The following is a 144,179-nucleotide window of genomic DNA, read 5'->3' on the forward strand; positions in this document are numbered from 1 at the left end:
TGGGGCGGATAGCATGCACTCCAGAGGGAGTAGTGCCGCGCTGTTAGAATGTATGCGCCAACAGGCCGAGATGGCGTTAGAGCGGGAACGCCTCCAGTTCGAGCGTGAACGCCTCCAGATGGAAGGAGCGGAACGCGCGGCGGAGAGGCAGCGCCAGGAGGCGCTAGAACGTGAACGCCTCCAGATGGAGCGCGACCGCCTCCAGATGGAGAGAGAGCAACTGCACGCGAAGAAGATGGAGGAAGTGATGCAGACCATGCGCGACGTGTGCATCAGCAGAGCTCCGTCGGCCCGTAGCTCCAGAGCATCATCCGCACGGCCCTCTCGAGTGCCATCTCCTGAACCCCCCGCCGATGGCTCCATGACCCCCGCCATGACTGTCCAACTACAGGCCCAGCTGACCACCTTGAAGGAAGAGGACCAGGGACCCGACCGCTACGCGGCCCAGAGGGAGCCAGCGTCGCTGCCCGGGAGGGGAGCCATTCCCCAAGAGCGTAGCACACCCCTAGGTCCTCCAGTGAACCAAAAGGCATGCAGGCCGGACACCCAGACCGTCACTCCAGCCCCGATCATCCACTACAGGATGTTTCCCCAGGTGGAGGGACCCAAGTTCCCCTTCTTCAAGGACGAGGACAGGAGCCAGTATGTGGAACTACGCATCTGCCTAGACACGCTCTTGGACGACTCCTGCTCAGAGTCCTACAAATATGCGATTCTCCTTCAGCATGTGAGGAACCCCAGAGCCCACAACATGGTTCTGGCCCATGCCTCCGCACCGACACCTTACACCAGAGCGCTCGCCGACTTGGATGCCCGCTACGGTCGTCCCTGGAACCACGCCCTTGCTGAACTGCAAGCCCTCGAACAGCAGGCCCCCATCAAGGATGAACGGGCGCTGGATGACTTCGCGCTCCGCGTGCACACCTTGGTTGGAATGCTGAAGACATAGGGCCCAGCTGGCGCCAGCGAGATCAACAGCACCTCCAACGTAGAGCGGCTGCTCCGCAAGATCCCACGCTTCCGGCAGGAGAGGTTCCGGCGACAGCAGCGCGTTCGTAACCCCGGGAAGTTGGGTCTGAGCATGGCTGCCTTCGCGGAGTTCCTACTGGAGGAAGTGCATGACACCAACGTAGACGCCATGGGTTACGCTGAGCCGAAGAAGGAGAGGGAGAAGGGAGACCGCTGGGACAGGCCGAGCTCGAACAGAGGACGCCCAGTAGGAGTGCTGCACACGGAGGAGGAGCCTCGGAGAGAGAGGAAAGCCCGACCTGAGGGAAAGGATTCCTCTCAACCCACTCAAAGGGGACGGAGAGGTCCACCGCCATGTCCGTACTGCACCAGCGAGCACTGGTTCAATGAGTGCAGTGACTTCAACAACCTGAGTACCGAGGCCAAGCAGAGGTGGCTCGAGGAGAACAAGAGGTGCTGGAACTGTGGGCGCGACCATCTGGCTAAGAACTGCACCTTGAGGAGAAAGTGCAACCGCTGTGAGGAGGTCCACCTCAACATCCTACACGAGGTCTCCCTCGCAAGGTCCACGGAGGGCACCAGAAGCCCTAGGTCCGGTAGCGCACCGGAAGAGGAAACACCTGTCTACTATCTAGACCCAACCCAGAGCAGCGGCTCCAAGGTCCTACTGAAGGTGGTGAAGGTCCGACTTCACCACAACAACGCTGTGTACGACACGTACGCCGTTCTAGACGACGGGTCGGAACGGACCATCCTTCTCCAGGAGGCAGTGCGCCAGTTGGGGCTCCAAGGGACTGAGGAGAAGCTGACTCTGCGCACGATACGTCGCGACCTTAAAGAGGTCACCGGGGCGAGAATCAACTTCTCTATCTCCCCGGCGGGGCGGCCGTCGGACAGATATCGGCTTCAGAATGTCTTCACCGCAGACCAGCTAGCGCTCTCCCGCTACGACTACCCCCTGGAGAGATTACGCGCAAGATATTCCCACCTACGGCGAGTAGACCTACATCCGATAGAAGGAGCGGAGCCAACCCTTCTCATCGGCTCGGACAACGCTGCACTGATCGTGTCGCTCCGTCCTCCGCTGAGAGGACCACGAGGCTGCCCGATGGCTGTTAAGACTGCGCTTGGGTGGGCCCTCCAAGGCGCTACCGAGTGGAGAGATAGAGACGGGAGAGCTACGTCATCCCTCCATGTCCGAACCGAAGAAGTGCAGACCATCAACTGCCTTCACACCAGTGTGGACTCCATGAATGCGGCGCTACTAGACAACGTCCAGAAGCTGTGGACGCTAGACGTTGAGCCCTACAAGAATGAGAAGCTCTACGTACGGTCAAAGGAGGACGTCTACGCCATAGACCTCCTTAAAGCAAAGACAGTGCGTATCGAAGTCCAGGGCGTGAAGAGATACGTCACACCACTACTCCGAAGAGAACCCATGCCAGAGTTTCGAGTATCCCCTCGAACCGTCCTACAGTGTCTGACCAGCACTGAGAAGCGTATGAGGAAGGACGAGGTCCTTGCTGCTTCTTACAGAACGGAGATGAAGAAACTGACGGAGTCCGGTCTGGTGAAGAAGCTTGAGCCAGCCGAGGCGAACCAGAGTGCCGAGTCTTGGTACCTCCCGCACCACAATGTTCACCACAACGGGAAGAACCGAGTGGTCTTCAACTGTAGCTACCAGGTGGGGAAGCTCAACCTCAACCACTATCTTCTCCCTGGTCCAACCTTGACCCCAGCCCTCTTGGGAGTTCTGGTGCGATTCCGTCAGCAGCCGATCGCAGTCAGTGGTGACATTAAGCGAATGTTTCACCAGGTCAGGATGTTGGAGGAAGACAAGCCACTCATGAGGTTTCTCTGGAGAGAGGACCCGAGCGACCCCGACCCCTCTATCTACCAGTGGGAGGTGCTACCCTTCGGGACAACCTGCAGCCCCTGTTGCGCCACCTATGCGCTACAGACTCACGCCGCGCAGGAGACGGCACCTCCTGGAGTGTTTGACGCCGTCCATAAGAGCTTTACGTGGACAACTGCCTCCACAGTTCGAAGACAGCCACGGAAGCCCGCCAGCTAGTCCAGGACCTGCGTGCTCATCTCCAGGAGGGTGGATTTGAGATCTGCCAGTGGGCCAGCAACGACCCGCAAGTCATCAGAGACCTCCCGGAGGAGGCCACCTCGACCAGCAGCGAGGCTTGGGTCTCTCACTCACCAGATGATGCTCAGGAGATGACGCTCGGACTTATCTGGCAGTTCCAGACCGACACTCTACGCTATCGCAATAAGCCTGCCAAGCCCCAACGCGTCACGATGAGAACGATATACAGCACTCTAGCGAGCCAGTACGACCCACTGGGATATATCGCTCCCTTCACGACGATGGCCACGGTGCTTGTCCGGGAGCTGTGGGCCCAAGAACGAGGATGGGACGATCCTCTGCCTCGTCACCTAGAAGAGAAGTGGAAGGCCTGGGAGCAGGAACTTCCCACTCTCCAGCACATCAAGCTGCAGCGGAGCTACTTCCCTCCCTCCACGGACCTAGAGAGGAGTGTCATCACGCTACATGTATTCTGCGACGCCTCGGAGATGGCGTACGGGTCCGTGGCATACGTCAGAGCGGCAGAGCTTGGAGGTGAAGTCCACGTCTCGTTTGTCCTGGCGCGTTCCCGAGTGGCGCCGAAAAAGCAACAGTCCATCCCAAGACTGGAGCTGTGTGCTGCCCTGAACGGCGCGCAACTGGGAAGGTTCCTGCTCGACGAGCTCCAGCTACCTCTGATGAGCGTCACCATGTGGTCAGACTCAACTACCGTCCTCCAGTGGTTGAAGTCCAGCTCATGTCGGTATAAGGTGTTCGTGGGCACCCGAGTCGCAGAGATTCTGGAGTTGACTGAGGTGAACTGCTGGCGTTATGTAGACACCAAGAGGAACCCTGCTGACGTCATCACGAGAGGGGCAACTCTCCAGGATCTGGCTGAGCCCCACCTGTATCACACGGGACCAGACTTCCTACAGGAGCGGGAGTCAGAGTGGCCAGCCACGCCGGCGTTAGCAGAAGACAGAGAGGACAAAGAGCTGCGTAAGACGTTGTTCTGCGGAGCCACCCAGGTCGTAGACCCTGAGACTACTCCGGGAGAGGAGTGTGAGACGCTCGAAGAGCTGCAGAAGAGGATGTTCTGCTCCAAGGCCGGTCTACCCCTAGATACTACGCTCAGCGCCGAAGATTACACCGCGGCGGAGCTCCTGGTGCTGCAGAGTGCCCAACAGGATGCCTTCTCCCGAGAGCTGGAGTGTCTCGAGAAAGGGAAGCCGATCCCCTCGGACAGTAGACTCCGCGGCTTAGCTCCAGAGCTCGACGGTGTTCTCATTCGCGTGGGTGGCAGACTGCGCCGCGCTCAAGATCTAGACCTAGACACGAAGCATCCCATCGTGCTTCCCACTAAGCATCAGGTCACCAGATTGGTCATCAAGCACCATGATGACAAAGTGCAGCACGCGGGTGGAGAGCGTGTCTTCGCGGAGGTACGACGGAGATTCTGGATACTCCATGGACGGGAGGCGGTACGGAGATATCAAAGGTCCTGCTCGGACTGCCAGAGGTGGCGAGCCACGCCGCCGCAGCCCATGATGTCCGATCTGCCCGAGGACCGGCTGCGACTGAGACAGGCTCCGTTCCACTCTACTGGGGTCGACTGTTTCGGGCCACTCCTAGTCCGAAACCGGCGAGCCTCCGAAAAGCGGTGGGGCATCATCTACACGTGCCTGACGACGAGAGCAATGCACCTTGAAGTTCTGCACCAGCTCACAAGCGACAGCTTCCTCATGTCCTTCAAGAGGTTCACCTCCAGGCGAGGGACCCCTAAGACCCTCCGGTCGGACAGAGGCACCAACTTCGTCGGTGGTGAGGCCGAGCTGAGGGCGAGCTACGCTGCGATGACTGAGGAGGCCCGTGACAGACTCGCCTCCCAGCAAGTGAAGTTTGAGTTCAACCCCCCAAATGCTCCACACTTCGGGGGAGCCTGGGAGCGGGAGATTCGCTCAGTAAAGAACGTCCTACGTACCATTCTCGGACAGAAGGTGCCTACCGATGAGGTGCTCGAGACTGTACTAGCAGAGATTGAGGGCATCTTGAACTCCCGGCCCCTAGGCTATACCTCCAGTGATGTAGCAGATCTGGATCCCATTACGCCCAACTTCTTGCTGATGGGGCGGCGAGACTCTGCACTGCCTCAGGTAGTCTACGACCCTGCAGAGCTCACCGGAAGAAGATGGTGGAGGCACAGCCAGGTGCTCGCGGACCAGTTTTGGAGGCAGTTCATACTGCACTACCTGCCGACCCTGCAAGTCAGGCAGAAGTGGACGAGGGAGAGAGACAACTTGTCCGAAGGTGCCGTGGTACTGGTGATCGACCAGTCCCTTCCACGCGCCGCCTGGCAGACAGGCAGAGTGACCAAGGTCCTGCCGGGTCCGGATGGAAGGGTGCGGACGGCCATCGTGGACGTTGGTGGTCGCACGTACACCCGACCTGTGGCACGCCTGATTGAGCTCCCTCAAATTACAAAGGACACTATCACCTCATACCTCACGCTGCTAGAGCAGCCTAGCCAGTGTGCCTTCCATAGTTAAATGAAACCGAGGGTTTCATGGGGCGGCTGTTATGAAGGCCCACAATTTAGAGCCAGTTAGTTTCCCCAAATCAGCCCTATTTTGCCCCTGTTATTTCCTTAATTATTTTCCATACTATTCATGTACGTTTTCATGAAGGTGTATGTATTGTTATTGTAATTGTATAAGTTCTGTCTTGGATTTGTTCAGTGTTGTGCAAGCGCCAGATTAGTGGGCGTGGTTTTGATTGGCGTACGTGACTTGATGTATGTCCGGTTGGTATATATAGCTACGGAAGTGGTCGGTGCGTTAGAGTGACATGAGAAGGAGAAGGAGAAGGAGCCCGAGGTGGAGATAGAGTACATCACAGAGGAACCAGAGATCTTCGACCCCAACTTCATCTTCTTCAAGAGGATCTTCGAGGCCTTCAAGCTGACAGACGACGTGAAGAAGAGTTCGGAGTTTTAGTGAGTTAACAGCGCTAGCCCAGTTTAGCTGTGTCACCGTTAGCCAGCCTTGCTAGCCGCCGGCTGCTAACGTTGGCGCATAGCGAGACCCAAGCCGGACAGAGTCGTCGCCTCCGAGGTGGATTGCGACCGACCGCTGACACCACCGGAGCTGACCGTGGACCACCGGACCTGAGCCATTCACACCTCGTCGTTTGCTACGAAGACGCCCCTTTCCCTTCAAATTGCAACGTCACTCCCCCCCCTTGTCTGCTGCCTTCCTCGAGTCACATGCGAGCTCCAACCAGGCCTCAACGCGCTCATTTCAGTCCGGGACTCTAAGCCTTTTCAGGCCAGGTACTGTGTGTGAGTGAGTGAGTGAGTGTGTGTGTGGCCGGCGGGGAGGGAGTATATTGGGATGTATATATAATTTGTATAAATAAATGTGTTTGTTCATATTCGATACATTGCTGTGTGTTTAGTTGTCTGTTAGCTAATGCTAATGCTAATGCTAATGCTAATGCTAGTAATGCTAGTCTAAAGGGTTGCTGGCGCCCCCTGCCTCTATCCTCCTACACTGCCGATTTAGCTCAGAGTTAGTTAGATAACCAGCCCTTCCTAAAATCCTACAGTCCTTTAGCTACTCCCTGGTTACAGCCTGGCTCTGTCCATGATTCCAGAATCTTTCGAGCATCATCACTAGCACACAGGTTTACACAAGGCAAGAGAATTACTTTCCAAGTTTCATTTAATGTATTTGAAGCTGAAGAATGTCATGCATATGTAACCAATACTTCTATTCTATAGGGCAGTTTAATGGAGTTCTGCTTGGAGACAGAGGCTATCCCTGCATGCCATACTTGCTGACTCCCTACCCAGAACCAGCAACCCAAGCAGAGAGGGCCTTCAACCATGCCCACAACAAAACAAGGGCACGAATTGAGATGTGCTTTGGGCAACTGAAGTCTAGATTTCAGTGCCTGAAAAGCCTCAGGGTCACCCCCGACAGGGCCTGTGACATCACTGTAGCCTGTGCAGTCTTGCACAACATTGCAGTCATACGCCGTTAGAGACTTCCCCCAATGTTGCCGGAGGAGCAATGGGGAGATGTACTAGGCTTGGAACCCATGGATGGAAGAATGCGGGACCATTATAAAGACTGCTTTTTCAGTTAATGTATTGTATTAATGGTCACCTTTGTTTGAGTTCACCCTTTTATTTAAAAGCTTAGCATTTAAGACAAAAAAGCATGTCAAAGTTGTTTTTGAAATTATTATTATTTTTTACAACTTCTGTTGTCTCTGTGAGGACAAAAAAAAGAAACATTAAATTTCAGTCCAGACCATGACCTTCTGCTTCTGCTGTTTAAATGTATACTTACTTGCTTCTCCACCTGGCCTTCCAGTAACTCAATTTCCAGTTTGAGCTTCTTTCTGCGCACTCTGAATTGCTTCTTGCGCAGTCTGAATTGCTTCCTGCGCATTCCCTGTATTTGGACCTCTCCATCAAGATATTTCGAATACAGGGAACGGACGGACTGAAAGGGAAATTGTGTCAGAGTAGCAGACCCTCTAGATGTAATAGCATAGCAATATGAGTAGTTACTTACTTCAGTACTTGGTGTTCGGCTTGTGCTTGGTTGGTCCTGCAAAAAAGTTGTTGGGTTTTACATAATTTAAAGAATGCAGACACATCCAAAACTTTCCACATTAAATGGTTTTACCTCTGCCACTTCAGTGAAAGCGGAAATGGTGTCCTCCTCCAGCTCCCTAGACGTGCTGGGGCCATCTCCCTGCAAATACAAAACACTGCAGTTAAAGCAAAATAATGAATTGCATAAGATGCATGGTATTTTTGCTAAGCAAGGACGACTCACACATAGGTCAGGGTCTATGTCTTGAGGAGGATCGATAAGTGTCATGATGTTTCTCTTCACTGAAAGATAAAGACTCATTAGTTTTTGCCATTGAGAGACTGATCTGTTGAGGAAGAGTAGTAGATAATACCTTGCACATATTGAGAAACGTTGCCTTGGGGAGGGACGTCTGATGAGGTCCCCCCCTCTATTCCCTCAACCGTAGGTCGGCCCCAGTTCTGCCCGAGGACTCGCTCCTCCGCAGAGGTGAGGTCCTGCGGTGGAGGTCCCCCACCAGTGGCAGCGGCGTCAGCCAGTTTTACATGACATGTTTTCCATTAGCAGAAGCCTTCATCCAAAGTGACACATACATAAGTGAATCATCTATCCATCAGTAATCATGAGAAGAAGTAATCTATGCCAAGACAGTCTATGGTCATTGGCAGTTACAATGCTAGAAGAACATCATTACTAGGTGAGAAAGGCTTCAAACACCTCACCCATTTAGAGTAATTGAGAGTAAATGCATTGTAGTTATGTCAGTTGTGGTAAGTGCGTCTACACCATCATTTTAAACAGACATCTGATATTATTATATTATATATTATTGAGACTGATAAGATCACATGTTCATTTATTACAAGATGACAATAAAACAATAGGTAAGCTATATCACTTACGCATTTAACCCGTCCGCAATTCGTTGCCACGCCATCTCCCTGGCTTTATTCACTACGGCAGTGCTGCCTTTGCGAGTGATGACTGGCCTTTCCTCTTCATATAGCTCAACCATTAAAAGTTGCTCTGCCCTACTGAAAGAGCCGTTGTTGTTTTTTTTTGCCATTGTATTGTCATTTCGACTATCGGCTCTTCTGGGCTCTTTATATCTTCGGTCACGCGCCCATATCGAGGATTTGTAAGCCTGTCTTCTGTGAACACTGATTACACAAGGCTGATCCTCGTTCAAGGAATCACCTGAGGCTTGAATTCCAATCCCGAGTTGCCTGATCGCCGCATTTATTTCAATCGGCGATATACTAAGTCACCTTTAGTGGAACGGCCCCCTGGTCTTGAACTACATCTCTAGTGTAGGAGTTTGGGCAGGGGGGGGGTGGTCCTCCACATCTGGATCAAATGAGTAATACAGATCAGCATAAAAGCACACCTGAAGACCAGGTATTAGATTAATAATCTAATTCAAGCAGAATTTGGGACCAATTATGGCAATCTCCAATGGCAGTGCTATCCTAGAAATCAAGTCCAAACATAGAAATAACTAACAAGAAACAACAGTGAGCAAGTGTAGCAAAATCATCATCAAATGTAATACAGACACCTGTATATGTACAGTATATTCAAATATAGAATAATTATTACGTTTTCCACAAGCATCTGATTGAATGAAGAATGAGTATGAGAATTAGGTAATGACGACTGTTTTGACATTCACTGTTTTGACATTCGCCATGGCTTGGCTTTGCCAAACACGTATAGCGCCAGGACATCAGCCAAAATAATTACCATGGAATTCCGGAACACTCACCACATGGAGTGCCAAGTGTTCTATGTAGTATTTACCTAGCAATGTATAGGGTTAGGTGACAATTGACAATTGGGCTAACACCCAGGCTAACAGTCCACCCAGGCTAACACCCAGGCTACAGTCCACCCAGGCTAACACCCAAGCTAACAGTCCACCCAGGCTAACACCCAGGCTAACACCCAGGCTACAGTCCACCCAGGCTAACACCCAAGCTAACAGTCCACCCAGGCTAACACCAAGGCTAACACCCAGGCTACAGTCCACCCAGGCTAACACCCAAGCTAACAGTCCACCCAGGCTAACACCCAGGCTACAGTCCACCCAGGCTAACACCCAGGCTAACAACCAGGCTAACAGTCCACCCAGGCTAACACCCAGGCTAACAGTCCACCCAGGCTAACACCCAGGCTAACAATCCACCCAGGCTAACACCCAGGCTAACACCCAGGCTAACAGTCCAACCAGGCTAACAGTCCTCTGCTCGCCTACAGAACTGTAGCACACCTGTCAGCAGCCCACAGCTGTTACATTAGGTAGAGTTCCCACAGGTAGGAGCTAGCAGGGTCAGACTGGCTGGGTCATGACAGGGTAATGTGTGATAACTCCGCTGCAATCACAGCCCAGTGATCAACCATGGCAGTTACAGTAGCTAGCATAGTGCTCTCACAGAGGCCTAACGTATTCACGCTAATTCAAGTGCGCTGGCAGGGAATGCATGGGAGGTTCAATGCAGAGCACAGGCTCACACACACAAGTCCACAATGCACAGCAGTCACTTAAACTCCTCTGAATGCAATGGCACGGCAGTGAATCCCCATAATGTAATGTCATTTTTCTGGCCTTACTTCACATAAATCACATTACTGTACATTCCTATTGTGTCAGACTGTCCTAATTCAATTCAACTGTATTCACCATGTGCAGTGCACTAGGAACATGACTTGGTATTCTCCATGCTGAACAAGCTACAGTACATACAACAACAAGACTACAGCACAACAATACTCAAGACACACAGTACATACAGTAGTACCAATACAAAGTGAATAAATATACTGTACAACTTAGTGCAAAAACATGTCAAGTGCAAGGTTCAATGATCAGGAGTTATTGAGGAGGGCTATGGCTTTGGGGAAGAAACTCTTCAAGTGTTGTGATGTTTTTGACCTGGTGGCCCTGTACCGCTGTCCAGAAGGGAGTAATTCAAACAAGCTGTGAGCTGGATGTGAGGGGAATCATCGTGCCCTGACTGATGCAAATCGAAAGACTTCACACAGCATATATCTGGTGACCCACAAGTCCCTTCCAGACGACTTGCATGAATCCCATTCTAAATGTGACAGTTACTAGTGTTATGACCTTGGCTCAAAGGCCACAACAAAAGGGAGACACGCCACCGTTTTTAAAGTTGAACAAAAGTATGTATTAACTCAAAGGCTTAAACAACAGAACACTAACTAAATAAAAGAAGGTAATGAGGTGTGAGCGTCAGTAATCAGTGGGGATGTATGCTGGATGAGTGAGTGGATGGGTGGAGGGGTGTTGAAAGGTGCTAAAAGCAAATTACATTACCCGTAACATAATCAAACAGAGGCCTGTAAGGGAACCAAACAAAACAAAGAAAAGCAGAGTGCAGCAGAGAGAGAGAGTGAGTGTTTGCAATGTGGCGTTTATGGCCAAGATGCAGTGGGCCCAGGTGCATCGAGTCAGCCGATCAATACACGTATCTGCAGGATAGACGACCACCGCTCACCCCCAGTGCACACCCCTAGAGGGCGCCACAGGGGCCGTCACACTGGGCAGTGGGGACGAAGAGCCGCCCAGATCCCGTCCAGAAACCAGGCTACCAACCCAGAGAGCAGGCTATAAACCAGCCTACCAACCCAGAGAGCAGGCTATAAACCAGCCTACCAACCCAGAGAGCAGGCTATAAACCAGCCTACCAACCCAGAGAGCAGGCTATAAACCAGCCTACCAACCCAGAGAGCAGGCTATAAACCAGGCCACCAACCCAGAGAGCAGGCTATAAACCAGGCTACCAACCCAGAGAGCAGGCTATAAACCAGGCTACCAACCCAGAGAGAAGGCTAGGAACCAGGCTACCAACCCAGAGAGCAGGCTATAAACCAGCCTACCAACCCAGAGAGCAGGCTATAAACCAGCCTACCAACCCAGAGAGCAGGCTATAAACCAGCCTACCAACCCAGAGAGCAGGCTATAAACCAGGCCACCAACCCAGAGAGCAGGCTATAAACCAGGCTACCAACCCAGAGAGCAGGCTATAAACCAGGCTACCAACCCAGAGAGAAGGCTAGGAACCAGGCTACCAACCCAGAGAGCAGGCTATAAACCAGCCTACCAACCCAGAGAGCAGGCTATAAACCAGCCTACCAACCCAGAGAGCAGGCTATAAACCAGCCTACCAACCCTGAGAGCAGGCTATAAACCAGCCTACCAACCCAGAGAGCAGGCTATAAACCAGGCCACCAACCCAGAGAGCAGGCTATAAACCAGGCTACCAACCCAGAGAGCAGGCTATAAACCAGGCTACCAACCCAGAGAGAAGGCTAGGAACCAGGCTACCAACCCAGAGAGCAGGCTATAAACCAGGCTACCAACCCAGAGAGCAAGCTATAAACCAGCCTACCAACCCAGAGAGCAAGCTATAAACCAGGCTACCAACCCAGAGAGCAGGCTATAAACCAGGCTACCAACCCAGAGAGCAGGCTATAAACCAGGCCACCAACCCAGAGAGCAGGCTATGAACCAGGCTACCAACCCAGAGAGCAGGCTATGAACCAGGCCACCAACCCAGAGAGCAAGCTATAAACCAGGCTACCAACCCAGAGAGCAGGCTATAAACCAGGCTACCAACCCAGAGAGCAGGCTATAAACCAGGCCACCAACCCAGAGAGCAGGCTATAAACCAGGCTACCAACCCAAAGAGCAGGCTAGGAACCAGCCTACCAACCCAGAGAGCAGGCTATAAACCAGGCCACCAACCCAGAGAGCAGGCTATGAACCAGGCTACCAACCCAGAGAGCAGGCTATGAACCAGCCTACCAACCCAGAGAGCAGGAGGGCTCTCCGGCTGCACCAGTGACCAACGTGTCCGGAGCTCTAACACTCTAACGCCCATTCACCACTGTTCATCACTGAAAAGAAAGAAGAGAGAGCCAGAGAGACTAGAGAGAGTAGTAAAGAAAGCTAAGACAGAGATATAAACGCTATGAACCGACACCAAGAGGTTTACTCTGTGAGATTGCACTGCAGTGAACCATCTCAGACATGAGACATGATCCAGGAAACCGCAGGTCCTACCTCCCCGCTGCTTCCCTAATCGATGTTTAGAGTTTGTTTACTGTTGTTGGTTCACTGGTGGAGGCTGATGAGGTGGAACACTATTACACAGCGAAGAGAGTGTAGTTCTAACTAGGTGCACTGACCTCTGACCTCTCTGGGATGCGCATATGTGACGGCAGCTGGTGAGGCCTTTCTAAACAAGACTTTTAGGAAAAATGTCAATGAATGTCAACGTTGTTGAAAATCAATGACGCACTCGCTAGTCAAGCCAAAATACTGCAATGCAATGGATACGGTGAGTAATCCCCACTACTACCTAGTTAGTGTAGACGCGGCCCACCCCCACACTTGGACCGGCCCTTTGAACAACGTGTAATTTCTAACTGCAATTGCGGCATTGCACCGACGTGGTGGCGGGGGCGCTGTTTCGCAAATAATTGGAAATACATTTCCACCATAAATTGATGCAGAAAGGGCACAAATTGCATCTAAATTCACCAGAATGCAAGAAATTAAGTGTTTGATGCTCGTTTAAGGACCCCCAGACAGCCCTGCTTCATGGGTCCCCCCGTGTATGATGAGGGTCCTCCCTCAAGTATCAGACTGTAAAACTGATTATATTTCATTGACATATCACTATAGGTATAAATTCCATCCAAATTCAACTGTTTAGACTTTGTTTGCATCCACCAGTGCTCTCCTGCGCGCAATTGCTTTGCGCAACCGCCTCCATTCCACTCTGTTCCATATTATTTTATGTTAGAGACCAACCCAGGCCCCCCATCACAGAAAGGAAAAATGATGTGGCCCTCACAGAAAAAAGTTTGGGGACCCCTGGTGTAGTAGAGTAATGGGGATTACTCACCGAATCCATTGCAATGCAATTATTTTGGCTTGATATTGACATTTTTCGGAATAAAAGTCGGAACAATTGGATTGTTTGCCGACTTGTTCCCGGTTTCACCAGCTGTCTTCACATGTGTGTGTGTGTGTGTGTGTGTGTGTGTGTGTGTGTGTGTGTGTGTGAGTGTGTGTGTGTGTGTGTGTGTGTGTCTGTGTGTGTCTGTGTTTGTTTCTGTTTCACCTGTGTAACGGACAATAAATTATGAGTCATATGAGTTGTCAAGGTTGTTCTAGGCTAGCGCTAGCATCGGATACATATGTTCTAAGAAGCACATTGTCGATAAAGATCGAGCTTGACGGTTTTACAGTGTCCAGTACAACATGAAAACAATGTCATGTAGGAGTGGAGAAGTACTATATATCAGTTGGAGGATAAGCTCACTGTATGTGTAAAAACTGCAGCACACTATCAATCACATTCAGTATCTGCACTGAAATAACAAATCAATATTTCTATATGACACACACCCAGGTCTGATCAGTCAATGGTGGGCCGAGGGTGTCTTGTAATAAAGGCCGAAACACCTTATGGGATCTGGGGGCATACAACTGAAGATGTGGGCATACAACTGAAGATGTGTCATACTGGTGACAAGTGGTCTTCACCGAGTCCAACCCCACCCAAGAGGTCATCTTCACACCCACTACAGGTAAATGGTAAAATGGTAAATGGACTGCACTTATATAGCGCCTTTTTGGCTGCTCCAAAGCTGCTCCAAAGCGCTTTACAACGGCCTCTCATTCACCCATTCACACACACATTCTCACACCAATGGCGGCAAGCTTGCATGGCAATCTTTGGGGGTAATTTTTTAGGTAAGTTGCGTGCCGAATCTTCAGGGATTGTAACACCTAGTCCTATTAAGCAATCTGACTGAGATATTTATATTTGAAAAGAAAGCCAGTTACGGAAGCTCCTTCAATAAAGCCACGGCACTTTCGTTGTGTGAGTGAGATGCATTTCGGGGTACTTCAGAACTCTGGTTTTGCTCAGAGAGGGTCTCCTCAATTAGACATGAGCGGGAGCTAACTCTGACAGCATCACAGAGGGAGAGAATGAGTAAAGCAGAGCCTGGCAGGCTTACCATTATCCTGCAGGAAAGGGCAATGACGCTCTGTTGGCTTTCTCCTGTGGATCTGCAGCCTGACTAAGTCTGCATAGTGTGAGAGGGTGAGCAATGCTTTTTATGAGGATTATCTTGTGCAAAGAAATGAGAAATCAATCGTTCAATAATACCTAAATGAATCAAGACCCCCGCGTTCTCTCTGTCCAGCGTGCCGTGCAGTGATGATGTCACAGGGTCTGACTCTGACGCCCCTGGTGGTGCGCTGTGTACTGTTTACACCTCACAGGCCAGAGACACACAGGCCCCATACATAACACAGGATGTGTGTGTGTGTGTGTGTGTGTGAGTGTGAGTGTGTGTGTGTGTGTGTGTGTGTGTGTGTGTGTGTGAGTGTGTGTGTGTGTGAGTGTGAGTGTGAGTGTGAGTGTATGTGTGTGTGTGTGTGTGTGTGTGAGTGTGAGTGAGTGTGAGTGTGAGTGTGAGTGTGAGTGTGAGTGTGTGTGTGTGTGTGTGTGTGTGTGCGTGCGAACTGTGCGTCACTCTGCTTGTTCTCAGGAATTGAGGTATGATTCAGTCGTCAGTGAGTCACATGGTATGTCACATGGTATGTCACATGGGATGCTCTGCTCTGATGCTGATCTCTTGGTAGTGGCTCACCATGCTAGACATGAACAGTGTTATTTAGGCAAACAGGTTTTCACAGCTGTTTGTCACGACAGTAACCAAGGTACTCTCATTTTCTCTCTTCTGACTTCCTGACACCGTGTCTGGATGAGGAAATAATAATCAGTCAATTAGAGAGTGGCTGATTGGTGAATTCACGTCATTAGATTCAGCGCATATTCATCTAAATCTGTGATAACCCCTCTTAATAATAACGGGGCCTGAGATTTTAAATAATGGATCAACGAGGATGGAAACAAAAAAATGGGAAATTGCCAACGCCTCACATTAGAGAGGATGGCTCTCTCTCTGCTGCACCAATCAGGAGCCAGGTGGAAGCGTTTAGTTGTGGTCTGACAATCCCACGCTTCAAAAGCACTTTTGATGTTTCCCTCGCTGTTTTTCCAGGCCACTCACGCATCGGTAGTTCTGTGAAAAACACGGACTCTGAGACAATATTATAGAAATGATGCCTGCGGGCGGTTCTTTGAAGCTGAACACCAGGGCCAACCAAACAGCCAGCCAGCCAGCCAGCCCGTTGATAGCGTGCAGCTCTCTCACCACTAGCACACTGATGATGTTCAAAACATTTGGGTTCCCCTCTAAACATGAAAACCCTGATGTCCTGACTCTGTTTTAGTATGAAATTACAGGCAGGTTTAATGGAAGCTTATCAATATTTACACCAGCACAGATAATGAGAATTCTGCTTTCTTGGTGTGCGGTTGCTTGGTAACAATAGATTATGAGGCCGAAGTAACACATTTGAAATAGAATTCGGCAGTTTCGTTTAGTTTAGGTTTCATCTCAACTCTGTGTACCTTATCGGCGGCAATCAAGCGCAGATGAGTAAACATTGTCTTGTTACCACAGTTCTAGAGTTATTATTACATGCTTTTCAACTGGCACGAGTCAACAACATGACTGTATTTACGGGTTGTGTGTAGTTCTGCTTCAGATACGTGAGATGTTGGGAGAAATCTCCCTGGGAATAAACACCCCCACTGGGACTCTAATCATAGCCATTGCTCCAGGAATAGCTGCGCCTGCGGGCGTGAAGTCGGGCATACGTTAAAGGGACTTTTAGGAATTCACAAGGTGGTCTCTTTATACCACCCCTCAAAACACACTGGGGGGTTTCTCTCCGGAATATTCCTTCACCAACCATAAAGGGCTATCTTCTATTGAGAGATGACACTTTGGCTGGTGATTGTTGTTGTAACTGTGTGGCTACTTGCAGGGCTGGACTGAGACATGGCTGCTGTATCTTTAGTAGGCCTAGCCCCCACAGTCGATCCAGAGAACATATCTGTCAGTTTCTGACATTTTGAGGCATCCTCTGCTAGCTTCTTACTTTTTTTCTCCCTAATTTTCTGGGCAGCCCCTTTCACTATCTTATCTACAAACATGACACTGCACTTGGGTTGTCGGCCGAGGGATCAGAGTGGGGGAGGGGGCCGATGGACAGCAGGGCCTAAGCATGTGATTGGGCCAGCCCATGTGTTAGTATAAACGGGGGCCGCCGCTTGATTCAGCGCTAGTTGATGCCGCGCTATTTTGGGCCGCGCTAGTTTGGGGTCGGCCGCGCTAGTTTTATATATATATATATATACATATATATTTATTTATTTTTTATTTTTATTTTGGGGGGGGGGGGGCGGCCCGACCGGCCCAAAACTAGCGCGGCCCACCTGCCAGCGGGCAGGTAGATTGTATGGCCAGTCCAGCGGTGGCTACTTGACTATATTATATTCTATACATATAGGCCTAGGCTGTAAGACCATTTTTATTCAAAGAGTACATATACACAATAATACATGAAGTAGCATACACAAATATCACAGATGACTCTTTCTTTAGTTTTTTTCTTTTCTAAACATGAACATGAAATAAACCCCCCCCCCTCCATCTCTTAATTACATTTACATTTAAATGTTTTCTCTTTTTTTTAAACCAACATTTTCAACATATTTTTGATGTATTCTTATGGGACAACAATGTGATACTCTGTGATACTTTGAAGTAAAAAAACAGTGTTCTTATGGTGGAACTTGGTGACTAAACGCTGTGTCACAGGTATCTGTTTATAGCTAACCCATCATTTCACTTCATCCTGCCATTTGGGACAATGGAATGCAGGGAACCTGCTGGACCTGTGCGATGTACAGTATGTACAGTAGGATTCTGGAGGTCGTTTGCAGCACAATCTGAGGACTTTATCATTAATCACAAACGGATGTTTCAGTGTCAACTTTCACAGACCTGTCTCTGCTTTTTCTTGACATCAATATTTCATACGGTCCTCTCACTATCTCACTATTAATTTCTGTTCTTCGATTCTAACGGCTCTGTCCGGTGCTGGCTCAGTTGACCGCACAATAGGGAGTAGTTTCTATTGATATGCTTCCCTGTATTAATGTGCTTCCCCATGCCTAGACTCATCCATTTATACAACTTGACATAGGTACTGTGAGGCTGCATAGTGTAGAACCCAGGTCCAGAGAGGAGACCAGGGGGGTATTCCTTCAATGTTGCTAAAGGGAAATCCAGGCTTGTTTTTGATAAGTCTCGTGAGACTTAACAACATAAGCATGGATTTTTAAATAAATCTTGCAGGATTTAGCGAAATAAGCCTGGGGTGTCCTTTAGCGACGTTGATGGAATACCCCCCTGAGGAGGACATGCAGTTCTAGGTAAACAGGCTACTTCACTAGGTAACTAACAAAGGAAGCTGCAAGGAACACTAGAGAATACAAGACCTAGGAATACTAGAAACACAGAACAAAAGGGAAAAACCTAGAGGCCAAGCAAAGACAAAGGGAACAACAGGAAAGACTCTTCTTAAAGGGAAGGGTCAACAGGAAAGACACTTCTTAAAGGGAAGGGTCAACAGGACAGTCTCTTCTTAAAGGGAAGGGTCAACAGGAAAGACTCTTCTTAAAGGGAAGGGTCAACAGGAAAGTCTTCTTAAAGGGAAGGGTCAACAGGAAAGAGTCTTCTTGAAGGGAAGGGTCAACAGGAAAGAGTCTTCTTAAAGGGAAGGGTCAACAGGAAAGACTCTTCTTAAAGGGAAGGGTCAACAGGAAAGAGTCTTCTTGAAGGGAAGGGTCAACAGGAAAGACACTTCTTAAAGGGAAGGGTCAACAGGAAAGACTCTTCTTAAAGGGAAGGGTCAACAGAAAGACTCTTCTTAAAGGGAAGGGTCAACAGGAAAGACTCTTCTTAAAGGGAAGGGTCAACAGGAAAGAGTCTTCTTGAAGGGAAGGGTCAACAGGAAAGACACTTCTTAAAGGGAAGGGTCAACAGGAAAGAGTCTTCTTGAAGGGAAGGGTCAACAGGAAAGAGTCTTCTTAAAGGGAAGGGTCAACAGGAAAGAGTCTTCTTAAAGGGAAGGGTCAACAGGAAAGAGTCTTCTTAAAGGGAAGGGTCAACAGGAAAGACTCTTCTTAAAGGGAAGGGTCAACAGGAAAGACACTTCTTAAAGGGACGGGTCCTAATTAGTAATTGGCAACACCTGTGAGCCAATCGTCTCTGGGGGCGATCTCTGCTGCCCTACGGCAGCCAGACAGAACTGTGACAGGTCCACTATCTCCAAGGTACAACATCCCCATCTGAGAGAACTGTGACAGGTCCACTATCTCCAAGGTACAACATCCCCATCTGAGAGAACTGTGACAGGTCCACTATCTCCAAGGTACATCCCCATCTGAGAGTTGAAGCGGACCTCGAGTCACCCGGTTCCATAGGTCTATCCACTTACAAAGAGTTCTATTCAACCTGACTGCACATGGTATCATAGTACATTCACTGTACATTGAAATGTACTTGACTTGTACTTGATGCATTGAGTGGGTAAATGTTGATTCTCTATACAAAATGGAGAGGAGGACATGCAGTTCTAGGTAAACAGGCTACTTCACTAGGTAACTAACAAAGGAAGCTGCAAGGAACACTAGAGAATACAAGACCTAGGAATACTAGAAACACAGAACAAAAGGGAAAAACCTAGAGGCCAAGCAAAGACAAAGGGAACAACAGGAAAGACTCTTCTTAAAGGGAAGGGTCAACAGGAAAGACACTTCTTAAAGGGAAGGGTCAACAGGACAGTCTCTTCTTAAAGGGAAGGGTCAACAGGAAAGACTCTTCTTAAAGGGAAGGGTCAACAGGAAAGTCTTCTTAAAGGGAAGGGTCAACAGGAAAGAGTCTTCTTGAAGGGAAGGGTCAACAGGAAAGAGTCTTCTTAAAGGGAAGGGTCAACAGGAAAGACTCTTCTTAAAGGGAAGGGTCAACAGGAAAGAGTCTTCTTGAAGGGAAGGGTCAACAGGAAAGACACTTCTTAAAGGGAAGGGTCAACAGGAAAGACTCTTCTTAAAGGGAAGGGTCAACAGAAAGACTCTTCTTAAAGGGAAGGGTCAACAGGAAAGACTCTTCTTAAAGGGAAGGGTCAACAGGAAAGAGTCTTCTTGAAGGGAAGGGTCAACAGGAAAGACACTTCTTAAAGGGAAGGGTCAACAGGAAAGAGTCTTCTTGAAGGGAAGGGTCAACAGGAAAGAGTCTTCTTAAAGGGAAGGGTCAACAGGAAAGAGTCTTCTTAAAGGGAAGGGTCAACAGGAAAGAGTCTTCTTAAAGGGAAGGGTCAACAGGAAAGACTCTTCTTAAAGGGAAGGGTCAACAGGAAAGACACTTCTTAAAGGGACGGGTCCTAATTAGTAATTGGCAACACCTGTGAGCCAATCGTCTCTGGGGGCGATCTCTGCTGCCCTACGGCAGCCAGACAGAACTGTGACAGGTCCACTATCTCCAAGGTACAACATCCCCATCTGAGAGAACTGTGACAGGTCCACTATCTCCAAGGTACAACATCCCCATCTGAGAGAACTGTGACAGGTCCACTATCTCCAAGGTACATCCCCATCTGAGAGTTGAAGCGGACCTCGAGTCACCCGGTTCCATAGGTCTATCCACTTACAAAGAGTTCTATTCAACCTGACTGCACATGGTATCATAGTACATTCACTGTACATTGAAATGTACTTGACTTGTACTTGATGCATTGAGTGGGTAAATGTTGATTCTCTATACAAAATGGAAAAGTGTGTCTAACTCATTTCTTTATTACTATTATCATCAGTCTGCACCAGGTCAATTGGTAAACCTCATCATCTGATCCCTCTCAAACACTGAAAAAACTGTGTGTGTGTGTGTGTGTGTGTGTGTGTGTGTGTGTGTGTGTGTGTGTGTGTGTGTGTGTGTGTGTGTGTGTGTGTGTGTGTGTGTGTGTGTGTGTGGAGGGGGGGGGGCTTGGTAATAATCAAAACATTGCTGTGTGGATAGCCCAAGAAGGCCTCCGTGGTGAGACTTCCTCCCTTAGGCCTACAGACCAAATGAAAAAGCTAATAAGTGGCCCGCGGGCTTTCCACCTGGATGTTTTCACCTATCTAATCCTGTCAGATCAACAATCACCCTGACGACAAAAGAAAGGACAAAACATCCCACATTACCGTTGCAATATATTGGGCATACATATTGATAGGCAGTCAATGTTCTTTGCTCTACTGAGTATCTGGGAAATTGGGGCAGGGCAGAGGAGTTATAATGTGCAAGAAGGTGGACATATAATATCTATATAATATATATCTATTTAATCTGCCTGTTCCTCCCCATAGCGTCGGAGTGAAAGAGTGACAGAGAGCCGGAGCCAGAGCTCATTCCGCCACTGTCACATCCGATCGTCACTTACCTTGCAAACGAGCGGCGGTAATGACACTTGCCTGATGGCCTGCGTTGAGGCACATCTGCAGGGGTAATGTTTGGGAGAAATCAATTCACAGTCATATGCAGGATGAGAAGGCTGAGGTGATTTTCCAGGGATGGGTTGTGTCTAGTGTAGTAGTAAGGTGACTAGTGTAGTAGTAAGGGTTGTCTAGTGTAGTAGTAAGGTGTCTAGTGTAGTAGTAAGGTGTCTAGTGTAGTAGTAAGGCTTGTCTAGTGTAGTAGTTAGGTGTCTAGTGTAGTAGTAAGGTGTCTAGTGTAGTAGTAAGGGTTGTCTAGTGTAGTAGTAAGGTGTCTAGTGTAGTAGTAAGGCTTGTCTAGTGTAGTAGTTAGGTGTCTAGTGTAGTATTAAGGTGTCTAGTGTAGTAGTAAGGGTTGTCTAATGTAGTAGTAAGGTGTCTAGTGTAGTAGTAAGGTGTCTAGTGTAGTAGTAATGTGTCTAATGTAGTAGTAAGGTGTCTAATGTAGTAGTAAGGTGTCTAATGTAGTAGTAAGGTGTCTAGTGTAGTAGTAAGGTGTCTAATGTAGTAGTAAGGTGTCTAATGTAGTAGTAAGGTGTCTAATGTAGTAGTAAGGTGTCTAGTGTAGTAGTAAGGGTTGCCTAGTGTAGTAGTAAGGTGTCTAGTGTAGTAGTAAGGTGTCTAGTGTAGTAGTAAGGTGTCTAGGGTAGTAGTAAGGTGTCTAGTGTAGTAGTAAGGTGTCTAGGGTAGTAGTAAGGGTTGTCTAGTGTAGTAGTAAGGTGTCTAGGGTAGTAGTAAGGTGTCTAGGGTAGTAGTAAGGTGTCTAGTGTAGTAGTAAGGTGTCTAGTGTGTCTAATGTAGTAGTAAGGTGTCTAGGGTAGTAGTAAGGGGTTTATTCTAAGTGTCTCTGAGGGGGTGTCCTCATTGCTTATTGGCGCCCAAACAAGCTCACCCTCACAAATATACGGTACATGGATTGATGTATTGGTGACCCTGTAATGTAAATAGAACATATAGTGACATTTAAGTGGCTTGTTATTGTGGAATCTATGGTGAAAGGTTTAGTCTACAAAATAGGCCATGATGTGAGTGATGTAAGCTGCTTCATAATTTAACCTCCAAGAAAAGTTGAACTCCTCCTTTAACAAACAATCTATCAAGAGTCAAATAGGGTTCCTCGTCTCGTCCGTTTGAGAGAACTGTTTGTGGTTCAAGGTAGAACGACCCTGTATAAGGCCTGTTATCATCTCGACCAAGGGAGTGAAGTCTCTCGGGGCAGTGTCTAGTGTGGCCGGTTCGCAAGCAGAAGGACGTGAGTTTGATGGAAATCTGCTCGACCACACTGTTCCCTACAGTATCACTGATTCTTGATATGAAACATTCCCCCACCGTCAACTCCCACCATCCATAATACATCACTGATGAGCCCATCATTCAAACAGCAACAGAAATAATGCTGCCATTACGGTTTAATTATGTAGGCTGCTATAAAAAGGTATGCAGAGAGACACCACATCGCTTGTGTTATTGCCACCATAAAACGAATAAACTGACTGTAGCCTACGATTAGAGTATTCCCCATTCTGGCATGGCACTATGTATGTGAGGACATGCCTGCTGCCGCTGACAACAGTGTGACTGAACATTCCTCCAGGAGGCAGAACATATTCTGGGGATGTGAGAAGCAACACAAGCAAATGTCCCTTTTTTATTCAGGCCAAGCCTGTTTAATGAATCACTCGGAGATTAATCTCACTGTTGCCATTAATCAGAGGGTTTCTACCGGTGATTGAAGAGAGCAATAGGAATGAGAATACCAATGAGAGGAGCGGGACACAGGGTGAGGAATGATGATCATAATAATAACGCTACACCTCATGTCTGGGGTGATGCAGCACACACTAAATCTCGGGCCACATTTCCAAAGTGAGGAGTCTGTTTAGAGTCTGCAACATGTTTGAGGATAACAGAAACGTGATTATTATGATCATCGATGATAGGCATGAATATTATTGAGTCCATTATAAAGGCTCCCACATTCTGAAAGAGATTGTGGTAAGCAGCTGTGCATCACATTTACACTTTGTTCATAATTACTGTTTTGTTTGCCCCCCAACACAATGCGGTTTCACTAATGAATATTATTGATCATGTACATACATACAGCCGTAGATTATATAGTGAAATGCTCTTGGTAATCTAGCTACTAGCTCAACAGCAATAAAAGAAAATCAACAATTCAATACAATATAATAATAATAATAATAATAATAATAATAATAATAATAATAATAATTAAAACAATGACATGGGTCTAGGGATGGGAATCGAGAACCAGTTCCAATTGAGAACCGGTAACACATTTTAACACATGTTTCGATGCAAGCATGCCGGCATGTTTTGCACAGTTGTCCAAGCGTCTGAACCATAGATATCAAATCAAATGGCAGTCCTTATTAGAACGGATCATGTCATGTATTTTTGGCCACTGGTTGATTTTGTGGCGCTGTTCCAATTTTCAGTACTTCACCATGGGTAGAGAGTAATAGTAGGGTCCAAAACTTAAATTCTGTGACAATTCTCTGGCTAACATGTTTTGATTGATTTGACTTCTATGGACCTTTTACAAAAAAAATTAGCCCCCAGGTCCCTCCCAAAAATCCAGTTTTTTTTGCTAGAGGGCCAAATCCAAAATACCTGTAGGTGCCATCTTGAAAGGCTTTTGAACCAGAGCACCTAGAATCATGTATGAAGACACTTTTTTGTGTAAATTGTTGTGGATTAATAATGAGATTCAAGATTTGCTTTAAATCTAGGTATAATATTGAATAAAGAAAATTGTCTTTCACAACTCGAGTTGGACCCAGCCCACTTAAGGTAGACTGAAGTGCCCACTCACACACAACACATCTCTTATATACGGTAGTGTCAACATGGACACATCAGCAATAGGAGTCCGCATTCCATAAATGTTGGAACATTGGAACAATGTTGGACACGGTCTTCGTTTCACACTGTACACTGGGTCAACACAGTCACAACATTGATAACGAGTCTGCATTCCATCACTGTCCATGAACAACATGAACCACCAGACTCCCAACAATGCCACACATCCATTACAAAGTAGATCCTGATAATTCAGATTCTGACATCATTTTGACCCAGAAATCCAAAATGGCCACCATCCAGTAGAGTGAAACTGTCACTTTTGAAAGTAAGATGTGGTGTTTGGGTTCTATTTGTATATACTCTACACTAACTACTTAACAAGAAAATGTTACCTTACCATACCTTCCTACAACATATCCTGTCCACAGGTCAATCAGCACTATTCTACGTAACACTATCAATAAGCTAACCTCTAAAGATTCCCTTTTTATTAGTTTCACCTTAAAACTTAAAGCTAAAAAGCAGGAATTTAGCCTCATGCAGAGATGAAGTTCAGGTTCTGTCATGATGAGATGGACCCAGAACACAGCCTCCAATGGTCGGGTTGTTGTCCAAGGAGGTGGGTGTTCCTTCCTCTTCTTCTTCTTGTTCCCTATGTTCGTTTTCTAAGTGTGTGTGTTGGACGGCCTGGAGGAGCAGCGGGCCAGCAGACCCCCAGTCAAGGCTTCAGCTTTGTCCCTGTCCTCCACCTCTCTCACACCTCACCACCCTCACCCATCTCCCCCCACAAGATACCGTATTTTCCGGACTATAAGTCGCACTTTTTTTCATAGTTTTACATTACCGTCTACAGCCGCGAGAGGGCGCTCTGGGCTTGTGACAACTATATGCTGCTCCTGTACCACTGAAGAAATTAACTGAAACATTAACGGGAGCTTGGTGAACTTGTTTACTGGTAACTTGCTTGTTGGACTCGCTGGCTTGTTATGTTAATTTAGCCTATTCAGCCTGTTGTTCTGTGTGCTACTGTGTAGTTGAATAACTTGCTTTTCCAGATTAAATGTCTGTTCTTGGTCTTGGATTTTGTGAAAGAAATGTCTAAATCACTCTATATGTGCATGGATCAAGGACTTCCTGTCCGACCGCCCCCAGAGGGTGCGGGTGGGCTCCCACACCTCCACAGCCCTCAGACTCAGCACTGGGTCCCCCCAGGGCTGCGAGCTAAGCCCCATCCTCTACAACCTCTACACCTACGACTTCACCCCCGTCCACCCCAGCAACTCCATCGTAAAGTTTGCAGACGACACCACCGTGGTGGGCTGCATCTCGGGGGGGGACGAGGCGGCGTACAGGGATGAGGTAGAGCAGCTGAGCAAGCTGTGCAAGGTTAACAACCTGCTGCTGAACCAGTCAAAGACCCAGGAAATCATCGTGGACTTCAGGAGGAAAAAATCTGAGGTCCAGCCCCTGCTCATCGACGGAGAGAGCGTGGAGAGAGTCTCAACCCTCCGATTCCTGGGGGTGCACATACAGGATGACCTGTCCTGGAAGAACAACACAGCAGCCACCATCAAGAAGGCACAACAGCGGCTCTACTTCCTGAGAGTCCTCAGGAAGGAACACAACAAGCAGGAGATACTGGTGGCCTTCTACCGCGGCGCAGTGGAGAGCATCCTCACCTACTGCATCTGCAACTGGTTCTCCAGCTGCACAACCGCAGAGAGAAATGCACTACAGAGAATCGTGAGAACAGCCCAGAAGATCACCGGCGCCCCCCTCCCCTCTCTGGAAGAGCTGTACAACACACGCTGCCTCAGGAAGGCCTCCAAGATCTCCAGAGACCCGACCCACCCTGGGTACGAACACTTTGCCCGGCTGCCCTCGAAAAGGCGGTACAGGACCATGGCCGCAAGGACAAACAGACTGAAGCTCAGCTTCTACCCCAGGGCCATCCAGGCCCTGAACACAGCAAAGACCTAGGTTCTGGGCCCTGGACAGTCTGGACGGATTGATGGCAGCTGCTGGATTGAAAAAATCAGGTGTAGTGCTGAGGCACAAATGTGTACATTTCAAGCCTGCAAACTGCGACACTTTAAATGAATGTGCAATAACACTATGTGCAATATGACAACCCTAGTCGTCTTATCTGTACAGTATAGTATAGTGGATAGTGTACATAGCCTTTATTTATGTAAACCAGCTCCTTTCCCTTCTTTTTTTTTTCTTTTTTTTTTTCTTTCCTAGCACCAGGGGAGCCACCCCTCCCAAATGTCGTTGTTTGGTACCTGTACTATAGCAATGACAATAAAGACCATTCATTCATTCATTCATCCATTCATTCATTCATAAATAAGTGCGACTTATATGTATTTTTTTCTTCATGACACATTTTTTACTGGTGCGACTTATAGGCTACTCCGGTGCGACTTATAGTCCGGAAAATATAGTAGTCCTTTTTTTCATGAGCTCCAAAAAACTCTGAATTTTTGCTTCCTCTTTTTGCTGCTGAACAGGTCCAACACACAGACCAGCAGTCCTCAGTCATTCATCCATCCTCCTTTTTCCAACAAGATAACAAAGGATAACCAGTGTTGCCAGATTGGGCGTATTCCCGCCCCAATTGGGCTACTTATGATCACACTGGGCGGCTTTTTAGACTGTGGTTAGGCTGGAAAACAATCCCATCTGGCGACACTGAGGATAGCACACGTGCCTCATATGCAAGAACTGAATCAAGGGAACAGATAACAACTCATCGTGGACACGTACAACATACGACACATCCAAAGGAATGGAGATACATTGACATTGACTCGACTCCTTGTTCCCAAATTGCCTCTAAAGAAGACTTTAGAGAAGTAAAGTCTTTTTTCTGGTGTGTTAATTTGTGTATGTGGGCCCCTGGAGAACCCTGGCTCAGCTCCACCATCTGGTGTTGGGGGCCCAGCTCAGAAGCTGCCAGTACCCAGGTGACAGACACTGTATCCCAGCACAGTCTCCCGAATCAGCCGCTTCTCTCTCTCCATGCTCTCTCTCTCTCTCTCTCCATCTCTGGTGCTGCATATTAAATAGCCGCCTGTCTCATTCACTCTATCTGTCTCTCTCTACTTCTCTGTCACTGCCCACCAGCTCTTCTCACTCTCTCTCTCCCTCTCTCTCTCTCTCTCTCTCTCTCTCTCTCTCTCTTTCTTTCTTTCTTTCTTTCTTTCTTTCTATGCCCTTCTCTCATTCTCTCTCTGGGGTTAGGAACAGTAAGTGGAATGTATCAGTCATCCAATGAGCTCACTGACACACCGTCCTTCCCCAAACGTAAAGAAGAATGAGAGAGGAAGAAGAAGGATGGAGGGAGAGAAGAAGAAGAGAGTATGCATCTGTCTCACGAGTGGTGGGGGGGGAATAGCGGAGAGAGGTAGTGTCGACAGAGAGAGAAGGAGTGAGACGGAGAGGGAGAGAGGGAGAGGAAGAGCGAGAGGGGGGCAAGGAGAGAGAGAGCGAGAGGGGGGCACAGAGAGAGAGAGAGAGAGAGAGAGAGAACCCAACGGGGCCTAATTTTCCTCAGCCATCTGTTACCAGTCCCCGAGTTGAATGCTCCACTTATGTATAAACCTCCCACCACCACACGAGCAGCGCAGAGTACAGAGAGACCCCCGCTATACCAAATAAGTCTGCCTGCCTTTAGTTTCCTCATAGTCGTCTCCTCTCCATAGAATAGCAGCAGCTCTGCATCTTCCACCCACCCACTCACTGTCATTGTGTGTGGTGATTTAAACAGTGGGAATAACCCACATTTAAGCAGTACAAGTGGAGATAAATGAAGCTGCCTGCGTGTTTGGAAGGTCATCGAGGAGTGTGTGTGTGTTGGTATGGCGCTGTGTAAATATATGTAGGCTAATGTAGATAAGCCTCCGGGTGTTTGATACACTATTATAGCTCTATCTCTTTTACGTGTTGTGTTTTTTTTAAGTGATAATATGCTTTAAAATGCCTTCTGTATTATTCCTCTATTGGAACTATAATACAGTTCTCAGGTCTCTTGTGTTGGTCTCTCCTGATTCGTAGCCTTTGTGTTTCAATCTCAGTTGGCCGATGGTTTTGGAAGACGATTCCCTTGAGGAAGCTGCGACTATCTACCAGGGGAAGGCAACTGAGAGCTTAGAAAATGTGTCATTGACTTTGCCTCCGAGCCCCTGTTTTTTTTCCGTTCTTTACACATCTTAGTGGGGCAGAGACGCTAAGAACACTCTCACAGAGAGAGGTCTGGCCTACATTTAGAGAGTTTGTAACGGGCAAAAAGTGTGTCAAATCCCAGGGTTTAAGACCAAAAATACAACTTGCTGCTTGAGTGCACTGTCTAGATAGGATGTCAGTTGGTGTCGAACCTAGTAGCCAGGCCCGTAAGGCGATAGGTAGGATGGAACAAACCGATACAGCTTTCCAGTCCTATTACTGTATATTGAATTGATGTTAACTCACAGTGCGATACATGTCCATTTTAAGTCTGTAGCCTATTTTCCAGTCAAGATTCTTGAGTAATTATGATAGTTAAACCTATTCGATAGTCATTCTCTGAAGGTGGGCCCTGCATTTCAGTAATACATTTTCTTGGATTGAAATAAAGACAGGGTGGCCCCGAGGTATTTTGGGGATTCTGCTGAAGAAAACCACAGTAAGAGCAGCCCTATGGCTAAAGGCGCGGGGGGGGGAGGGGGGTTGCTGCCTTTGTGTGGAAAATGTATTTAATTAATGGAGCAGCAAAATCTGCCACCTCTGGCCATCGTCGCAAAATTCAAACAACATCATTACTATAACCCCCCCCCCCCAAATATCATGCATGATTGAAAGAAAGACCCCACCCCCTAGCAGTAACAATATGTTATGTATTTTCCAAAACAGCGTTTGTAAATGAACCATTAGAAAGCTTTTAGAAATATGTTGCATACTGGACCTTTAAATAACAATGAGAGATAGAGGGGGAGGAGAGAGAGAGAGAGAGTGTGTGTGTGTGTGTGCGTATGGTATGTGCGTGCAAGAGGGAGAGGTAGAGGGAGCAGAATATCCTGAGGACAGACCATTCCACTGCATTTGAATCACTTAATTTACTCTCTTTCTCTCTCGCTCTCTCAGGCTAGGCCTATTTCTATGTAAATTACCCAAAAAGGTTACACAAAACAGAGGATTATCTAAGGTACAAAATGCTACATGCTGTGTATAAATAAGGGTAAGGGGAATGTCTAGGTGCAGAAGAATGTTTTATCTCGGCGTATCATCATATTAATTAGGTTTATCATCATATAATGATATATGTGTCCCTTGTGGCGGAATTAAACCTGATAAATCTATCCAATTATTGACTGAAACAGTCTACTAACCCGTTTCCTGTTTGACAGTATCAATCAGAAGGCCTGGGTTGCCATTTTCTCAGGCTCAAGTTCTCAACTGTCAACAGCCTTCGAGACAATGGCTCTACCAGCTACAGCATGATGACAGCCTGCATGGATAGCCTGTATCATCACACAATACAGTATACTTCCAACATTTTCATTCAGTGTTTTGTGTCAATGTGACGGATGCCAGTTTGAGGGTGTAAAGGCGGAAGACTGTTCTGACGTGTGAAATGACAGCAGGCTGCACACACGCATACGTTTCTCCTCAGCAGTTTCCACACGTCTTTTCTGCGCTGCCACCGGGCCCCAAACCCCCAAGTGCGTCGAACAGCGGATGATTGTGTTGTTCAATATTTTATTGACAGAGGCTTCAAAGACTCTAGCAGCTGATTGATTGAATTGAATGATTGATTGATTGAAAAACTTTATTAGAAGATTTGCAGAAGTAGGTACATGAAAGTACATATTACATACAAGGTCAACTAACAGGATAAAAACCCAAGAAAGCCACTGGCTTATTTCAATTGGGGTCCTTGATTCAATTGGGGTCCTTGAGCTAGCAGCACAGTGACGCTGTGGATATTCGTCCTCACCAGAACCCATGCCATTTTCCACCTTTTGCTGTTTGTGGAGAACAGTTCTGCATATGGAATGAGGCCCGCCACAGGGATTGTGTGTGAGTGCTTGTCTGACCATCCCAAATAATCGGTCCTCACATATAAGCCTAGAGAGCCCCCATGTGGCAGTTTGTGGAATGAGGCTTATAATATTGACTCAATTAAACTGAGTTGACACGAAAGGGAGGTCTATAATGCAGTCTATCAAAGTCTAGCAAAGAAGTGATTGAAAGTCTCCAACCACCAGTCAGTGTTTGTACTGCATACATCCGGTCATCCCTTTGAAAAGCTGCTTTTGTGAGTGGCCTTAACTAAATGTTTTTAATATAGTCTCATAATCTTTGTGGGAATGTAATTCTTCTTATTTGCCCTAGGTAAGGGACATTTGCTTGGACAACAAACAACAGTGTAATGCAATGCAAACCTCTGAGATCCCGGGGGAGTAACTGTCACTAACTGCTATATATGCAAAATATGTGACTAATTGATTGGTGTGTACAGCTATGCAAATGCAAGACTAAAGCAATGCCACCAAAGAGAAGTGTAAATGGTCATTCAATCACACAAATGATATCACAGCCTAATGAAGAATAGACTGTCGTTGTGTGAGTAGCTGTGAAAAGGTCAAACCCAGGTTAACAAACCATCGCCCTGTCCAGACCTTGCCCCCTCCTCCGTAAAAAAACCTGCTGTTTTAAGGTTGAGAAACACATACCGGTACTCCATACTTCGCCACACTGGTGTAGCTGAGCAGTTCGCTCAATAACAAGTTATAGTGAAGATGGAACTCCACACCTGCAGTTCTCAAAGACATCCAAATGGCAGGCACTAGCTCGTTACCGCTCCTTTCATTCGGGTCACTGCCCAGAACACATGGTGTGTGTATTGAAGTAGCTGGCTTCTATTAAGTGAATGAAACATGTATAGGCCTACAGATATAGGTCTAGCCTAAGCTACTCAATTGTCCCAGGGAGACTTGGTAGCAGCTCTGATCAGGTATTCACATGCATTATTGTCCTTTTGTCTTGGTCCCATCTACCAGGCACTGATGTGTGGGATCCTATTATATTAAAATGTACCAGAAACTAGGGATGGCCCGATAGTGGAATCTATGAGCAATATCATAGCTATTATAGCCTAATACTACTATGCTCAGTAGGCTGATAAAAAAAACGAAAATGGGTGTAGGACACATTTAAGTTAGAGCATCTGAAAGCCAGGCCTAGGCCTAAATGTTTATCGGCTCACGTTGTTTGCGTCATTGATCAGTTGTCGTGATCGGCGACTATTTACTGGACTGTTTCACTGTTCCTTTAACTGCTATGGAACTTCCAGAACTGTTTCTGAGAACACATTCTTAGAATTACACAACAATGCACTCTTGGCTCTACCCCACTGAAACCATTCTCAAAAAACTGACTCTACCCACTCCACTGAACTACCCAAGGATATCTAACATTCTACTTAAGACTGTCTAACATACAGATAGATTCTATCTAACATTTCACCAGTCACTACTGCTTCACTCAGTATAGCCCATACTGAATAACATCCTAAATTGTATTGACCTATTCATCCATCTTAACCATCACTAACTTTATCCACAACCATAACAAGACTCACTCTCTTTCAATTACCCAGCAAATCTATCCATCCATCTTAACATCTTTAAACCTTTTCCACTACAAAAATATATGTTTTTCAAATTGCCATTATAGCATCAACTCAAATTAGAGTACCAGGGCTTGACATCAAGTTTTTTCAGGTACTTGTCCATTGGACAAGTGAACTTATCTTTTACTTGTCGGAGAGCTCAAGTTACTTGTCCAAATATGACGACGCGTGTGTCTGTCTACTAAGACACTACAAGCCAGTAATACATTACATTCCAATTCCAACAATTACTGTGGATCTACGTGCACGCCAGAGAACGTTTGAATTAAAAGTTTAAAGTAAAGGGGTCATGCCAGCATTTATGTTTTGATTTCAAAGGCATGATTTGCCAGATTCTCTAGGCATGATTGTTTTATTTTTTTGCTATTTAATGAAGTTGAATTTGGTTTTAGAATCTGAAATTATAATCACTATTCACAATTAATTAGTTGTGTTCTTATTTGTTGATAATCCAATGGGACAACTTGCCCAACAGTGTAACAATTTACCCTCTGATGGGGCAAATTGCCACAAATGCACTGTCTATTTAACGGTCTACAGCTCTGAACTGAAAAGATAGGGTGAAGATATAATCAATACAAAATATATGCCGAAGATTTCCTTCTTTCATTTGGTATGACATTCATACCATTGTGATGTATTGTGTCCAGTAAATGTTAAGACAGCGTGTGTGAACATACACCGTGCTCCCCTACTCAGCGGACATGTTTGACAAGGCAGCATATATTGACAAGGCAGCAGACATTGACAAGGAAGCTACATTGACAAGGCAGCAGACATTGACAAGGAAGCATAGAGGCAGAACACCGGTAATGGTGCTGGTGTTTTGTCCGATGACATTTTGCGTTCCCCGCTTGTCCTGGCACCCGGACAGTTTTAGGAGCTTGAAGGAACATTGTGCTTGTTGGCTTGAGTAACGTGTCGGTTTCTTTCACTACGGACTTAAAATGTCCACAACTTTGCGGTCAAGAAGGTTGCCACGGGGCGCTTAGGTGGCGTAGCGGGTTAAGCGTCGACCATGTAACCGCAGGGTCCCCGGTTCGATTCCGGCCGGGGACATATCCTGCATGTCATCCCTCCTCTGTCTCTCACCCATCCTTCCTGTCATAATCTATACTGTACTGTCAATAAAAACAATAAAAAATAAAAAGTTGGCACTTTTGCGGGTAGTGAAGTTAATAACGCGCATGCAATAGCATTACAATTTCGGATACAAGCTATGCCGCGCCTCATAGGCAGTGAGAATGACTGTTCGAAATGTTCATTGCACAATTCAACCGTACAAGCACTCAGTATATGTTAAGTAATGAGCCATAAGAATTATTTGAATTTTTTTTCCAAACTTTTTTTTATTCCATGACAATGTACAAGAACATCTTGAGCACGATGACGACCTTCCCTGATTCACCGGTCTCACTGTAGGGAAACACAAAGAGCAAGATCAGTTAAATTGCAAGACAATCCTGAAAAACTTCTCTATCACTGTCAAACACTTAGGGAAGACTAGGAGAAGAGGTTCTTAAGCTTAAGGATTACCACAGGGAAGGAAGAGAAAATTGGGACCTAAAGAGACGGCTCAACTTATGTTTTTAACTGCAAAGGTATCTAAGGAGCAGCATATTACACTACAGTACACCTGGAATACGGGACTAGCATGTATTTTCCTGTAGTATGAAAACAGGAAAATTCACAATTTCAATGTCACGCATTAGATTACATGCGGCTCAGTTGGCTCATTGAAACAGTAGGAGTCAGTGTATTAATACCGTTGTCACTGACAACATCTGTTAACATGTGAAATGGCCTTATGACCACAACCAATGATCAATCAAAACCAGAGGCAACTGTTTAGTACCTGTTTAGTGCCTAAACAGCAATAGGGCTGCAACTAACGATTATTTTGGTAGTCGACTAATCTGTCGATTATTTTTTCGGTTAGTCGCGATTAGTCGTGTGGCTTTTCGCTGCGCGTAAATGGCGACGCAGAAGCATAAATCCGGCTTAACTAGCTATCTAACCTAACGTTACGCCAAGCTACAGCTGCTCACAGAGCTAGTTGATTGGCTAGCTAGCATTGCTGGCTAGACTACAGACAGCTCACGTTAGTAGGCTACGCTTGGCGCTGTTTATCTTACAGACAGCTCGCTGGTGGACTCAACATAATTGAAATAGCATTCACTTATCAAGCATCATTCATGATCATCCACCATGACTACCTGGTATTTTAATAGCGACCACCCCTCACTTCATTTCATCTCGCGTTCTCCTGGCTTCAACATGGAAAACCCCTGCTACGTAACGTTACATACAAGCGCCTCTGTCTGTCACATGCGTGCCACAGGGCAAATAAATTAATAGCACAAACGCTCATAGCATGTACAGCCCTGTCCATGAGACGTTGTTTTCCAACATGTAACAGTAAAGCTAACATAAACATTACGACCCTAACAATATAACGTTAGCCAGTTGGCTAACAACGTTAGCTAAAACTTACCCAGCTGATTCTTGCATGGCTCCCGTTTAAAAATAAAAATAAAAAATAAAATTATTTTTTTTTTAAATCCCGTTTTTTAAAAATATATCTTTTTATGCGATTAGTCGACAACAACATTTCACGTCGACGAATTTCCGTAATCGATTAGTCGTGACTAATCGACTAATCGTTGCAGCCCTAAACAGCAATGTTACTTATTGACATTAACTTAGTATTAAGTATTATGAGCCAGGATGGTTTTAGAAGGTGAGTATTGGCTTAAGAGACAGACAGGTGAGGGGATTTGACAAAGGGGAAAAAGGTAAAGAAAAGATTTTAATAGGGGCATAGAAAATGTAAGGCTGTTGGGGACTAGGGAGTCTAGGGTGAGACATGGGGTCTATTGGTACTAGATCCTAGTGTTGCTACACAGAAGAGCACCCCATGCCAACTCTGCTGGTATACCTGAGACTGACACCTCACTTCTGTAAAAGAAATCCATGGAAGGCAAAATAAAAGGCACAAGATGGAAGAAAGTAAGATTAACCCCTTTACTTAACACTTGTTACCCTTAGAATAGACCTCTGAACGGCTACACACTGGCTTCCTGGAAGGATTCAAGGCACCTTCCACACAGGGAAGGAATAGCATGGCCAAAAGAACTAAAACCACTGCAACATTTGTGTTTGAATAAAGCCTAGCACACAGCAGCCTTTCAGAGATCAACTCTAAGGGACCGAACGTGAGCAGAGCTATACATTTCAAATAAGTCTAGATTACTTCTAAACGTTTCACTGGGATCTAAAACACTATTAGTGCTCAATTCAAACTCCCTAACATTAGCGTCTCATTAGAGAGTTAGAATGAGCCACTGTGTATGAACTGGCAACTAGAACCCATTGTGTATGCAATATACACATGAAGAAAAGCACAGTAGCTTTGGTTGCAACATGGGAGGTGGGGGATTCTTTGTGGGGGTTAGCTAAGACCACCACTCCTGCGTATTTGCACTCAGTTAGTCTACTGATGAAAACAACATTTACCTTCTACAATCCCGAAGAACGATAAGAGGAAAAATGATACAGCAAATTAAAACAGTTAGAGTCAGATGAAGGTAAAAAAATAAATAACACACTAACAAGGAAGAATGTGAGATGACCACTAGACTTTAACACCAAAGTGAATGTTCACGAGTGTCAATAATCTAAAGAGGCTTCCGTCTCCATATTTCCATCATCTGCAGCGACATGAGAGAAGAACCACACCAACATGACTTTCACCTGTCTCAACTTTTGAGATCAGTGCAGTTGATGTTGGAGAGGAACCAAAGAGGAAGCCACTTTAGACAACGCCACTCAGCCAGGAGAGGAACCAGAGAGATCAGAGACATTACCTTTTTGCCAGCAGCTCCCACACTGGCTTTCTTGGTGCCTCGTACTTTCTTCATTCTGTTCTTGCGTTCCTTGCGCTGTTTTCTGGAGGACTTCTTCTTCTCATAGAGACCGTGCTGGAGGAACACAAAAATGATTGTCAACTTGTGTCATTTCGGTGACGAGAACAGGGATGCATTAGCGTTTCCTCACATGAAATTGAGAGACTAGTGGGTGGGAAAAAAATGTCTAAGCACAGTCTAATTAATGGAAAACATACTCTATATAAAAATAATAAAATTCAAGAAATGTTGATAATGGTTTAGAGCTTGGTTGCTTTGTAGGATGAAACAGCAGGAGTTCCTGACTGATAATGGAATACCAATCCCTGAGAGAAACAAGTGGTGAGCAAAGAGAACATCAGGTCCTCCGGAGACATCTACTGCCCCCCAGCACTGCGTCTCCTGAAGACACCCGCTTTACCCCTCTACTGTGTCTTTAAAAACTTCTATTGCCCCCCTTGTACTGTTTCTCTGTTTCTCCAGTGTCTAAATATAACATTTATAATAAATAAATAAAATAAATAAACAAAACAAAAAACCTAGGTTTAGAAGAAGGTTTTTCCTTCTATCAATGGCCCCGGGCCTGAGCTGGATTACTCTTCCTGCTACGACTGGTGGACTGATTATTCACTTGCTTAGTATTCAAATGTATTGATTGTAAGTCGCTTTGGAAGAAGGCGTCTGCTAAAAATTTAAATGTAAGGTCACTCACCCTGGCCAGCCTGTGCTTGGGCTCGTTCTTCTTAGCGTAGTCTAGCGAGTCGTAGACCATGGCGAAGCCTGTCGTCTTGCCACCACCGAACTGGGTCCTGAAGCCGAAGACGAACACCACGTCAGGGGTGGTCTTGTACATCTTGGCGAGCTTCTCCCTGATCTCAGTCTTGGGGACTGTGGCCTTGCCTGGATGCAGGACATCCACAACCTAGAGGGGGGAAACAACAAGACAAGCACTGACTTCACTGCCAGACGTCGACAAGACAATAACCCATGTGTATTCAACAGTTGGCTCGTCACACAACCAGAATTGTCTGTGGACAGTGGTTTACCTGGGTAACAGTCACATGACAGTTTGATTACGTGCATCCATCCATTCAACTGGGGGCTTACCATTTGCTTCCTCTGAAGCAGTCGGTTGGTCATAAACTTCCGGGTCCTGACTGTCACTGTGTCGTTCTGTAATGGCATGGAGGACAAGAGTGAAACAATTAGTCAGTCACTTCCAAGACATTTCAGCTTAAAGCATCAAAGTTTTAATAGTGTAGCCAATGAGACTGACCATGCCATTGGAACGTTGGAGAAACTACAAAACACACCTGCTAGATTTGCGGGTTGACAAACATGCCATTGCATTTCATTACGTGCACAGGTAATGTTCGTCAGGTACATATCTCGCCTGGCCAACATTGGGCTAAGGTTGGTGAACCCATGCTGTCAGGTTGCTTCATTAGCATAAGCGTCACAACCACTACAACAGCTTCACCAACACATGAAGTTGCACACGCCATGGCTATCAGCAGGTAGTCTGCATGGACACTACATAGTTAGGTCACTGTTATTGTAATCATTGTGCGTCCTACAGGACACTGTAGCATGCCATTATAGCATACACTGTATATAACACTGTAGCATGGCATTTGACTGCAAGATAGAAGGATATATTGCAGTTTCAGTCACTAGCATGCCGAGGCTACCAGACAGAGCCCAAACCGTGCTAGCCAACTAGCCAGTAACTAAGGTTCTGTGGGCTATCACCTTACTTGGACTACCAGTAAGCCAAAGTTAAGCTCACCACCACACTAACATGATATACCTCAGTGGCAAGGTCGGCATTTAAATAGTCTTTGTTAGCTACGGTGGAACTAGCGCGTAGAAAACGAGACGGCTAATGCTAGGCCACTAGTTTCATCGAAGTTCCGAAATCGCATCAAAATAAATGGCACCACTTCCAATATTGGAATATGTATGTAAGGATGCATTGTACGAATACATTGAGGTTACGAATAACCCATCGATAGAGGGATGGCGGAGATAAATAAGAGATTTTATTGTATAATTTGTGACATTAAGCTCACCATCTTGGCGTCAGGCTCGCTCGGGGATGCGGAAAAGGAGGAAGGACCCGCAGGCGGCCAACCATATGCCAGAAAGGAGAGCGTGCGTCCTAAACTTTTGCCTGATGTAAAATCGGACAGAATGAGAGTAATATTATTATTATTATTATTATTATTATTTAGTGTCGGATTTGATTTATTGGTGGCCATGCTTATTTATGCGTCAGTCTTTGTAGTTTATTACAGTTCTACTACTAAAGCGATAACAATGATGAACATAATAATTAATTAATTCATAATACTTACTACAAAATGTGCTGCAATGTCAGGAACCGAAGCCTAAGAATTTTACTCTCTTACACTCGTGTAAAGTGACCTAACAATGAACTTGAAATGTGAAACTTGAAAAGCATAACTGATTGCTCAACCATGGTGATGACAGACAATCATATTCATATTATAGGTATTATACAGTACAGGCCAAAAGTTTGGACAGACCTTCTCATTCAATGTGTTTCCTTTATTTTCATGACTATTTACATTGTAGATTATCACTGAAGGCATCAAAACTATGAATGAACACATGTGGAATTATGTACTTAACAAAAAAGTGTGAAATAACTCTAAATATGTCTTATATTTTAGATTCCTCAAAGTAGCCCCCCTTTGCTTTTTTGTTGTTAATAAAATAAAAAATGTTTGTTGTTAATAAAATATATAATAATAATATATAATATAACATATTATTATTAACACATATTATATTTAATATGATTATTATATATTTTATTAACAACAAAAAAGCAAAGGGTGGCTACTTTGAGGAATCTAAAATATAAGACATATTTAGAGTTATTTCACACTTTATTGTTAAATACATAATTCCTATGTGTTCATAGTTTTGATGCCTTCAGTGAGAATCTACAATGTACCAAATAGTCATGAAAATAAAGGAAACGCATTGAATGAGAAGGTGTGTCCAAACTTTTGGCCTGTACTGTTATGATCTGATATCATTTCAAATGAAATGTGATGAATAAAGACATTCACCAACCAATGTGACATTGTTGCAGATTTAATTTTGTATTGCAGATTTTTTATTATTATTATATGAGTCTATAACTCAAGACGAATTTCTATTCTTACTACTAGATGTCAGTCGTGTATCGCCAGTGAAACCCTGGTGGATGGAGTGTCATACTAGCAAAGTTCCAAACAGCCTCTCCCCTAAGGAGGAAACTAGCCCATAACATGACTATAATTTACAACTCTAATGTAATGCTCTTGCCAAAACTCACATCGAAATGCAATGTACACATCTCGAAATACAATGTACACATTTCGAAATACAATATGGCTGTATTGATTTCATTTTGGCACAAATATTCCGTATTTTTGCATTTGTATTTCGATACACATGTATTGCATTTTCGATGTGTGTATTGTATTTCATTGTGGCTAGCACGATCCTATGGAGGACCAAGTCTGTCAAAAGTAACAATAAATATAAAGATACATAAATGAATGTATGAACAAATAATGCGTAAAAGAATAAATAAATATAGAAATGTATTTCGTTATACTGTGTGTATTCATTCATTTATTTGTTAATACATTCATTTATGTATCTATATATTTATTGTTAATTTTGACAGACTTGGTCCTCCATACGATCCGTCCTCTATAATGTTTCCTATTTCTAAAGGGAAGTTTAACACGGAGGCTTTTATTTTAACATGTTTAACATGGAGGCTTTTATTTTAACATGTTTAACATGGAGGCTTTTATTTTGACATGTTTAACATGGAGGCTTTTATTTTGACATGTTTAACATGGAGGCTTTTATTTTAACATGTTTAACATGGAGGCTTTTATTTTAACATGTTTAACATGGAGGCTTTTATTTTAACATGTTTAACACGGAGGCTTTTATTTTAACATGTTAAACATGGAGGCTTTTATTTTGACATGTTTAACATGGAGGCTTTTATTTTAACATGTTTAACATGGTGGCTTTTATTTTAACATGTTTAACATGGAGGCTTTTATTTTAACATGTTTAACATGGAGGCTTTTATTTTGACATGTTTAACATGGAGGCTTTTATTTTAACATGTTTAACACGGAGGCTTTTATTTTAACATGTTTAACATGGAGGCTTTTATTTTAACATGTTTAACATGGAGGCTTTTATTTTAACATGTTTAACATGGAGGCTTTTATTTTAACATGTTTAACACGGAGGCTTTTATTTTGACATATTTAACATGGAGGCTTTTATTTTAACATGTTTAACACGGAGGCTTTTATTTTGACATGTTTAACATGGAGGCTTTTATTTTAACATGTTTAACATGGAGGCTTTTATTTTGAAGAAATCCAGTTAGGTGGGCGTGGCTCCGTTCTCGTTCACGGAACACGCACAGAGCAGAAGAACATGGGTGAACCAGAGACGAGCTGTCATCTCAACTAGCCAAGGACTCCGGTGTTCGTCCGAAGACAACGCTCTGTATGTTACTATTTCAGTTGTTTCTCTAATAATAATAATGTATGCGTTTATGTTCATTTATTTGTGTTGGTATCTCTGATCATAAGAAATGCCGCTGGCTAACACAGTATGCTTAGCACACAGCCCTTGGCTTGCTAGCCGCTTGTTGGGTTTTTGACATCTAGGCTCGATGCAGTTGCCCGGTGCAGCATCAGTACACTTATGGTGCTTTTCCACTACAGGGCCAGCCCGGGTCAGCCCTTATTATGCTAGATAGCCAGCTCATGTAGCCGACGGTGTGCTAAATTAACCAACTAACTAATATGGCTACGTTAGCTATCAGTGCGCCATCTCTTCAGAGTTATTTCCATTCTTTTGTGTTTGGGTAAGCTAGCTAACATGGCACAGCACAGCCTGTTGACATGTTGTTGGTACACAATCACTTGATCGATGTTGATACCAGATTCTCTCCTTAGTTCACCTGTCTCAACGACTTGTGACGTTAGAATTATAAGGTTCTATCTCCATTTTTGTCAAAATTGAGTTTTTTACATAACCTGATCCATTGGGTGTTTATTAATGCCGGTGTGGTGTTACTTTTTAAATGTTGACATTTTTGAGTTAGTAATTCATAAAATACAAAAGTTCCATCTCCCAAAACATCATGGAATGTAAAAACTTTGACGTTCAATATCTCTGAACTGTCCTAAACGGAGATAGAACCTTATCATTCTAAGCTCACGAACTGTAGAACATCTCTGAGAAAACCCATGAAGATGGACAGACTTGCTGTGTGTGACCATGGGGCTCTAGCAGCCGTTTTGTAGCCTTCAGTGAAGGGCTTATATTAGTAGTGTCGTTGTCTACTGATTGTTTAATGTTTACCAGCAAATCGTTAGTGAATAAGTGATTCGGTTAGACATTGCAGTGAACCAGCTAGAGCAGGGGTCTGCAAGCTTTACTATCAAAAGAGCCATTTTTGGCCCCCAACATAAATGTCTGGAGCCACAAAACATATTTGAATCTTATTATAATGAAGGTAACACAGCCTGTTAAGTCTAAATTAGCCGATCAACATTAGTAAGTGTAAATGAGCATTCATTAAAATGTTTTAGGCCTGGCAAATGTATTTGCATAGCACATATGGATACAAACGTTTTGTGCTTTACAAAACGATAAATGCATAAAACATAAAAAAATATGTGCAATAAAATAACAATTAAAAAAGTTAAACACTAGGATAGTGTAAAGGGGGTGTGGGGTTTCTCCCCCAGACTTTCACATAGCATAATCCACACAGTGGGTAGGCTAATTGATTCCTATGCGAATCAGAGAACCTGGAAGATATTAATTCTGAAATCACATGAACTAGGCCTATTATCCTTGTACTCAGATGGACTGAAGTCAGCTTGATTGAGTGACTTGTTGAATACTTTTTTTAATTAATTTGTAGCCTAAACATTTCTGAAAGTAAACGTGGTAGGCTCTGTGTTTGACTTTGAATTGTTTCAGTTCTCTCTCTGTTGCCGAGGCTACAGGTCACATAGATGTGAAGCTCTGCGTGTGTCTGGACTGAGGTTGTTGCCCATCATTGTCATTCTCTCAGCGATCTGTGGTCATCTCTTCTCGCTTTCACTTTCTTTCTTTCTTTCTCTCTTTCTTTCTTTCTTTCTTCCTCCATCCCCTTCTCTGCCTTGTTTAAGTGCTGTTTGATAGCCTGTTAGTGATTTGGTTGCCAGTGGTGAACAAAGCGTTCTCTCACTCATGAGGAGGGAATGTAGACCCCCATGACCGAGCAAGTCTGTAGTCCACAACACGCCCCCCTCTGACCTTCTCTTGGTTTTGACCTGGTGTGTGTGTGTGCATCTGCGTGCGTACGTACGTGCGTGCGTGCGACAGCTAAAGTGTTACATTGAAATGATCGGATACACAAAACAATGCCTTCATAACTTTGCGAAGATGATTGTCACTGCTTTTGTTTTTATTCACACATCGTGACATTTGTTTGCCCATGTAAAACCAATTATTCAAAAGTCTTTCGCCATATTTACAAATCATTTTGCAATTTGCATGCAATAAATCAATGATTTACACATATAAATCAAGGATGTTTGTGTGTGTGTGTGTGTGTAAATGACATTTGTGTGTAGTATTTTTTGTTCAGAGACCATGATACACATTTGTGAGTTGTACTCTATTATTGCCAATCTATAATCTGTCTCCGTACAGATGCCCTCTCCACACACGCACAGGTGTAACAGCCCGTCGCACACGTGTGTGGGGTTTAGTTTGGTTGGTGTAGTTTGGTTGGTGTAGTTTGGTTGGTGTAGTTTGGTTGGTGTAGTTTGGTTGGTGTAGTTTGGTTGGTGTAGTTTGGTTGGCGTAGTTTGTGCTTTATGCAGGATGATTCTAGCAGTGGATATGGGGGCTTGTCCTGACGTCATCACACATGCATAAATACTAGGCCTGTTGTCCCAGCTCTGCCCCCTAGCCTCCCACACACAGCTCTCTATCAGACTCAGAGAGAGGGAAAGAAAGAGAGGAATGGAAAGAGAGGGGGAGGGAGGGGGAGAGAGAGAGAGAGGGAGTCTTTATCTTAGACTCAAAAGGGCCTGTTTTACTCTCCTACAGTCAGAAATGACTGCTGCTGAACCAGGCTAATGGCTATGCTTGAGCAGGTTTTACATTGACCTGCATGCCTAATCATTTACTGTGCTCTGACTCAGAACTGAACTGCTGCTGTGTCCTAGCTAGGTTATGTTAAATATTGCTCAGCCCAGCTGTGATTGTGTTGAACATGACTAAGCTCTGTGGTTAATGCATTGGACCTTAAAGGAAGTCATACTGTAAATGATCACCCTCTCATGCTCAAGGAGATCACAACTATTATGGATGCGTCAGAACTAGTGAATATACTGTATGGAGATTTAAAAACCCTGACTTCGTGAGGTAAACATGGAAGAGGCTAAATGAAGCCCGTCGTATCAACTATTTCATTGTGTCTTTCTCTTTGACACCAAAAGTAACAGACATAATCTGACCATCATTTAGTTGGCCTTCAAATAACTCTGACAGAATTTCCACGTGCACAGGGATACTGGAAATGACTGAAAACCTTTTGAATGACAGTATGTTCCAAGACAACATAATTTATAACTGAATTCTTCTTCCATAATATAGATACTACAGCTGATCCTCATTGTGTGGGGCACGAATGAATGAATGAATTTCGAATGAATGTGCCTTCAAAGGGCATTCAGTTAAATACTCATCATTAAAACAAAAACAGATTAGAGCTAATAATAGAAACAGAGAATGTAATAGGACAGGTGGATGCACATGAACATTATGGTACTATAGAAGAACAGAACAACTTACAAAACAAACTTTAAAAGAACTGGAGGACCTCATTACATAAACGGTCATATATAGTTTATTACCAAAATATAGTGAATTGATTGGAAATTGGGGGTTTCCTTCAGCCTTCAGAAATGCAACTGACAAGAATATAGACTACAAAAACGTGTGAAAAATGACAGAAAAGCCCTTGTATCACCGAATGATGGAATGTATTCCTCTGAAAGAGGAAGCGCAATATTTGAATCATATTTATTTCTACTCAGTGATGATTATTGCATAAAGTCAGGACAGACACTTATTTTGTTAACACTTATGATGTTAATAACACTTATTTTGTTGATAATTGTGAGGTTTTTCATGTGTGTTTTGTAATAAATAATTGATTACAAAAAAAAAAGATGATTATTGCATTGACTTCTTTCCTAAAGACAATGCAAAATTAGGGATTGAAAACAAGAATAGGTTCTGATAAGTGCTACACTGTTAAACCTGGGGAAAACCCTGAGAGCAGGGTGGCAAAGAGGTGGACAGGAATCACCAGCAGGCCAGGTAACACTGAAACTCATCAGTTCTCTTCCTCTTACTTCCCCATCTCTCTTCTCCTCCCTCCAGGCTCTCTTTCAACTCTCCCCCTCCTCCTCCTCCTCCTCTCTCCCGGGCCCCTGGACCAGGGAATGTGCAAGCTCCGCGATGCCTTACGTGGATCGGCAGAACCGGATCTGTGGGTTCCTGGACATCGAGGAGAACGAGTGTAGCGGGAAGTTCCTGCGCCGCTACTTCATCCTGGACACGCAGCCGGGCAGCCTGGTGTGGTACATGGACAACCCACAGGTACGCTAGCAGACCAGAGCGCTAGCTAGCCTAGCCGTAGCATCCGTTGTTTTGGATGATGGCATCACACACACACTGGCACTCTAGCTGCTGTCAGCATTTTGCAGGTTTTCGAAAGTGCCTGTTATCTTTACTTTAAAAAAAATGTTATTTCTTTTACAATTTTGTAAAAAAGTGGCTTTCACATCATGCTCAGTGTAGTTGTGACATGATTAGGCAGACTCTTCCACATACATGTATAACATAGGCTCTGTGGCGAACCCCGGTGGTAGAGGAACTCGCCACCAAGCGGGTCTCGAACCCCCTATCTCCCACTTCCCAACCAGTCGCTCTAACCGCCATGCCAAAGGCTTTTTGGCTTTAGTGGAGCAGCTAACCAGCTGTACCCAGGGACGTGACACCGTCCCCTTTTCCTTTGGGAGACCGTGCCTTCTCCCTGGGCGTTACACTACCCCTCCGTTCGGGAGAGCGTGCTCCCCACGCTTCACTATACCCAAGTCCCTCACGTGGGCACACCTCTCCGATGGCACCGTTTCGGTCAGCGTCCCAACTCTCAGTCTGTGCACCGTTTTCCGGACGCTATGCTGGCAGCGAACCCTGCGTTAGAGTAAGTCACCCCCAACAGGTCTCTCTGTTAACTCCGTTGACATTGCGGTTGCGGTTAGCGCGGTCGGTTGGGAAGCGGGGGGGGGATCAGGGTTGGAGAGAGGCGTGCCCACGTCAGGGTCCGTGCTTTCATGTTGTTTACCGTCTGAATGTCCCAGCAGAAATCGAGACTCATCAGACCAGGCAACGTTTTCCCACTCTTCTGTGGTCTAATTTCGGTGGGTCCCCGTGCAAATTGTAGCCTCAGTTTCTTGTTCTTAGCTGACAGGACTGGCACCCGGTGTGGTCCTCTGCTGCCGTAGCCCGTCTGCCTCAAGGTTTCAACGTGTTGTGTTCTTCTACATACCTCGGCTGTAACGAGTGGTTCTTTGAGTTACCGTCGCCGTTCTATCAGCTCAAACCAGTCTGGCCATCCTCCTCTGACTTCTGCCATCAACAAGGCTTTTTCACTTTCACTAACATCTGGCACCGTCACTAAGCCTAAGAATTGTACTAGGGCTGGGCAAACGATCAACATTTCTTTTTCGATAATCGCAAGAATTAACGATCAATTATCGATTAATCGATAAGCTTTTTTTTCATCAAAAAAAATAAAATAATAATAGGGCAGAACTAACAAGCATGTTTTCCTTGGGGAAAAAACTTTATTTGTGTTGCTATTGCACACATTCATTCATTCACATTCAAACTAGACACTACAGTCAGATAACAATCCTCTTAAACAAGGCAGTGAGTAGCCTAAATTGTTTAACTTAAAAACACATTTTACGTTATAAATAAAAATATAGAAAATAAGTAACTCACCATAGGAGCAGTAAAAAAAACAGTTACTCACAAATAGGAGGATGACTGAAAACGTTAGTGTCCTTAAGAGCGTTCAGCTTAACTTAAATTTAAACTCCAGCGAGAGACTGCAGGCGGCAGGCCTACTGGTTCTTGTTCAAAAAGATGATCATGTTAACATGTTCAGGGGTGAGAGACGAACGCAATCTGGTGACAGTTAGGCCAGCCGCAGAAAACACTCGCTCCGAGGGCACCGGGGTTGCGGGGATGCAGAGGTAGGTCTGCGCTAATTTGGCCAACCGAGGAAACCTTCTTTCGTTTAATTTCCACCAGTCAGTTGATTCGCAGTTCAGGCCCGCAGAAGGCTCCCTCAGAAAGGTGCAAACTTCGGTTTCGATGGGGATGTCAGCAGCAGCGCCTGCTGCGTATTGCTCCCCGAGGAGCTGTGCCATGGCGCTGACCGGAGCAGGTGCTCCGCGAAATTCAATGCGAAGGCAAATGCAAAGTTCATTTCTCACACATAACGTGGACAAACTAATTTCCATTATTATTATTATTATTATAAATAATAAAAAAAAAATATTAACGATTATCGAGCAAAATATTTTGTGATCGACCAAGATCCTTATCGATCAATTATCGATCGTCGATCATTGATGCCCACCCCTAAATTGTACTCTTGTGTACCTGTACATTAGATGTAATAAAAGCAATACTGATTCTGATTGGCAACTGACTGTTGCAAGGACAATAATAACTATGGCAAAATTCATTCATGTTGTACTTATCTTCTTATGCAAAGTTATTGAATGGGGTCTTTAATCAATACATTTCCCAACAAGAATGATGCCAAGGATAGCAACTTCACACAGAACTTGGATACAGCTGTTTTAAAAAAGATAATTGATAAAGAAATAATCTGCCCATACTCAAAATTCAATAAAAAGTGGTATTGATGCATCCCTAGATGTAATGTAGTCTACCGTAATCCAATCATAAAATAAATGTTGACTATCACGGTCACCTTACCTCATGAATCTGGATTCTTGAATGGCATAACAATCCTCGCTAACACCAATAATTTGTGTTGCATTGTGTGGGTTAACATAGCACAAGCCTGCTTTTGTAGATATTGTAGATTTTCATTTATAAAACCCGTTCCTGAATAAATTGATGACCAGCGAAAATATCATGTAACAAAACAGATGACAACAGATGTACACCCAACTAACATTAGGCCTGATTGCAATAACATGAATCAGAACCGTACGTTTCGGTCAGATCACATTATGGTGATGATTGGAAGCATTAGATCTGGAAAAGTTATGTTAGTTTGTGTGCTTACTATTTGTGTGCTCATGACAGCTGTTTTCATTACAATGTAATCTCAAGAGGTGCACATAAGGATACATCAAAGTGCAAAGTCCAGGATTATTACAGGGCTGAAGGAGGAAGTGGATGAGATTGCAACATGGTTGCATGAATTATTTCTCTGATTTGCGTTCTCACAGCCCTTTATGTAAACGAAGTAACATACGCAATCGAAGCAACAGACGTGGTAGTTGATTGATCAGAAAAATTGAAAATTGCCTGTTCGTCCCGCTCTTATCCAGATCAACACGCATGCACTGTTGTTTTCCTATGACAGCCTCGATGCGTCGTTTCTAACCGGAGAGAAACCACCCTTTTCAAGCGGAGCATGCGTTGGTTGTTTGCTCCGGGAGCGACTTCGAATGCGCGTTCTCACAGCTCCAAACGACGCAGAGCAAAGCAAATTTTAGCCTTAGCTCCGATTCCAAGTGAAGCAAATGTTCTAGTGAGAACACACCCTAAGGTGTCATGTAATTGTTTAATGCTGAATATACTGTACATTATAAAGAGGCATCATACTGCCATACATTTACAGAAAGAGATTTTATGTCACACACTTTTTGCCAAATCTGTGAAGACACCAAGCATCTTGGATATTGTTTTTACATTGATGTCATTACAACCAATAATGTTCATTTTGTCATCATCACTGACATTAAGAGGACCCAAATATGTTCACAACAAGAAATCCTCACTGGCACCATTATTTATAGAATGACCCATATATCAAGTGTCTGCCAAATGGCATAGCCTTTATTATTGAAACAGATTATTATATTCTGATCCCTGTAGAACCTGCCTGTTGGTGCGGACTGTGTCGGTTCACTCAAGCTCACTTACATCTCCAAGGTAAGATAAGCTAGTCTTGAGATATATAAGAATATACAGTTGGCACCCCTGGTAAAAATGATTTAAAAGGGTTATAAAAATGATAGAAACATCCAACCTTTAATTGAAGAACATTTATTCTGGAAAAAAAAAGAAGTCTGACATCAAGAAATCATTATTTCTAACAAAACCATGTGTGCCACAATTATTTTAATACTTTGTGAAACGAAGTTGTAAATTGTAAAGTCCTTAGCTCTGCATTTAGTTAATGGGATTGTTGTTCAAACCTCACACACCTGGAGTCTTTATTAATGCTGTTTCTCAATTATTTCAAGAGAGGGACCATTATGTTGACACTCTCTTCTTGCTTTGCAGGTCAGCGACGCCACAAAGCAGAGGCCAAAGGCCGAGTTCTGCTTTGGTAAGAATGATTATTATTATTATTATTATTATTATTAAGGATTAACCCCCTCTGATCAGCCTATGTTATCCCCAGTGGGGACAGGGTACATCCCCACTTCCCATATGCCTTCATACATTAGTTGTAAGTGTTATTGTTATGTCACATTACACATGTGTACGAGAGTACAATTCTTAGGCTTCGGTTCCTGACATAGCAGCACAAAGACAAATAAGGCAATAATACAAGATAAATGAAGTGACAATAGTTACAAGACACAAGTGAGACAATTGGACAATTGGTCAAGTGACAAGTTGTGGGAGACCGATAAGACAGGACACAATTTAGCAGTACAAATAGTAAAAAAAAATATAGTAGTATGGAGTAGAAATATCATGAGTATTGCACTCGGTGGCAGTGGGTGTGAGAGGTAGTATTAAGTAAAGTGACTGTGTGCTTAAAGGTAGGTAGTCCGTATACATGGTATGTGCTTGGGGAAGATAGTCAATTGTCTTCAGTAGGCTTGTTCATGAGCCTGACCGCCTGGGGGAAGTAGCTGTTGGTTAGCCTGGGGGAAGTAGCTGTTTGTTCTTCTCTGAGTTTTGGCCCTGAGGCTCCGGAAGAAGCATCGCCTCTTGGACGGCATTGGTTCAAACAGACTGTGGTTGGGGTGGCTGGGGTCTTTGATGATCCTCCAGGCTTTGCTGACACACTGTTTGTCGTATATATCCTGGATGGAGGGAAGCTCACATCCACTGATGCGCTCGGCTGTCCACACCACCCTCTGCAGCGCTTTGCAGTTGAGGGCAGTGCAGTTGCCGTGCCAGGCAGTGATGCAGCCAGTCAGAAAGCTCTCAGTTGTGCCTCTGTAGAAGGCCAGCAGGGTCTTGCTGTGCCTTTTTCACCACCTCTTTGGTGAACACTATCTGGTTTACATCAAGCGTTGTCGATCATGAAGCAAGTTCACCTGATTTGGAGATAAATACCCTCAAATGAAAGCTTGAAAGTCTGCACTTAAAGCACATCTTGATTGTTTCATTTCAAGTCCATTGTGGTGGTGTGCAGATCCAAAATTATGACAATTCTGTCATTGTCCAAATATATATGGACCTAACTGTGTATATATACAGATACACAGATATATATACATATTTAAGCTACTTCTCCCTCTCCCCCCCATTTGATAAATGACATTCTGTGTGAATGTTTTTGTTAAAGCTTTGATAGGATGCTGAAATGTTTACCACCGCTACCCTCTGTGCCCTCCCATGCCTCCCATGGCTTAAGGACTCTTAATTGCCTCTTAATTTAGGAAAATCTGATTCAGAAAGTTTGGAAAACCCTTTCAGGCCTCCAGATGGGTTTACAGTACAGTAAAAAAAAAGAAAAAAAGAAAAAGAAGCCGAAAGGCACGCTATGATTCGTGTGCGTGCGTCACTTAACCACACATTCTTTGTGCGTGTGTGTGTGTGTGTGTCTGTGTGTGTGTGCGTGCGGGGCCAACTGTGAGTCAGTGCTCTGATCTCCCCCTTCCCAGCTTATTCCCAGTTTCTCTTCAGAGCCCACCACCCCGAAATACCCACACACTCAACAACCCCCCCCCCCCCCCCCCCCCACACACACACACACACACACACACACACACACACACACACACACACACACACACACACACACACACACACACACACACACACACACACACACACACACACATACAGAGCCAAACACACACATACAGAGCCAAACACACACAATGTTAACCGTTCACAGTGGTGTGATGGCTACTACATGCTAACACACAGTAGCACCCATTTGAAAATGTTTAAACGGTTTTCCTCAAATGAATTGTTGAATGTATGAATTGTTGAATGGTTGAATGGTTGTCCTGGGCTTTTTTGGATGTGTTATAATATATTATTTTCCTTGTCTTAGGATTTTACTAACTGCCCATGGCTGTTACTTATTCTCTCCCACTCGTCCAGTCAGTCATTCACTCCAGAGCTGTTGTCTTGTATCAAGTCCCTCCATCCCTCTGCTTTCTATTACTAGTAGTCTGTGTGCTGTCCTGTCACACAGTCAGGCTGTTACATTGACATTGACATTTTTGGCATTTAGTAAGTAAGTGAGTCATCGCAAGAAAATGTAATCTATGGTCGGGCCAGAGGCCATTGGTAGTCAAAATGCTAGAAGGATGGGTTAGGATTTGACACCTGTGAGTCAGAGGGGGGGACAGGAAGAGTTGAGCACGTTCAAGGGTTTTAGAAGGGAAGGAGAGAAGGGATGTAGTGGTGGACAGCAGACGGGTCAAGAGTTGGCTTCTTGAGAGAAGGGGTTGTGTAGGACTGCGCAAGCGCACACACACACACACACACACACACACACACACACACACACACGCACACACACACACACACACACACAGAAATGGAGGAAGAATGTAGTTCATTGTGCCATAACGTTGTATGACTCTGTGTTAGTTGCCTCTTCCTCCCCATCCTGGCTGCCCACCCAGGCCGTAAGGGAGTTGATCACATTGCTCTGACAGACGAGGCAGGGAGGAAAGGAGGAAAGGGGGATTCAGAGATGGAAAGAGAGAAAGACAGGAGCACTCTCTGTGTCAGAATCACTGATTCAGAGCTAATCAGTGTTTGACCTAAAACTGGGGTGTGTGTGTGTGTGTGTGTCTGTGTGTGTGTGCAGCCTTTTTCCACTCCCAGATATTGATATGCTCTGTGGTATTAGCTACAGCAGCTAACCTGTTGACCACTGATGTGCTCTGCTTTCATCTTACACACATTACTGAATTCAGTTTCTAAACTCTCTCTCTCTCTCTCTCTCTCTCTCTCTCTCTCTCTCTCTCTCTCTCTCTCTCTCTCTCTCTCTCTCTCAGTGATCAACGCTGGCATGAGGAAGTTCTTCCTACAGGCCAATGACCAACAGGACCTGGTAGACTGGGTGAATACTCTCAACAAGGCCACCAAAATCACTGTGAGTGTACACACACACACACACACACACACACACACACACACACACACACACACACTGTGCGTGCCTCTTGTATCTCTGCCCTATCCTGGTATACACACACACACACACACACACACACACACACAAGCCCTGTCTGCCCGTATTATTCTCTGGTTCAGACTATTCGCCCCCTCAGAGCTCTCTCTAATGTGACAATAATGACCCTCTGTAAACATCTCACACACAATCTAGAGGAGATGAGTCATTATTGTTGAAGTGAATGAATTCTCAAGTTCTCTTTCACTTGTATGCGACTCAGAGAGTGAGTCACAGGATGCTGTATTGTTAAAATGTACGCCTTTGTCAAACCGCCCTTGGTCTTGGTGCGGCGCTGGCTAGTCCTACTATTCTCCTGGGACCCCCTCCCCAGCCATCCCCTACCTACCATTTAGCAGACACCCTTATTCCAAAGCGACTTACAATTGATCCATTTGACTAAGCAAGTGAATCATCAATTCACCAGTCGTAGCAGGAAGAGTAATCTAGCTCAGGCCAGGGGCCATTGGCAGTCATTGTGATAGAAGAAAGAAAGAATTATTATTTATTTCTTTTTAACACAGGAGAAACAGTACAAGGAGGAAGTAGAACTCTTGGGAGACACAGTATAAGGGAAAGCAGGTGTCTCATAGGGATGGACGGTTTCCAATTATTGAAACCGAAAAACCGTCAAAGACTAAAACCGCGGTTTTCCGGTTAACCGAAAAGGTAAAAAATAAAATAAAAATAATAATAAACGACAATTTCAAATAATTGAGCCCTACTGCTACAATACACTCGTGTCGAACACCATTAAAACACCGTAAGCACAGTCGCAACACATTTAGGCTACTTAGTTTCACAAATATAAGTGGAAAGGCAGACTTTTGTAAGCTACACCATACATGAAAACACATGAACACTTAACACACCAGCTCCGCTGACCCAGGGTGCACGCCTGCACGGAAGATCATCTCTTGGAACAGCGTCTTCATTGAATGAACTGCTTTCTCAATATCTTGGTTCTTAGACAAAGTTTCAGCTGCTGCTCAATGTATTTAAATATTTGAATACTGCTCAATAATCACTGAAATATTAGACTTAGAATTATGCAGTGAACATACTTAAAGCTTTTCATAAAAACCACATGCCGCGAGACTGACTCGTCCTGAACTGTCGTAAGTCAATCAACAAAGAATGCCCCATCAAAATAAAAGTGCCCATGGTAGAGCTGTCAAAATAGAGCTTTCAAAATAAATGTACTAATACAGATAGAGATAAATACAGAACTACCTTTGCGTCACTAAGTGACCGCGTATCTTCTGAGACATGCGTTCTGTCATCACTTTCAGTAGCGCCTTCACACACAGTGGCGCTGTGCACAAACACTCTTGATCCGTATAGCTCTTGTTTTATTATATTGTGGTTTAGTAAATACTGCACTTGGAGTTACATTCAATGCATGATTTGTGCTATAGAACATAAATAAAGTTTGATTGATTGATTGATATCAAATCAAATCACATTTTATTTCTATAGCGCATTTCTCACAAAAGTGACCCAATGCGCTTTACAGAGATCAGCGAAAATTATCTTATTAAATGTAAGCGAGTAATTGTAAAAAACCTTTCCTATCTACCAATAACTGAAGGCAACTATCTTTCCCATAGAGTGATTCGTTACCCTTAAATATAATCCCAATTAGATATTAATCCTCAGTTATTCTTCACAACTGACCAAACCTCTCACTCATTGCGCGGCAGATTCAGACTGTATAATTGTTATTTTCACACACGACAAACATGTGACATGTTCCAGTTTTATTCTTTGAACAACATAGAATATACAATAGAATAGAAAACGTAAACAAAAACATCTATAAATATAAATACAAACGAGTGCAAATTGAGTGCAAGCAGGTAAAACAATTGTGCAAAGATATCACTGATCACATTCATTCTAATTCTAATTCACAACCTATGGCTAATAACTAAATAACAAAAACTGGCAGTAACAAAAAATGAGCATAAAAGCTATTAAAGGCTATTAAATAGTCCGTTAATCGAGGTTCTTCGCAAGAAACACGAGCATGTTCACCTTTTCAGGATTCAGCTGCGCTCGGAACGGACTTACAATTTTGCCTGCTGCGCTGAACACCCGCTCTGAAGGTGAACTTGTGACACACAGTGGCGCTGTGCACAAAGTACACTCTTGATCCATATAGCTCTTGTTTTATTATATTGTGGTTTAGTAAATACTGCACTTGGAGTTACATTCAATGCATGATGTGTGCTATAGAACATAAATAAAGTTTGATTGATTGATTGATATCAAATCACATTTTATTTCTATAGCGCATTTCTCACAAAAGTGACCCAATGCGCTTTACAGAGAGCAGCGAAAATGATCTTATTAAATGTAAGCGAGTAATTGTAAAAAACCTTTCCTATCTACCAATAACTGAAGGCAACTATCTTTCCCATAGAGTGATTCGTTACCCTTAAATATAATCCCAATTAGATATTAATCCTCAGTTATTCTTCACAACTGACCAAACCTCTCACTCATTGTGCGGCAGATTCAGACTGTATCATTTTTATTTTCACACACGACAAATATGTGACATGTTCCAGTTTTATTCTTATTCTATTTTATTCTTCTAAAAAAAAAAAAAAAAAAAAAAATCCGGTTTCAGACGGTTTTGATAAAAAAACGTTTCTAATTTTAGAAACCCCGGTTTTCGGTTTAACCGAAAAACCGTCCATCCCTAGTGTCTCAAGAGATGCAGTCAGTGCTGAGGATAGTAGGCAGGGTTCGACAGTAACGCTTGCCCGCTTGCCCGGAGCAAGTAAAAAATCCGCCGGGTTTGTTTGCGCGAGCCCGACGACGCTGCTGGATCCTGGATATTTTTACCTGTTTGCTCGCGCAAACAAACCCGGCGAATTTTTTACTTGCTCCGGGAAAGCGGGCAAGCGTTACTGTCGAACCCAGAGTAGGTGTCTCAAGAGGAGCAGTCGAGGTGTAACCTGAAGAGATGGGTGGAAGGAGGAGGGATCTGTTAAAGACATGGTTAACACACGTACACCAAAGATGCTACAAGATTGTGTTGCTAATTCTTAACATCATACAAATGTTGACTGTATGGAGGCTGTGCTTACACTCCACCTCCTCTTCCATGCTCGGCTGCAAAACCGAAAAAAGATTGTCGCTCTGAATTCGCTCCGTTTATTTGTTTCTTTCAATAATTGAACACGTTTAACAAACACCGACATCGAATCTTGAAGGTATTTGCTGAAAGTCGTGAGCTTAGAATTATAAGGTTCTATCTCCGTTTAGGGTAGTTCAGAGATATTGAGTTTTTACATTCCATTATGTTTTGTGAGATGGAACCTTTGTCTTTTATGAATTACTAACTAAAACATTTCAACATTTAAAAAATAACACCACACAGGCATTAATAAACACCTAATGGATCAGATTATGTAAAAAACCTCAATTTGAACAAAAATGGAGATAGAACCTTATAATACTAACGTCACGAAGTGACTCTGGCTTGGAAGGCAGCACTAGGACGACCGGCCATGGCTTCGTCACGTCATTGACTTAAACACATTTCTATGCAGGATTTATTGAATATCCTAAAAACAGATTTTGGTCAGATCATGCCCTGAGCTCATAATGTGAGCGGGTTTGGAGCAGAACCGGAGTGTGAGAGAAGGCAGATGTTGGAATGTTCTGAATATCCGCTCCACCCTGGTCGCTCTGCTCCGCTCACAGGCTCTGATGTGGAGGTGTGCCTCCCACCAATATCCAGTCACGTCAAACGGGAACACATTTTTGGCTTGTGAGTGCTAATTTTAGAACAAATCCTGTAATAATAATAGTAATAATAACTTTCATTTATATAGCGCCTTTCAAAAAGCCCAAGGACGCTTTACAGGGGAATGATCGGACAGACAAACAGAAAACAAACAAAACAAAACTGAAACAATGACTAGGGGCCAAAGGCCTTGGAGAACAGATGAGTTTTGAGGGCTAGTTTGAAGGAGTCCAGGGTGGGGGCGTTGCGGATCATCTCTTTATAGTTTTGAGAGTGAACTATCTCTTTAATGTCTTACTCTTTCGCATACCTTTAGATGTTTTCTGTTGACCAGTGGTGAAGCTCCTGTATTTGCCACAGCAGTCGAGGGCTAGGGTGTTAAACTGCTAGCTGAAGCTATTACGCTACGTCTCGGCTTCTATGGCAAATGGAGGCGCTTCACTGACGGTGTCACTACTGGTCAAGACAACATCTAAGGTATGCCAAAGAGTAAGACATTAGGGGGGAACTATTCCTTTATAGAAAAGAAGAGAGCGCACACCGCAGGAAATGTGAGCGAGGTGCTAGCAACGGAACAAAATCCAATTAAAAGAAGTAGAAGCCGCACTCTCAAGTTCCAGACGCAACAAAATGCGGTTTAATAGGACACCGCTTTTGGCCGTAGCTACGACCGAAACCGTTGTCCTATTAAACCACAATTTGTTGCATTTGGAACACGAGTGTGCGGCTTGAAGTATTCCTTTAACACGTCTTCCTGTCAACCACGCACACCGTTATCTGATTGCAGGTGCCGAAGCCATGTGACCCCCATCAGAACGTAGAGAACCAGCAGAAAGCCCCTCTAGACGTCCTCGTGCCCAAGAAACAGGCCTCCTACAAGACGGAGATCATCGGGGGAGTCCCCATCATCACCCAAACCCAGGTAACCAGGTAACCAGGTAACCAGGTTCACCTGAGTTGTGTTGCGTTTGCTGTTTAGTTGATTTGTCTCAAACTTGTTGTAAAATTGCTTCTTAAAAAAAAGCTATTACAGTTTCTTTATGTGAAGACCTACTTATGTGAAATGTGGAGACCTACTTATGTGAAATGTGGACGGCATGTAGGTGTTTTTAATAAAACATTGTTGATGTGAATTAGGGATGCACCGAAGGTTAGGCCACCGAATGTATTCGGACGAATAATAGCAAAAAAAAGGGGTTTTTTTGCATAGAGAATTATGACATGGTACAAAAAGAAATGAAAAACTGCCGGTACGCATTCGGTATTCGCTATTACCGGCCAAATGTTTCCTTAAATTCGGCTTTGGCTTCGGCCAAGAATTGTCATTTTTGGTGCATCGCTAATGTGAATCTGTTATGTGACCGTTTAATCGACATGTAGGCGTTATAATAAACGTTCCACTTCTTTGCCCGTGACCTCAGAGGTCGTTGATTAGCCCAGACAGACAACCGACCACAGTCACGGTCATGGCCAAACCAGTAGAAAACATCAACAAAAGAGTGGAACGTCCCTTTAAAACGAAACATCACCACGTTGATGACAACCGGAAGCTCTGACAGTTGGTGTAATTCCTCCTCCAGCAGGAAGGGGGAGACGGCCAGGAGGGCCGGGAGCAGGAGGGTCTGCGGAGGTCCCACAGCCAGCTGCCCTACTTCCTCGGCCGACCGCCCCAGGACCAGACGGTCATCAAGTCTGGCTACTGCGTCAAACAGGGCGCTGTGGTGAGGCTCTGTCTCTGTGGAGGCGTAGACGGTTTAGGGTTGAGGCCGCCGCTTCATATTAGGGTTGGGTGGTTTTGAAAACGTCCCAACCTCCGATGATATATATCACAATATCAGAACAATGGTGGAGACATGCCAACATGAGGAAAACGAACTCAACTGCAGCCCATAAGAGTGTCAAATAGTCGAGTGAAACAAAGATACTTTTTCAGTGCTAGATGTGCTTTGCCTTGCAAAGGAAACTGCAGTTATGCACACATCTGGAGTTTGAAACGCTTGCAGTTAGAGAGTTTCTGTTAGAGAACAATGTCATGATACTATATGCTTCAAATATCATGGTATGCTCTGAATATCCTGAGATTCCATCATATTTAATATTGGCCCAACCCTAACTCCTATTCTGGCACCATATTTTTGTTTTGTTTTAGCGATTCATACATAACACTAGAACAGCCGTGCCTGTTTTACCTACTATAAGAGCCGCCTAGTCTTTACAACGGGAAGCTGCTATTTACACTCAACGACCACTAGTTTGCTGTCTTATAAATTAGCCTGCCTCCTACACAGAAAAACTGCAAAAGAGCTTTATACTAGCTTATCCTAGTGTGATTTAGAAAATGTAAGGATACTGGGTGGTAGAACGCACATATCTAGGAAAAGTCATGAGAGGAGGGTCCTGAAATGTGATGGAGTACAAAGATAGAACATGTTTCTAGTAGTGTTTTTGTGTTCACATTTCTCTCCTTTCTCCAGATGAGGAATTGGAAGCGGCGGTATTTCTTACTGGAGGAGAACTCAATGAGTTACTTCAAATCCGATCTGGTAATTTGCTTTTCAACAACTCTGAAACGGCCCTCTAGGACAATATGTTCATTGCGTGTGTGATTTGATTTTCACTCACTGTGCACACTGGTGCACAGAACACAAAACACACACACACATACACAGTCCTGACACGTTTCACCTCCACTCCATGGAATTCTGTGCACATGTCCTTGCGTGCCCTCATGTCTCCCTGCCCTTCCCTGGTACACATACACACACACACACACACACACACACACACACACACACACACACACACACACACACACACACACACACTGTGCGTGCCTCTTGTCTCTCTGCCCTATCCTGGTATACACACACACACACACACACACACACACACACAAACAAGCCCTGTCTGCCCTTATTTTCACTATCTAGTTATCAATAGCGCCCAAGGACACTTATTTCTCTGTCTCCTTTTTTACTACACAGTGTAGTAGTTACCCAGCTCCAAGGCCCTGAACACTTTTTTACTGAACAGAAGGGAACCCAAAATAATGTGATGCAGGTTTCATAAAGATAGCACTAAACATCTATAAACATTATAGTTTGTAACATATGAAAATCTTGGATATGATAATATGATAAAAATGCTTATAAAAGCCTTTAAGGTAATGTCTCCCCCCCCTCTCTCTCTTTTCAGGAGAAAGAGCCTCTGAGGATGATTCCCCTAAAGGAGGTTCAGAAAGTCCAGGAGTGCAAACAGAGGTGCTTATTCTGGAAACATCTACGAACCTTCTGAGCGTGTCTTTAACAGGGTTCCCACGGGTGCTTGAAACCTTTGAAAGTTTGTGAATTTGAGAACAAGAAATCAAGGTCTTAAACGTTTTTGAAAATAGACATGGGTCATTGAAAGTGCTTGAATTTCCCCCCCCCCTCTCTCAAAAAAAAAATATATATATTCAAAAATGTTTTACTTAGCTCGTCGACTAGTTCTGTCTCAAACTCGTGCCGTGTTGGGTCCTTGAATTTGAGGGAATTGAGTTTTGAAAGTCCTTGAAAGGTGCTTGAAAGGTGCTTGAATTATTTCAGAAGGTGTAGGGCAGGGGTCGGCAATAGGAGGCCCGTGGGCCATTGCTGGCCCGTCACCAATAATATTTGGCCCAGCAGATTATTTTGAGAATCCACTTTCTTTTTTTTTTTTTTTTTTTTACAATATCGGACCGACAGTCCCACACCACGCCTATAATGTCCGAATAGAGAATCGACCTCCACCTGAATAATGCGTATTGTACTTTTATTCATGTTGAGAGTGAATGACACAGGGACAGACAATCAGGCAGCGAAGCGCACTGACGCTGAACCATAATCAGTGACCCATAAGTAGGTGGACAAGGCGTGGTGCTGAAATAGTGTGTGTGGTTCGAAAAAAATAACATCAGCTCATTAAATCATTCAAACGTAATGTTTACGTATGTGACTGCAACACACATATGAACAGTAACAAAGCAAATTCTGTTTAATTTTCTGAAAAACATTGACAACAAAATCGGCGCAAAAGTGGTGGTAGGCCTATGCTCCTGAAACGACAGAGCAAACGCGCTATTAGGGATAATAAGTACAATGAGCCATAAGCCATTCATTCAAAATATACAAAATACAATTAGGTTATTAAATACAATAACGACAGGCTTGGTACTCACGTAATGTGAAAAGTGGCATCTCCCATCGGCCATCGGTCAGTATTTGCTTGATATCTGGTGATATTGAAGTCACTTTAATCCGCGGTTGTTTTGAAAACTAATAATATTCTTGATTTGATTATTGATAATAGTGATAACTTGAGTGTTTTCAAAGGGACATTTAGGCAGGTTTGTAATAACGGACACTGTATTTCAAATTAATTAGAGAGAGTCTCAACTATCGCAACTCTATAGTTTATGCACCGCCGCAACCTTCTTTCTACGATGCAACGAACTCCTGTAAGGGGTTCAGAGCTGTCTGGAGTTCCTCCTGGATTGACACAAAACTTTACTGAGGAGATTTCTGGACTAATTTGACAGTCTTACTATGCTTTCATACTCAGTGATTACTAATTAATAAGACCATTATGATAACGACATGGATCCATGTTGAGATGTCCACGAGACATGCAGAGATTGTTTGTTATTTGAAGGGTATACCGCCATCCGCAGGCAGTTTTTATTTTTATTTTTTATGCATCAATCGATTCCTCTCGTGCGTCTTTATCACATTCATTGACGAAAAGGACGACTCGCATGTATAGAAAGGGAACATTGTGAGCACGGAAAATGTGAGTCTCACAACCGCTTTGCATTGATGAAACCAGGTAGGATGAACGCATAGTTCGCTGTCCATTCCTCTTTAAATTCCCTGTTTCCACCGTCAACTTTCCTCTTTAGACCTTTGGAGAGTGACATTATGTTTCTCTTGCTAGCAGGTTAAATGTTTAGCTAACTTCACCCGACACGCAAACAACCAATCCAATAATAATGTGACCTTGTCTGGGAGGAGGGGGGAATAATTATCTGAATAAAACTATGTTAAATAATTATTAGAATAAGTTAGGCTGCGATACATCGTCAGTCCACACATTTATTATTCAAAACTATGGAAAAGGGTGAAACTACGTTTCAACGTTGTTGAGAATCACAACACAAACTCGCTAGTCAAGCCTAATACTGCAACGTAATGGATTGGACTACTACCTAGTTAACTAGAACACTACTTTACATTGTTAGCAGGCTCACAAAACAAGCTGTGTTAGTTGACTAGCGATGTGTCCATTTTTCGAAAGAAAAGTCAAAGTATTAGAACGTGTCACATTTCTTAAACAATCAATTACTTAAATTAGCCTTTGATTATGTTCTGGCCCGCCATCTAGTGGCTCAAAAAAATGTTGGCCCGAGGCCAAACCTAATTGCCGACCCCTGGTGTAGGGGAACCCTGGTTTAAGGAATACTTCACTTCACTTTTTTTTGGTTACTTGACTTATTAGGCAGTAGAGCAAGTCAATGCTCTGCATCCAGCCCTTTGGTCTGAGCCAAAAGAAAAAGAGTTTTCCCTCAGTCCCTTGTGGTGTTTTACCATGTGGTCTATCTCCCAGTCTGTCAGTATACCAAGCATCAACATCTTCATGCCATACCAACCAGTATGTTAACTGGTTTGATAGTTCTTACTTAGTCATGGTCATACTTAACACTAGAACAGCCGTGCCTGTTTTACCTACTATAAGAGCCGCCTCGGGGGGTCAAATGACCATAGTCTTTACAGTGGGAAGCTGCTATTTACACACAACGACCACTAGTTTGCCGCCGTATAAATGAGCCTGCCTCCTACACAGAAACACAGCAAAATAGCTTCATACTAGCTTATCCTGATGGGATTTAGAAAATGTAAGGATACTGGGTGGTAGAACGCACATATCTAGGAAAAGTCATGAAAGGAGGGTCCTGAAATTTGATGGGAGTACAAAGATAGAACATGTTTCTTACTCACAGGGTCAACCTGTGACCGCCCGTGGCTGTTCTAGCGTTAACTTGATCACTCACCATCCTCAGGTTGGCCTGATTAACCTGTTTCTCCCCAATAGTCTAAATCTTACAGTATGCAAGTTTATAAAATATAGATAAACTGTAGTTGACACCTGTGGTGTTCTGTGTTCTCAGTGACATCATGATGAGGGACAACCTGTTTGAGGTGGTCACCGCCTCCCGCACCTTCTTCATTCAGGTGAGGACATGTCCTCTCACAGACGGGTGAAAATATCCAATGAATGTCAAGACATCTCTCACCCCCCCCCCCCAACAACACATCCTCCATTGACTCCATTATTTTCTCCCTACACGCTGTCCTCTCTCTCTCCACCCTCTCCCTGCCTCAACCTCCCCTGTCCCCCCTCTCTCTGCCCTTTCCCCCCCTCTCTCCCCTGTCCCCCCCCTCTCTCCCCTGTCCCCCCCTCTCTCCACCCTCTCCCTGCCTCATCCTCCCCTGTTCCCCCCCTCTCTCCCCTGTCCCCCCCCCTCTCTCCCCTGTCCCCCCCCCCTCTCTCCCCTGTCCCCCCCTCTCTCCCCTGTCCCCCCCTCTCTCCCCTGTTCCCCCTCTCCTCTCCACCCTCTCCCTGCCTCATCCTCCCCTGTCCCCCCCTCTCTCCCCTGTCCCCCCCTCTCTCCACTCTCTCCCCTGTCCTCCCCCCTCCCTGCAGGCTGACAGTCCAGAGGAGATGCACAGCTGGATCAAGGCGGTCTCTGGAGCCATCGTAGCTCAGCGGGGTCCAGGGAGGTCCGCAGCCACAGTACGTCTTCACAGCCTGGGTCCTATGGTCGTGGTGGGGTGGGGTGGGGGGTTAGGGGAGGACGGGGTTGCTGCATGCTCTTGTCTGTCTCCTCTTCTGTCTTCAGTCTGTGTCGTTAGTTAACAGGAATGGGTTCACGCTGATGCTAGCTACTTCACATGTCATCAAGTACACACACACTCACTCTCACACTCACTCACACACACACACACACACACACACACACACACACTCACTCACTCACTCACTCACTCACTCACTCACTCACTCACTCTCTCACACACACACTCAAACACATACACACACACACACACACACACACACACACACACACACTGCTGGAGCATTCACACCTCCCAGTATTTCTATGCTCAAACAAAGGTAAACAGAGAGAAGAAGGCAGTAGGGGCCACCACATGACTGCTGCGGGGGACAGGTTGGGAAACTTCAACCTAGGGTCCCCCCCCCCCCCTTCTAGGTCCTAGGTCCTAAGGATTCTCCTCTGAGGGTGGTGTTCCACAAGCAAAGCCACATTATCTGCTCTTCCACACTCTTCTCTCCCTCTCGTTCCATGTCTGTTTCCACCCTGGTCTCTGGGCTGGTCTCTGGGCTGGTCTGGTCTGGTCTCTGGTCTCTGGGCTGGTCTCTGGTCTCTGGTCTCTGGTTCTGGTCTCTGGGCTGGTCTCTGGTGCTGGTCTCTGGGCTGGTCTCTGGGCTGGTCTCTGGTCTCTGGGCTGGTCTCTGGGCTGGTCTCTGGGCTGGTCTCTGGGCTGGTCTCTGGTCTCTGGTCTCTGGTCTCTGGGCTGGTCTCTGGTGTCTGGTGTCTGGTCTCTGGGCTGGTCTCTGGGCTGGTCTCTGGGCTGGTCTCTGGTCTCTGGGCTGGTCTCTGGTCTCTGGTCTCTGGTCTGGTCTGGTCTCTGGTCTCTGGGCTGGTCTCTGGGCTGGTCTCTGGTCTCTGGGCTGGTCTCCGGGCTGGTCTCTGGGCTGGTCTCTGGGCTGGTCTCTGGGCTGGTCTCTGGTCTCTGGGCTGGTCTCTGGTCTGGTCTGGTCTCTGGGCTGGTCTCTGGGCTGGTCTCTGGGCTGGTCTCTGGGCTGGTCTCTGGGCTGGTCTCTGGTCTCTGGGCTGGTCTCTGGTTCTGGTCTCTGGGCCGGTCTCTGGGCTGGTCTCTGGGCTGGTCTCTGGTCTCTGGGCTGGTCTCTGGGCTGGTTCTCTGGTCTCTGGGCTGGTTCTCTGGTCTCTGGGCTGGTTCTCTGGTCTCTGGTCTCTGGTCTGGTTCTCTGGGCTGGTCTCTGGGCCGGGCCGGGCCGCCCCTCAGCCCTGCTCTAATCCAGCTGTGCGCTGTGTTGTTGCAGATGCGTCAGGCCAGACGGCTGTCCAACCCCTGTATACAGAGGTATACGTCCCGAATCGGGGAATGCAGCACGTATGTTAAGCTCCTGTACCCACCCTCCCACCCCTTCACACACACACACACACACACACACCAACCTCAAAGCTCCCTCTGCATTGTGTCTACTGCTCTCACTTTTTTGGTTTAACATAGTTTACGTAATTGACTGGGATGTGGGTCATCGGCCATCTGCATCCTCTCTCCAAACCAAACTAAAGTCCCCCTGTCCGCCCCCCCAACACCTCTGTAACGCAAAAGAAAAAAGAAAACAAGGCCTTTTCTACTCTCCATTTGCCTGTTCCTGTCATCCGCTCTTCTGCTGCTTCTCCTCTCCTCCTCCTCCTCCTCCTCCTCCTCCTCTTTACCTCAGCTCTGGGGTCAGTCCCATGAGTGATGGGTCATGCCCTAGACTGAATGTCCTGCAGCTTTAACCCCACCTCCCCTCTGCTGTCACTGCTGTCTTCATATTATTCATTGTAGTTGGCCACTAGGGTTGGTTTAACCCAAAACCTCGGTATTGAAAAATAGCAACGGTTTTTGTCAGTACCGTCATAAAACCGCCATGAATTGCTATAACAAACACCTTCATAAAACTGGCCATGTACACAGCATTTTACACACGTTGTTCTCATTACCGTAATTCCTAAACTATATGTGCTCTCGAAAAAATTAAGCTGCGCTTTCTAACCATGTAGGGTTATTACGGTAGTTCAAAGCCCAAAGCTGTGGAGAGCTGAGGACATTTGAAGAGAGAAGCGGCGTTACGAACGCTCACAAACTTTCTTGAACATGCTAAATATTTTGATTATGTGCAATCACACTTTCCACTTTACTTGATTAATATCCATTTACTTAATTATTACGGTAATTCAAAGCACAAAGCTCAGGGTATGTAGCTACTAAGCTAGCTAGCTGATGTTAGCTTGTAATTTGCAGTTTGCATGCTGTTGTAACTTTTTGGATCAAGCTCAAGAAAATAGCAATGGTTTTTGTCAATACCGTCATAAAACCATCATAAATTGCTATATGTAATAAACGCCTTGAAAGTGTTTGTCCAGTGGGACAGCGGACTGTAGGATACGGTTTTATGGCCATTTTCGTTACTACCGTTTCTGTTATTTATTGTTATTTTGTTATTATTTGATAAGCCTAATCCATGCTATAGGCTGTGCTTTTAATTTAATTCATTTGGACTGGATTGTTGTCATTTAATTCATCTGTACTGGATGCCCAATACATTTATTGTTAATCTTCGCTACCAACCCCTCTTCACCCCACCCCCCTTGACGAAACACCCGCCAATCAAAAACTCTAACCGCTATACCGAAAACCGCCGTTATATTTGGGGACGGTTTAACGGTTTCTAAAATTGGAAACCGGCCAACTCTATTGTGCACATACACTTGTACACTGCCATAGATACATTTACATTTCTGACATTTAGCAGACGCCTTTATCCAAAGAGACTTACACCAAATATAACTAAGTATAGTAACTATATAACACGTTTAACTAAGTAAGTGAATCATCAGCTGTTGCTCAGACCTATTTCCTGTTTCTGTCTTTGTCTATGTATCACCTCATATGTCTCTTACAGATCCTGTCTCTCCCTGTCTCTCTATGTCTCTGCAGTCTCCTGCAGCTGTCTACCTGGCTTAGATGTGTTACCTCCTGCCTGTCTATCCTTCTACCTCCTGTCCACTGCCTGTATGTCTACTCACTATCTAAACATGTTTTCAGAGTGAATAGATCAGTGATCCTCACCCCCCCCGGAGAGCCGGAGTGCTGCAGACTTTTATGTCACACCTGATTGAGCTGACTCATCAAGGTTTTGAAGATCAGTTGATTAGCGGAGTCAGATTTGATACACATACATACACTATGGGCCGGTTTCACAGACAAGGCTTAAGCCTAATCCTAGACTAAAAAACATCTTCAATGGAGATTTTACATTGAAAGTGTGATTGAGTCCAGGACTAGGCTTAAGCCTTGTCTGTGAAAGCGGCCCAGTATGTATCAGATTTGATACAGCACTAGGCTGGGACAAACACCCCCACCCACTGCGGCTCCCGGGGACCCGGATCCAGTATCACTGGAATATAGGATGTGTTTGGTAACTCAAACTAGCAGATGTTTAACTAACTATTGTTTGGGTAATGAGCTCTTACCTTTTTCAACATTTATTTTTGGGTTTATTTTTGGTTTTCTTCCTCCTCCCCTCTTGTTTTTCAGAGAGTGAAATCTTGACAGTGAAACACTAACTTTCAAAAACTGAACACTTCTACTACCACTTCTACAACTGTTCCTACTAGCACCTCTGGACTTCTCCTGCTGCTCGCCACCGTACTACTGCTACTACTGCTACTGTTACTACCACTACTGCTACTACTACTACTACTACTACTACTACTACTACTACTACTACTACTACTACTACTACTACTACTACTACTACTGCTACTACTACCACTACTGCTACTACTACTACTACTACTACTACTACTACTACTACCACTACTGCTACCACTACTGCTACTACTACTACTGCTACTACTACTACTACCACTACTACTACTACTACTACTACCACTACAACTACTACTACTACTACCACTACTACTACTACTACTACTACTACTACTACTACTACTACTACTACTACTACTACTACTACTACTACCACTACTGCTACCACTACTGCTACTACTACTACTACTACTACTACTACTACTACTACTACTACTACTACTACTACCACTACAACTACTACTACTTACGTTTCTACTAGCATCTCTGTCCTGCTACCTGCCACCATTCTACCAGCACCAATACTGTCTACTACAGTTACTACTACTAGTGTCTATAATGGTACTAATACAGCTACTACTACTACTACTACTACTAGTACTAGTACTACTAGTATCTATAATGGTACTGCTACTACTACTATCTTAGTATCTATAACGGTAGTACTGCTACTGCTGCTGCTGCTACTACTGCTACTAGTATCTGTAAGGGTACTACTACTATATATAACGGTGCTACTACTACTACTGTTGCTACTAGTATCTATAACGGTAATACTACTAGTAGTATCTATAGTGGTACTATTACTACAGCTGCTACTACGACTAGCATCTGTAACAATACTACTACTACAGCTACTACTACTATTATCTCTAATGGTACTACTAGTATCTATAAGGCTACTACTACACTACTACTACTATCTATAACAGTGCTACTGCTCCTAGTATCTATAAGGGTAGTACTACTACCACTGCGTCAGGCTCTTTGCTTCCAGTCTGACTGTGTCTGTCACTGACTGTTTTTCCAAATAAGCCTGTGTGGTCACCACCTTACGCTCAGCATCTGACCATGTTTATGTGACACACCCCTCTCTCCCTCTCTCTCCCTCCCTCTCTCTCTCCCTCCCTCCCTCCCTCCCTCCTCTCTCTCTCTCTCTACGCAGGAGCACTGTAGCCGCCCCTCCCCTGCCACTTTCTACCGCAGCCACACGGGGCCCCCCCTCCCTCGTTCGCCCCTATCTGCAGCAGTGCCCCCCTACCCCCCAGAGTGCCCTGCTGCTCTCCCGCGCGGCGCGCGCCCGCAGCCTGGCGTGGGACAGCGAGCACTTCATGAGCCTCCTGCCTCGGCCCAGCCACAGCCGCACAGCCCGCCTGTCCCTCCAGGAGACGCCGCGCCTGTCAAAGTGACCGCCACCACTGCCACCACCGTCCTGGAGTCGCCGTGGAGACGGCGCAGCAGCTTCGAGCCCTACCCGTCGGAACCGCCCCCGAACCTGGACGACGCTGACCTGCCAGTCAGTGAGGTCTGACCCTAACCCTAACCCCCCCCCCATGTCACAGCACTGTAACTTTAACCCTCCTAACAACCCACTAACCTAGCAGTAGGGGTATGCTAGATGCTATGCTACAGAAAGGGGGGAGATGGCCAGAGACAACAGTGAACATGGGGGATGTGAGAAGAGGGAAGCAGAGCACGGGAGGTTTAGTCTTGAGTAGCCTCGACCAAACCCTGGTGGAAGTCCCTCCGGATGAGAACGTTCCGGAATGAAAGTTTGCCGTCGGAATTCCACGCCAAAGCGATTGGCTATGTAAACACAAAGGTGGGATTTACTCTGAACTGTACCCTTCACCAAAGATGACCCACTGTTGTTAACCATCCTCTACTCACCTGCCTGCTCTGTTTCCAAGGTGTTTATTTATTTAGTCGTAGGGGTGATGTTGTCTTTGAACTAAATCACAAAAAAAATAATGTTCATGTTGATTTAACATTTAATAAAAGAGCTTTTTTTTTTAACCAGCATCTAATGACTACATGGGCAAACATGATTAGTTGTGAGCCTTAATCCCAGTTCATATCTAGGATTCGCAACGCAACACAACTCGAGTTGCAGCGGCCCGGATTACCCTGCAAAGGCCCTGCGACAGCAGTTGCAAGGCGTCATCAGCAGAACGTCCAGATTCTTTGGAATGTCTGCCGAGTTTTTTCTCTGCAACGTTCTAAACGTACGACCCGAATCCTAGATGTGAACTGGGTTTAAAGCCCTTTTCGCATGGGACTAGTATTATCCGGGGGCCTCATATGATTTAGAAATCACCCCCTCCACGTCAGTGTGTGTCAAACCTTTCATTCATCATTTCCTCCGCAGCCTCCATAATTCTCGACCGGAAACGAGGCAGAAAAAAGGAGAAAAACAAAAAACCAGTGAAAACGACCCCAAATCACAGAGATGCTGATTTGCATGGGACTCATTTTATCCCATGACCTCTGTGTTTGGTGGAATATGGTAGGTCATTTGCAGTGGAATTTTTACCTTACAAATAACGGACATGGCTTGATTCTCACAGGATTAAGATCACAGACGACCTCTGCAATTCTTCAAAATGACTAGAGATCCAGACAACACTCGTCCCGTGTGAATAGGGTTTCAGATTGTACCACTGTGCCAACAAGCATGCAAGGGAGATTTGAAGGGACTATTTCCTAATGACTAGATAGTCCTTGAACAAAAGGACATGATTTTCAATGATTATCTCGGCTCAGACCTGATTTGAAACTAGTCTGGTCATTTCACACATCCACTGTTTGTTATTAATGAACTAATAATAATAATGATAATAATTATTTTTCTGTCTGGAAAGTGTACAATCATGTATGACCAAAATCTATTGCAGCTAGCCCGATAGTGTAAAGTGAGGGTGTAACCCTTAGTCACCTGGTTGGGGCCCACTGTCACACTCCAGTACTGGTACCAGAGGACTTAAAGCCAAGTAATTTTTAATTTTACATTTTTTTGGGGTGCCAAATCTTATGATAAGCTCAAACCTATGAGAATTGTGGAAATGGGTTGAACCTAGATGTTAGCAGAGCCTTATGGCTCATTGAGGGACCAGGGATCAGTTTCCATAAACGCGTCGTAGCCAAAATAGTACTTCATTTCTCCACCACAGCAAAGCCATGAAAAAGTAACAATTGTTTCCAGGTAAAAAAGAAAAAAAAAGAGATGAAGTACTACTTTTGCTGTCTGGAAGCTGATTCCAGAGCAATAGCCCGCAGCAGAACCTGCAGTCTGATTGGACAAGAGTTAAAGCCTGGGTGTTTGTCAGAGTACCACCGTGCAGGTTCATTTGAGCTCTTTCACTGCATGATGCTGACAATGACTCCAAAGTGTGTGTGTGTGAGCGTGTGTGTGTGCGTGTGTGTGTGTGTCTCTGTGTGATTTTGTTTGGAGAAGGAGACAGTTTGGTATGGAATATGTGTATATTGTTTTGTTATGGTTGATTATGAAAATAAATTCCTTTTGAACTATGGTTTTGTTATGGTTGATTATGACAAATCGTTTCCTTTTGAACTTTCCTGAGCCTGTGTTGCCAAATATCAAAGAAGGTTCTCCCAGCAGCTGTTTCAAGAGACGTGTTCTAGTCGTGTGTACCAAATAGCTGTTTAAGTGCCTGCCATTCAAATCATAAACAAAGCTACTTTAACCCTTTTTGTCCTGTGTAACTGATTTCAATTATGTCACTATTTATTGTGTGGATGACTTGAAATAAATATACAAAATGTACATGTGTCGATTGAATTATTATAATACGAATATACATTAATATACATATGTTATATATAATAACATTGTGTTATCCTGTTCATCGTGATCGACTAAATCAACTTCTGTGTGTGTGTAGAACACAGAAGAGGGGCAACCCACCCTATATATCATATTAAGAAAATGTAAATAACTATTCTCAACGACCAGTGCTGGGTCCCATTTCTCCATGTGTGCACTTCCACATGGATTTAACTAAATAGTTGGTCTCTTATGCCTGGCAACGGTTAAAACCATTGATGCTCTAAGTGAGTCCTCATAGTTAGTTGAAGGACTCCACTGCCCTCTGCTGGTGAGTCTACAGGTGGCCTTCACATGGGGTGGAATCTTCACACTCCATTTGACAATCTCTTATAGTGGATAGTGTACATAGCCTTTATTTATGTAAACCAGCTCCTTTCCCTTCTTGTTTTTAGTTATTTTTCCTAGCACCAGGGGAGCCCCCCCTCCCAAATTTCGTTGTTTGGTACCTGTACTATATTAATGACAATAAAGACCATTCATTCATTCGAGATGACGGCGCGAGCTGATCGTATTTCGCGGTAGCGCTCCTTGGGTGCGTTCGTAAATTTGCTCTGAAAGCGCCGGAACGCACACTGGGTTCAACGTCATAAAGGGACCAAGTAATTTGATTGGACAACAGGCATTCCATGAGTGCTGATCAGATTTCCAGTGCGTGTTTACGAACGCACCCCTTGTTGTTCAGCGAGTGTCCTCGCGAGGGAGCAGGAACTGTGCAGCACACAAGCTCAATAGCAGCTCGCTGGCTGAGGTAAAACTGTCGGTGACTTTAGTTTAGATATATTATAGTTTATTATTATATTGTCTCATGTCAGTGGTGTCAATATTTACCTGAACACATACCAGCTTGTGAAGGAGCATTTAAAGCTCAGTAAGGCAACAATTTCAAAGGTTTATTGACAAGTGCCATTCTCCTCAGCTAGGTAAGTTCATGCAGCTATCCTAGCCAGCAACTTTTCAGTTTGTGGCTAACCACCAAGTTTAACTAACTAACTAGCTATTTCTTTCGCTTCTAGATTATCTGTGGGACAATAAAGGCTTGACAGTATTCCAGTTATTATGGCGAAAGTGACAAGGAAATTCACGGTGACCCACCGCAGACGGCGGCCGTATCCCCCAGACGCCGGTAAGTATCACCGCAGACGCCGGCCGTATCCCCGCAGACGCCGGCCGTATCCCGTCAGGACCATCACGACCCGCAGTCAGAGTCGTCAGGTTCGGGCCAGCGACTGTTTCTTTGAGCGGCTGGCCCCCGAGGTCATTGACATGATCCTGGACAGACTCTCTGGTGGGTTCTGTTTGCTTTGGACATTTTTCAGGATGGGTGAATTATGATTATTTAGATGAGACATATCTATGAGGCTGAACTATTCTGATTGAAGCCGTTACCAGGGGCAGGGTACTAAATGGTCTTACATATGTATAGCTCCAATGACGTGCATCTGAATTACAGTTTTTCCCAATTGCTAAAACACAAAAGCCAATTCTCTAAACCAAATGACCAGTTCTCTAAACACATTTAATAAAACTAGCTCCCATTTGCCAAAACCATAAACACATTTCACATGAAGACACAATTCACAAAACACAATCCTCCTTTTCTCATAAATCTAAACACATTTTGTCTTGCTAAAACACAAGTTGCAAAAAACTCTGCTCAAATTCTCAAATTAAAGCTCATGTGATGCAAAATGCTTGCCACAGTCAGCAAAATTTGAACACAATGAACACACCTAGCTTCATTCATTAAACATAACGACTCAAAATGTAAGACACTTGTTGCAAATGATTGTGGTGTGTGTGTGTCTGTGTGTGTGTGTGTGTGTGTGTGCGTGCGTGCGTGCGTGTGTGTGTGTGTGTGTGTGTGTGTGTGGTATAGTTCCATAAATAAATAAATAAACATCACACCCTGAACATTGTTTTCAGTGAGTATTATTGTGTGTAATGGATCCTCTGTAGTGTAGTTTTGATTATGTAGCTTTAGAAAAGTGTGTTGTGTTTAGAGTTTTGGGAAAATGGAGGAAAGTTTTGTGAAATGTGTTTTAGCAATTGAGAAAAACTATAATGAGATGTTTCTCCCTGCCTCGTTGTTTGTTGTGTGTAAAGTGTTGCAGATCAGTGTGTTGAGCATGGTGTCCAAGGCCATCAGTCGCTACATCATGGGCTATGTCTCCACTCAGACCTGGAGGAAGAGGATCATCGTACAGGGGTGTCATCACTCCACCGAGGTGTCCTCACTAGAACACTACACATCGCTGGGTGAGAGGCTCCTCAACAGCTTTATTTGATTAATTTACCTTTATTTTACTTAGTTGGTTGGCCAAGAACACACATGTTTATAATAAACTAATATTCAGAGCCACATTATTTCTGCTGTAATTCTTTATCAGGTAGATAGACCAAAGTATTATTTCTATCTCCTTTCATAGGGGGTCCGATGAGGAAAGCAAGTGGTCCTGGTTGGCAAATATAGTCACTATGTTACATTCTTGTGGTTTTTGCTCATCGTTTCAGGTTTATTGTTCAAGAGATGTACCCTCTTGCTGCCAACAAAGGATAGGCTAACGTTCATATATAGCAAGTTTTCACAGGTAAGACAGAGAGGTGAGGGAGGACAGATGAGGCAATGTTTAGCTGTGTGTGCTCTACAAACATTCTCACATTTCTAAACAAACCAAACAGTTGACAACATTGAATAGATTGTTATTTTCTAGTTAACCTTACTTAGACTAACACAGTTGTTACCTCCCACTCAGGTTCCTTGCTTCATGATGGAAGAGTGCATTAAATCAGTGCAATGCCGAGGCTTCTCCAGCTATGGAGCGTTTCAACAGGTGAGAGCCTAGTTACAAAGAACATCAGACAATTTAATATCAAAGGCTGAATCCTGTATTGAGATGGTTAATGTTTGACTGACAGACATTGATAGCCGGCTGGGATGAGCTGGAGTGGCCCAGAGTTTTCAACTTCCTGTGCGACTTCACAAATCTACCCCAGAAAATCATGTCAGTGGTCACAGGAAAGCCAGGTGAGTGTCTGTCCCTATAAGAGAGAGAGAGAGAGAGAGAGAGAGAGAGAGAGAGAGAGAAAGAGAGAGAGAGAGAGAGAGAGAGAGAGAGAGAGAGAGAGAGAGAGAGAGAGAGAGAGAGAGAGAGAACAAACAAAAAGGCTAATTGAAAGAGTGTGAGAGACGTGAGTGATCCGTATGTCTTTTTTCTCCCTCAGGTTCATGTCAGCTGTTGGAGCAACAGATCCGTCTGTTCTGCAGACAGGTTCTGTTGGACCCCTGGAAGAACAGCAAGGACACTCTGTTCTGGCTGACCCGCATCCTGAAACCCTGGCCCATTGTCAGCCAAGCCCGGCTGCTGTTCATCCTCTACGGACCACTGCTACCAGACGGTGAGAGGGACAACATGGGCCTCCTCGGTTTCTACCTTAAAAAAACTGGTTGCACTTTTGTACAGTATATAAATCACTTGTTAGTAATTACATGGTGAAATTCTAATGTTAATAATAACAAATGAAATGCTTGTTTTTTGGTTGGCCAGAGTTGCAAGGCAAAGTGCATGTGTAGTGTAAGGGAATGTTCTTTCCAGGTTCGCTAGGCTGGCAGGAGCAGCTGCGTGCTGGGGTGGCCCAGTCCGACCTGGCCAAGGCTCTCATCCTGCTACACAGCGACCTGGAAGCCAAAGATTGGACCACCGACACCATAATGGCCATCCTGGAGGAGCTCATAGGTAACTGCAGTAGCCCAGAGGACTTGGCAACTTTGAATGATTATATTTTACACACCCAGGAATGGTAGACAAACCTTTTACACTCTTTTGTCTGTATACTGTATATACTGTATGTCTGGTCAGTCCACACGTACAGTATGTACCATTACCATAGGATTATAGATTTCACTAAGCAAATGGTGAGTGCACCATCATGTGCGATGATGACTGATGTATAGATGATTCACTTACCTTAAGCCTGGTACACATATAAGGATTTTCTGATTATCTGAGAGAGACCCCACACATGAAGATAAAAAATCATGGATTGAACAGTCTTGATCGTATTGTGTGTGGTGTGCTCCAATATACAACCACATGCATAAAGATCTGTCCTCCGACAGTCTGGAGTCTCGCGTGAACAGGGTAGTAGTACCCTGACTGACCTGTAGAGGCAGCCATGTGCTACAGGGAAAATAAAGTGCAGAAGAACGAAAAGAAGAAGACGCGTCAGTCAGCTGGCTTCTTGAGTGGCTACATTCCATTCCACGTCACAATCGGACTTGGGAGTTGTCAGTTTTGACCACAGACAAGAAGACTTTTGATCGTAAATATTGAACACGTCTAATATTTATGATCGTCGGCCCCGACCATTTTCCGAGCAGATTGTCGGGAGAAATTGACTCTTAACACACCTCACACCACAGGATAATCTTGTAGGATAATCTTTAGAGCCATCCGATAATCGGGCGTTTGCTGTCCTTGGTCGGAAGGGGGGAAATTGGGCCAAAATCGGCCAGATTATCTTTATGTGTGTACCGGGCTGCGATAAATGTACTGCGCTTGTAAGTCGCTTTGGATAAAGGCGTCTGCTAAATGTCAAAAATGTTAATGTAAAGTGTGAATGCTGTGTGTATGAATGACAGTTGTTTTGTTTTGTGCTGGTTCTGTTGGCCTCCAGTCCTTCCCCAGGCATGGCACATGGAGAATGTGGCTCGTCTGTTGTTCCTGTGTGGGAACAGCGTGTGCTACAGCGTGCTGGCCAGCAAGGCCCTCAATGGACGCCTGTTTGAGAGCTTACGACTCATTGTGTACCTCGTACTGGTCAGTCACTGCTGCTAAATAACTTTATTATCTGCTCTAGGGTTCCGGTATCTTTTAACCTAAGAGACACATTTCCCCCATTTTGTGCCCACTTAACGGAAGGTACTGCCTGAACCGGCCTGAGCTACTGACATTTCTGGTTACCCCTCTCAGGTGTGTGAGAAGGACGGGTACTCCATGAACTGGTCCGTCAAGATGGTGCAGCAGGTGTGTGAGGTGTTCTCCTCCTCTTCTGACAAGTGGTCCTTCATCCAGGCCGTGGAAAACATGTTCTCAGACGTTGCCATGGAGATGTACGAGATTATGGTGGCTGGTGAGTTGTTATAGGCACTTAGACTATCGTATCAGATCAGGGTCCAGATTCCTTCAAGCTTTGTAGCACTAAAATAATCTTAAAGTTAAGGGCATATTATTTGGTAACACATTAATAGAAAAACAGTTAAAATAAGTAGACATATGCGGATTTCTAACTGTCAACGATCTTGTCACAGATAACCATCAAGAAGACTTTGCGATCTTCCAGAGCCAGTTCTGCAGCATCCTCAACGCCAGTGCTCACTTCCACACTGTGATTCTCGACATGTTCCTCACAAAAGAGTGAGATCGAGGAGAGGAGTAGTGTATATATATAGCTTACAGCTCCTGTCAGAAGAGACTTTGATTTGGGAAAACGAGTCTGTGTTTTGACCGCGCCTGTTCATTTAATGTAAAATACTTTATCTACCTCTCCGTACGTACGGGGGTAGAATGGAAAAAAAAAGACACATTTGTTTTGCTTTGTGTAATATTAAACTTCTGTGTATTTCTCTATTACCTGTGTACTTTATGAAGGTTCAACAAATACAAATAATAAAGGCCATTTTAAGGTATAAATAATTGGGGCAAAGGGGACATGGGACCTTGAATGGGTCCTAAACATTGTTACCAAATTTAAAGTTTGTACAATTTTGGCGAATGTACAGTTTTTACAAAAAATTAGGCAAAACATACTATAAAGGTACAATCTAAAGTGATTGCCCCATGAAGTGGCAGTCTTGTTGTGTACACTATGTACAACCATTTCATATTCTAAACAGGTCAGAAGAACAAATTGTGATTTTTAGTCTTGCTAAATTGTATGTAGTTAGATGATGTGACATTCTAATATTTATCTAATAAATATGTATTCAGATTAAACACATGCATTGTGGTCTTGATGTCCTTTAATGTATTTGTATCTATGACTTCAACCACCAGACCGACCCATGGTAGGTACAGTACAAGAATGGATCCATGTAAAAAGAGACCTAAGCATCGTTAGCATCAAGAAGACATTAGCATTGAGCAACTTTCAGGTCGGGTGGCACCAACAAGGATTCACAAATCAAGTTGTATCCATTAATCCTTTTGTACCCAACTTTAAACCTAGTTTAAGACTGACCAGGATTAATTTAAACATACATTTAATCTCTGATTAAATGTCTATAATAACTTAAATTAGGATTTAATTTTAAACTGACACTTGAGGTGGTTTAAGTTATCAAAATAGCACAAACATATTCTGCACTCACTAAGTCTATTGGGGAATGCAAGAAAGCAATCACTCCAACACTTTCTTTGGTAAACAGCAGAGAGATTAGGCTGGAGAAATGTAACCACTCATAAACTGAATACACAGCTATATGCAAGCGAATCAGATTTCAGATCTACTATGCCCATCCTTTGCAATTATAGCTTTTGGTTGTTTCCTTCACAAAGCATACAAACAGTAAACAATAAAAAAGGACAACTGGTTAAAAAATAAATCAAAGCAAACAAACAAGACATGTTGGGTTGTATTAATTAAACTGTTACAGATAATATAGAATAACAAAATAAAATAAAAACAGAACAAAGAAGCAACCCAACACATCAAACAAACCATAAGACCTTATTGGAAAAGCTAGTGTCACCATGCCTAAAAGCTGCTGCGTAGTATTTTGTACGTCAAATATATTTTAAAAAGTCCCAGTTTACGATTTTCTTTACTTCCCCAAAGAGCAAAGGACAGTAGATCTGTGGCTTCAGGCCATCCACAGAGAGTGGGACCCCTTCCAGTCAAGTTGCAGACTTGCCGTGTCCCTAAATGAGTGTTACATACGGTAGAATAATGAATATTTTTTTTCAATGGGCATAGATGATGCATTTGCCAATGTGATGAATTGTTAATAAGTATATAGCATGCATAGTATATGAAGAGGTTGCAAAAGCTAGAGACTTTTTTGACTAGTTGAGCAAACTCAACATTCTGAATTGAGTGCACTACTTTAATTTGACAGACAGACAAATAACATTGCTTGTTCACTAGAACTACAAGCATGTGCTTTCCATCAGTGGTATAACTACTACTATGCAGGCAATGCAGCTGCATTAGGGCCCAGAGTCATGTGGGGCCCACAGCCCTCGGCTCGAAGTCGGAACTATCGTATCACTGCAGATCTGCCTGAATGACACCTCATGGCAGGAATATGAGCATGAGGACCTGGAACAGTTCACGTCGTCGGTTCTGAACCACATAGTGAACTGCACCAACTCAGCCACCGTGGACAAACGTGTCCGGGTCTACCCCAACACGAAGCCATGGATGACTGTGAAGGTCCAAAAACTGCTCAAGGAGAGGGACAACGCCTTCTCAGCGAAGGACACACTGCTGTACAGCACCACCAGGGCTAACCTAAAGCGTGGCATCCGGGAGGCCAAGGCAGACCACAGAGAGAAGATTGAGGAATGCTTCCTGAGCAACGACTCCAGGCGGGTGTGGCAGGGGGTTCAGCACATGACAAACTTTAGAGCCAACAGGCTCACAGCCGCGGAGGACGACCCCCTGCTGGCGGAAAAGCTGAACTCCTTCTACGCCCGGTTCGACGAGGGGCGAACGGAGGTAACCACAACACAAACACCACTCTCTCCAGCTCTCAGCAGCCTCACCCTCACAGAGCATGAAGTGAGACGCGTGCTGAAGGCGGTGGACCCCAGGAAATCCTCAGGGCCGGATGGCGTCCTGGGACGGGTGCTGAGGGACTGCGCCGACCAGCTGGCCGGGGTTTTCACCAACATCTTCAACCAGTCCCTGTCCCAGGCCACCATCCCACCCTGCCTGAAAACCTCAACTATCATCCCAGTCCCGAAGAAAAGCACGGTGAGCTGCCTAAACGACTACCGCCCGGTGGCACTCACACCAATCATCATGAAGTGCTTCGAGAAACTAGTCCGGGCCCACATAGTCACACGCCTCCCGCCCAACCTGGATCCATACCAGTTCGCCTACAGAGCCCACAGGTCCACAGAGGACGCCATCGCGACGACTCTCCACTCCACTCTATCCCACCTGGAGAGGGGAAACAGCTACGCGAGACTGCTCTTTGTGGACTTCAGCTCTGCCTTCAACACCATCCTTCCAGACAGGCTAGTGACCAAACTACTAGACCTGGGACTATCACACTCTATATGTGCATGGATCAAGGACTTCCTGTCTGACCGCCCCCAGAGGGTGCGGGTGGGCTCCCACACCTCCACAGCCCTCAGACTCAGCACTGGGTCCCCCCAGGGCTGCGTGCTAAGCCCCATCCTCTACAACCTCTACACCTACGACTTCACCCCCGTCCACCCCAGCAACTCCATCGTAAAGTTTGCAGACGACACCACCGTGGTGGGCTGCATCTCGGGGGGGGGACGAGGCGGCGTACAGGGATGAGGTGGAGCAGCTGGGCAAGCTGTGCAAGGTTAACAACCTGCTGCTGAACCAGTCAAAGACCCAGGAAATCATCGTGGACTTCAGGAGGAAAAAATCTGAGGTCCAGCCCCTGCTCGTCGATGGAGGGAGCGTGGAGAGAGTCTCAACCCTCCGATTCCTGGGGGTGCACATACAGGATGACCTGTCCTGGAAGACCAACACAGCAGCCATCATCAAGAAGGCACAACAGCGGCTTGGAGATGCTTGTGACCTTCTACCGCTGCGCAGTGGAGAGCATCCTCACCTACTGCATCTGCGTGTGGTTCTCCAGCTGCACATCCGCAGAGAGGAATGCGCTACAGAGAGTCGTGAGATCGGCCCAGAAGATCACCGGCGCCCCCCTCCCCTCTCTGGAAGAGCTGTACAACACACGCTGCCTCAGGAAGGCCTCCAAGATCTCCAGAGACCCATCCCACCCTGGGTACGAACACTTTGCTCGGCTGCCCTCGGACAGGCGGTTCAGGACCATGTTCGCAAGGACAAACAGACTGAAGCTCAGCTTCTACCCCAGGGCCATTCAGGCCCTGAACACAGCAAAGACCTAGGTTCTAGGCCCTGGACAATCTAGATAATTTGATGGCAGCTACTAGATTGAAATCAAGTGCAATACTGAAACACAACTATGAACATTTCAAACCTGCAAACTGCGACACTTTAAATGAATGTGCAATAACACTATGTGCAATATGACAACCCTCGGGTACATAAGGTTCAGAGATAGGAAATGTTAGAATAGGTATAGCATAGCATAGAGTACAGCACAGTGTTTTATTTGTATAGTATAGTATACAGACAGAGCTCATAGAGGTCATCTGGTTGGTCATGGTACCGTTGTTATTGATGTCCAGTTAGGAACCTGTTCAGGGGGGTATTCCATCAACATCGCTAAAGGAAAATCCAGGCTTTTAAAAATATATATAAATCTCGCAGGATTGATCGAAATAAGCCTGGATTGTCCTGTAGTGATGTTGATGGAATAGAGCAGGATGTGTTTCGTCAATAATGATGTCATGTAGTTCAGTCTCTCTCTCTATATATATCCTTTTTACAGTAGAGAAACTGTATAGGGGGGTAGTGGGGATGAATAGGTATTTTAAGAGGGACAGATGTGGCCTGAAGAGATGGGTCTTTAGTCTAGTCTCATCATTATATTTAGATCATTGCTAAATATTTTGATTGATTGATTGTACTTTATTGTCCCCGAGGGGAAACTTGTCTTGGGCATGGTACTTTCATGCTTCAAGTGCAACAGTGACGATACATACAACATACAGTAGACAAAGTAAACAACAGGACAGCAACAAACATTGAGTGACATTGGCAGCAGTTTCCACCTGGACATGGCATCATTTGGTATAAATATATATTGCACATAACCCTTCAAGTGGTGTTTTCGAATATTGCACATGGCCCTTCAAGTGGTGTCTAAGATAAAGTGCAGGTGCTGGTGATCATGTCCTAATCATCGTTTCTGCTTGAGAGAATTGATTAGTTTAATGGAGAATGGGACAAATGATAGTTTTAAGAGCTTATAGTTACATCTTGGCATGCGAAGCCTTCTACCTAGGGGGAGAACTTCGTATTCTGTGGAGAGCGGATGTTGGGGGTCTGCGATTATCTTGTTAGCCTTGTCCAGGACAGCTTTTTCATATAGTTTATTTAGGATCACATAGTCTCTTTCACCTACAATTTTCATAGCTGTTTTGTGAATGCTGACTAGTCTGTTTTTTTGTTGTACAGTTAAGTTGCCAAACCACACAATTATTCCATATCTGATTACACTTTCAACAATGGACTGATAGAAAATTCTCATGATCTGCTTTCTCACCCCATAAAGTCTGAGTCGCCTCAGGTGATAAAGCCTCTGCTGTAGTTTGTTACATAAGCTGTCTAAGTGTGTATTCCAGCAGAGATGGTTGTCTAATTGAATACCTAAGTACTTATAAGAGGGCACCTGGATGATTGTTTGGTCTTTAACGACCACAGGCTCATGGTCAGTTACCTGCCTTGGGTCTAACACAACCTCCTGAGTTTTGGTGCGGTTTAAGATGAGATGGTTGCTGTCGCACTATTTAGTGAATATGTTAATCTCATCATGGAGCACCGAGGGGTCTGTATCTTTATCAAGGAGACTTAGAATTGCAGTGTCATCAGCATATTTTATAATATGGTTGCTTGGGTGGTTACTTTTACAGTCGTTGGTGTATACTGAGAAAAGATATGGAGACAGAACGCAACCTTGGGGGACACCTGTACTGCAGTGTTTAGTCACTGACAGTGTTCCATTGACTTTCACTTGCTGTTCTCTTTCTAACATGAAGGAATGGATCCATTTGATTAAAGTACTATTGACACCCATGTCTTATATATATTAAATATATTGTTTAATTTGCCATGACATTCTTTTGGATAGAACCCTGAGGATGTCACTGGCTGCAAAAACCTTGTGCTAGCCCCAGCAAACAGAGGCAATGGGAAGACTTGTCAGGGGGCGTAACAGTACAAAGCGATAATATATGTTTTGTTTTTGTCTACCAGGTGACAACAAGGGCTGTGTTTTACGTTGCCACAGCCCCCAAGAGATCGAAACATCTTTGTCTGTCATTGAGTCACACACTACACTGCTCAAAGAAATGAAGGGAACACTTCAAGGGTAGGCCTCAGTCCCCAGACAGACCATCACTGACAGGCCAAACCGCTCATGCTGGATGATGTTGCAGGCAGAATAACATTCGCCACTACGACCACCAGTGCAACCTGAATGGGCTGCAGACACCAAACTTTCCAGTTTTATAATATATATATATTGGCTGTTGACAGTATTTTCTGATTTATGGAGTGATAGAGGCAGGGGCGCCACTAGGGGGTGGTAAGTTAGGACGATTCTAAGGGCCCAGCACTGACAGGGGCCCATGAGAATCTTTAAAAAAATATATATTATATTTATAAATAATATTATTATTATTATCATCATAAGGACGTTAATGTAGCCGAATTCAAATTATAATTCTATGTCTATGTTTAACAAAATTAAGCCTTATTATTTACCCCTCTATTTATTCATTGCATGGTTCAGTCCACCGCGCGCGAGCTGCTAGACTAGACTAGAGGAACGTTACCGCAAATATTCTGACAAGGAGAGAGACGATGTCGTGAAAGGTGTCGTATATTTTTACACATTAATAGCCTTCTTAATATAACGTATATCTTACACATATATTCACGTATATTTTACACATATTACACGTATATTTTTATTACTTCATAATATACTTTATTAAATACTTTATACTTCATTACAAACGATCTAGGGAAGATTTTCAATTGTCGCACATGCGCTGACACACACACACGAATTGTCGCACATGCGCAGTCACACACACACACGCATGCACGCCCCCGAGGGTCTAGGCCAATCAGAGGCCTAGAAGGAAGGATCATGATTGGCCAAGAACATACTGTGATGTGATTGGCTGAGGGCCGCTATAAAACCCTGTGCTCAAGGAGGAGCTGATTCTGCTCTGCTGACTACCTCGAATGTGACTGTTTCGTGAGCCTGTAATCTGAGGACATGATCTTTTTTGAATAAATACTTTTAAACTTTGGCCAGGAGTTTTTACCTCTTCTTTAATCACTGAAACAGAGAAATATTCGACATAAGTGGCGACCACGAAGGGACATTTCCATAGCTCTGGATGACCGGTCGTTTTGCAACTCTTCAGGGGAACAAAGGGTAAGTACAAGGCGAAGCTGTGCAAAATAGACTGTGTATATCGAATAAGCTATATTTAAACCGAATCTTCTTTAATATATAACTGGGTAGAGGTTAGTCAGAGAGAGCCGGGTTGTAAAACCTGTATTGAGAAAAGTGTTTTAATTGTACGATTTTTATCGTGTGTGTGGTCATTGTGGTATAGCAGAGAAGGAGCTGCTGTAGTCTTGTTTTGGGAACAAGATATTAGCACAAAGCTAGGGGGAGACGTTTTTCTAGCGGGCTAATAAATGTGGTTTGTATCAGGCAATAGTCTGATAGAGTGTAAAAGCTTGGTTAATGTGGTTTGTAAGTGAGTGTTTGTCAGGAGATAGCTCTATTCAAATGGTATGGAATCGGAATTCCTAGTTTGAAAGAGCAGAGTCCGTGCTAGTGAGCAGAAAATAGCGCTATTTTAAAGGGATGCATTGTTAATTTACTTGAGAAGCACGGAGGAAAAACGTGGTTTGAGTAGAAAGGGCGCCATTTTTTCTTTGTCTGAAACGCATGTCAGACCTGCGGACAAGGCCGCTAGTTGAAAAGGGCGCCATATTTTTTCTTTGTCTGAAACGCATGTCAGACCTGCGGACAAGGCCGCTAGTTGAAAAGGGCGCCATATTTTTTCTTTGTGTGAATGCATGTCAGACCTGCGGACAAGGCCGCTAGTTGAATTGGCGCCAATTTTTTCTTTGTCTGAATGGATGCAGACTCAGTGGACACATAGGGCCTAGTAGAAAGCATATGCCATTTTAGGAGTATTTGAATAAGATTATCTTGGCAAATAATACGTTGAACTGCATTGAAAGATATTCTTGAAAATTGCTGTGTCGTGGAGAATAATAATTATTGTGGAAAAGCAGTGTTGTGAAGATTAATCTTACAGTCTTGGCTTCTTTCCCCCCTGACATCCATTTTTTCAAATACACACGCGCGGGTTTGATAGATTTCAGTACTCATCTCTTAAACGATAACGATAAAACCATACACATAGACTAGTATTGATAAAAATAGAGATATAGTGAATTGATCTCGGGGTATTTCAAATAAGTTTAAAGGTACGGTTACTCGGAAAACGGGAGGGAAAACAGGGGCCAGCACATTTCAAACACAGAGAGAGCATGCGGAGCCAATAGGCCCGCTTAACAGAATATTGGTGAAAGAATCTAAAAGGTTAAGGCATAGATTGATGTTGTGAATGACTTTTCAGTATCACATTGATTTAACTAATTACTTATCAGTTGAATTAATTATTCAGATCATTCATTTTCTGTTTCCCAAAACAATTGATTGATTCCATAAGTTTTAAATCAATGTATATGATGATATAGTGAATAATTCTAACTAATCATTCATTCCTTTCACTTAACAATTGATTTATGTATAGATTGTAAAAGTAAAAAAGATAGATTGAGAGTTTTAGGTAAGATATAGTCATTCTGTAAGACATCTTCGGTGTGGCGGCCTCTACTGGTCGAAACAAGATAGGACGTTTTTTATTATCTACTGCCATCTAGTGGATGAAACAAGATAGGACGTTTTTTATTATCTACTGCCATCTAGTGGATGAAACAAGATAGGACGTTTTTAATTGTTTACTGCCCTCTAGTGGATGAAACACTATAAGACATTTTTAATTGTTTGCTGCTCTCCAGTGGACGGAATACGATAAGACACTTTGGAACACTGGTCCTCCATCAGTGCATCCGCCTGAGGTCGACGACATAGTCTTTTACAATGATGAATGGATGGTTACTTCCATTAATTTAAGTAATTACAAATTGATTGAATTAATTATTCAGATTATTTCATTTTCAGTTTTCACAAAACTTTGATCAATTGGTTTATAGTGGTCTAGGGATGACGTTTTCTTCCACAGGATTACATCAATGAAGTGTAAATGACTAAGTCTAGTTGATTGTGCATTCCTTCCGAGTAGCAGGTCGATTTCCTTACAGATTGTAATTGATAATTGATCATTTTGTTCCTTTCAAATAACAAGTCGATTTCCTTACAGATTGTAATGAATAATTAATCATTTTATTCCTTCCCAATGACAAGTCGATTTCTTTACAGGTTGTGATTAATATTCGTGTTTTACATCTTTTTATTTGAAGTTAAGTTCTTTTTTCACAGTTCTTGATTAAAGAATAGCAGAACAGTTTCTATCTGAGGATTGATCAAGCAAGGGGTTGTGGATCAGAAAGACTTAGAGCGTGACCTGCTTTCGTAATTTGATAATTGTGTTGAACAGCCTTTGTAGTTTAATAATTAAGTTGACCTGAACTATAATTAGTATTGATTGAGCAATTAAGTGACACACCTTCATACATAATAAGGGAAAAAACATTTAGATTAAAACACATACACATAGATTACATTTAAGTCAATAATACACAATACCACTGAAACAATCCGTTGTTCCGGAGTTGTAGTGTTCTGTGTGGACAGTTGACACAGTTAAGAGTTGGACTAGCATCTGTTTAGCAGATACAGCAACAGAAGGTGGGTTGTAAGAAAAGTACACCTTATAGCATATTTTCAGCATATTAAGCAGTATAAATATTTCAGACATGGGAGCCAAACCCAGTAACATTGTGAGGGCTGTTAATACAGACAAGGGAATATTAGCAAATTCATCTCCTGTGGCTATAGTGGAAAAAATGAATCCTCTTGTTAAGGAGATTAGCGAAATATCAACGAAATGGAATATTCGTTGGGCAGACATTGAACAACCATGGCCAGCAGAGGGCACCTTTGATTTACAATTAATTGCAACATTGGAGATACTTATCAATGCACATAAGGCGCATCAAAAAGGAAAGATTAGATCAGAGAAACGCAGGTTAGAGTTAGCTATTTTAGACCTCTTCAAGGTAGAGGGGCAGAAAGTAGCATTAGCTTGGAATGAGAAAACAGCTCACATGGATCCAGAAAAAAGAGATGAATTGGCCAAAGCAATGGAAGAGAAAGTGAACATTCCATTCTCACACACAGCTCCAATCTCCAGTCCTCCTCCCTATGCCAAGAGACTGGAGGACAATTCTCAGCGGATCTACCCTCAGGTCCCTGTCCTAAGTACGAGCGGAACCTTCACTATCCAAGATAAGGATGAAAATGTACTAGAGAGGGGAAGAGCGAGAGTGACCGTGGACTTCGAACCAGAGAACAGGTCAGGTGCCAAACAGAAAAAGAAGGAGGAGCCGAGGGGAAAAGGGGACGACAGGAGGGACAAGACGGATGACGGTGAAGATGGCAGTGGAGGTGATAGCAAAGATTCCAGTGATGACAGCAATGCACAAGGAGGCTACAGTGCTCCGATAAGAAAACTACTAGCCAGGGCCGAAAAGCAGGGAGGGAAAATACGCTATAAGAAGGGAAAAGAAGAAAATAGTTCTGAAGATGAGCAGAAGTCTCTGAAGGCAGGGAAGAGAAGAGAGAGCTTAAAGCAAAAGAAGAAGAAGCTGCAGGAAGACAGGGATGAAGAGGAGGGAGAAAGGAGGGCAAGAAAACTCCGTGCGAAAATCCTAAGAAACGAAGAGGACTACAGACAACAGCTGCAGGACCTAGACGTAGAGAGAGAAACGTGTCGTCAATCTCAAGCGGCAGCATCACCTGCATCCCGGTTGAACTCCCCAAGGTCCGGAGCGACACCAAGGCGGGAAGTAAAAACGGAGCCACAAGTAAGCGATTATGAAACAGCATCGGAAGAAGAGGAAACTCAGGGGAACTTCCCAGTGCTGATTCGAGGTAACCAGATGGAATATCGTCCTTGGAATCATACGGATCTGTCAGAAGTGATCGAAAAACTCCCAGTCCTGGAAGATGGAGGCCACCCTTGGACGACGCAAGTCGACGTGAGATTGACAGGAACGCACGCTGCTATGGGGGATTTGAAAAGACTCTTAGCTACCATTACAGGATTGGACACCATGCAGGAAATATTGATGAAGGCGGGACTTCATAGATATATCGATACATCCGTTTATGATCCAGAACTCTTCGCAGCAAACAGAGGCAAGCTGTGGAAGGCAATCAGAGAAACATACCCTACTCACATTCACCCAGACAATGTCATTGTGAAGCCACTGGGGGGAGATGAAAATCCCCGGGGGTTCGTTGCCCGTGTGCACTCTCAATGGAGAAGTGTGACAGGGAAGGATGCCGAAGATAACCCGTTAGAAAAAGCCATAATCAGGGAAAAGATTCAACAAGGTCTCCCTACCCCAGTTAAGAACAAGTTAGCAGAAGTGGTGGGGCTACGACACATGAGCAAGGCTGTTTATATAGACAACATAGCACACCAAGTAGAATTATTTAGAAAGAAGATTCAGGCACAGAAGGCACAAGACGAGGACTCACTCAGAAAACTAACTCAAGTGCAATTGACAGAAGGCAAGAAAACCAGAGAGAGAGAGCAGACTATAGCCCTACAGGTCCCATCTCAGCCACAGCAACTGCAAATTGTCCCTCCCCAGTCATACCCACAGGGGCCACAAGGGGGGAATCCATACCCACAGGGGCCACCAGGGGTGCAAGTGGTTCCATACAACCAGCCTGGCCAAGGACCACCACAAGAGGGATGGACCGCAGCACCGAGGAAGGTACTAGGACCATGTTTCGTATGCGGCCAGTATGGACACTTAAAACGTACCTGCTTTAAGAAGAACCAGGGGGGCGCAGGGGGGAAACAGAAAGGAGGATATAAGCCCCCTGCTGCACCGGCTCCAGGAGTGGTGAACCCCTATGGAGGCCCAGCAGCTGCGCTATAGGGGTGCCCAGAAGATCCGAAAGGGGGGTGCCAGCTGGTGGTGACAAACAGGCCTGAAGATGAACCTACAATATGGGTGTCGGTCAACCAACGTCCATTAGAATTGATGGTGGACAGTGGAGCAGCCTACACCTGTCTGAAGCCTGAAGACGCCACGCACCTTCCTATGTCTGGGAAATATGTGAAGACAATCGGATTCGAGGGAATTAAACAGCTGATCCCTACCACTGAGCTTGTAAGCTTAGAGTACAAAGGACAGAGAGCAGATCTGTCAATACTTGTATCAGAACACACGCCAATAGGGCTACTAGGGAGAGATGCACTATGCCAGTTAAATTGTACCGTGAAATGCACACCGGACGGCTGTCAGGTGACAGTGCCACAAGAGAACAGACAACTGTCTGTCATGATGGACAACAACGCATCTATGGTATATTGGGTGGGAGGGCTTAGCCCAGACCTAATGGAACCAGCAAGGATGTGGGACAATTATATCCTGGCACACATGGCAGAGGCCAGAAGGCCTACTGATCCATTGCATTGTACACTCCAGTATTTTAGAGAAGTTGCAGATGCAACCCCAGATGAGTGGCTGAAGCATCAGCCAAAACAGGTACAGCTTAGTACAAGTTGTATAATCCTAGGCCCTCAGGGAGTGGCTATGAAGATAAACAGTGACACTTATCTAGATCAGGAGCATAAGATTGAGGGTAGCATCCCTCATGTGACACTTATGATATCTGAACACTATAAGCAGAAGCATTTAGGGGCAATGATGGCAGACTCAGAAAAAGCCAGATTTGTAACGACAAAAGAAAACCCTGCTATCTGGAGGAGCATTGATGGACAGTTCACAAAACTGATGATCTCTGCTCAAGGAATAGGACATCCGCAGACTGTGAAGCTAATGAACCAGCTAATCCTTCCTGTACAAGCTGACAGAGACCTCAGAGAAGAAATGATGCAGAATGTGCCAGCCGACCTGTGGGCAAAGAACAGTACAGACATTGGATTTGTGAAATCAGCTCGTCCATTGAGAGTTGAACTCATACCGGGTGCAGAACCCCCTTGGAAAAACCAATACCCATTGAAACAGGAAGCAATTGATGGAATTGAGCCACAGATCAAAGGACTGTTAGAGGCAGGAGTCCTGAAGATAACTCAATATCCGTTAAGCAATACACCTCTTCTGCCAGTGACGAAACCTGATGGTTCATATCGTCTGGTACATGACCTACGGGCTGTGAATGAGGTAGTCGTCAGCTATCCAGCTGAAGTTCCTGATCCTCATGTGCTGTTGACTCAGATTCCATCTACAGCCAAAGTATTTACAGTGATTGATTTATGCGGGGCTTTCTTTTCTATACCTCTTAGTGTAGAAAGTCAAGGGTTATTTGGGTTTACCTACAAAGGTCAGCATTATCAATATACCAGAATGCCACAGGGGTACAAACACAGTCCTCATGTTTTTAATCAGGTCTTAAGGGAGGACTTAGACGGGTTAGAACAGATGATAAGTAGTACTGCCATTCAGTACATGGATGACATACTCCTTTGTGCCCCAGATGAAGAAACATGTCACAGGGATTCCGTTAAACTGTTAAAGGTTTTGGCGGAGAAGGGACACAAGGTGTCTAAAAAGAAGCTACAGTATTGTCAGGAAAAGGTAACTTACTTAGGACAATCCATTACACAGGGACATCGCAGCGTCACAAATGAACATTTGGAAGCTATTCAGAAGGCTCCAAAACCACGAACGGTTAGGGAAATGATGATGTTTTTGGGCATTACTGGGTATAGTTCAGCATGGGTGGAGGATTACTCTAGACTAGTCGCTCCATTGAGGGGGATGATTAAGGAAACAGGTAGCGATAACCTCCAATCTTGCATTACTTGGACAAGGGAAGCTGATTTGGCGTTTGAGACAATTAAACACAAATTGCAAGAAGCGCCAGCTTTAGCGCTTCCAGATTATTCCAAAGAATTTGGATTGTATGTTTCTTCTTCAGCCGAGGGGAAGTATGCCTGCGCTGTTCTCACGCAACCAACAGGCATTGGACCTAGTCCACAGCCCATAGCCTATTACTCTGTCGCATATTCAGAGGTAGAAATGGGTTTCGCGCCATGTTACAGAGCAATGGCCGGGGCTTATCTTATGTACGAGAAGGCAACAACCTTAACAATGGGGTACCCAATTACCATTCTCTGCCACCACAGTCTAAGGAACCTCTTGAATCAAGGCAAGTACACTTTGACGATGCCTAGGATTAGGGATTATTACAGGATGTTGGAAAGGGAAGATGTAACATTACTAAGATGTAACACACTTAACCCAGCAGAGACCTTGCCAACCCCAGAAGATGGGGAACCACACGATTGTGTGAAGGAAGCTACGAGGTACTCTAAGCTTAGAGCAGATCTACTAGCTTTGCCTTTAAAGGAAGCTGACGTTGAGTATTGGACTGATGGATCTTGTTACCGGGTAGGAGAACATTTACGTGCCGGGTATGCCATTGTCCGATCCCAAAATTCGGAGTTCATTGTGGAACAAGCCGAGGCTGTTCCTCAGCCTTGTTCAGCTCAGTTGGCTGAATTGATTGCCCTCACAGAAGCATGCAATTTGGGAACCGGACAAAGAGTGACAGTATACACCGACTCTGCCTATGCCCACAATGTGTGTCATTTACATGGAGCTGTATGGAAGGGACGGGGTTTTAAGAAAACTGATGGTTCGCCTATTCAGCACCACGCTCAAATCATGAAGCTGTTACAAGCCATGATGAAACCAAGGGAATTAGCCATAGTGAAGTGTGCCGCACACAGATCTGACTCATCACATGTCACACAAGGTAACAGGGCTGCAGATGATGCAGCCAAAGCTATTACAGGAGCAGACAAAGCAGGTAAAGTTCTGCTGGTCACACATGAAGTACAGTTACAGGGCATGGTCACGCTTGAGGATTTGTTGATGTTACAGAGTGAGGCAAATGCGCTAGACAAAAACTTATGGTTAACCAGGGGAGCTAGTCAGGATGACACAGGTCTATGGAGAAATCATGAGGGACTGGTTGTGGCACCCCCAGATTTATTAGGCGTACTGATACAGGAAGCCCATGGATTAGCACATGTGTCCAGGGGGGAGGTAAGACGCAAGATCACCAAGGAATATGGTTTTTGGGCTCCATATTTGTTGGAACAAATAGACCATGTCCTTGGTCAATGTGTGGTCTGTTTGAAGAACAATATCAGACCTGGAATACCAGTGGGAACTGGGCATATCCCTACCCCAAACGGGCCAATGAAACATTTAGTGATTGATTATGTGGACATGATTCAACCTATTGCAGGATACAGGTACATGCTAGTTGTAGTAGACAGGTTCAGCAGATGGGTAGAAGCTTGCCCCACTCGAAGAAAGGATGCTCAGTCTGTAGCAAAGTTCCTATGCAGGGAAGTCATGCCTAGGTTTGGAATTCCAGATAGGATATCGTCAGACAATGGTAAGGAATTTGTGGATAAGACGGTAAAGCTTATACTACAAAAGTTGGGAATCAAGCAGAGACTTGGGTGTATTTACTCACCTCAAAGCCAGGGGATAGTAGAGAGGATGAACGGGGTCCTTAAGAACCGTCTTTCTAAGGTCTGTAAGCATACAGGTCTTAATTGGTTGGAAGGACTCCCTCTTGCATTGATGGCCTGTCGTTCCAGTGAGATTCGAGGGCTGCACTTGACTCCCCATGAACTGGTAATGGGGAGGATAATGACAGCTCCCTGTGTACGAACCAGTGGGAAAGGGCCAAGTTTGGCTCTCCTGGAGAGTGACATGAAAGCCTATGTACAGTACATGACTAACCGGCAAAAGAGTATCTCTTCTTATGTGCTCCACAAACAGGAACGTGAAGAGGAGGTGAACGCACAGGAGAGGAAGGACGCGTTGCAACCGGGTGACAAGGTATACGTGAAGGTCTACAGACGGAAGTGGCATGAGGCTCGACGGGAAGGACCTTACGAGGTCGTTCGGTGCACTGGGACTGCCCTCCAAATCAAGGGGTCCCCCACCTGGTATCACGTTCATCACTGCATCAAGGCACCCAATGAGGACGATGAGGGAGAACCTCAGCAGGATGGTGAGGAGACCCCTGGGGACGAGGAAGTCCACAGCTTGGACATCCAGGCTGACGAAGATGTTGGTGAGTATCTGCGTCATGATGCAGATGATGCCGGGGGCCTCGTCCCAGACCCTGTCCAGCCCACTGATGAGTGGGTCAACGGAGACCGTGAAGGATCCAGTGACTGCGACACCCCTCTTGGGGGTTCTACCGAGCCTGGTGTTGCCCCTGTTGTCACCCCTTCCGACCCTGACAATGCTCCAGACGGAGATGTCAGCAACCCGGGCGGCTGCCCGGACCGAGGTACCATTGAGAGACACAGACCTGTCAGTGATACACCTCAACCAGACAGACCCCGTAAAACACCAAGGCCAATTAGGAGGAAACTCAAGCCATGCCGTTTCAGAGACTAATATACCCCTTAGTGTTCCTACCCCATTGACTTCTTTGGACAATGTTACACTTTACTCACACACTGTTATGCCTGGACGTCAGAGAAGAATGATCATAGCAAGTAGAGCTTTTGCTTGCCCACATTCACGTTGTACTATTGATGATTGTTTGATCTATACCGCCGAAGAGAGCGAGTGGTATTTATTGGATACTACATATGTTACACTTGATCAGTACTCAAGCAACATGCAAGAAACTCGTGTGACATTAACTAATGTTGACCAGGAAGAGAGCTCGTATTGGTGTGCTAGACGTGATATCGGTGAACCGGTGTCTAGTAAATCCAACAATTTTAAGGACAAAATTTGTAGGACCAGGCCTGACTTTCCACACCACTATAGGTTGGACTGTGAGACATTGGTGCATAAATATGTTCACGATGAGTTACCAGGAAAGGTTGAAAATGTTGCTGTGAAGGCTCCTACGAAGGCGATTGTAGTCGCTACTGACGATTATTTGTTGTATGATTCTAATCACCTGGGGACACGGTCCCACCCTAATTCTGCCACTAGTATCATGAAAGATTTTGCTTCAAAAATGAATTATTCTGATTGCTGGATTTGTCAACAGGTCCCTGTAAGTGCGTCTGCTCCTATGTTTTTCCCCATACCGTTAACTAAAGCAGAATGGCTTCATTATAATTGGCAGGGTTTAGCCCCATTTGTTTTACAGGGCAAGAACCAGAGCTCTTCTTGTCAGCCCAGCACGATTCTGGTTCCTTTAAATTCTTCCTATGCAGGTGTGGATATTGGTGTGTTGGAACGTCTGACAGCAGCGGTTAACAAACACCATAGGCCTAGCGGTGTGGGGAAGGTTATTATTGATAGGCTTACACATTTGTCACAACCAACAGGTCCGAAGAAGATATATATTATCCAAGCTATGTTCGCTCAATTAAATGGTACTGCATTGAGTCCTCATCTGTCATGTTCTGGGAGTGTGACTTCTACACGGTGGAGGGGTTCAGTTGTTATTTCTGGATTAAAATGTAAAGTTGTTGATTGTGCTATGGTGCCTCAAATGAAATTACATGATACCAATACTACCAGACGGCAGAGAGGCACCACGCAGCTTAAAGTCATGCCTCTCGTAAATATTACAACCTGTATTGACATTCAAGTACGGCCCAAGATCAGCTCGGTTCGTCAGTTAGGGGCTGCGTCTTGTATAGGTGGAACCATTTTCTCGTATCCTGGTACGGAGCTTCAACTCCCGGAACATGTGTTTCTTGTGTGTGATAATGATGCATTCTCTAAGCTTCCTGCTTTGATTGAGGGTGGTTGTTATTTGGCTCATCTGATACCTTTGATTAGGAAAGTTACTCGGGAGGAGATGTCTGTACTTCACAAACAAGCAACCCATCGTAGTCGTAGGGCGTTGTCTACCGCTCAGAAGTTTTTTGGCCTAATATTCCCAAGTTATGGTGTCTACAACTCTCAGACTGAATTAAGTGCCTTATCATCCGTTCTTGAAAAACACATTAATGCTTCGGATGCTGTAGTGTCTGCCCTGGCCACTGAATTGACTGAAACTAAGAATGTAGCTCTCCAAAATAGAATGGCTTTGGACATTATTTTGGCCAGTCAGGGTGGTACTTGTGCTTTGATAGGCGGTGAATGCTGCAGTTATATTTCGGATTCTGGTAACGCTTTGCATGATTTTCATGAATCTAACAAGAAGGGTGTAGAGGATTTACATAAAGAACACGGTTGGAATATGTTAGATTTCTTTGATTCTGCTTTTTCAGGTATTGGTAATATGATCAGGTCCGTCGCTATTATTTTTGTTGTCATTATCATCTGTATTATGTTACTTGGTATTTTGATCAAATGTTGTGGAAAGTGTATTTCTGATGTTCCTATTAATGCTTTAATGTTGACCAACGTAGCTGATGAGCAAAAGCTGGATTCTGTTTTGCTTTCTGATTTTGTTTCCTCCTTTGATGATTTGTTTATTAAGTGATGTTTTATGATTATTTGCTTCGATTACTGTTTGTTTCTTTCTATATCATGTGATTGATGTCAGTTGAGAAGTGGTGTGGTGGTTATGCAAAGATAGGAAAGCGGTTCTGTTCCTAGCACAACGAAGAAAACGCTCTTGACTGGGAAAGGATATCAATCTGAGACGGCGGTAAAGGCTGTTCTCCAACTGGGTTCATGTGCTAGTAACCTCTGTCCCTGGCGCTTCAAGGACAAAGAAAACATCGGTCGTTGGAAGTTTCTATATTAATTTGTGCATGATGGACTGTGTTTAGTTTAATTGTGGTTGTTATTTTCAAGATTCTTTTTATTATTGGTTGGTTTCTGTTTTTTGCATGATGTCTTTGGGTTCTTAATAGTTATTTTTTGTTTTTTGTTTTTTAATTTTTTATTTTTTTTGTTTTTTTATATTTTCTTAGCTGTGATATGTGGGGTTTGTGTTTTTGTTTTGGTTTATGTGATCATTTAGTTTCGGACCACCCTCTGGGTGGTCCGAGGGGGGATGTGTCGTATATTTTTACACATTAATAGCCTTCTTAATATAACGTATATCTTACACATATATTCACGTATATTTTACACATATTACACGTATATTTTTATTACTTCATAATATACTTTATTAAATACTTTATACTTCATTACAAACGATCTAGGGAAGATTTTCAATTGTCGCACATGCGCTGACACACACACACGAATTGTCGCACATGCGCAGTCACACACACACACGCATGCACGCCCCCGAGGGTCTAGGCCAATCAGAGGCCTAGAAGGAAGGATCATGATTGGCCAAGAACATACTGTGATGTGATTGGCTGAGGGCCGCTATAAAACCCTGTGCTCAAGGAGGAGCTGATTCTGCTCTGCTGACTACCTCGAATGTGACTGTTTCGTGAGCCTGTAATCTGAGGACATGATCTTTTTTGAATAAATACTTTTAAACTTTGGCCAGGAGTTTTTACCTCTTCTTTAATCACTGAAACAGAGAAATATTCGACAAAGGCAAAGCCAAAGTCAGGGTCTCAAAAGAGAAAAGTAAAAGTAAAGAACGAGGAGAGTGACAAAAAAGGGAGACAGCTAGTATGTAAGCTATCTATCTAGACAACAGTGGTTTAGTGATCTAATCACTGCGTGGATGATCTAGTTAGCTCGCTATAGCTAATTAACATTAACTTCAAGTAAAGTTAACTTACAGTGCACTGTCAGTATAATTTCAGTTAAATGTATGAGATGAGTGCAATTTTGGTCCAAATATAGGTTATTAGAGCTCAGTGAATTTGTATCCAGCAGCTATGCACTCTTGCTATAGCTAGCTAGCTAACTAGTATAAAGTTACATGCTAATCACGTCATGCACAGATGCAGTTTCAGGATCAGGACTCCTTCCCTCAACCCACCTCCCAGTTGAAGGAGAAGGAGGTGAGCAGTAGGAGTTTGGGGTTAACAAACATATTTTGAATATTTTAATGTATGCTGCATTACCATGCATGATTGAATACAACTTTAGCTAATATTCATATTTAGTTAATAGTTCTTCCAGTAATTGCAATAACATTGACCACTGGCATCTTAATAATATTGTTAGCTAGCTAGATAACATCTAAGTTAGCTAATCTGGTGTAATGTATGTATTATTATGTTAATACTATTATAGGACATATTATGAATTATGTACCTATGGATACTCCATGCCATGGCCCTCTTCAAGCAAGGCAGCCAGAGAGGAGAGCAGAGGTAAAGAGGCAGAAGAAGAAGAGCAAGAAGAACAAAGGACAATGACAGCAGCACAGCAAGTTGGCTTCATCACTAGATTTCAAGGATCTTATTAAAGATGTTGCTACTAAGAAGGCCCAGCGTTTAGCTTTGATTTGATTTGATCTCTTTACTCCTATCTTGAATCGTTGTGCATTAGGCTAGATATAGTTTTTAGCTCTCCAGGTATACTATTCCACAGTACTGCCGCAGTGTAAAAATAAAAATCTTCCCATTTCACATTCAATTTCGCTGGCACCATGTCTGTGTTGCTCCCTCTTGTATAAGACACGTTTGTCTTTGTGTGAAACAAGCAATGCTGAGTCAGTAAATATCTCTCTGCTGTAATTCTTCATTGATCTAATCCTGACAGTATTATGGCCAACTGATCTTTACAAGATCTACATTTATTTAGACACAATACCACCCCATTACAATTATATTTTTTACTTTTTGTGTGATTTATACTTTTATAATTGGGTTCCAATCTTCATTTAATTATACTTTTGTCCTTGTGTTGTTCAAGTCTTAATTTAATAAGTTAAAGAATGTTGAGATTTCTTTGCTGAATTGTTGATTCCTGTATTAACTGTAATTTTAAATTACATTTACAAAAGACGTCCATCGTTGGATTTCTTGCAGTGCATCAATAGTTCATCAACTTCAACTGGGTTTAGGTTGATGGGTGGTTTAGGTGGGGGGGCCCAAAATGATATTCTGTCATGGGGCCCAGAATCTCTAGCGGCGCCCCTGGATAGAGGCATTCAAAATCCCCAGTGTAAAAGCTGTTGACTCTAATATATCAACAAGATGAAACAATATTTTTTAACCTGGCTTTATCCAATGTTCATATTTATGTTATTAACTAGCACATAAGACAATGCCTCATTTGCATATTTAAACATAACATTTCAGAAAACTTTAACTTAGTTAAACAGCCAAAAGTAAAAGACTTCAGACATCTGTCTGAGGAGCACTTTGAGCTGCAACGTTTGCAGGAAAAGTGTTCTACAAACAAAAAGTGATGATCATTATTATATTCTCAGACAGCATGATGTTGTTGGCTCACCAGTTTTGCTGCATTCATTCGATCGCGACTCGCTCGTCAAATCGTCGCTCGAAATCATATTCGGAAAGTTGTAGATGAAGTAGATGTTCAGACACATTCATGTTCTCTAACCCCCCGTATTCAACACGGAATAACACGGATAATATCATTCAGATCCTTGCGACAGGGAAGGAGTGGAGAGAGGGAAATGACCGAGATCACTTATTATATACGTATATATGATATAAAACATGATAGTGATCAGTGATAAGTGTAGTATGGCAAGTACAAGGGAATAGCAGTAAGCTATGTACAGTTAATGTACAGTACAATGTCACCTTATTGTCACTTTTTATGACTGCCCAATATATCTAAGCTGTGACATGTGTACTTTTTGAGATAGAGTTTGTCTGAAGCTGGGCATGCTTTTCTCAAGCTTCTATTGTATTGCCGCGCATGTGACGCATTGGCGACGCCTGATTGGTTTAAATCTCATGTTACGAACACACACACGTCACGGAGAGAAGCGCTTCAAAAGCAGACGCTCTGAGCTGTTCTGTCATTGACATTACCGTGCCGTTTTGGTCCTAAACTACCATGTGTGACATTGTACGGCCGCAGCTGGATATACTTGACACTTGACACATGTAAAAATGCCAAAGTTACGTTAACAGAATGGCAGAGTCATTAAGTTATATTGGCACCGATTTACCTACATGCAAGGTTGCGGTGACGCACTGTTTTCCCGGGGCCAACACAAACACAGCATGTAAATGGTTAAAAAAATCTATCTGCAAATGAATTAATAATAATAATAATAATAATAATAATAATAATAATAATAATTGTAATTTATATAGCGCCTTTCAAAAACCCAAGGACGCATTAATCAGATGCCTTCTTTATCTGTAATACTCTGACAGAAGTGGTTCTCAATCAATGTACAGTAAATACATAAGCTCTTGCTTTCAGGACGTCATATACCTCCTCCACCAATCACGACGCGTGTTGGTATTGTCTAGAATGTGTGCCGGTCATGTGGAATCGAGTAGGCTTTTATAAATGCAGTGCCAGCAGAAAAACGCAAAGTCGCGTATTCATTCGTGCGCAGAGGAAGTGGAGCTTTTCTAAATCCCTTTATAGCTGAAGCGACCGGTCTGCTCCCAACTACTACCTTCCAGCATCCCAAAGTAGTGGAAGTTAAGAGAAACAAACCAGGGGCATTTGTGTCCCAACTACATTGATCAGTCAGTGTTAACTGCTACAGGATTAGAAGAATCATGTCTTGGTCACTATTGTGCGTAATCGTTTGCTTGGCATTGGCATCCTGTCATGTCGAAGCACAGATCTCTAACAGGTTTGTGATCGGCTGTCCCAGTCGTTGTGACAAGTCGATGTGCCCGCGTATGCCATCGGATTGCCAGGCAGGAGAAGTCCTGGACCACTGCCACTGTTGCTCCGTGTGCGCCTCGGGAGAGGGCGAGGCGTGCGGCGGCCACGGGAAGCTCGGAGACCCGGTGTGCGGCGCCGGGCTGGGGTGCTCCGTGTCGGACGGGGGAGTGGGGTACTCGGCCACGGTCCGGAGGAGAGGCAAGAGCGGCGTGTGCGCCTGCGAAACCACCGAGCCGGTGTGTGGCAGCGATGGGGTGTCCTACCGCGATCTCTGCGAGCTCAAAAGAGTCAGCAACCGGGCACTTAAACTTCAGCAACCACCTGTTTTGTTCATTCAACGTGGAGCTTGTGGAAAAGGTAATGTGTGTCAGGGTTTTCTAAAGCTTGAAACTAAGGATGTTTTTAACAGGGAGGCTAATTCATATTGATTTCGGTCCAAATCCTTGAAATAATAGATTATTCAAGAATTATTATATATGTTATATTATTTATATAGGCCTATATAACCTATGATTTACCCGGAAATCAAAGTTACACGCGTATCTAGTGTTACTGTTAGGATTCAATTTAGGAGTCAAGTCCATGTATAACTGGACTGTGTGGAATATCATTCAGATATCTTGCAGCTGGTCATTGATAGTATTGCCTATAGTATTGCCTATAGTATTGGCCTATGCACATGGACTCAAACTGTCCTTTGACAACAAAACAAAAGCTATCATTTAAATGTATTTTAATCAATTCAGCACGAAATGCAGACTGTATAACTAATCTAAACTAATGTTTTTAGTTTTGCTAGGTTGAACTGAGTCCCATTAATCCCATTAATTAGTTATAGGGATATAATTACATTAACCTAATAATTATGCCCTTATAAATGTGATTCATCCTTATCACTGACTTAATGGCTGGATATCTCACTATCGTTATTCATTTCTATGGACTCCACTATTCTGACCTCTATTCTGGCCACAGTTGCTGCAATCTTTAACAGACGTTGGAACTCAACATAAACCAGACCATCTACGCTCAGATTTCTTTTATGATATATCATAACACAGCCCTAATTTATGGCAACTTCTTGGCAACAAAACTTACCTCTAGGCAAGGAAACATACATTGCGTGAGGAGGAGAGTGTTGTGTGTGTGTGTGTGTGTGTGTGTGTGTGTGTGTGTGTGTGAGTGTGTGTGTGTGTGTGTGAATTTGTGTTGCAACTGAATCCATGTATATACCTCAACCACCAAGACCCTGTAGTAGGCAGTTGGCACGCCAGTGTTGAAGTAGTTTCTCTGGTGACTGATCTAACATTTGGGTTGTAATCACTTCAAATCAAAGCTCCCGTCCAGCTCCTAAAGTCAAGTCAGCTAAAGTCCAGTCAGCCTTATTACAGTGGGCCACATCGCTTACTGTGCCAAGCTACACAAGGTCCCCTAGCAAAAACAGGGAAGTCTAAGGACTGTGGGCTCTAGACCGTGGCCTCACTGCAAAGCAAACACATGAAATTACACTTTGCATGATGTCATTTGCATCTGGTTTCTAAAGTCGTTGATTTGAAAGTGGTACTGCATAAGAGAATCAAGATGTTGAGTAGTAGTACAGTGGGTTTCATGCAAACTATTTCAATTCACATGAAGGAAGGACAACTGAATGTGTACTGTAGGTGAGTGCTGGGTCCTTTCTGATGGTGTGCAGTTTGATGATGGGAATTTGTTTTGTAACTTTGCATCACGTGTGCTGATTATGCGCATAATTCCTTCCTGAATTCTTGTTCCTGACTCTCATACACTGTCCGAGCAAACTTAAAAGACACCTGACAAGAAATCTTCCATCACTAGCCTGCAAGCTTGAAAAGCAAACACAACCGACAAGAGCAAGTGATGATGAAGTGTGCAAAAGTGTCAGAGAAAGCACTGGAGGCTAGCTATCTAGTCACTGAGACAGTAGCTAAGGCTAAGAAGCCACATGATTGCAGAGACGGTCATGTTGCAAGGATGCAAAGCGTGCGTGCGTGCGTGTGTGCGTTGGCTGTCAGAGGGATGTAGAGTTTTTTATGAATACATTTTAGACTGGGGTGACTCGAGATTTTGAATACTTTTAAAGGGTGCCGTGACTGAAAAAAGGTTGAGAAACCCTACATTAAAGTTGATGTCACTGCCTATAGCCGTCCAAACACCACCCCTTTATGTCTCTTTGGACTCTCTCTGTTCACACTTTCACATGATCAGTCTCGTGCTCGTTAGCCTTGGCTGCTGTTGCAGCAGTTTGAATGTGTGTATTCCAGTAGCCACAAGCTAGCACGCTGAAGCAGCCCATCATAATGAACGTACCTGCTTTCAGAGCTTGTTTTCTTTTCTGCCATATGTCTGGCCTGATAAGTGTCCTCACACACACGCACACACACGCACACACACACACACACACACACACACACACCCACACACCCACACACACACACACACACACACACACACACACACACACACACACACACACACACACACACACACACACACACACACACACACACACACACACACACACACAATGACTGTCCTCACTCTGTCTGTGTTAAACTCAATGCAGTATGATGAAAACTAATGTTAATTTTTAATTAAATTGAAATGTAATTTTCCCTATTCCCTTGTGGTTTGGGATGATTATAGCTTCAGAGGGCATGAATGGAATATGAATAAAATTCATCTCCGAATTTCTTGGACGATGGAAACTTTGTGGACCCTGAACATATAATTATGTGGTGTACAGTACAGTGTGCCAAGACTGTGCTGATTCTACGCTTGTTAGTTTCACTGTGCCTCTAGGATATAGTATTATTTTGGGCCTCAACCCTTCACAATGACTGGCAAATATTATAGATAGACTGAGCGATTCCAGAATAACACAAGTGGTTCGTATTTATAACACAGCAGCCACCATCAAGAAGGCACAACAGCGGCTCTACTTCCTGAGAGTCCTCAGGAAGGAACACAACAAGCAGGAGATACTGGTGGCCTTCTACCGCGGCGCAGTGGAGAGCATCCTCACCTACTGCATCTGCAACTGGTTCTCCAGCTGCACAACCGCAGAGAGAAATGCGCTACAGAGAGTCGTGAGAACAGCCCAGAAGATCACCGGCGCCCCCCTCCCCTCTCTGGAAGAGCTGTACAACACACGCTGCCTCAGGAAGGCCTCCAAGATCTCCAGAGACCCAACCCACCCTGGGTACGAACACTTTGCCCGGCTGCCCTCGAAAAGGCGGTACAGGACCATGGCCGCAAGGACAAACAGACTGAAGCTCAGCTTCTACCCCAGGGCCATCCAGGCCCTGAACACAGCAAAGACCTAGGTTCTGGGCCCTGGACAGTCTGGACGTGTTGATGGCAGCTGCTGGATTGAAAAAATCAGGTGTAGTGCTGAGGCACAAATGTGTACATTTCAAGCCTGCAAACTGCGACACTTTAAATGAATGTGCAATAACACTATGTGCAATATGACAACCCTAGTCGTTTTATCTGTACAGTATAGTATAGTGGATAGTGTACATAGCCTTTATTTATGTAAACCAGCTCCTTTCCCTTCTTGTTTTTTTAGTTTTTTTTTTCTTTCCTAGCACCAGGGGAGCCCCCCCCTCACAAATTTCGTTGTTTGGTACCTGTACTATAGCAATGACAATAAAGACCATTCATTCATTCATTCATTCATTTATTCATTATAGGCTTACGGGCGCCTCTCAGCCCAAATTAGCCAATTTTGGGGGATTCCACAAGGAAGGATTGTAGATTGGGAGAGAAAATAACTCAAGGAGTAATGGAAAGATAAAAGAGAGAGTCGTTACAGCCGTGATTATGTTGAACTTGTCTGAACTTAAAAAAGCCAAAACGTCGGTGATAACCTTCAGAGGAGTTCATATGCCCCCATGTCAAAAGGCTTCGTGCCCTCTCTGTATGATTTAATTACACGGTGAATCAGTCAACATCTCTAGATTTGTCATCTTAAGGAGGTTTCAGTGGCACTGACAGAGCCAGACACACGCAGCAGGGCAGACTGTCTATGCCACTAACTGACTGTCATCCAGCTTTTTTCCTCTCTATTTTTAGATAAAGACCAGGTTTATTCACTGGGCTTATTCTTGTTGCAGTGATTTGACGTAATGTCGTATGTGCGCGTGACTGAGTTAATTGTTATCCTCCAACGTTCTGTTGTTGTTGTTGTTGTTGTTGTATTTCTAGCCCAGGACAACCCCAACAGCCTGAGACACAAATACAACTTCATCGCCGAGGTGGTGGAGAAGATCGCCCCAGCTGTGGTTCATATTGAACTCTTCCGCAAGTAAGAGCTGCATGCCTGTATGTGTGTGTGTGGGTGTGTGTGTGTGAGTGTGTGTGGTGTGTGTGTGCGTGTGTGTGGGGGTGTGTGTGTGTGTGTGTGTGGTGTGTGTGTGTGTGTGGGTGTATGTGTGTGTGTGTGTGGGGGTGTGCGTGTGTGTGGTGTGTGTGGTGTGTGGGTGTGGGTGGGTGTGAGTGTGTGTGTGTGTGTGTGGTGTGTGTGTGTGGGTGTGGGTGGGTGTGAATGTGTGTGTGTGCGTGCGTAGACATTCCAGTGTTTACTGCCTAGCCCACCTGGGTGTTGTGGGACCACACTAGTTGAGAGAACTCCTCGTTCTAAACCCTTTTCATGCGGTTGTCTTTTTTCATTCTCCTTCTCCAACTCTCTCCACACCTCATATCTCTAGTACCACTCCCCTTTCCCACTCCCTCTATCCCTATCCCACTCCTCTGTCAATGGACCTATTGCTAAGCCACGCCCCCTTTGAAAACTCGGACAAACAAACAACGCTTCACTGACAGTGACTGAGCCCAATTTATACTTCTACGTCGAATTTACGCGCGGCTACGCCGTAGCTTACGCAAGGGCTCTCCCAATTTATACTTCTACGTTGGTCTGTTATTTCTAAATAAACAGGATTGTACATCTCGTAAATGTGAATCACGCTCCTCTATGGGAAGGCTGTGCTTGACGCTTCCATGGGGCGCTCCGTTGGAACAGTGTACTCATAACGGCATAATAGCGATTTTTTTGTTATGCTTGTTGTAAAGAAAATGTCTAGTATAATGCATTGAAATGACATTAAACTAAGATAATAAGATGGTTATCATAATTTTTCAAATCTTTATTAATAAGTAATTACATAAAAAGTAAATGACATTTCTGTCATGGCTTCCGCTTTTTGGGCCTGTGATATGGGCCTGTGATTGGGCCTGTGATATGATTGGACAATTTCTATTTTGGGGCGTGGCTTAGCGATAGGTCCATTCTACCCCCCCCCCCCCCTCCCTTGTTTGATCTTTCTCTCTTTTGCCCTGTCTGTCTCTCCCCCCAGGATGACCTACTCTAAGAGGGAGGTGGCGGTGGCCAGTGGCTCAGGGTTCGTGGTGTCGGAGGACGGGCAGATCGTGACCAACGCCCACGTGGTGGCCAACAAACACCGGGTGAGGGTGGAGCTGAAGGGCGGCGCGACCTACGAGGCCAAGATCAAAGACGTGGACGAGAAGTCCGACATCGCCCTCATCCAGATCGAGTCGCCGGTAAGAGACCGTAAAATACAATCGACACAGTAAACATGGCAGTGTGATTCAAGTAGATGTTTGGAAAGTTTGGAATCACGCTTTCCTGAGGAGGGATACCTGCCTGAGACATCTAAACGATGAGGATGTCGTCTTGGCCTTATGGGAGACACTTGGAACCCCACCCTTCACATACAGACAGAGGTGGGAGTAAGTCATACATGTGCAAGTCCCAAGTTACTGTGGTGAGAATCAAGCAAGTCGAGTCGAGTCCCTGCTATAAGTCAAGTCAAGTCAAGTCAAGTCAAGTCATTGCTCAGGCCATGTCACAAGTGAAGTCATATGAATGATTGATATGATTCTGATGATCTACCCCAGTTTACAGTGGTCATGAAAAGTTGAGTTTTATTTGAAACATTAACACATTATTTGTGTTATTTGTTTTATTTGAAACATTTTTGACATTTTGTGGCAATCAATAACAAGCCTCCTAAATTAACAACAAGAATAGTGTAACTAAAAACAAGTACAAATAAATACATATATATAGCATAAAATGTAAACATTACCGACATTACTAAAGATTACATGAAAATATTCAAGTATAATGGTTTTAGTATGCCACTAGATACAGGAACAGAGCGTACAGCCTACAGTATACTGTGTTGGTTCAATGCTTGAATTATGTGCCTGGCCACTTCTCCAAGAATATCACACCAATGTTATTTCTGAATGACTTCAAATGAAAACTTGGCGCCATTGGTGTGTGAATGTGTGTGTGAATGGCTGAATGAGAGGCTGTCGTAAAGCGCTTTGGAATAAGGCGCTATATAAGTCAGGCCATTTACCATTTAAAACTTAATTGAAGAGTATATTGTGTTGTATTGTAAGTGGTACAAACAGTGGGTTTTAGGGAGTGTGGTGTTACACAGTAGCTCCTATGCTTCAGAGTGCTATCTGATCCCTGTGTGTTGTGTGTGTGGGAATGCCATTCAGAGGTTCAACACCCAGGAGGCAGATTGAGTTTTAACTGCAGGCTCCCAAGCCAAACGCAGCCACGTCTGATCCAAGAGTTTTCCTATTCTTTATACAGCTGCGGCTGTGGCGCAGGAGGTAGAGCTGGCGTCTAACGATCGCAACGTTGGCAGATCGGCGGTTCGAGCCCCGGCTGGCCACATGTCGAAGTGTCCTTGGGCAAGACACTGTCTGAACCCCAAATTGCTTCCAACGAGCGAGCCGGCACCTTGCGTGGTAGCTTGCTGCCATTGGTGTGTGAACGTGTGTGTGAATGAGAGGCTGTTGTAAAGCGCTTTGGAATAAGGCGCTATATAAGTCAGTCCATTGACCATTTAGCTGTAGATCTAGATAAAGGTTTAGTAAATTATTATGTCATTCACAATAAAACAGCTGGGGAATCAGAATACAATGTAAATAATATGTTATTGTGGGAAAGGCGTTCAGCAAAACAACCAAGAGAGGTGATCATTGAAGAGGTGCAACCAAAAATGCTTCATAGTAAAATGCTGCCATTGAATGTAGTTGAAATAGTCAATTCATATAAAAAGACCACAGACATGCTGAAAAAAACGATTAAAGATTGTTTGTTGGTTCAATTAAACATGTGTATCCTGAGCATCTCATAAACTAATGTGCGTGTTTGTTTTGAGGAAAAATCATAAGTATTTCTTGATTGATGATGATTTAATTTCCCAAGCCTCTTTTTCTCTTGGAAATACAGTCTGCTGCTATAGGTGTGTTTCCACAAGCCATTAATATTCATGTTCCACAGCCCTGATTGGCTGACAGCACGGTCACTGCCTCAGCCCTTCATGAGAACCAAAACAAAAAACCACATGATTGTGATAACTCGCTAACACAAGGGTGCAAAAAGCCAGCCAGAAATATAGAACCTGAGTTTGAACCTGAAGACCTTGAAAATTGTCTTTCAAAATAAATGTCTGTTCTAATAATCAGCTTGCTAGCTAACTACTTCAGAACTATGAATGCTGTATTGATGCACATTTACTTTTACTGCGTATATCCTTCTGTTGCTAAACACACAAGGAATAACGGTGGTCTATTAAAATGAAACCTTTAAAAGGGGTTTCAAAAAGTTTGGTGAAATGATGCAAATCATCACACATGTCATAGTCTTTATTCAATATTCCACCATGCAAAATACTAAAAGGCAGAATGTGTAACATGTATACTGGTGGGGGGCCAATGAGCAGATCCACAGTCAGATGAACAGATGAACAGACATGCTTGAATTAGAAACGAGTTGGAATAGCAACAGTTTTGCTCGTAAATGGCGAGGTACAAGGTAACATACAGACTCTCCGCTGTGCGGATCAGGGGGATACACATCTCCCATTAATCAAAGTTGACAGACAACCATTTGAAAGAATGCCTGGCGCGCATTCAAAGCCACAGGCTAGAAGTTACTGCACAGAATAGCTTGCAGTGCTCTCTCTAGGTGCAGAGCAGAGTTGAAAATACACTCACCACAAGGACAGAGCTATATGCTGTATAGGCACAGGCTACATTGGCCCCGAACACTGAAAGGAGCAGATTTATGAGTCATGTTTGTGACCTACGATGTTTGCCAGTGCCTGGTTTAGAAGATCACTGTCGACTTGACTGGTGTACTCTTATTCTACAAAAGACACATGACTGGCGTCCCTACTAATGATGAGAGTTTGGGGGGGAAGGGGGGGGGCTGGAACTGGAAAGAGTAATTGAGAGAGAAATTAGAGGATGAGCGATAATGAGAGAGCAAGAGAAGAGAGAAAGCTGGAAATGTCTGATTTGAAGTGCGAGGGAAAATGCAGTCATCAAGAACATCTCCTCAGGGCTTCTGGTCTGTGCTTTTTAAAGTAGTCTCTCTGTCTGACTGTCTGCCTTTCTCTCTCTCTCTCTCTCTCTCTCTCCCTCTCCCACACTTCTCGTCTCAATTCATTCCACGTGGGACTCAATTGAAGGGGGTCACTATTGTCAAAATGTGTGCAATATGCTCGCAGGGAATCGATCACACATGTTTGGGGAATGGAAGCTTTGAACATTTTACTTTTTGGGGATAGACAGTACAGTCCCCTATTCCCACCATTCGGTGCTCTGTGAGAAGCAGAGTTTATTGGTGACTGGGTCGGTCCGTTCATGGTCTGTGGTGAACCTTGGTTCTCTGGGGAAGACATTAGTCTGTCTGCAGCAGCTGGGACATCATAGGACGGGAAGGGGGGAAAAAGTGCTGCGCTCCCTCCGTCCTGACAGAGAGAAAGGGAATGCGGTCAGGGCTTGGAAAACGGATCCATGTGTCTGGAAAGCTAAGTGAGCTAATAGGCTAATGAGCTGACCCTGTGATGTGGCGCTGGGAAGATAAAGATAGAAGTCATCACATCGTAGGGGAACAGCAACTCGCTGGTTAACCCTCTCTCTCCACTCACTTGTGGTTTGAAATGTCTGGGAAGTGACACTTTGCACTTATTGTCTGCTCAACGATTTATTATGTGGGATGGTTTTTATTCAGTCATTTTTAATCATTGTCGCTGGACCTCATCATCGATAGACGGTTAAAGATAACAAGGGAAATGATTACGACATCACTTATGCATCGAAGGTTCTTAACCTAGACTTAAACTTTAAACTCAGACTTAACCACAATAAACGTCTGTATGTGCCACCCATTACGATCCGTCCCACAGACGTCTCCTGAGGTGACTGGTGCTGGTTTGGCCAGGACTCTCGTTGGTCCCTTTCAAAAAAAGGGAGTCCAGGACGGACATGCTCCATTTCTCCTCTTGTGGAAAGAAGAGCCAGCCGGCGTCCTTCAGAAAAGAAGCAGAAGGAAAATGAATCACATCCTCCTCCTCTCCTCCTCCTCCGTTTCACTCACTCGCTCACTCGTTCCCCCTGAAGAGCGAGCCGCCCGTCCTTGCAGTGGAGCGCGGTGTGCAGAGTGCAAGGGAAAGCCCACTGTGTCCTTCCCTTGCCTCTGAGTTGGCCTAGTTTGTAGGTGGTTGTTGTTGACAGCCATGGGAAGGGAGACCCAAACATGCAGAGAGAAATCTCCTCAGATCTGCCGGGAGTTCAAAGGCGTGTGGTGTCTAGAAGAAGGCTCCAATCAAGTCATCCAGGATGCCCGTTAAACCAGACTAAAGGAAAGAGAAACGTCAAGCTTTCGGCCATGTGTCGGCTCTTATGTTGGCTGTGATATTTACTACGGCATGTGTTCACCATCTTGCTTGACGTCCCCAAAGATTTGGTCACCTACATTAGAAAAAGTATTCATTGAAGTGTGGCAAGCAGTGAAAGAGCATTTATTGTTCACATGCCATAGTTTTCACTTTGTCATTCTGGGGATTTATGTGTGGATTGATTGGATGGATTTATTTTGGATTTATTTTTTAATTTAATAAATACGTTACTCCATTTAAATGGAGTCTATAACACAACAAAATGTAGAAAAAGTGAAGGGGTCTGAATACTTACGAAGGCACTGTATCTTTTTATTAATGCTCACTGCTTCTGCATTATTTTATTTTTTTAAAGGTGGCAGAAGGTAAATAAAGGAGCTTTCTGAATTGAAGATTCTCTGTCCCTATCTCCAACACAGTATCATTGCCAAACATCAGTATACCACGTTTAGGCAAAGTCCTATTTTGTCAAGACGTATAAATAAAATAAAATAAAAACTGCATTAGCAATAACTTATGTGGCAGTTAGGCAGTATCTTTGAGTGGTTAAAGTTTGTGTTTAGGGCTGGGCATTAACTTATGTGGCAGTTAGGCAATATCTTTGAGTGGTTAAAGTTTGTGTTTAGGGCTGGGCGTTAACTGTGAGTGGTTAGGAATAGTTTTGAAGTGGTAAGTGGTGTCAGAAAGTGTACTTGTCAGGGGAAGATATTAGCAAACATTAGCAACGAGAATTAGCGAACAAAACAACTAAAAGCACTTTGGTCAAAATTGTCCCAAAGCACCTTCGAAACCCACAATGTTTGGTTTGCAAGTCACCCTGCAACATCATTGTTTAAAAACAATTAAGTATTGTATTAAAGTATTGTCATATTATATGACTGATGGTATGAATATTGCTACAGGGCAGTTGTGTGTGCTGGCTGTGAAATGGTGTTTACATACAGTAGACTCTTGTCTGTGTTTATCTTTGGCTTGTTGGCCGGTCTCTGTTACCTTAGCCTCCTCACTGACTTTATTCTTAGTCCTGCGTCAACAAAACAGATACACAGATGGAACACTCCGGACACAGGTCTCTCGAAATGGTGCTGTTGTCAGGGAGACATTCTGGTTACACAACCCAATGAGTGGCAGCACGTGGACTATGACTGTTCAACAGAGATGATTCCATGCAGAAACGGAAACTGGGGATGGATAAATATACCCTTCTACTGTCTGTCTAGCCTGTGACTCACTGTCATTTTCCATCTCTTCAGTGGTATTGCTGTGACATTTTTATGGTTTTTAAATAAATAGGGAAATAAACGATACTGCCCACTCAGGAAAGACACCAAGGAGACGACAGTTGGACCTAAATACTGTACTTCCTCATGTCAGTTTCCCCTAAACTACAGTTTGTCTCCTCTACCAACTACTACATGCGGTCAATGTGCTTGAGGGGTGTGTATCATATAAATATGTCCCCCTTAACTCTCTTGAGGGGTGTGTGTCATCTAAATATGTCCCCCTTAACTCTCTTGAGGGGTGTGTATCATCTAAAGATGTCCCCCTTAACTCTCTTGAGGGGTGTGTATCATATAAATATGTCCCCCTTAACTCTCTTGAGGGGTGTGTGTCATCTAAATATGTCCCCCTTTGACTGTCCCCAACTTCAGACCAAGCTGCCAGTGCTGATGCTGGGGCGCTCCTCGACGCTGAGGCCTGGGGAGTTTGTGGTGGCGATCGGAAGCCCCTTCTCCCTCCAGAACACTGTTACCACGGGGATAGTCAGCACCACGCAGCGAGGGGGGAAAGAGTTGGGCCTCCCCAACTCTGATATGGATTACATCCAGACAGATGCTATCATCAATGTGAGTGCGTAAAAACACACATTCTCAACACTCATACAGTACACACACACACACACACACACACACACACACACACACACACACACACACAGACACACACACACACACACACACACACACACACACACACACACACACACACACATACACACACATAATATATATAAGTGCAGTCCATTTATACACACACACACACACACACACACAGACACAGTCTTACACACACAGCCTTACACAACTGTCTTAATGAAACATTACCTACACACATGTTTAAATGGCTATGACCATGACTGGTCTCTGGAGTGATGTAGCTGAACTGAGGTTATGTCCTTTTCCATTCCTAGTACGGCAATTCTGGAGGACCGCTGGTGAATCTGGTGAGAATTATTTTTCCTTTAGAAAAAGTATCTATGATCAAGTGTATGATTGTATGATTGCCTTTCAGTTGTCTGCCACAAAATGCCTTCCACAAAGCCCATGTACCCTCTTAGAACTAACAGTTCTATATGGAACAAAAAAAGGTTCCGTGCTTTGATACCAGTGGGGTTTTTCTGCATTGAAAAGGCTTCGGCGGCCCGCATAAGAAATCTGTGTAAAAAACGTTAATTATTGTCCATGCATTTATTGCTGCAATTCTGTCATCCCACATGCTGCTAGACTATCGTTACATACATATATAATAATAATAATTATAATAATAATAATAATCATAATATTCATAGACTTAATTTAAAAGCGCCTTAAACTCAAGGACACTGTACACAAAAAAGAAGAGAAGCAGGACAATAAAACATAAAAAAACAAAAGCAGAATAGAGAGACACAAGATAAAATCGTATAAAAAAGAAACAAGGTAAATAGTTCAGGCAGCTATGGGGGATAGTGTTAGTCAGGACCCGTGCCATGCTGTACTAAGGCGAGTCTGAACAGATGCGTCTTGAGTCTGGTCTTGAATGTGTTGAGAGTATCAGAGCATCAGGTGGTGGAAGGGAGTTCCACAGCTTGAAGGAGATTCTATGTTTTATGGGGAGCCAGGTCATAATTGGAAAGTAGAAGTAACAGCCTAACTTCAGGAAAAATCCATATTATTATTATTATTATTATAATTTCACACATTATTATTTCACGTTATTAAGCTATTAGTCAACATATCGTGACGTTAGAATTATAAGGTTCTATCTCAATTTTTGTCAAAATGTAGTTTTTTACATAATCTGATCCATTAGGTGTTTATTAATGCCTGTGTGGTGTTATTTTTAAAATGTTGAAATGTTTTAGTTAGTAATGAATAAAATACAAAGGTTCCATCTCACAAAACATAATGGAATGTAAAAACTTTGACGCTCAATATCTCTGAACTACCCTAAACGGAGATAGAACCTTATAATTCTAAGCTCAAGTAAAAACCTCCAAGATACCTCAAAGGTAAATGGCCTTGCTCAACAATCTTAATTGTACCAAGTGGAGGGCTGGTAGACTTCATCACATACTTCATGCCAAGGGTTGCCGGACCAACTACCCCAACAAGACACATGCATGAACATGAGCACAGATCGTTAGAATCTCCAACCAACATCCCAAGTACATCAGTGAGTGAGATAATGTAACACAAAGAATGGAAATTCACAATTACCCACAATTTCCTTGCATAGAGGAGGGAGAAATGTAACGTTTTTTTTTACGTTTTAATGTCTCCCTAACCGATGTACCTGTGATGTTGGTTCTTGTTTGGTTCTAACTATGTTAGATATGTGCTCACGTTCATGTGACATCCCAACTTCAAACAGACCTCTTGATGATGAGAACGTTCCAAATATAAATGTTTTGGTGTCACAGGTTCCAAAAATCACCACCTTCATGCCATGTTTCTATAAATTACTTCATTGTGCCTCAATGGTGCCCCCTAATAACCCCCCTAATAACCTTTTTTTCCCTAAGAGTGTAATGAATGATTGTATGCAATAGTGTTGTTCCGATACCGATACTAGTATCGGCATGGCCACCGATACGCACAAAAATGCTGGTATCGGTATCAGCGAGTACTTTACAAAAACGTTTTTTTTTGTTTTTTTTTACTTAAGTTTTACAAAAACTTTACGAGTTTTACAAAGGTTTTGAGCAGTGCCAGACTAAGTGTTAGCAATAATTTTACATCGAGGTGAGTATGCGGCTCAAAAAACATGTTTTTTTGTTTTGTTTTTTCAAACGCCGTGGTATCGGATCGGTACTCGGTATCGGCAAGTACTGCACGGTCAGGTATCGGTATCGGTATCGGGATAAAAAAATGGTATCGGAACAACACTATATGCAAATGTTAAGAGTGTAAAGGCCAATGCACACGGTGTGCGATTTTGTCGCACCGCCGAATTCGATTCCATTGTTTTGAATGAGACAATGCACACGGCGTGCGATGCGATATTGTCGCACGACAACATTCGATTCTCAATTCACATTCATTCATTCATTGGTGTGAATTGAGAATCGAATGTTGTCGTGCGACAAAATCGCACGCCGTGTGCATTGGCCTTAAGATTGTGGTTTGTGGTTGTGGAGTCGTCTTGCTGTGTGTTTTTGTTTTATTTTTGTTTTTGTTTTGCTTTTGTTTTTTTTGCTAATTGTAGGATGGTGAGGTGATTGGGATCAACACTCTGAAAGTGACCGCTGGTATCTCCTTCGCCATCCCCTCAGACAAGATCCGCCAGTTCCTGGCAGAATCGTATGACAGACAATCTCGAGGTAGTACTAAGGACGCTTCCAGGGTGGCTATAAACCTTGCAAATGAATCTGTAATCATGGGGCTAGCTTTCCAGCCATCCCAAGACTGTCCATGTGAAGTTGAAGGGATTACCCTTATCAATACCCGCAAATGACAAAATAACTTCATGTTTCTATCCATTTGTCAGCAGAATTTTATGCAAATAATCAAACATTTGCAAAAAAAAACTATGATGGTTTCATTCTTAATGTTAATCCTCAGGAACAGCAGTATCAAAGAAGAGGTATATCGGTGTGAGGATGATAACGCTTACTCCAGCGTAAGTAGCTATGCTCAGTCAATATTCAGTTTTCAAATGGCCTGCGCCTTTATCCAAAGCGCTTTACAACAGTTCTCATTCACCCATTCACACACACATTCACACACCAATGGCGGCAAGCTACCATGCAAGGCGCCGGCCCGCTCACTGGGAGTAATTTAGGGTTCAGTGTCTTGCCCAAAGACACCTCGACATTTGGCCAGCCGGGGCTCTGCTAACCTTGCGATCATTAGACGGCGGCTCTACCTCCTGCGCCACAGCCACCCCAGCCGCATTTTCATGTTTTCTTCTTTTGGCTCTATACTCTTAAAGCTTGGATTTGAAATCAAACAATCAAATGAAGTTAAAGAGATTATCATAAGTTATAGATTATCAGCTTTTATTTGATGGTATTTTTATACATATTGGTTTCATCATGAGAATTAAGCAATATCACACGAGAGGGAGCGCTGTTATGCTGAGTACCAGTACGGCTGTGATTCGGTCGTAGGTACATCATTTAACTTGAATGTTATTTGTGGAAATATATCCATCTTTGCAGTGCAAAGTTTGTTACAATCTGATTGATAACGACCATTAATGTAGCCTAGCCTAATTAACGGTAATTTAATAGAACACCTGTGCGGCGGAGTGATACGACTTAGGGATGAGTCATATAGTCCCATAATTATACTCTATATCAGCACTCATGGAATGCCTCTTTTCCAATCAAATGACTTGGTCGAAACGAACTGTTGTATAACACTTTTTTATATATAGTATACTATATATATATATATATATATATATATATACTATACTATATATACTATTTCAGAGCACTAAAAGTAATGGGACAGATTTATATTGTTGATTTAAAATCCAAACATTTGGAGTTGAAGTCTTCCTTGGCCTTAGAGCCAATAGGAGTATGAATGCTTTATTTCCCGATGACTTTTGCAGGCCACTGTACACCAGACATACTTGAGGTATGGAATTCATCTTTAGTTGATCAAATTTGATCATTGTATCCTTCCACCTTCCCTTACCCCCTCCACTCTGTAGGAAGTTGAAGGAGTTGAAGGGGAGACATACGGACTTCCCTGACATCACCTCAGGGGCGTATGTGATGGAGGTCATCTCTAAGACGCCGGCCGCTGTGTAAGTAACTGGACAAACACTGACGTTCTCTGAGGAGAACAAGTTCTCTCAGACTTTCTCTGCACTCGTGGGGTTTTGTGCTTGGCACTTTCTTCCACTGCACACGTTCCAAATGTATATAATATAAGACCCTCAACGCACAACTTTCCCCCCCCCCACACATGCTTATGCATGCATTTGTATAACACCCACTGTACACACGAGTATGCATGCCCGCAAGCACACAGGCACATACACTCTCTCTCACACACACACACACATACCCCCCATAATGCTTGTATCGCCCCCTCCTCCCCCTCCTCCCACATCCTTAGTGTTGCATTCTCTGCGCTGAGGTCAGCTGTTATCCTCATCCCTCGAACAGTGAGCCTGCAGTACTCTGGTTGTGGTTGTGGTTGTGGTTGTGGCTGTGCCTGGGTCCCAATCAACCAACCACCAGTACAGTATGTACTGTGTGACTATTAGACCCTCTGTGTCTCATAGGGAGGTGTGAGAATTACATAATATAATTGCCTATAAACACAGTTAGCTGGAGTGCCATGAGGGGAATGTGGAAGCGGGGGCTGGTGGTGGCGGGGGAGGGAGGGAGGGAGGGAGGGAGAGAGGGAGAGAGGGAGAGAGGGAGAGAGGGAGGGAGAGAGGGAGGGAGGGGTAGGTCCGGGGGCAGGGAGTTCACATGTGCCAGTGATTATGGAGCCTGTTGTGTTAAAGTCTTTGATATCACTTCTGTAGCCTCTCCAATCTGAGTGTAATTTGTTGTTTTTTTCACTAGATTTCTATTTCAGCCTGGGAATGTGTTCTGTGTGCGGCTCAAAGCAACTCTCCGCCTCTCTGCTGTACTTTACCCTATTAAACTATTACATATTCGGCTCCTGTCCCTAAAGAGAGTGTGGACAAGGACTGACTTCAATCCACACGTGACGGTGGTGTTTATCTGGACACCGTAACTGACAGCTAATACTTAGCAGTTTTCACTAAACTCTTATGCAGATCAAATGACCCTAAATTAGCATGTTTGAAATGTCATGCTCAAATCATTTTAAAATCATTTAAGTAATTTGGTCTTTTCAGAGAATTTCTGATGATTTGGCCAAGGAATTGAAAACATGCTAGTTTAGGGTCCATTGACTTTCACCGAATTCTGGTTTAAAATTCGATCATTTAGCAGTACACTTACACAGTGCCCAGATAAACAGAACCAACATGTTTGGCCCTTTGTCCGTAGATTTATTACAGGGTAAGGAACCAAATATGTGATTTTTTTTTAAAAATTGGGTGAACTATCCACAACCCTTTTTGCACTTGTACTTTTACACTAAAAACAGGGTTCCCACGGGTCCTTGAAATCCTTGAAAGTTTGTGAATTTGAGGAAAAAAAATCAAGGTCTTAAACGTTTTTGAAAATAGACATGGGTCAAGCCTCTCTTTTTCAATTGTTGTCTGTGAGCAGATAGTTCCTATTATATAAATTCTCATCTAGGTCTGTCTCAAACTATGCCGTGTTGGGTCCTTGAATTTGAGGGAATTGAGTCTTGAAAGTCCTTGAAAGGTGCTTGACTTTGATGTTTCAGAAGGTGTGGGAACCCTGTAAAAAGCTCTGTTAAGAGTTCACTAGGAAGTGTCAGACAGTAAGCTTGTCCCGTTCCTCCCTTAGCGGCGGTCTGAAGGAGCATGACGTCATCATCTCCATCAACGGCCAGCGGATCGCCTCCGCCAACGACGTCAGCACGGCCATCAAAGGGAGCGGCGCCCTCCGGGTGGTGGTGCGTCGGGGCAACGAGGACGCCATCCTCACCATCGTCCCTGTGGAGATCAACCCCTGACAGCCTCCTTCATCCATGAGCTGGAGCTCATTTGTATCACCCATGGACCTTAACATGGGCGTCCTAGAACCACGCCCACCCCCCTCCCCAGAGCATGGGTGGCCAATAGCCTGGGGCACCATAATATTAAGACTCCACCTTGAAAGGGACGGTTGTACAGAGGCTCAGAGCTGCAGTAGTTCTGAGCTGGAGTTCCTCATCCATGTGTATTACAACTTGTATTCTCGTGCACTTGATTGATGCTACTACTGTTTACTCTTAAGCAGAAGCCAGATTAACTATTTTGATATTCCTGTTTAGTGTTTTTTTTATACTGACTTACTGCATGGCACACGTCGGCCCCACATGGAAATTCAGAAACAATGATGTTTGGGTATTTCTGAGTTGTTTGATTATTGTTTACTATGTAGCGTAGTACACTCCCTGACATTGACTGCACCCCAATTGGCATCTCACACACACACACACACACACACACACACACACACACACACACACACACACACATTACAGAGAGGATAATGGACCAAACATGGACCCAGGACACGAGGTACAGACACACTACCATAAGCACACATTTTAACCCTTCGCTTACCCCAGTGCAGTACCAAACTGTATATGAGAGAGTATTCAGGAATTAATCTCCAAAGGGAAATTAACTTTCAGCAGCAGGTATACACAGGACCACATGTCAAAAATAAAGAAATAAATAAAGACAGTAAACAAACAAAAAAGCATCCCTAAAATTAAAACTCCCTGCCATCACATACTCTATACTCGTCTATAGGCACATATCGTAAACACACACACACACACACACACACACACACACACACACAAGGACCAGTTCACATACTGTAAAATGGACACTCTGTACACTATCATGCTCAACATAAATAATCTGTTGCACACAGGGAACATAACACACATTCCATTCTGTTATCCAAAGGCATTTGAGCATTTTCCATTTGACACATTGACACTTTTTTGACATATGTGACAGGATCTGGTGAAAAAGTCCTAAAGTAGGGCAAGGTCATTAGTTCTTTTTCAAGATTATGAAAGTGCAGATTGTAAGCTTTCAAATGATGTGTCATACATTGACATCTGAATAGTTGAAGAAGATATGCTTATTTGAATGTTGGTACACCTCAAACCAAATACCGGAGAAACTTGCTCTGAATCAAAACACACGCAAAACAGTAGTTGAATGAACATCTAACTGCATGTTTAGCACATCACAACAGGCTGATAGAACATCAACATGCTAAAAACACATAACTACACATAATTAGATGATCACACACTCCTTGCTTTTGTGCCATGTAGCGCCCAGAAGCCTACGGCAGACGATACAGTGAATCCGATTCACAAATTATAAGTATTTAATGATCCTAAAACTGTTATTTGTTATATCGAGTGGGCTCTAAAAAAAACATAAAGCACATTAAACAACCCCTCCCCATAAAAGCTGTTTGCTCATTTGCACAACTTGAGAAATTGCCGAAATGTTTTTCACCAGACCGTGTCACATCTAGATTGTTCTAGAGAACATTTTGTGGATGATGCATGTGGAATGTAAAGAAGTGTAATGTAGGGGCAGACATTTTTTCAACATTTTGAGAATAAAGTTGTCAATAAATGTTGAGACTAAAGTCGTAGTTATATTTCAAGATTAAAGCTTGGTGTGGTCCAATGCTCTAGCCCCATACATAGCCTACAGTACACACACATGCCCATGTCAGGATAGGTTCAAATCCGGTCCATGCCCGCTCTTCCTTACTTAACTGTCACTCTACAGTCTCTATCCAATTAATGTAGCATTTACTGTTCAGGTTTGCTTTCAATTACTTGGAGATTAATTGTAACAGACATTTAAACCAGGGGTGCCCACTTTTTTGCACCCCACTGTATACAGTGGCTATAGAAAGTCATCACACCCCTTCACTTTTTCCACATGTTGTTGTGTTATAGACTCCATTTAAAATGTATTAAATAAATAAAAAATAGTCATCAATCCACACACAATACCTCATAATGACAAAGTGAAAACAAGTTTTTTTTTAAATTTCTGCAAATGTATTCCAATTTAAACAGGTTTGTGTGTTTGTTGTTTGCTTGTGCACAGGTTGTAACATAGGCTTGTGCTCCAAAAGGGTGTTCTAGTTTAACTTCATAGTATTTCAAATCTAAACTGTTGGAAGAAACTCTTTCCAATACTTAGGGGGCACGCTGTATTTGCCTGAAAAAGATGTATCTTACCTTGCTGAAGGTTGTCAACTATCGTTTCTGACATACATTGTTTGTATGTCCTGTTGTCAGAATAAATTGGAAAAGAGATAGCTGTGTCCTTCACTCTTATTTGCCAGACCTGGGAAGTTGTTACACAGACATTACACATTTACAGCAGCTACTCTACAGGGTGGAGCACAGCTCAGGTCTGCCATCTCATGGTTCTTTTAAAAATGACAGCCTGATAATCTCCACTCTGGCTATGGTATCTCACCATGTGTATCAAAATAGCCATTGCCTAAAAATAGTTAGTCAACATACTTTTTTTTTTCCCCTGCATGCAGATGTTTCAAGGTGTTTTCATGTCTTCATTTCACTCTGCAATAACATTGTTCCTGTTATTTCATGAACTGACCAGAGGCAGCGATGGATTCAGCTGTGACAGCCAGGGCGTGCCTAATCATGACGTCAAATGAAGTGGTGCTGCCAGGGTGTCAAGGTCTGCGCCCAAGCCATCATTCATAAAGGGCATGAGGGCATTAGCTAATTTCTCTTACAGAAACAGAATGTGTTCATTCATTGGGTGAGATTGGTTACATGTGTTTCAGACTGAGAGCATGTGCATGGGCTAATTGTCATCAAATAATTTTGTTGCTTTCATTTGGGAGACCAGGCTGGCCAAGGATTGAAACTATATGCTAACCTATAACTTTGAGCCAGCCTGTGCTGTACTGTATGATGTTCGGCACAAAACTAAACCAAACATGTGGGGTTGTGACGCATAACTTGTGTTATGGAAAATAACACAAAATAACACATGTTGAACAGTCTGGGTGACTGTAGGCTACGTATATATCGGTCAGTACCAAGAAGCTGTGTTCTCTTCTGATAGGCCATCTTGTTCCCATGTACCTCGAGACTGGGTTATGGCCAGTGATGATTTCATTGTTGACACAGTTTGGACCACTTTGCCCATGAGTTGCTCATGAAACAATGTTATGGACACCAAGGAACTTCAAACTGCTGACCCTCTCTACGGCTGACCCGTTGATGGTGATGGGGTCCTGTTCCCGACCTTCCCTCCTGAAGTCCAGCTGGTTGTAACCTAGAATGTTTGCAGCAGTGACAATTTGCCAAAAGACTCCATAGGCTACTGTGTGTGGAAGGTTGCTAGCCTTGTTGGAGTTTGATGATGTTCCTGATTCTATTTCCAGGGAATTTAGAGGGAACTACAGTATGTGTGAAAAGGGATAAGAGTGCAGCTGCATTGAAGTAATCCAGAAAACCACTCACTGTCTTCCCTCTGGAGCCCCAGAGTGTGTCCGACATGAGAGCGATGCCTCCTCTTTTGTCACTTGCCTGTGTTTCCTTGCTCCAGCTATGGGCCAAATAGCCCCAGCTATGGGTCGAATAGCCCCACTGCCTTGTGGGCCTATTGAGGCGAAGGCTACGGGAGAAAACCCCTAACGAAAAATCCAGCAGGTCAGCAGGCTGTAAGGTGGCAACCCCACCAGCTGACAACGGCTGCTTGGGCCAATCACCCACCCAGACGTAAAACTGATTGCTGAAACCGAAACCAGAACTAAGAAATCACACCTGAATCGGCCATGCCGCCCTACCAGTAGGAGACAAATGAATTCCTTGGGACAAACCCTAACGGAAGCTGTTACGGGTGGTGGGGTCTTTTCTGTTGGACCTGTGTTGTGTGTTGTTTTGTTTATTCTTCTGTTTCAGTGTGTCCCTCCTGCTGGAGTAATCAGTGAGATGCCTGGCAGCTGGGACCATCAATCAATTATCCAATCAGTTCACCACACCTTAGTCTATATAAGTTAGTTTGTTTTGTTCTTCAAGAGAGGTGGCAGCTCTCAATATTTTTGGTATGTAATTTATGTTGCTGGTTATAGTTTTGTTTGATGCCTTTTTGTTAACCTTTTTGTTGTTCTCTTTCATTTTCTTTTAGCCGGTTACAGAGTTCGAGAGGTAGGGCACTTAGTAAGATACCTGCAGGTATACATCTGTGTCCTACACCACACGTAGATCACCCATTGTATTAGTAACATCAGCTAGTGCGGCGACACTAACCCTTGTATTTTTGTTAGGTGCTACGGCACCGGCTATGGGGGTTAGGCTAGGGGGTTAGTTCTGGGGTTGTTTTCTTTTATAGGTAGATTTAGTTTTCTGGGGCTTTTCCTTTAGTGGTCGCTGCATAGATCAGGGGGTTGGGGTCTGTGTTGTGTCTCGTCTCTGTACCGTGTGTTGTAAACAATAAATTATTATTGTTTAACGGATGCCTGGTTGTCACTGGTCTACTTCATTTGCACGCTCACTGTCATATGTTATGCCGGCGGCCTCCTACCACCAGGGGGTAGGGCGTAACAGATGCCCAAGGGAGGAAAGGCCTGCTCCAGTTAAAGTCCAATACCAGAGTAGGATGCTGGAACGTGAGAACTCTATATCAAATAGGAAAGTTAGCACAACTAGCAAAGGAGATGAGAAGATACAACATTAGCATAATAGGAGTAAGTGAGTGTAGATGGAACACCTTTGGGGAAGTCACCATCGCCACAGGAGAGAGGTTCCTGTATTCAGGAAAGGAGAACGAAGAGGATCCACATATGCATGGGGTGGGCTTAATTGTCTAATAAAGACGCTGCAAGAAGCCTCCTTGATTGGAAACCAGTTTCAGAGCGCATAATCACTGCCAGGTTCCTATCCAAGGGTCGTAACATCACCATCATCCAGTGTTATGCACCGACAAATTCGGCTGAAACTGAGGAAAATGAAAAGTTCTACCAACAACTACAAGCGCAAGTACAGAAGACCCCAAAGAGAGACATACAGATAGTCATGGGAGATATGAATGCCAAGGTTGGAAGGGACAACAGGCACTGGATGAACTCCATGGGAACTGAAGGTCTCGGAGAAATGAACGAGAATGGAACCCTCTTTGCGGACTTCTGCTCTTTCAACGAACTGATCATCGGAGGAACTATATTCCCACACAAGCCCACACACAAAGCGACATGGATCTCTCCTGATCTAAAGACAGAGAACCAGATCGACCATATAGCAATAACAAGAAAATGGCGAAAACTGCTGCTAGATGTTAGGGTAAAGAGGGGAGCAGACATCGACTCTGACCACCACCTGCTGATAGGAGAGTTCAGACTGAAACTAGCTGCAAGGACAGGGGAAGGAAGTAGGACCCAGAGAAAATTCAACATCAGGAAACTAGGGGATCACCAGGTTAGACAGGAAGCAGGGCTTACACTCTGGAGGTACTCTGTGATGATCCTGGCTCTGTGGGGGCGAGCGTTGTCATCCTGGAGGATGGAGTTAGGTCCCAGATTCTGGAGATATGGGATCGCCACTGGCCCCAGAATATCATTCCTGTCAATTAGGTGCCATTCAGGTGCCAGTCACACACCTGTGACTGACATACACCTGCCAGCACTTGAAGCTCAAAACGAGAGTGAATACCAACAGAAGAATATTTAGCCATTTTTGGCTAATTATTTTGGGCCGCTACCCACACGTTTAGCTATGTTACTCATTCCACGAATGCATGATCCTTACAAGTTGTACCTCGTTGTAAAGGTGACTAATCAGGCTTTCCAACGATATAAAATACAATACCAATTGGTATTATTAAAGGGGAGGAAGAATCGACTGAAATAACGTTTCCAACCTTTTTTTGAGGAGTTTAGATAGATGCCGCATCTTGTTTAGCAAGACAGAAACCCAAGAACTCCTCACGTTATTTCGGCTCCATTGTCGTGGTTTATGTAGCGAATGATTATGTAGCGAATGTCTACAATGTATACAGTTATTCTGTTGCCTCGCGTACATTGATTCACTGCAAGGACAGAAACATCTGGCTTTTTAAATATCCTTAAATAGTGTGTCCAAGAATTTGTCTTTTAAATAATAGTTCCTTGTAAAAGAAAAGTCTGTCGGCAAAGGAAGATCATGGATAAAAACAAGTGCATAAAGGAGACGCGCGTCCGCGTTCATAAACGTTCCTCTCTGATCCGGTGAGTGGAATCCAAAACTCACAGCGACACAAAGAAAATAATCCAACCGGTATTATTCTAACTACGATGGAAATGCCAAATTGTAATCCTAAATGGCAGACTATTTAGCTCTCTTCCTTGAGGATCTCAACAGGCCCTGATCTTGCAGCGTGGCCAGAGAGGGCCAGTGGCGCAATGGATAACGCGTCTGACTACGGATCAGAAGATTCTAGGTTCGACTCCTGGCTGGCTCGGTCTCATTTAGCTTTCAGTAGAACCAACAATCAAAACACTCAAACACTCCGTCACCCATTTCGGAATGCTCTAGTCTAGACCACCACTACCCCTACTTCTACTGCTACTACAAAAATTCAGTATATTCTGAATTTTGGATTTTTATTTTACTATATCAACTATTATTTATTTGTACTACTTTTAGTGTTTATATGTATGTTTTTACTTATCACACTGTATTGTGTTGTTGATTGATGTTGTAGAGCTACTCTGCCTTAACAGTTATTATTCAACTTGTGAGATGACATGAATTGACGTTGTCATGTTGAAAGGCACTCGATTATGATCGACATCTGCTCTGTCATAAGTGTTATTTCAGATTGGTTTTGATTGAGAACTTTATTAGAAGATTTGCAGAAGTAGGTACATGAAAGTACATATTACATACAAGGTCAACTAACAGGATAAAAACCCAAGAAAGCCACTGGCTTATTTCAATTGGGGTCCTTGATACTCAATTCATCGTTACATGTAAGACAGACAAAAAACTAGTACTATCTACAAGATAATACAGACAAATAACTAGTACTATCTACAAGATAAACATACATCCAACATGGGAAGAACAATACAACAAAACATAAGGTATGTACAGCGGGTAGGACAGGTGGGGACATACACCACAGGTGGGGGCGGGGGACAAAACACAAAGTATGTACAGTGTCAGTAGTCTCCATTCAGGTCATCGTCAAGTTGAGGATTGGGGGATGGGGGGGGTTGGTAATGAAGTCTAAAGCACTTGTACTCTGAACGCTTTAACATTTACATTTACATTTACATTTTTGGCATTTAGCAGACGCCTTATTCCAAAGCGACTTACAATCAATACATTTGAATACTAAGCATGTGAATCAGCAGTCCACTATTCGTTGCAGGAAGAGTACTCTAGCTCGGGCCCGGGGCCACTGATAGAAGGAAAAACCTTCTCCCTATTATCGCCTTCTACTAAAACTTTTTTTAATTTTTATTTTTATTTTTTTATTTTGTATATATTACTTTAACAAGGTAACACAGGGGGTCCTTCTGTATAATCCTAAAAATGACCAGTTTATTAAACTTAAACAATTACAATAAACTAGTTGACTAATGATGACTCTAAGCACCACTTCAATCACTGAAAGGTATAAGCAGTCATGTTATTGACGGATCCATAGTTGTTGGACACTTTCATAACTAGTCCTATTGTGGCATACAGAAATATTGTGTTTCAAAACGCCCATCCTAAAATCACAGTGCGTGACGTCACACCATGACGACCTCCAAGTCCTTCAAAAAACTGCAGCATGGGGAAATGTTTGGTTGTTTTGTGTTGGTTGGACTTATTCTGCCTTCGTTGGGGTGGGTTCAAAAGACACCCAGACACTGTCAAACTGGTTGAGGATCTTAATCCCTTTCACAATAGGTGGAACTATTGACATTGTGTAATGAACTCATAGAGTAGATTATAATGATTTAAAGAGTAGAGATGGAGATGGAGGTTAAATCTCCAGAATAATGTCCAGCTACAATCGCAACAACATTCACAACATTTCTGGAGCCTGGTAGACCCAGACAACTATAAGAATATTCACCAAGCAGCCCTGAAAGTATTTGCTTTATTTGTCTACATACCTTTGAGAATCAGCTTTTTCTGATATGAATGTAATGAAATCTACATTCTGAACAAGACTGACAGATGGGCATTTAAATGACTCTATAAGAGTGAACCTAAGTGGATACACTCCAGCATACACAACTGTTATAGACTCCATGCAGTGACAGTCATCTCACTAAGTGTAGGAATGAGTCAACGCACTTATTACACACATGCACAAGGTTTTGAAAGAGACGTTATGTGAATGAATGTAAGTAATAAGATATGAGTTGCTCTTGGCCACTTAAATATTTTCAAAGTAGCTCTCAGATGAAAAAAGGTTGGAGACCCCTGCTTTATGCTGATACATGCCTGCCATCTAGTGGACATTTAAGGGTACGACCAGGTAGGGGGATATTGCTTGTAACACAATCCTCATTCCTTCTCTCTCTCTAACCTAATCCCCATAGTAACCTTCATAATTCAGTTCTAGATATGTATTTTCTTTATGTGGCTAACACAACTCCAATTAAACTGCTTCATAAAGTTAAAGTTAATAAATGTATAGTAATAATCACTTTAATAGTAATAACTTTGTTGTTTACTATCAGGGAGGGAGGGAGAATGGATGACCATCTTTCTTCAGTAGGCCTACCATTTATAGCTCATGTATATTTCTAATGATTCATTATATATCTTGTACATGATTCTTGTTATGATTCTTGTATATGATTCTTGTATATGATTCTTGTTATGATTACATTTCTATTGGGATATTGCCTCAGGCATAGCTGTAAACATGCTTAGCTACTATATTTGTTGCTGTAATCGCAGTTGCTTCTAGCTATGATATTTTTAAGATCACTTATCTAGTTACACAATCTTCAGCATAACAAGTTCATAACATATGAAAAATGCACAAGCAAAAGGAATGGAATCCAAATAATGTTTTATTCACGGTGGACAGCAGCTCCGGCCAAGGCTGTTTGCAGTTGTGTGCGTCCTCTGGAGGAGTCGTTACAGCCGCCACTGTGCCGGGCGCTAGAGACAGGAGAGAGTTCATATGAGCTTCACCAGGCCTATAGCTACAGAATAGAATACTTTATTAGTTTAGTTAGTATGTCATTGGTCTATGTGTTCTATGTGTTGACTTACCTCTGTGGGTCCATCGTTGTGAAGATGGTTACAGGGTCTTGTTGGACGGAGACCGTCTGCCTGGAGAGCAACTCAGCAGCCCAAGGCTCTTCACAGATGTGCGCATCCTCTGGAGGAGGGAACGCTTCTGTTTCTTTGAAGCTCCGCTCTCCTCACAAGGCAATGTCTCAGCTGTCACTGGGCTGGCCGCTAGAGAGAGGAGAGAGAGTTCATATGAGCTTCACCAGGCCTATAGCTACAGAATAGAATACTTCATTAATTTGGTTAGTATGTCCTTGGTCTATGTGTTCTACATGTTGACTTACCTCTGTTGTGTCCATCGTCGTGGGCAACCTCGATGCCCTCCTGTCCTGGGGCTGGAAGCTGGACACCTACCTTTATATCCTCCTGTCCTGGAGCTGGAGGCTGGAGACCAACCTTGATGTCCTCCAGTCCTGGGGCTGGAGGCTGGGCATCAACCTGGTTGGTCCTCTTGCACTATATCAGTTGTTACAGAAGAAGAATCAATGACAGAACATATCTCTTAAAATCCCATTATTCCTACAACAACAATGCATAGCTTGTCTGCTGTCTTATGATAAACTGGTAAGACTTTACCTTTACATTACATTTCCTTAATGTGAAATTATGTGGAATGTGGCTCTCTTATAAATTCACTGTATATTTCTGTTTTACCTTGACCTTGCGCTTCATCATTGAAAGGAATTTTCTGAATATCCCTTTCTTCTTCTTTCCACTAGCATCCCTCTGAGGCTGTGTGACCGAGGCTGTGGAGGTGTCGGATCCCATTGATAGGGCCATCACCTGGTTGACCTGGTTGACCAGGGCCCTGGAGAACAGATCCACTGTGTCGTTGTAGATCTCTGAAGAGCTGGTGGACAGCAGGCTCTTGTGGCTGGAGTCTCTGGTCGGGGCGTTGCTGTTGGAAGCTTCCACCTCCATGCTCCATGATGAGGGAGGGACGATCAGTTGAAGAAGCAAACGCTTCACCGACTCCTCCACAAAGGCGGAGACCACCTCACTGCACACCATCGCATGCTTCTCTGCCGGTGGCCGTTTGTACAGAACACTGTCCGACACACTGGTCCCAACGGCCACTGGCAGACTGCTGTGGAGTGACATCAGCTCCTGGAGTCTGTCCACAAGGGCGATGGTCAGGGTGCGGATCCCCCCCTGGGACAGCAGCTCCTCCCGTCTGGTGAGGTCAGCTCCGAGAGAGGTGACCTCTTCAAGAACCATTGGGTCCATGTGGTCCATCAGGACTTGCACCACGTCGGCCATCCGCTGTTTGGAGTCACCGACGGAATCCTCCGGCACAGACTCGTCAGAGCTGCTTCTGACGACGGGGAAACTGCTTTCTGCTGGAAGCTCTGTGGGAGGCTGACATGTGAGACTACCCTCACTACACACCCTCTCTACATTCTCCAGCAGAGATCCTACAGCACTGTGCCATTGCTGTAGCTCCACTGAGGTCTCCATTTCCCCTGACTGTGCCTCCATGTCACCCTGAATGGCGACCAGGATCTGGCTAATGCTGTCTCTAGCCTCAGCCATCGATGCACTCTGCTCAGAGGCATGCATCTCACGCCGAGTGAAGAACTCCTTCAGCTTCCTCTTCAGATCTCTGCAGATGGTCTGCGCTGTAGACCACAGTCTCAGCTCCGACACACCATTAGACACACTGGGACCAGCTGAGGACTCCTCGTCCTGAAACAGGCTCTTCACACTGTTCACAACCATGCCGACGAGGTCTAATGCTGACGAGTCAGCACTGGCAGGTGACAGAGAGGAGGAGGTAGTTGACCCAGAGTGGTGGGAAGAACTGAGGGAGCATCTCTCTGATCTCATGAGAACATCCCTCACTTTCTCAGTGGCTTGACTCTGAAAGTCCTCCTTGGACAGTTCGCTCACGACTGCCTTCGGAGACACGCACAAACTCTCTGATGAGGAGGAGGAGGAGGAGGAGTACTCCCATAACCATGTTAACACGTCCTCCACAAACTCGCAGGCAGCGAGGGATTCATCAGACGCCGTTGGTCCAGCGGAGGCTGTCCTCTCGTCTTCTGTCTTATAAAAGACGAGAATCTCGCTCAGAACCTCTTTGGTGGTGCGGTCGAGTTCGAGCTGGCTCACCGGAGGGCTCTGGAGAGCCAGCATCGGTCGAGAGCATTCACTCTGACTTCTACGCAGCTCTACTCCAACCAGTGAGTTGGATGGAAACATAGGCTCACTGCGAGAAGACTCCGCTTTTACCAGAGTAGATCCATGGATGAATCTATCCTGGTCTGAGGGCAGTTTACTCTTCTGGCTTGTGCCTTTAAAAGACACCAGCCGCGCGTAAAACGCTCTCAGCCTTCTCTGAAGCCTCTGAACTAGGGTCAGGGCAACAGGCAGAGACTCCTCCTTTGAAGCACCAGACCCAGCTGAGTGAGTGATAGACCTTATGTCTGCCACAAACTCATCAACAATATCTGAGGCCTCCTCCATGTTTATATCTATAGATATAAGATAAGCTAAGATAAGATAGCTATAAGATAAGCAATTCCGGCTCAGAATTGCACTCACGGCCTTGGTGGCTTCGGAGTGACACAGACTCCTGAGGTGTCCCACACTGCCAGAGGAGGACACGCGTCTATGCGGCGCTCCAGCAGAGGATCCGTCCTCATCAGAGACAGAGCTGATCGTGCTGATCTTCTCTGACAACTGTCTGAGCATGTCAGCTGCCCCCTGATCAGCTGTGCTGCAGGACTCCACCGTCTCAACGATGGCAGTCATGACTTCTGCCGCCACTGGCCCCAGGTCGGTCTTAGAGGTTGTGACCTTGACCTTTGGCACCACTGGTTTGGTGATCCCCAACTCCCGGAGCTTGGTGCACACCACGTGCAACATCCTCCTAGCCGCGGACATGGTGGTGTCCCTGTCGCAGACTATGGGGGTGGACTTCTCTGACCTTGATAAGGAGATTATCAAGGAGACGTCAGAGTTCACCTGCTTCAGGACGTCTCTCACCACAGGTCTGGTCAGATCAAATGAGCCAGAGGAGACGGAGCCCAGTGATTGGAGGATGGTGTCCTCTGTGATCCCAAAGTGGACCTGGAGTGGATCATCCAGGGGGGGGGATCCTCCGGACACACACTGCCGCAAAGTCTGGGAACTTCAAAATAAAGACAAATATGACATTCAATTCAATCGAATGCAACTTTATCAATCCCTGGGGGATAAAAGCATAAGAGTTATCACATTGGTGGCTCACATCAGACTCTGATGTAGTGGAGAGGGATTTGACTTTTTACAGTACGTTGTTACTCATTCTGATTATTGTTGGTATTTTGTCTATGGCCAAAACATTTCATCACCCAAAAAAATCTTTGTATTATCAGCATTGATAAAGTCCAACACTTAAACTGTGCAACAAACATTTGGTTCTAAAACAAAACAAAGTAAAAAAAATAAAAGAGCTTAGTGTGGGTTTACCCCCTGATTTAAGTTATTTGTGATGTTATGATCATTGTAGTCATAGAGGCGTGGCTGTGATTATAGCATACCTCGCAGAGGAAGACCTTGATGTGCTGGTCTCCCACTCAGTGTCTGAGTGGCAGGGGGACTGGGCCTCTCCTTCCTCCAGGGAGGTGGTGGAGGAGAGCCCTGACCCACTCTGAGAGACTGCAGCCTCCCTGGCCTTACTCAGCTCTATGACCCGCTGAAGAGTCGGGAGGAGGACCTCTATGGCCATGTTGGCGATTATTTTCACAATCCTCCGACCCGTGAAGTCAAGCTTTGCCTTGGTCATCTGTGTTCATTCAAAAGAGAGTGAAGAATTAGTCAGTGTTCAGCTTAAAGAAGGTAATCATTTCGATTCACTGATTCACAACACAAACAATGACTGGTATGGTATGCCTGCTAACTCTGAAGTCACACACATCAAATACACTTACAGGGTCTCTCATGCCGTCGTGGATCACCGTCCACTGCCTGGTGAAGAAACAAGTCAACATTTTCAGTTGTTTGGTCTTGGCTCACACTTGTTGTACTGTTTATGCGCAGGGTGCAAAATATTGGGTGTGTATAGAAACATAAGGAGCATAGATACAGTAGAGCGCATAATACTTACTCATCACTGAGACCCTTCATGAAGGTCATCAGGATGGGGAAGGAGGCCTGATCAGCTGTGTTGATGTTTAACGCACCAACCACACCTTCCTCCGCCAGCAGCTTCATTACTGCTTCTCTGTCCTTACACTTCGTTCCGGAAGCGGAGGACATCACAGAAGGAGCTAAAAGAACCAAACAGAGAGGATTCTGGGGTTTTATTGCCACCTATGACATATAGTCTGTAGTACATTAAGACAATCAATGGTTGTGTTACAATATTCACACTAGCATACCATGATGGAGTCATTTCCCAGCCTTGCATTCATAATGAATGTTAGCATGGGGATATTGGAATGATGTTCAAGTCATTATCATTGTCTGTGATTGGATGTTTAATGGAATGAAAGACATTTTTTCTTCTCATCAAACAAGTCTTCAAATAGTCAACATAGGGACTTTTACAGGGAGAAGTAAACAGAAAACCCTCTCACCTGCATCAGTGTTGGAGCTCTTCTTAAGGCCCTTGGCGCTCTTCCTAGCGCTCTTGGCGCACTTCTTAGTGCTGTTGGAGGCCTTGTTGGCTCTCTTGGCCCTCTTCATGCCACACATCTGCAACACAACAGAGTTCAGATCTCACATTCTGGTCAACTTGTTACGTGAAGTCAAAGTAGCTTCAGACGGGATCACATAAAAACAGATTAAAATGACAATCAGTCAGAAGGCGACAGCAAAAGGCTTGTTCTGTTCACGTTACGATAAGACCTGGGTGTACAGACTTGTTCTGTTCATGTTAGGATAAGACCTGAGTGTACAGGCTTGTTATGTTCATGTTAGGATAAGACCTGGGTGTACAGGCTTGTTCTGTTCATGTTAGGATAAGACCTGGGTGTACAGGCTTGTTCTGTTCATGTTAGGATGGGGCCTGGGTGTACAGACTTGTTCTGTTCATGTTAGGATAAGACCTGGGTGTACAGGCTTGTTATGTTCATGTTAGGATAAGACCTGGGTGTACAGGCTTGTTCTGTTCATGTTAGGATAAGACCTGGGTGTACAGGCTTGTTCTGTTCATGTTAGGATGGGGCCTGGGTGTACAGACTTGTCCTGTTCATGTTAGGATAAGACCTGGGTGTACAGACTTGTTCTGTTCATGTTAGGATAAGACCTGGGTGTACAGACTTGTTCTGTTCATGTTAGGATGGGGCCTGGGTGTACAGGCTTGTTCTGTTCATGTTAGGATGGGGCCTGGGTGTACAGCCCTTTGACAGGACACACAGTATAATGGAAATCAGAGATACATCAAACGATCTGACCCAACCCCAGGGGTTAAGTGTTATAATATAACATAATATAATATATATTATGTGCTATACTATACTACTCTTCTTGACAGTGCTATATAGGCCTATTACACTCAGTATTGCCAGATGGGGCGGATTACTGCCGATTGGGCTACTTTTGATAACACTGGGCTGGAAGAAAAGCATTTGGGCGGGTTTTAGACTGGAAATTGACAATCCCATCTGGCAACCCTGATTACACTTGACCGTGCTAGTTTGCACGTGTCGTCACGGCATAAGGGGAACGCCCATCTGGCGAAACAAATCTTTCTTCCGCTGCCTGCCAGCTATTTTATCAGGTTTTTACCAAGTAATTAGTTGTTTGACAAAATGCTGGATAGTTGCTATGCAATCGGGTGCACTAACCGACGAGGAGACGACCCTGGGTTGGGCTTCTACAGAATTCCCTCAGAAAAAGAAAACCCAGAGAGAAGATTGTGGATTTGTGCTATTAGACGTGTCTCAGTCCCTGTGGAGGGCAAACCATCAAAGTACACACGTCTCAGCGAACATTTCAAAGATAAGCTCAAGTTAACTGATTATTTTAATTATTTACGTACTTTAGCCACTTTACTCTATTATACTGAGCCAATTACCACTATTGCACTATTGTCATTGTTCATATTGTATTCCACCCCTGTACAGTGTACCGCACATTTCAAATCTTTTATCTGGTATTTTTTGTATAGATAGTTATTTTTTTCTTGTGTCTGTACATATATTGGATTGACTGTACATATAATCCATGTCTGTACATATATTGGATTGACACTAAAGCTGACTTTGACTTTGACTAGCCTAGTTATTCTATGTTTAGTCATTATCTTTGCATAATCGTTCTGACATGGTTTGTTTTTGTGGACTCTACCAGCTTGGAGTTGGTTGTGTAGGTGCTTTAGCTAGCTAGCTAACATTAGCATTATTGACCCATCCTGATGGAAAAAACAGATAAGTGTCTGTACTTTTGTACGCTTTCATCCTGGCGGCAGTGTGAGGTGAAGGATTCTCCACCAGATATATGTAAACATCACCGAACTGCAGCTCTGGCAGCGACTTCGCTGTTTTTACTGATTGAAATACTGCGGCGGGTCTCTATATGGATCGCAAGTGTCCAAAATGTGTAGTTTGTTGACATATCTTTGTTTTTCTTCTTTTGAGAGGTGATCTAATTAATCGTTGCTTGAAACAGGTGGGGAAATGACAGGTCGCCAGGGCTCTGCGCCAGTCACGTGACTGCAAACTATGAATAGGCTTATTGCTCTTGACAGTGCTTTCAAATAGGTATTCTTACCGTTTGTTGGTTTCTTTGACTCTTGGTTTCTTTTGGTTTCTTTTGACTCTCAATCTTCTCAATCTTCTCGTTGTTTTATTATACAACGTGACATATCAGATGTCTACCAAGTTGTGATTGATGACAAGACGCACCGTGGTTTCATAGTGGTACACTCTAATACGTCATAATACATTGTGCGTTCTATAGTCCCTTTGTTAAAAATATTCTCTGAATTCTCGGATATCTCAGGATATAAAATAAACATGGATAAAACTGAAATAATGGCAATTGGTAAACAAAAAAGAATAAACCCAGAATTAAAATTACCATTTAAGTGGACAAAAAATATTAAATATTTAGGTTGCTTAATTAGTGACAAAAAAACTCAGATCTATAGAGAGAACTTTATTCCACTACTCAATAACATGAAAGAGACTTTAAGTAAATGGAAAAATCTTCCTATAAATCTGACAGGCAGAATAAACTTGTTTAGGATGGCATGGCTTCCTAAGTTTCTTTTTTTGTTTTCAATTATACCAATTACTCCACCAAAAAAGTACTTTAATATGGTATACTCAGCCATAAAATATTTTATATGGGCAGGGAAAACACACAGAATTAGAAGGAATATTTTACACCTTCCTATGTCAGAGGGGGGCTTTAACCTTCCAGACTTGGAGCTATACCAACTGGCCGCCCAGGGGTTCTATCTGAGGCATATAGTCCAACACACAGCAGAAGAACAATGGATCCACATTGAAGATTCAGGTGTACATCCCCAAAACCTCTTAACTCTTTTATTTTCAGAACATAAGACTAAGAAAAAAGGAAACTTTATTGTAAATAATATAGAAACGTCATGGAAAAAAATTAAGAGGATACTGGGAGAATCAATATCAATCCCAAAAAGTACTATTTTGTGGAATAATCCTTGGATAGCTCTTCAGAATGCTACAATAAATTGGTCTACATGGAGAACAAGGGGAATAGAAACTATAAACGACTTAGTAGGAGGGGATACCATTATTCCATGGCACGACTTCCAAAGTAAATATAAGTTGGCCAATGCTGAATATTTCAGATACATGCAGCTAAGAAGCTACATAAATCTAAATTTTAATTTAAAATCATTTGGGCAGCAGAGTACAATTGAGGATATCATATTTGATGGAGAAATTGATAAGAATTTGATAGGTAACATTTATAGAACTCTACAGAAGACCTATGTAGCTGAAAAACTGTTAGAAAGTAGGATTGAGATGTGGAATCAAGACCTAGGAAGAACAGATATAGGTTTAAAATGGAAAGAGTGTTGGAATACTACAAATGACATGACAGTTAATGAAAATCTACGTTTAATCCAATATAAAATAATGTATAGAGTCTACCACACGCGAGATAAAATCCATAAGTATTATAGTAATGTATCAGATAACTGTTTAAAGTGTGGAAAAAAAGACTCACTAATACACGCATTCTGGGAGTGTCCCAGAGTACAGAAAACCTGGGTTGACATAGAACATTGGCTCTCAGGGTTACATAAGGAAAGATTCAAATTTGATCCTTCAATCTGTCTTTTCCAGGATGTAGCCACAGTAAGATACCCTAGGGGGTGGATGTACTCATCAATTATATTTAAAAAAACTAATACTTGGAAGTTGGAAATCAAGTAAACCTCCAACACTACAACAATGGAAAAACGAAATTCTTTATTATACCAATATAGAGAAGAATTTAGCCATAGACAATAATAAGAAAGATCAGTTTGAAAAGATATGGGGAGAGATAGTGAAGGCCTTAGCTAAGACGTAAAGATAGTGCTAGAAACATAGTACTAAGAGATTAATTTGATTATGCATTAGAATTATTAGTTAGATAAAGTATAGGGGGTAAACTGGGATAGACTTTAGACGGTTTTAAAAAAAAAAGTGGGGCTTTGGGATGTTAGGATGTGTTGTGATGTTTGTCAAGGTGTGATGTGTTGTGATGTTTGTCAAGTTGTGATGTGTTATGATGTATATCAAGCTGTGAGGTGTGGTGATGTATGTCAAGTTGTGATGTGTTGTGATTTATGTCAAGTTGTGATGTGTTGTGATGTATGTCAAGTCGTGATGTGTTGTGATGTATGTCAAGCTGTGATGTGTGTGATGTATGTCAAGTTGTGATGTGTAGTGATGTATGTCAAGTTGTGATGTGTTGTGAGGTATGCCAAGCTGTGATGCGTTGTGATGTATGTCAATTTGAGATGTGTTGTGATGTTTGTCAAGTTGTGATGTATTGTGATGTTTGTCAAGTAATGTGTGTATAATGTTTTGTGTAAAAAGAAAATGGAAAATAAAATCTTACAAAAAAAATAAAATAATACATTGTGCGTCTACAAGTGGCCCGCCGAGGACATTTTTATTTTTTAATGAAAATAAAAAATGATATTTCAGTTTTTGTTTGTTTTTAAACGACTTTTTTTTTGTTTTGATTTTGATAGGCAGCAGACAAAGCTGGTCCCGCTGATGCAGGCAAAAAGGAAAGTTCTAGACGAGGTGAAATCATGTCTGTGATCTGAAAAAATCTGTCTGGATGCCAAATGCATTTTGTTGTCACTGTACTTGTACTGCCAATGACAATTAAATGTAATCTGAAATTGACAGCGCTGTAAATAGTGTTATTCTTACACAATACATTGCACCCACTTAATATAACTTAGGCTACTGTTGGTGAGCTTACGAATTGCACATGACATATGGGTCATTTTTTTATACGGTGCCTTTTCCGTCCCCAGTACTAAATTATGTTGTATTTTGTCTAAATTTGGACAAATACTAATTCCATTATTCCAACAATGAATAGGCTTATTACTCTTGACAGTGCTTTCAAATAGGTAGTCTTACCTTTCTTGGTTTCTTTGACTCTTGGTTTCTTTTGGTTTCTTTTGACTCTCAATCTTCTCAATCTTCTCGTTGTTTTATTATACAACGTGACATCAGATGTCTACCAAGTTGTGATTGATGACAAGACGCACCGTGGTTTTATAGTGGTACACTCTAATACGTCATAATACATTGTGCGAGATGTCACACATCAGTGGCGGCCAATCAGATTAGACCATCTGCAAGTGGCTCGCCGAGGACATTATTATTATTTTTTTTTTATAAAATAAAAAAAAGATATTTAAAATAAATACTTTATTTATGACTGTCTTGTATCACGTTGGTTATTACATATTAAGGGTTTTAACCATTCCGATTTTGTTTGTTTTTAAACGACAAAAAATATTTTTTGATTTTGATAGGCAGCAGACAAAGCTGGTCCCGCTAATGCAGGCAAAAAGGAAAGTTCTAGACGAGGTGAAATCTTTCATGTCATTTCTGTCAAATACCTTCGAATATGACTTGACAAAAAGTGCCACCGTTTGTGACAGATTTGGACTTGACAGAAGACAATTTGAGGAAGAGTTGATGGAGGTGCGTGCGATGGATTGTCACTTGGGTCCCAAATGTACCATTGGCGAGAAAGTCTGCTAGCATGATGTGTAGGTTGAGCCGAAAATGAATGAATGAATGAATGAATGGTCTTTATTGTCATTGATATAGTACAGGTACCAAACAACGAAATTTGGGAGGGGGGGCTCCCCTGGTGCTAGGAAAAAAAAAACGAAAAACAAGAAGGGAAAAGAGCTGGTTTACATAAATAAAGGCTATGTACACACTATCCACTATACTATACTATACAAATAAAACACTGTGCTGTACTCTATGCTATGCTATACCTATTCTAATAGGTATATTATTATATATATATTATATTATTTCCTATCTCTGAACCTTATGTACCCGAGGGTTGTCATATTGCACATAGTGTTATTGCACATTCATTTAAAGTGTCGCAGTTTGCAGGTTTGAAATGTTCACAGTTGTGTTTCAGTATTGCACTTGATTTCAATCTAGTAGCTGCCATCAAATTGTCTAGATTGTCCAGGGCCTAGAACCTAGGTCTTTGCTGTGTTCAGGGCCTGAATGGCCCTGGGGTAGAAGCTGAGCTTCAGTCTGTTTGTCCTTGCGAACATGGTCCTGAACCGCCTGTCCGAGGGCAGCCAAGCAAAGTGTTCGTACTCAGGGTGGGATGGGTCTCTGGAGATCTTGGAGGCCTTCCTGAGGCAGCGTGTGTTGTACAGCTCTTCCAGAGAGGGGAGGGGGGCGCCGGTGATCTTCTGGGCCGATCTCACGACTCTCTGTAGTGCATTCCTCTCTGCGGCTGTGCAGCTGGAGAACCACACGCAGATGCAGTAGGTGAGGATGCTCTCCACTGCGCAGCGGTAGAAGGTCCCAAGCATCTCCTGTCCGATGTGGTTTTTCCTGAGGACTCTCAGGAAGTAGAGCCGCTGTTGTGCCTCCTTGATGATGGCTGCTGTGTTGATCTTCCAGGACAGGTCATCCTGTATGTGCACCCCAGTGGAGGCTCCTCCATAGAGGTGGAGGAGGCCTGGCCTCCCCAATAATTTGAGAGAAGAGAGAGAGATTTAAAAAAGCAATAATTATATTTATTTTATTTATTTATTTATTTAACATATTATATTATATTAATATTATTTCCGTTTTGTTCATAAATCTGAATTTTTCCATGGCTAAAACCCAATATTGCAATTGTAAAGCACCTACAGGCCAGAATCCCTATCCGTTTCTATTGAAGGAGGCCAGGCCTCCTGTCGGAAAGTCCAGGCCTCCTGTCGGAAAGTGGTTTCTCATAGAAGTCAATGTAATGCAATTTTTTTCATGGCAATATGTGATTGGCCAAATCACTGAAAATGGGTGGGCACAGGAGGCCTGGCCTCACCATGCATTGAGTCCAGGGCTGAAAGATTGACATTTTGTTCGTCCAATCACATGAACGCCAGTCACTTCAGTGCAGGACACGCTAGAACACCCATGGCTATTATCCCTGAAAATAATAGCTAATTTGGCCAAATACTTTTGCTTAAAATGACCTCGGAAGTCGGCGAGATTCTGGCGCGATTTATACATCGAATAGGTAGACAACATTTAGGATTTATTGAACAGTTTTATTTTTAATATTAATAATTAATAATTGTATGTAGTATGTGGTGAATGTTGTGAGCCTGAGCAGAAGGGACAATAGCTGCTGCAGGCGGACCATGGCCCATTGTGCAGGTAACTTATTACATATGTTGTTTGAGTTCTATGTTTTGGTGCATTTTGTAAGAGTCCACTCGTGGTGTTGCTAGCATTCGCGAGCTAGGGCATGGCTAGTCAGTAACGTCATGTTGCATTCCACGTGTAGTACCTTTTTCCGCCACACGCGTGTATGAGTGCTGTTCTGCAGGATAAATATTAGAAATGGATGAAGTATTGTTCTGAATTGTATATTGTGTGTCTGATTGACATAGTGTTTGAGTGCTTTTGACATGTCATTGATTGTATGTAGTATGTTGTGGTGAATGTTGTGAGCCTGAGCAGAAGGGACAATAGCTGCTGCAGGCGGACCAGAGATTCATGCCAATTGTTTTGTTTATTTGATGACCCATTGTGCAGGCAATAAAAGCTGCTTCATCCACCATCCTGAGAGTGTCCCAATCCCTTCAGTACCGCCAAACACAAATGAATAATTTTTAACAAAGACAGATAAGAAGAACAGGGAACATTCCATCTCGAGTGAAGCGAGCAAGCGGAAAAAAAATTGGCCTCCTCAATTCTGGAAGTCACCAGCCTCCACTGGTGCACCCCCAGGAATCGGAGGGTTGAGACTCTCTCCACGCTCCCTCCATCGACGAGCAGGGGCTGTTGTGTATAAATGTACCTGTTATGGGGGTTTACACTCAAAGATCCCGAACACCTGCCCTCTACAGCTGCTCAATGCGGTCCCCATCCATCCCTCTTCACCCACTGAGCTATGGAACACTCACTGTCATTGCAATGGCTAGACTGTAGCACACGTGACCCGGGGTTGAGAGATGGTGTGGAGCACTAGTTGGGGGAAAAGTGGACCTGACTACCCAAGGCCCCAGCAGGGAGAGGGCCCTTGAAAGTCCTGGAATTAAAGTTTTGTTTTCTTTGTAATGTTTTTTATTTCGAGTGAATTAGTGTCATAACTTATTTAAGTTAGTTGATTACATCAATTGAGAGCATGAACTTTGTGCCACAGCTCTCCCAACATATTGGAAGATCTGTGAGACAGAGAGAGACCTCTTTGTCGCAAAATGGTTTAGTCCATGGGTCGTTTGCCTGTCTTTGTACGGCTCGCTCTCTGTGTCTCGATAGGCATCGTTTTGGTATGTCAATTAATGGCACTCGCCTTAAAACCCCTTTTCCCACTGAAAATGAAATCTGAAACACGTTTTGTAATTTTTGGGATTTTATTCACACAACGGTAACTCAAAATCCGCCTGGTTCCATCTCCCTCCACCAGGTGGCGCTGTAGTGGAGCGGGACATTAGAGGTTACTGCTCAGTTCCTCAACAAACGGAGTAACTGTGATATCTTCCTAATATAATAATGATGAGCGGACAGCAGGTAAACATTAACTGGTTTATATTAATAAGTGCAGAGCATTACAGAGCATGGCAGTTGCCCACATTAGACTAACTGAACCTATGCTGCCCCCTACGGGACCTTCCTAACCAGGCAGATAACCTCTACTACATTCCAAGACCAAGGATGGATTTGTAAATGAAAATATACCAGTGAAGGGTTCGGCGGATAGAGAGAGATGACCAGTTAACCAGAGAGTATAGCACACAGTGATGTATAAGGGGTTTACAGCCTGTTATGAATCTTAACGCACCATGGTAAACTGCATCCAGATGTTGAAGAGAGGTAGCAGAGGCATTCATGTACAAGACATCACCGTAGTCCAAGAGAGGCAGAAAGGTGGCAGCAACCAGACGTTTTCTTGCAGCAGCTGAGAAACAATACTTGTTTCTAAAGAAAAAGCTTAGCTTCAATTTAGTTTCTTTAGAAGGTTGTCTATGTGTAATTGAAAAGTGAGGCTGTCGTCCAGTTGAATGCCAAGGTATTTGTAGTTTGGTACAAGCTCAATAGGTGAAGCCTGACATGATACAATGTCAGGAAGAGCACTTGGCACCTGCTTGTTATTGGAAAAATGCATGACTTCCCTGTATTCAACACCAGTCTGAGCTGAAACAGCTGGGACTGAAGGGCATCAAAAGCAGTCTGCAAAGCCTCGAAGGCACGGTTGATAGAGGATGCAAAGCAATACAAGATTGTGTCATCCGCATACAAATGAACAGCAGCATTAGAGATTAATCCTATTTCATTGATATAAATGGTGAAGAGAGTTGGCCCCAAGACCGAACCATGTGGCACCCCATTGGAAACAGTGAGCAAGTTGGATGAGAGATCACCAAACTGCACAGACTGTTTCCGTTGTGACAGGTAGTTGGAGAACCAGCCAACAGCATGAGGGGACAGCCCAATATCAGACAATTTCCTCCAAGTTCACCGTTTATCTCGTCGCCAGATGTGATATCTTCCTAATATAATAATGATGAGCGGACAGCGGGTAAACATTAACTGGTTTATATTAATAAGTGCAGAGCATTACAGAGCATGGCAGTTGCCCACATTAGACTAACTGAACCTATGCTGCCCCCTACGGGACCTTCCTAACCAGGCAGATAACCTCTACTACAGTAACGTTCATGTAAAAACCTTGTCCATGATGCTCGTTAATTCAGGTGTGTTAAACAAACTGTATAAACCCCATAATACTGTTGGTTCAAATGTAACATATTAATGAACAAGTCCTTGTCATGTTGTGTTAATACAAACATGTTCTAATCCTCCCATTTATATTATAGCGTAATTGCTTTTCACCAAAGTTTGTTTTAGAGTAATTATGGTTACGTTTGAACCACTTATTCTTGAGATGGCAGTACTTATCTTAATATGTTAGTGGTTTATTTTTGTCTCTCTCACATCAGCTCTCTCATCTCTCATCTCTCTCTCCTCCTGTCATCTCTCATCTCTCATCTCTCTCTCCTCCTGTCATCTCTCACCTCTCTCTCCTCCTGTCATCTCTCACCTCTCTCTCCTCCTGTCATCTCTCACCTCTCTCTCCTCCTGTCACCTCTCTCACCTCTCTCTCCTCCTGTCATCTCTCACCTCTCTCTCCTCCTGTCATCTCTCACCTCTCTCTTCTCCTGTCATCTCTCATCTCTCTCTCCTATCCTCCTGTCACCTCTCTTTCAGCCTCATCTCCTCCAGTATTGCTCTGCTAGTCTGGTCTCTCTCTCTCTCTCTCTCTTTTCCCTTTGTGTCTCCTCTGTTCTTTCTCTCAGCCTGCTTTTCATAACCTGTCTCTGCTTTCCATAATCTGATCTCTCTCTGTCATATCCTCTTCTCTCTCTGATATCATCATTACATTGTTTCTATTCATTTCTCTCTCTTTGACCTGTACTCTTTGTTGTCTCTCACTCTCTGTATTCACTGCCTGTGACTCCTCACTTGTCTCTCCTGCAAGTGTGCAACATTATTTTTTTGGTAAAATGATATACACCTTCTTTGTGTTTGAATTTGCATCATTTTGGATGTGAATTATGGAAATGTGTCTCAAAAAGTACACAAACATGATGTGCAAAATGTGTGTTATACAATAATATACAATAATACTATATTATAATTTTAAATGTTTAAATTATTATTAATATTATGCTAGGTGTTTGTGTTGTTATTAAATTGAGCCTATAGGTTCCACTGTAATTACCAAAGAACATCTCTGTGGTATATTATTATTATTATTATTATTATTATTATTATGATGTAGTAAACATGAATTAAAACCTCTGTAGGTTGTCCTGGAAGTTTCCCTCTGCTCCATGTGTTGTGTTGTGCGATGGAAGAGAGGGATTGTCTGTAGGCTGAGCATGGAATTCTGTCTGTCGCGCCAGAACACACAAGGTCAGACACACAAGGAAGTATTCAGCACCTATACCGTCTCTGTGGCTCTTCTACAAAGAGTCTTTGAGTGTGCATCAAACAGAACAAGAACTGGAAATATCCATCTTAAAATGGCAGCATAAATGAACATAAAGTAAGGGGTATGTCTGTTTATTGCTACACAGTATTTTGTCCTTTGTTTATTAATAATAATATGTTTTACTACAAGTGCAAGAAGTTAACTAAATTAATTGGTGGAAACATGCATCTTGCACTTCAGGAAAACAGGCGAAGATCCACTAATCCACAGGCTCATCTGTGTAACATAACTGTAGTCATTAACGGTACTCAGCACAGATGTAACAAGTGCAGGGATCTACCCTGTAACAACTGTAATACCCTCTAATAACTCATTACATGTGTTTCTGGTCCTGCGTTCTACACTTAACACCAGTAGGCCTACATATCTAAATCACTTCTCTGCAGAGTCGTCATGGTCACCGTGAAGAACGGCTGTTTTATGTTATCTTTGATTGATGTCTTGTCAGTGGACAGTCACTGCATACTACATAAGAACATCTATTCCATAAATGTCATTTACACCAGGTGTATTTCACATGGTGTATTGTTGATGATAGGGACATTGCAGGGTATTGAACAACCTGCCCACACAGACACCTCAGTGACTGCGACCACATTATGACTATCCACTTCAGTTGATTAGAAACATGGTTATCTCTAGCCTTACCTGAGAGGATGAAAGAGAGGGAGAGATGTGGAGCCATGTGTGAGTTTGAATCTGGGTCAGTGTTCTTTGGTACAATACCAGTCCATATTATGTCTGTCATGGGCCAGGACCAGTGCACTGAAGAACATGATTCTAGACCTCCTGATTGTCATAGACTTCACTGTTCACTTGTTTACATGTATCCCTCTCTGTGGAGGAGTAAACTATTGCATTCTTTTGGCGATTTTTTATATAAAAAAGCATATAGCCACATTATTCTATCAATATTTACACGTTAAACATGATATATTAAATTCTAATATAGACCAGTACTCATAGCCCTGTCTTATGATGATGATGTTCATTTCTATTGCAGGAACGTGGTCACACTGTTGTAAGTAAGTAAGTAAGTAAAGCTTTATTTATATAGCGCCTTTCGTACATGAAATGCAACTCAAAAAACACTGTTGTGTTCATGGACTCAAACGTCTCTTATGGTACCAGATCTTACAGTCGTGTGCTCTGTGCTCTTGGTGTCTTGAAAGAGTCATTTTAGTAATTCCCACAGAGACCTCATTATTCCGATAGTTATTAAAGTGCATCCATTGAGATCCTCCTAGACCAGCTTTGGCGTTGTTAGCACTGTTGGCTACATATTTGTTGTCCAACTTGCCAATTGGTTCAGTGTGTGTATGAGTGTGTGTGTGTGTGTGTGTGTGTGTGTGTGTGTGTGTGTGTGTGTGTGTGTGTGTACATATGTACAGTATGTATGTGAGGAAATTATGCCAGTGGGCAATTCAATTGCAATGCTCACTTCATGCAGAAGGGGGCAGTGAAATACCACCTTTGACTAATAGCTGCTTACACTCAGAGAGTAAACTAAAGCTACATTTGGTCTTTTTCTTATCATGACATACACTTCTCCTAAGAATTTGGTTGTCAACTAGTCGACTCTGATTTGGGTGTGCATAATATAATATCTCAACAAAACAACATTCAGAAAACATGAAACCAACTGAGTTCGTTAACCTTATTATTAGGCAAGTTCACATTCAGGTTAGTAAAATGATTAGACATGGACTTTTCTGTGAGCCCACAAGTTTAAATGCCTACAGTTCTGTGCACAGTAACACTGAATATTCATGAGAAGGGCGTGTCCACCTGTGACGGAGAGGCAGTGACAAGCACTACTGTACTTGACTGCGGGCGAAAGTCCATCCTCCCGTTATGATTATGAACACACCGCAAATGGAATTTAATAAACACCAACGAACTTTCCTGTCTCCTCGTAAATCAGGTAAAAGACTTATACTGTGGTTGTCTGATTGTGATCTTCGTTTCTCCGTTTGGACTACCTGATGATGGATAGTATTAGGGTATAACCTATGGCACATGCGGGAAAAAACAGACAATGGGCTGCAGGTGCGTGGTGCACCGGTGTGTGACCAAACACATAACGGACTAATACTAGTAGGTTATTCTGATGGGCTAGATGTTATTTTAAACTCTAATGGATGAACTTTTATTTTAAAAATACTTGTGCTAGACGTGCCATGCATGATCCAATTATACGTAGTTCTTTGTGTGATCGGTGTTTATTTAATGGACCAATGTCTTTGGAGCTCCGATATAGGCTACCATAGAACATATGTAATCTAACATGCGAATGATGTTCAATGTAACTCATTTAACATCCACACAATAGTGCTCAATGCAACTCATATCAACTGACTTGTCGCCTTGATGTACACACTGTAAGTGCACTAATCGTGAAGGGGTCTGAAACTTCTGGCTTCCTCATTAATGGTAGTATTAGTCATGTTCTTGTCACTTGCCATGTACTGGAGTATTGTAATCAGATCAGATCACCATAGATTAGGTCATTGTTTCATTCATTGAGGCGTTGCATTTGAATGCATTAGGAGTCATCCAGTGTTTTGTGAGATTGATAATCACATCAAATCAACGTACTTGCACTTTTCGGTTTGAATCCCGGGCTGTCAAAGTGTCCTCGAGGTGAAAAGGTGAAAACAAGATGCTAGATAAACCAAGACTACCAAAAAATACATCAGCCAAAGTATTGATTTACATTTACATTTTTGGCATTTCAGAGACTTGATTTAACTTAATGTATTTTTTTGTTGTTGTTCATCACGATGGCCTAGTGGTATTGACTGCTGCCATGGTATTCATTCGTCATTTAAGACGGTGGTTCAAATCCCTCTTCAGACACACTTTTTATTGCATTTCGTTGTCTGAATCTAATCTAAAAAAGTATATAGGCTATAAAATGATGGTGCAGGCTAATTTACAAGAACTGACACGAATGGTGTTTGAAGCCTTTCTGAGTAAATTATGTTCTTCTAACTGGACCCTGGATTTGGCATAGATTATTTTTTCTTATGATTACTGATGGATAGATGATTCACTTAGACAGATATATATAGATATATATTGTATATATATATATATATATATATATATATATATATATATATATATATATATATATTGTAAATCGATTTGCATGAAGGCTTCGGTTAAATGTAAAAAAAAAAAGTTAAGTTGGTTAAGTTAAATCAAGTCTCGAACCCTCAGCCTTCGGAACTCTAGCTGGCTGCCTTTAAAAAAAAAATGTTTTATTATAAAAATATTCTTTTAAATACAATCATAGCTATACATATTCATACATGTTCATTTTATAGCCTTCATTGTATTCTAATTCAAATAAAATAAATTAAAAACCAATAAATAAAAACAACCATTTTGGTATGAGATGCATCCATCTATTATTCCGTCAGTCCTTCATAACCAAAATAACCCTTTAACATAAATCAATAACAAATGAATGCAACAAAAAAAAACATCTTCAAAAATCTAAATCAAACTCCAACCCTCCATCCACCCCCACCCTTATAAACCCACAATCCCTAATAAACAACTTCTCAAAATCTTTTTGCCCTGTCTTGTGCATCAGTCCCACATTCTTCCTGATCAACCCCTCAAAGACTTTCCACACCGTTATCCACTTTCCCTCAAATCTTGCTAAATTTCTCCTCAAATAAATTGCATACCTAGCCTGTGATAATACATAATTTAAACACCATATATTCACTCCCCTCCTCTTTCCCTCCACCCCAAAAACCACCATCCTCCTCCACTCCTGCATCCCCACCACCTCCACCCCCCAGTGCTTCTTCACTAGTCCTTTCAACCTTTCTTCGAATCCCTTCATTTCTCTACATTCAAAAAGCATATGCATTAAGTTCTCATCCTGTATCCCACACACATCACACTCCCTCGAAACTGTTCTGTCTACCTGATGCAACACCACCTTAGTATAAACCCTATCAAAATGTGTACATTCTAAACTATTATATTTTAAAAATAAATTCCTCCATATGTTCTTCACCTCCAATCCTGGGAACACCTGCCTCCACACCTTCTCTGCCGCAGGCTCCTTCACTCTGCTCTCCAACAGTGCCCAGTAGTAGCACTCCTTCACCTTAACAGCTGAGAAGTCCCGCACTGTTTCCCCTTTCCCTAGTCTTAACCTAGGTAACTCTGTTTGCTCCTTCCCTCTTAACTCCCTATCTAACCTACTCACCCACTCCCCTGGTATACTCTGCTTTATTTTATTATACATGCTCACTATTTCTCCCCTTCTCATCTCCTCATCTGTTTCCCTAACAACTTCTATAATTG

The 144,179-nt window shown here is 43.7% G+C and overlaps 4 protein-coding genes across 4 annotated transcripts; 3 read left to right on the top strand and 1 right to left on the bottom strand.

The window, feature by feature from the left end:
* Positions 1–32,951: 32,951 nt before the first annotated feature.
* rps24 (ribosomal protein S24) lies at positions 32,952–37,690 on the bottom strand. Its single transcript, XM_080547307.1, has 5 exons — positions 37,625–37,690; positions 36,660–36,725; positions 36,265–36,474; positions 35,514–35,627; positions 32,952–33,063 (listed from the first exon to the last, which is right to left on the bottom strand). Exons 1-5 carry the CDS (start codon positions 37,625–37,627, stop codon positions 33,061–33,063), a joined length of 396 nt encoding a protein of 131 aa, XP_080403433.1. The 5' UTR covers positions 37,628–37,690; the 3' UTR covers positions 32,952–33,060.
* A 2,360-nt stretch (positions 37,691–40,050) lies between these two features.
* LOC308175387 (pleckstrin homology domain-containing family A member 1-like) lies at positions 40,051–67,135 on the top strand (the record flags this gene model as incomplete). Its single annotated transcript, XM_080550228.1, has 12 exons — positions 40,051–40,112; positions 44,064–44,282; positions 47,835–47,891; positions 48,246–48,291; positions 51,164–51,261; positions 55,887–56,021; positions 56,680–56,820; positions 57,574–57,642; positions 58,295–58,359; positions 61,281–61,344; positions 61,817–61,906; positions 66,770–67,135. Exons 2-12 carry the CDS (start codon positions 44,142–44,144, stop codon positions 67,133–67,135), a joined length of 1,272 nt encoding a protein of 423 aa, XP_080406354.1. The 5' UTR covers positions 40,051–40,112; positions 44,064–44,141.
* A 3,372-nt stretch (positions 67,136–70,507) lies between these two features.
* Positions 70,508–74,869, top strand: LOC308159977 (F-box only protein 47-like; the record flags this gene model as incomplete). The annotated part of the gene is made up of 10 exons (XM_080533815.1): positions 70,508–70,736; positions 71,555–71,707; positions 71,963–72,039; positions 72,205–72,282; positions 72,368–72,476; positions 72,674–72,847; positions 73,045–73,185; positions 74,126–74,268; positions 74,422–74,581; positions 74,760–74,869. The coding sequence occupies 10 exons, from the start codon at positions 70,508–70,510 to the stop codon at positions 74,867–74,869; spliced, it is 1,374 nt and encodes a 457-aa protein (XP_080389941.1).
* Positions 74,870–97,161: 22,292 nt separating this feature from the next.
* Positions 97,162–114,872, top strand: LOC308164944 (serine protease HTRA1A-like; the record flags this gene model as incomplete). The annotated part of the gene is made up of 9 exons (XM_080539019.1): positions 97,162–97,630; positions 101,501–101,600; positions 102,652–102,856; positions 108,681–108,875; positions 109,220–109,252; positions 111,496–111,610; positions 111,852–111,909; positions 112,954–113,049; positions 114,704–114,872. 9 exons carry the CDS (start codon positions 97,162–97,164, stop codon positions 114,870–114,872), a joined length of 1,440 nt encoding a protein of 479 aa, XP_080395145.1.
* Between the last annotated feature and the right edge of the window lie 29,307 nt (positions 114,873–144,179).

This window comes from Nansenia antarctica (assembly GCF_963989245.1).
Source record: "Nansenia antarctica genome assembly, chromosome: 1".
Lineage (NCBI taxonomy): Eukaryota > Metazoa > Chordata > Actinopteri > Argentiniformes > Microstomatidae > Nansenia > Nansenia antarctica.

Excerpts from the sequence above, each read along its gene's own strand:
- rps24 (XM_080547307.1), bottom strand. Across the intron at positions 36,475-36,659 it reads TGCTTCAGAGGAAGCAAATG|GTTGTGGATGTCCTGCATCC; the intron begins GTAAGCCCCCAG and ends TCCCCCCTCTAG. Across the intron at positions 35,628-36,264 it reads CCAAGCACAGGCTGGCCAGG|CACGGTCTCTATGAGAAGAA; the intron begins GTGAGTGACCTT and ends GTGTTCCTCCAG.